The sequence below is a fragment of the Anarhichas minor genome, unplaced genomic scaffold (assembly GCF_050575085.1).
Source record: "Anarhichas minor isolate MPS153535 unplaced genomic scaffold, ASM5057508v1 ptg000012l, whole genome shotgun sequence".
NCBI lineage: Eukaryota > Metazoa > Chordata > Actinopteri > Perciformes > Anarhichadidae > Anarhichas > Anarhichas minor.
In genome coordinates, this window is record NW_027466458.1 from 1,393,103 (window position 1) to 1,514,779 (window position 121,677).

The following is a 121,677-nucleotide window of genomic DNA, read 5'->3' on the forward strand; positions in this document are numbered from 1 at the left end:
TCCACAACCTTGCCCCTTCATACCTTTCGGACCTCCTGTACCATCACATTCCCAACCGCAACCTCAGATCTGCTGACGCCAACCTCCTTACCCCCCCTACTCTGTCCAAGCATCGGACCTGGGGGGACAGGGCCTTCTCCGTTGCTGCCCCCTCCCTCTGGAACTCCCTGCCCCAACACCTCAGACATTCTTCGTCACTTGCCACTTTCAAAACTGCACTTAAAACTCACCTATTCAAATCTGCTTTTAACCTCTAAAGTCAGTCATGTATGTTTTATTTCTTTCTTTTCATGTTTATTTTATTTTATTTATTTTTTCTTACTGTTATGTCGTATATTTTGTTCTTATTATAAATGCTTCTATTGTTTCTGTTTTTAACATGTAAAGTGTCTTTGAGTGCCTTTTAAAGCGCTATATAAATAAAATGTATTATTATTATTATTATTATGATGCTATTTTCCTGTTCTTAAAATGTGCTCTGTCCGCTATTTTGTGTCCTGCAGAGTGTGCATGAAAAAAAGAAAAACAAAAGGACATACAAATAAGGCATTTTTGTGATTTTGTGCCAGGTCTGTTTTCTATTTGTGCATCAATGTCTTACACTATGTATCATTATGTATAGAAGACATGGTGACCAACATAACCTGGCTTTCAGGCCATATCTGCGGTGTTATATATTCCAATCGTTGAACTCTGAATCTGACAGGCAGCTACACGATGTTCCTTGCAGGACCTGGTTGTGCACTCTCCTCTCCACTGGGCGAGCCAAGAATACAAGGCACCATTATAATATAGCGTGGCTGTTTAAAAGGTGTGACGAGTAATGTTACCGGCTGAGCATTCATTATTAACAACTACCACACCTCTCTATTTATATTCCACTTTATCAACCCATTGTGTGCACGGCTTGATGTCTTAGAAAATGTGTTCAGTCACGCTATTAGTGATCTTGAGCATGTGACGAGTGCTGATTTCTGAAATGAAAAGTTTAAAAAGATTTCGGTCTTGTATACACTAGTATACTTTATATGTCAACCAATTCCTTTTTACATAAGTACTTTATTTACTTATTACTTGTTTAATTCACATACAACTCATTGCTCATTTAACATTCAAGTCTATAAACCAAATGCAATCAAATACACTAAATTGAGCATTCATGGAGTTCATCAGCTGGACAGGACCAACGTGTCTAAAGAGCATCTGGTTCTGGTTCTCTACTCTTCATCAAGTCTCTCTGATAATTAGCTGATGAAATCGCTGAGTATCTCATTCATTATCTTCACAACCTCACTGGATTATAATCACAGTGAATCAGGCTCTGATTTTCATTCACATCTGAGTGGATCTACTGATATACGCTACAAACCGCCTCCTCTAAAGGAGCTTATACAACCTTAAGATTTGTGGCTGATAACCGGAGATGAGTAACTGATTACATCCTCGACTTGCTACTTTTAGCAACAATCTCATTCAATTCTGTCAAGAGTTTGCTGTGATGATGCAACAACAAGGAGCTCACCTAATGTTAATCAGTTCTGTATAAATGTGGTTGTGCAAAAGAAACAGTCCAGCTCAACACCACTGCAAATACAGCCCACTATATATAGTGAGTTTGCCTCCGCCGGTCACTAACCGAGCACTATTATGTACCATCATGCATTGCGCTGAGGGGAAAATGGCAGACGGACGAGAGGAGAGAGAGCAGCGTGATTGAGACAAATCCATGAGTTGAGGCGCGAAAATTATCTGTTTATTGTGAGCGGAGCGTAACAACACAAACGGCCACAAAGTACTTTGTGTTTAATAATTTGGAAAAACACACTTATCGCCCCCATATTGGCAACAGCAGAGCCTTCCATTTATCTCTCCTTCTGTTCTTACTTTTCACAATAAAAGCCCTAGAGATATACACTGTATAAATACCAGGAACTTAAATTCACTAAGATATTAGTTAAGAGGAAACTCAACAAAAAAAGATTACTATATGTATTGGTTGCAAAAATTCATGTTGGTACGTATTATGGATTGTCCACCAGTCGACGTTGATCTGGCACGTTTTCATTGTGCGACAGAGATTACGTAATTCACGGCACAGAAAAAACAACCCGAGTAGTGTCTGGAAGTGTTTTCTTCTTCTTATGAGCTCAATACATAGTCTACTAGATAGGGAGCAGTGAATGAGTGAATGATTTCAGACACAGCCATTGTCACTGTAAGGGTAGAATTCATACATATTCAATATTTGGTTAAACTTCGGTCTGACAAACAGTCCAAAACTCAAAGATATTCCATTTATAAGGATATGAAAACGGAGAAGCATGAACTAGGTGTTACTGGACACTTACGCTTGAAAAATGACTTAAATTATGAATTTTCTGATCATCTCAGCTCTACATCCAACCAGAAAGCTGGAACATTTATTTCAAGATCCAAACATACCGAATCCGACACAAATAAATCTCAGTAATATAAGCCTGCACACTGCCCTTCACTTAGGCCTAAATGTGGCAACAGAGCCCCAGACGGGTGGTTACACGTCCTCTTTTTCTCTTTCCTCATCTTACAATTTACCCCCCTGAGAGCTTTGCTCTAGCTTTCAGCCGCTGTCTCACTGATCACCTGCTCCTCTGCTTCATTAGAAAGAACAGCAGTTCTTCCCCACTGAGCTTGTGTTGTTCCTTCTTGTTGGAGTCTATACCTGGAGGGGCTCCTCAGCTCGGCAGACGTCTGCTTTCCAAACCCACCCCTATGTCTCAAGTCACTGCTGATTAATTGACATGTTGCCCCCACTGAGGGTCAAATGGAGACAGATTCATGGACAGCTGGAACGGGTCAGCTGCAAAAAAGGTAGTGGAAAATCAACAAGACCCAATCCGATTTTAACACTAGAGTTTTTCTAATGGTTCCTTTACAAAAGATGGAAATAAAAACAGCAACTTTACTCTTATTTCCAACAGGTAGTATCACTGTATTGCTGTTTACAAAAATGAATTACTTTGCCAACAAGATCTGAACCTGTCAAGATGTCCTCCTCTTTAAAGCTCTTTAAAGCCTCTGTTGATCAGTAGCACTACACACCCATTACTTCTTCTAAATATGTTTTGTTCTCCTTCTTTCTTTCAACAGTTCCCTCTCGCTCTTTGAAAACATAATCATCATCTCATCATCCTCTCGAATCAAAGATTTCTTTCGAGTCCTGATGTGAGAACAGTGTCATCAAATATCTCATTCAGCAATCAAACCCCTCCATCAGTTCGTCTAACCTCCGCACCTCGACCCTTTTCCCAGCAGGTAGATCTTGTCTTTTTGTTCTATCGGTCTCTTCCCTCCGTCTGAAGTATTATATAAAAAAAAAAACACACATCTTTCTTCCCTGTCTGTCAGTGGAAGAGCTTCAAAAGGTCTCCTTTTGGCATGACATGAAAAAGTGTGACGGTTTCTGATCAGGTGTCTGCATGTGCCAGACCCAGACATTCTGATCGTGTTATTAGCGAACATGCAGGGTGAATGGCAGATCGCCATTCGATAGCTTCGTTTCTGCATTAGTGACTTATGTGGCAGTCGTTCCACGTTTGCATTGTGTCCAGTTTAAGCGGAGGCCGCACAAACAAGATATCAACGCAGACCGGTTGAACGCCTGCTGACTTCGGCAACAGAACGGCACACCGAGAAGCTGAGCAACGTGGGTAGAGGCGGCATCACAGCGCTGGGCCCCCTTTTCTCTATTCTTAGCTCTTCCTCCTTCTCTCACAGTCACACATGACTAGGTATGGAAGAGGAGAGGTAGAACAGACATCTTGAGCTTCTGTCTCCGACAGAAAAATGGAATGGCAGCTATACTCGGTTTGCAGGTTATTAAACTCAGTCTGGACTGTTTTGGGTGTTTTTTTTAACTACCATTTATACTTCGATGGAAATTCACATTACATCTGTAACCATCTGTTAGAATTCAAAATTCACAATGTAAAGTATAAGTGCAACAGGCCGTGTCTTGTATTCTAGATGTGGGCGCGTTTCGCAAAATGAACTGTCCATGTGACCTCTTGCATGCCCATGTTGCACTCAATAAACTAGGCGCAATCGTTTTTCACACATCTGCATGTCAAGCAAGCTGATTGGTTGATCCAACGCCTGAGAGCAGGTGTTCTTAACCTCTTGTAACTTAAGGTCCACATCGCATTGATAAAGAAATTCTGAGGACCACCTAAACTGGGCTGTAAATATGACAATGTCAGCTTTAGTTGAAATCATGCTTAGTTTGAATTACCATTTAATAGTTGTTGTTTTCTTAATCAAACAAGCTTTGCAAATTACTAAATTAGTTCAACTTAATCGAACCATCTGGCGGTAACTCTGCGGCCCACTAGATGGCGCTCTGCCAACCACCAGTGGGTAGTCGAGAATAGCTACTTTAGATGATTTAGCTACAGCTGAGTTAATGTAATGTTCCCTTTTTTCAGATCGTGCTGTGTGAATCATTTGCTAAAAACAAATCTGAAAATGCATGTATGATTGAGGCTTTTCTGAGACATTGTGTAACTACTTTGTACTTCTCTCCCCCCCCCTCCCTCTCTCTCCCCCCCTCCCTCTCTCTCTCTCCCCTCTCTCTCTCTCTGGCTCTGAGTAAACAATAAACAGCACCAGGCTGCTCAGCACCTGTAATCCTTCAACGACTCAATCAACATTTGTTAAACCGGTCGCATGAGGCTTTGCATCCAAAACTGAGTCAGCCGGCTGTCTGTGAGTCCCGGCGCTGGCGTCTCGATTATTATTATATAGATATTCGTGGCACTTCACCGCCGCCACTCTGTTCGCGGTTTACGGACAAGAGAGCCCACGCTCAGGATCCAGTAATCCCCCCCCACCCCCTCTACCCAACCCACTCTCCAAAAAAAACATGCAGCATCACGACGCTGCCACAGCACTCCCCTCCCAGGGCCTCGGAGCTACATCTGTCTACAAAGCTGCTTCCTTCATCCACTGTCAGTGGAGCTCCCTCTGGATTTACCGCCTGCGCCTGGATCTTCGCCCGTCTGTCTCTTTTTTCTGTCTGCCACGCCTTAACCCTTTGCTCTGTCATGCTCTCTCCCTACACTCCTTTTTTTCTTTTTTGAGATGGAAAATCTGCCCTAGAAACACAGATTACATGCAGCCATTTCAAGCCTGCAGTGTCAGCCGATACCCAACTGTGGAGACGTGTGGGGCGCAGTGTCTGTGCGGCAGGTGTGCTCGCTGTTCAAGCTGCTGTGTTTGTGAAGGAGGGACATCGCCAGCTGTGACACGCCTCCTCCAAGTCACGCTCCGACAACAGAGGCGCGTCATGACTAGATAGCCACATCTGATCCTGTGAGTCGGTGAGCGCCGCTTTAAATTTGCGAGCATCAACTCAATCCAGCCAGGAATCTAATCAGCGATGCCCCCGAGAGACGGATCCTGGACCTGCTCCATCAGCGGCAGCAGGACACTGTGACAGAACGTGGGATTTTGAGGCATTTTCTGTTGCAACAGATCTTCACACACACTCAATGAACCTCACACAATGAAAATGACTGTTAACCGGTCTGAAAGTTCATTCTCACACGTGAATGTCGCCTTTTGAGCTGATGTTACTTTACATCTCCTCTCTTTGTACTCGTTTGTCACGTTGGACAAGTCTTTCCATTATCTTTACCCACCCCGGCAACTTCTACAGTAAATGTGCCTTTTTTTTATCAGTCAAACTCAGCACAAGCTCAGCAATATAGATGGGCTCCAGCTTCGCCATTCTTTACACGGTTACTATTGTCTAGGCCTGTTCCCCCTTGTGGAGCTGCACCAACGCGTCGTTGTGACGGGCTTTTTGAAGCCGGCGCCTTGTTATCCGTTATCTCAACGCTGGGCTACCTCGCAAAGCGCAGCGGGGAGAAAAAAAGGCCCTTTGTCCTTTCTTCTTTTGCAGTATGAATGTTCTTCATCCTTCTCTATCCTGTCCTCTGTTTGTCTTGCTCAAAATCAAGAGTTCCCAAAAGCTTCTACACTTACACTGAAACAGACAGATTTGTGCACTTTACTGTGGTTTTAATTGTCAAACTCAATAACTAAAAATCATTCCCGGTTTAGAGCCAATTTCTACGACTATAAAGTAATGTGTAGGACCACTGTGACGAAATTTTGTAGCCCAGTGAACTCCTTCTAACCTTTTAACCTGATGAAAAGGCCTGTTTTCTTTAAACAATCGTCAATACACTGTTTATCATAGCCGGAAGCTGTGAAAACCGCCATTATCGTCAGATTTTCATCTTTCAGATGGTCCTTGAACACATCATGCGTGAGGAACGCTTCAGTCAGAAAAAGCCACCCAAACTAAGCTTAAAATTGTGATATTTCATCAGCAACATTTTATTCTACACGTCTCATTTGAAATCCAAATAAACCATTTGAAGTAACCAGATCCTGGTAAAAATATAAAATTCTGCATTTCTAAGCGCAACTAGCGAGCACAGTGCATTAAGGAGAGGCTGTAAGTAGAGGATGTAAAAATGTGAATAGCTCAAAATATATTATCATACTATCAATAAATTATCAAAGAAATTCAACTTGCGTTTTTTTATGGTTTATGGTATTGTAACTGTGTTATGCTGCACATTTTGAGTTCTCTCTCTACTTCTAGCCATGGTTGTGCTGTTTCCATAGAGGTGCAGGACTTATATATTGTGAAAATCAAGGCCACAGAGATGAAACGTGACAGGAGCAAAAAACGTCCCCTGCTTGGGCTTCAGAGCGTTAATATCTATATTGTCTTTCTTTATATAAAGCCCAGTCATTGCCTAAACTTTACCAAAACAAACCATGAGGCAGATCCTTAAGGCTATTATCTCAAGAGGCGCCAGGTGTCTTCACAAATGACTAAATAGTGTATGACCTGATATCCAACGTGAAACATCTGGAGATGTTTCAATTATTTCCAGCTCCTCTGATGTTTAATTTGACCAGTAATTATCTCGAGTGACGTGAATTTCTGCGGTTTAATTAGGGTTGAATTAACGGACATAACTGTTGGATACTTTGAATATTTTATATTCGAGGGTATAGTTAGGACTCGAGCTGAAATGCTTAATCGATTCATCAATTTTTTGAAAAATAATTTGCAGTTTTAATAATCTATTATCAAGCAGAAATGCCACCACTTTCCCCAATAACTAATTTGAAGACGTCGCCTTGGACAGGCATTTTTCACAATTTTTTACGTTTTAAAGACTTAATTGGGTGAATAATCAAAAAAACTTGTCTGTATTAGCCCAGGTTAGGACATTTTTTAAAACACGAAGTTTGACGCAAAAGTTCTGCTGAAATTGACCTCGGCAAACAAAGCGGTGAGTGGATTTTGGGAGGGGAAAAAGTCTCAGGAAAATGATCACAGCCAAACAAATGCAATCCAAGAGCTGGAGTCACTGGCCTACCTTGAACATTGCCAGCCCGGATCTCCTCTCTGCTCTTCAGAACTGGCATGATGGAGTGATCTGGGATTCGACTCCTCCTCTCATAGCCTCGGATAAAGGGATGGTAGACAGATGAAGTCACGCACGGAAGACTGAGGTGGGGGGGGGTCTTGCAGGGCGAGAGGTTCTTGGGTTGAGTGAGGGTGGAGGTGGGCGATGCTGGGGCTTTATCAGGGTGAAGGTGACTGTTGTTGGAGTGTAATCGGACACTTAATTGCTTAGAAACAATGATTTTTACACATAAAGAGGCCAAAAAAGAGGAATCTGCTGTTGTAATATGCTTTTGACTCAGATCTTAGAATACTTTAAAAGTTGACCATCAACTAAAAATGTCAGTGTGAACTCAATAAAATAAACTAAAAAGATAACAGATGGGCAGTGATGAAGGGACGCTCCTTCATTCGTCCCTTTCCATCCGATTCTCTTTCCCCCGATGCAGCACGCCAATGTCTCCTCCCAGAAGTCTGCGAGCGTGCGAACACAGTTGCCGTGGAGATGAGGAGATGAGCAGCAGTGGGTGTGCACGTACTCCTCTTCTTTTTCCCTCCCTCCCTATCTTCTTCTTCTTCTTCTTCTTTTGGCTTTGCTTGCCTTCGCTTTGCTTTAGCCGCTCATGGTGATCAGTTTTCCGGCCCGCTCTGCACTCTCCTCTCTCTCAGTCTGAAGGGGAGAAGACGAGAAGGACAGAGTCAGATGTCAGAGAACGACAGTGGATGGGTGTGTGGTTGGTGAAGGCCGAATGCCACTTGGTACACAAGTCAATTGGCTCTGAGGTCAAGGCTTAACTCAGTTAGGCTGCTGTGTTGAACATTGTTGTCTGGTAATATTAGGGTGCTATTTTATCCATAGAAGATGCTCACAGCGCTTTTGTTTTATGGTGCTTTAATCCTGTGTTTCATAAACTATATGGGGCCTGATTCAAAGTGAGATTCTTTACTGTTCATATCATGAATCCCTTTATTATCTCTGGTTTTATTGGGGCACTTGTTGCAATTCACCTGCTTTATGGCTTATTGGCTGTTTATTTGATCCCTGCAAATAAAACCACATGCACTGTGATGGATTTTATCCATATTATTTTTTTGATTTTATTTATTCATTCACAGATTTTAAAATCAGACCGTCTCTTGCACCGGTTCCATTATTTGTTACTGGGACACTTATTCCTCAAAAGTGTTTTGGAGTTAATCATCTCACAAGGTTTGACATGCGAGCTGTTTAAATGTGTACTTAACTCAATATCTGTGCCTTTATGGGTAGTATAGGCTAATGTAGAGGGTGGTAATTAGGGTCATTCTGTGTCTCGCAAACCGTTTTGGGACCCTGGGATAAAAAAAAGGTTTATGAACCCCTGCTTTAATCCAATGTGAAAAAGCAAATTGAGGGTAAAAAAAAAGTAGCATTTGTGATTATTTACTTGAGATGTTCTGCTATTAAAGCTTCAATGGATTTCACAGTTTGAGAAAAGAAGGATGTAGAATTAGATAACTCATAACTTTGATCTGGCACTGTAATCTCTAATGGAGCTGAAATGGTGAGATTAGTCAACTGGCAGAAAATGAATCAGCAACTACTCTGATAATTGATTATTTAATTTTTCTTTTTTACAATTCTCTGTTTATTCGTCTAAAAGTAGATTGAACCAAGATTGGACTCTTGGTCGGACAAAAGACGACATTTTAAGACGTCATCTTGGATAGCGTGAGAGGTATTTTTCTCTACTTTATGATATTTTCTAAACCAAACAATGAATTCATAAATAGACAAAATCATCACATTAATCAATACTGGAAATAAGTATTAGTTGCACCCACAGTTACAGTTACGTATGTTCAGCCTAATGTCTCATCTTTTTAGTCTTTGACAGATCAAGGGAGTTGTCATTTTAACGTGTACATGCTCATAGGGATACGTCTGTCTGTGTGTGTGTGTGTGTGTGTGTGTGTGTGTGTTTATCTAAGGAAGTCGGATATGTACAGTAGGTATACACTATTTAGCCTAAGGAAAATTGTCAGAGGATATCTGCATGTGTAGAATTTTAATCCCGTCTGGCAGTGCGATGAATTATTCATTCAACAAATTTTATTTACTAAAATCCATCTTTCTCTCTGACTCCTTCAAAGTCGAATTATCTCTGAGTCTCACAGTCGTATTAACATGACACTGATAGCTTGAGTCATGCGGAATAATACAGTATTTCCATAAATAAACCTTAGCAGAAAACATCTGAGTACGGCTTGTTTGTTTGTGTAGTTCCCTCGCTAGCTTGATGAATCAACAGCTTTTCAAAATGTTGAATACTGTTGTTTGGTGCCAGTTATTCCAGAGAGTCATATTTTTTACTGAAGCAAAGGTTTTAATGTGTGTGTGTGTGTGTCTTACTTCCTTACTTTATCAAAATGCCACAGTGTGTGTCAAATTAAGCTTCTTCATATTTTTCGTTTCATTTGCTTTAAGGACGCAACCGTTATGATGTGAAATCAGCCAACTTGTGAGTTCTTGATTTGCTGAGTATCTTAACGACTCCTCTTTTCAACATAAATCCTTCATTAGCCTGAAACCCAAGAGGTGAGCGTGCCCTTTTAAGACTTTATATTTTAACTGCTACTGTGCGCTCGCAGCGAGGCAACGTCCCACCGCTATTTTTTAAAGATGTCCTAAATCATTTAGACTGTTTGTACTTAGAAATCAACTTGAAACTTTGAGGGCAGGGACCCACTCTGCACTCTGTTCATGGAGAATATGTAAGGAGGAAGCAGCCATAGGACCCTTGTTATGTTTTGTTTGCATACTTTTAAATATTAAGTGACAGCTAAATGGCGCAAATGCCTTAGGACGTTTGAGTATTTTGTGTTCTGAAAGTCAGCCCCTGACTGATTGAAATCACATCATGAGGATTTGCTTTTTACGTGTAAACAATTCAAAGTTTGTTGTCGTTCTGTCTAATCATCTTTATATCTGTCTAATCATGTCATTATTCATTCGCTATTTAGCCGATTAGCTTGTTTATTAACCGAGTAAGACTTCTGGTTGTAGATAAAGCTAGAACAGCATTGGATCACCTATCCACCGTCTCGTTCGTCATCTATATGTGTGCTGTGTGCTCATTAAGGTCATGCTGAAGAGCCGGATCCAGTAAAGCTGGTGTGTGAGGCACATGAGATCTGTGATTCATTCCCAGAGATCTAGTCATGTTTGGAGATCGGTTGCAGATCCATCGATCAGGAGACGAGAAGAAACGTAATGGAGGAGGAGGAGGAGGAGGAAGAAGAAGAGGAAGAGGAGGAGGAGGAAGAGGAGGAGGAGGAAGAAGAGGAAGAGGAGGAGGAGGGCAGCCACAAAGCATTGGTTGACAAAGCTCAACCAACTACAATGCAGAATAAGGAGAGGAAGAGGGCTAAAAGTCCAGTGCACACAGCACTGGACTAATTGCGTGAGTCAACTGACGTAAGCTGACGAGGCGAGATTTAACCAAAGTAACGGAGAATCTTTAAATGGTTCCTGCTGCTATTAAGAAATCGCCCTCGAGTGAGAAGTCTCTATTGCTCAAAAGTGCTGTTGAGAGACGTGATAATGCGTGAAATCATTAGATATAATATATATATAAATAGAGAAAATGGATAAAGATCAAAGGCATGGTCTGATAAACAACCAATTAGTCACAGCAGGGTGAAGAAAGGTTTAGCAGCACAAGCAAATGTGGTAGAAAATATAAAAAACACTCTTCGCAGAGAACCTGCTGATTAAAGTTCATGCACAATACATTGCCATCAGTCTCATGCAGACATTCAAATGGACACACACACACACACACTCATGCACGCTAGATTAGCTGTACTCTTGTACACACACACACACGTTCAGTACACACACCAGCTGTCCATGCATTTGCATACACTCAGTTGCGGAGAAGAAGTGGGTGCTGTATTAATTCACTACTCACCTAATTAACTCTTTTCTGTAACACATAATTTATAGACTGTAGTGGAGATGTTTTACAGAGGAGCAGAGTTGAGACACAAAAGCAAAGACAGAGCAAAACGAGTGGTCCTTCATATTCCTTCAAGTCGACATCCCACTCTCAGAACAATCAAAGAAAGAGGTGTTTATCAAGCCCCCTTGTCAGTCCATAAGAGAGAAGGAGGAAGGAGACTAAAGTGGCTGATGTGAGGCCTATACGCTACTGGGAGAAATATTTTCACCTTAGTGCACAGGTAGGTGTCCAAGGATATACAGGCTAAAAACATACAGTCTAGAGAGGGTAACGCTTTCAAACAGCGCTCCCAAAAAGGTGTGGCAGTGAGAAGAAGAGACGAGGCATCAAACACAACGTAAAGAAAGCAGGAGGATGTGACAGAGGAGAGGAGGGAGGTCTTGATGAGATGGGGATATTAAGTTCTATCTATTTTTATCTGTCTATCAGTCTGTCTCTATCTCACAACCTGCACACCGGCGATTACAACTCGAAATCCACCGAAAGGCGTGTTACCCACTTAATCCACTGTTCAACGTCCAACTAATGCCAATAGGTCTCTCTTGTCCGACAGAGGATGAGAATGGAAAACGAGTGGAAAGGGGCAGAGCTTCAGGGATGAAAAACAATCGATGCGAGGGGATAGAAAATTGAAAACGTGCAACAAGAATACACGAAAAATATTTTGATGATAGTAAGGAGTGTTTTTAAGGTTTTAGCATTGTGTGTGTGTGTGTGTGTGTGTGTGTGTGTGTGTGTGTTGGGAGGGCTGTATGAGAACTGATAGCTGTTGATGGACTGGCAAAAAATACATGAAGCGTGTATCATTTAGTTCAGACGAAATGTTCCCATCTTTGCCAAATTCGAGCCAAACATAAAAAGACGCCAAAGTGCCAAGAGATGAATCTCATCCTCCCTCAGGACTGGACTTAATGTTTTCTTCCCTTGTTAATTCACAACAGGTAGCAAAACAAATTGATCTGTTTATCAAATGGAAAAAATGACACATGGAAAAAAAGATTTGTCACAGACAACGATTAAAAATGGGCGCACTTTGCCACGATGACAAGAACAGATGAGGAGGAGGGTGTGAAGACGGTGCGAGACCAGACCGACGTGGACCCACTGAGCACTGTTGTTTTAGCCATAGTTTAGTGTGCGAGCACATGTGTGTGTTGATGTGTGTTTTATGTATACGTAAAGCACACACAAATACACACAGACAGACAGATGGACAGACACTAAACGATAGTTAACCTACCTAGAGTAACATTTAAGAATCCCGCACGGGTGTGATGCAAAGAAAATGGGTGTGGAGGGACCAAAAGAGAAGGAAAAGGGGAAAAAAAAGAGTCATTCATGAGGAGTTTCTTTTTAGTTGTCTTTGAAAAAAGAAAAAGAAAAAAAATCATCCAAGTTCATATAACATCAGACTTCAGAGACAGAAAGAGGCGTAGGATGGGGAATGATGAACTGATGGCGGCAGCTAGAAATGAAATGACAAGAAGGGACTGACAGGTATGATATGGTTTGGTGAAAAGGGGGGAAAGAGTGGAGAGAAAGGAAGGAAAGGAAGGACAAAAATTCAAACAAAACTCCTCCCTCCTTCCTCTTTTCTCTCACTCATAAATAGAGGAAATTGTACACCAGGTAGATTGAGAAATAGATGAGGAGGCAAGTGACGGAGAGAGAGACTATATGAAAAGATGAAGCACCTCCCAGCACCGCGATGAGGAATAAGAAAAATACAAAACGAAAGAAAAAATTGAATACTCCAAAGCCTTCCGTTTTTGCCCTGTTTAGTGAGGTGGGGGGGGGGGGGGGGATTGTCAGTTATATATCCCCCCTCTCTCTCTGCAACTAGTCAGTCTTCTTTTATCTTCTGTCCTCCTCAAAGCAAGGTGCCACCTTCCCCCTTCAGATGAGCTGTAACCCTTTGCCAAGACAGCTGTTAGACATGGCACTCAAGGCTGGCTGCACGGCGGGGTGCTGCTACCCAGAGATACAGAGAGTGGAGCCGAAAACACACCTCTGGCTGGCAAAGAGCGCAGAGCACAACTCAAACTGCACTCACTCGCTCTCCTCCCCCTCTTGTAGAGAGAGAGAGAGAGAGAGAGAGAGAGAGAGAGAGAGAGATGTGGAGGTGGGTCCCTCTATAGGATTGTGAATTAGAGAGATGCTACAGTAAATGATGGCTGTTGCAACAATTGTCAAGAACATTGTTTCTACAAAGAAAGCAATGGCTCCCTCTGTTGTCACACTGTGCTCGAAGATGAAAATAACATAAGTCAATGAGGTTTAATTGGAGATTATCAATTAAAGGATAACACTTCTGCAAACAATATTTTTTTTCCTAAAAGGCAATATTAAAAGTGTTGATGATATTATATCACTGCAATGAATCCTGCTATGTTTTGTACTGAGAATGGGTGTATTTAAGCTCATATCAGCCCAAACGTGACTAAACTTTAACAACCTGGTTCATGTAGCTACACTTAAAGTTCAGGAAAAAAAACTAAAAATAATGTATATATATATATATAAAGAGAAAAAAAAATTAAACGTGCTATTTGTCAAACTAGGATCATAAGTCCTCAAGAATAAGTTTCCCAGCAACATTTCAGTAAATGTAACATGTATTTTACACAGTATTCTTTCACTATCTATATTATGGTTTTCCACTGCAATAATTTCTGCAAAAGTAACTAAGAACATTTACTCACATAGAGTAACGTTTTGAGGTACTTCAAGTTGGCCTAAGTATTTATTTGACAGTTTCTATTTACTTTACTATTTAACACATTACATTCGAAACATACGATGTACCTCCTTAAATATGATATATTCCTCATGAAACTACTCAACAGCACAGAAAGTAGTTACATTTTGCTACACCTCGTCCAGCTAAAACGTTACAATGCTGCTAATATAATTACACTTTTTATACTTTCAATGCATTTTTCTGTGAATAGGTTTGAACTTTTGAACATTTGAACACATTAGTTTTATTTTTTTAGAATTGTTGTCACTGTGGTATTAACAATTTTGTTGAAGTATGGCCTTACATATTAGGTTCATCACTTTCGGTAACGTTATATCAAAATAACGTGAAGTCATCTTTAGTGAACCTTTCGCAGTGGCAATCTAACATTGGTTAAAATGCTAAAATTGCTTATTCCATAATTAAATGAAATGCCTTATTGAGGTCACATAATTTGATGGATTTGTTAAACCGAAACACAACCAAACACTTTGTAGTTTGTACAAACTAGCTAACGCTAACGTCACTAGCTAAGTTATCTAACACTACCAACTTTTCACGTTAGTAGCGTTAACGTTAGCTGTTAGACGGAGGTTAGACTGACGTTTACAACAGACGGTGAGTGCGCGGACCTGCTACTGTTGAAAACGTTCGCAAAGTAATGCTAGCTAGCCAACATAATGTCGAGTTTAGCTAGCACTTGTTAATAAAACTTAGCATAAATTGGTGAGTTAAATAAAATGAACAAAGGATAAAAAGTCATAAAATTATATTTACAGGCCAATATATTATCTATATCAGATATAGAGGTATCGCGTGTGTGTGTATGTGTGTGTGTGTGTTAGTCAAAACGAAGACATTTTACTACAGAACTGCCAAACTAGGCTATGTAGAAACACCTAGTGTCATCCCTCCATAGTTTGTCCACCAGCACTGATAAGTTGGTTTCCTACTGGTGTTTTAACTGTAAAATGTCCCAATTGGAACTTGTCACAATTTCTTAAAACGTACATACATATTAACACACACATTTAAAAAAAAAAATTGAAGCATCTGTATCCAGATTGTTTGTTTATGTAAAATTAAAAACAACATTATATGCCAATATATTCATAAACGTATGAATAGCAACGTCAGTATCGGCCCTAAGAAAATCTGTATTGGTCAGCAATACTAACAATCTATTTGTAAGAACTGTTCAGTACAAGTATAAAAGCAAAACCGAATCTTCAAACTGAACTGACTACCAAATCATATGAACAGCCGCAAAGCTTCCTCCTCATTGGTTACTGAAAGCATGCACAGGACATTACTGCGTGGTTAACAGTTTAGCCTTACCGAAGGACCACAATAACTAAAGGTGGCTTCAGCCGAAGCTGCTTATAAACTGTTCTTGAATAAGCCTTGTTCGATAATCGCAGCAGAAATAACAGTGGTGCGATTCTCAATGTGTGTTCTGAAGTACACGCTAATGGTGGAGAAAATGTTTTGTTTAGAGAAAAACAGAATAAAGCAAATATTCAGTGACCTCAAATCTTTGAAATGAACCCCCCACCCGCTAAGAAACATGATCATACACCTCAGGATCAAAGTCCACCAAGCACGCGTAGACTGAATGGGTGAATTCCCATGACTCACTTATATCCCTGCAAAGTTAAAGAGTTGGTCCACGGTTCCACAAGCTGGACAGAATCTGCATTGCTACTCCTGAATCTAAAGTTCGACCATAAGCCAGTGCGTCCTTTTATCAGCACCGTGGCATACACTTCCTTTGATCAGCAGTGCAAAAGCCCAATTGATTGGAGCACACCCTGCATTAACCTATGCCTACCCTTTACAAATCATTTGACGGTTTGTCAGAACCAAACTGAGTTATTGCTTCAAGAAGCAAAAAAAACTGTGGTCCGTCTGGACTCCTGTCTCTAGCTTGACGAGTCCCCAGATCTAACCACACCCAAACGGCCTCCTTCAGCTGGATGCCTTCTGTCACATTTTGTGTCCACCAGTAAGTCCTTAGGTTTGGTGTCATTGCAGGGACAGACAACCTTCTAGGTACAACTCATCGCAGCCTCTTGTGCAACTGACGCTTTGAATAAGACCCACTTGGATTTCGTAACCCCTCCTTGGATGCAAGAAAAATTTCCTCCAGAGGTGGAGTTTGAAGACTTAGGGGTCACACCTGACGACTACTCCGGATTCCTGAACCAGTGTCGGGCATCCTGAACTCCTGCCCTTGTCATCTTCCAGGGCTGACAACCAGCGGATCCAGGTGTGTCTCTCCAGCATCAACCACTCCAGAGCATGGTTGCACCTTCAGTCGTTCCAGTTGGCCTATCTCCCTCGCTTCCCAGTTGCCGCTGCTTTATTGCAATCAGCTCGATCCGATGTACTTCAACTCTTCAATAACTGGAACTGAACTTCTCTGATTCCTACTAGCTCAGATCCCCCCGGTCTTCGACAGGTCCCTCAAATTGCCTCGAACCCTCAGAATCTGAGTCTGTCTCTGAATCTGTCTTTCTAGTACAATCTCACCACTTCCCAATCTCCCCCTGAGCGTAATCTTCCACAAGAATCTCTGAAGCAGGTACAGTTTCTCCTGTGGTTTCGATGGGGCTGCGTGGTTTAGCTTCATCGACCCCCCTGAGCTAGTCCTGCCTGAGCGGTTCCACCTATTTCTCGTCCCTCCTGGCGATCCGCCTCCCGATATTTAACGCCTTTAAATACTGGGACACAATGTTGTTGCTCCAGCACCACCATCACACCAAACAATCAATCGTCAATCTGCGCTTAAGGCTCCCCCAAACAAGGAGGCCCATTGACCCTCTACCAGCGCCTACCATCTGGGCTACCTTTGGTTTTTAAAAGGATCACATCTTCTGACCTGTTGGCCATGAACACATGTATTTGCTGTGCACATTCATGACACTGAGACAAATGGTCCTTTGGATTTCGGTGATCCAATGACAATATCTGACTGCCCTGTTACACCTATACTTTTATTAATCGGTAGAATGCTGACTGCAGATCTGTTTGTTGAGGTAAATTACAATCAAGTACAATATTGACTATTAAAGAAAAGGGCTGTCTGGGTATTTGGCACTAAATCGAGGCTGCAGGTTTGCTTGAGTTCATACTTACCGATGTACTAGGATTCTCCTCTGCTTCTGTAGATGAAGCAAATGAGAAATGCACTATTATGCTAGACACCGACGTCCTCTTGTGGTCTGTGTGCGGTACATTTAAAGAGAACTGCAGTTAAAACGGGCAACCTGCAGAGTTTTATTGTTAACAAAGAACCTCTCACCAAAACATATTGTGTGTATTGTTGTTGAAACACGTAAAGTGCTCATAAAACATTTGCAAAGATGATTTTTAAAGTAGTGTAAATGTAGCATTGCATAGAAAAAACGCTCCATGGACCCTTTTACAGCTGACGCCATCAAAAATATACATGTTTTTGTAACAGAGGTGGCGTTTTGCCGACTGAGCAAGCTTTTAACATTGAATTCAAACTGTAACCAGCTTCAAGATGTGCGTTTGTTGCACGTTCGGTTGTCGGAATCGATATTTCAATGATTTAACTTCAACAGAATTCCAACACAGAACGTGTCCGTGGTTGCTCGTAGTAACTTAAGTAAATGGTTAGATAACAAAGATCATTATCACAGATAATAAACAGACGAGTATGTATTTAAAATTGATTGATGGCTTTTTACAAGGAAAGCTACAACATGTTCCGTTGGTGTTTTCAACAGCTGCCGCCACTACGAGCAACCCAGGACGAATTCGGCAGATTCACCAGTTAAACAGTCGATGTAATGACCACAGATAGCAACTATATAGTGACTTGTATGCTCATAATTTCTTGTTGATGTGATGTTACACACTAGTTATCTCAGCCAAATACAAAGTCAAAGTCTTTAGGTTGCATTTGAGATCTTTGGTGGTTAACAAACAAACTTTAAAAGTGTTGATAGCACCAGATTCCCGAGTAGACCAAAGCTGCGGCAGAGTACAAAGTGCTGTACCTACATTTAGAAACATCAACCATCTGTATGCTGTTATCAAGAGTGCCAATGTGGGCTCTGTGTTATTCAAGGTGGTAGATTGCTAGTGTCTGTACTTGCAGTGAAAAGCTATGAACCATAAAACAGAAGATGAAATTCGTCACAAAATGAATACGCCAAGACTCTAAAAGAACCTTTTTATTGTGTTTGACAAAGTCTGGTTGCCAGACAAAACTTACAAAAGTTATCATTCAGTTTCTACCACATATTTATACGTTTCTGTGTAATTCTGAGTTTACACCGATGATCCTCTCCCCTGTTCTGAAGTAAAGCCAAAGACATCCGGGTCAGAGTAACATGAGACGACCACATAAATATCTGACTTGGTTGAGGGGCAAAGTAATCCAATTATATACAACAGCTTGAGTCACAAAAAATACAACACGAACATTAACCAGACAGAACCAACCGTTTGCCGCTCTTCGATTTTCCAACCCATTCAGAAGTCCAGTTGTTATGCAGAAAGATATTTACAGATACTGTAGGAGTTCAATGCACAATACTCGAGTTTCTAACACAAAAAAGTAAAGGTCACAAACTTTCAAATGCAAAACAATTGGTTGGCCGCTCCTTAGCTGTTCAGCTGGAGCTGGAATTGATGACATTTGTGCACTGAGGTTCGCAGAAGGAGCCAAAGCGCCCGTGGATGTCTTTGGCTCGAACGGCGAAATGATACGTGGATCCGGACTGGAACTGGGTCAGCGTACAGGCCATGGGCAGAGGAAGGGCGTTCACCTCCCCGATCTTCTTCCAGTGCTGCTGCGCCGCGCTGCTGTTCGAGTTGTCTTGATGGAAGGCATAGAGGTGATAGCTTTCTACGGCCGCACAGGTGCGGTCGGTCTCTGTGACGCACCAGGACAGCACTATGCCCGTCTGACTCGGCACCAGCTTCAGCTGAGGCTGCTGAGGAGGCGAGGACCGCTCGGCCTCGGGGGGGAGTCGCGATGGTGCGGGTGCAGCGGGGAGGGGGGGCAGCACCACGCTGGAGCTCCGGGTCGGCGTACTAGTGGTTATGGGGCGGGGTTTCATCTGAGAATCCTAAAAAAAAAAACGAAAGACAAAAACTGTTGTCATGAGCTGTTCCTCGAGCAAAATTGGCTAAATATAATTATGATTACTAAACATAAAAAGCCCAGAGATCATTTATATTGACAAAAGGGTCTGGGACGGGTCATACGCTGAGATAAACAAATTCCAAACAGCTTTGAATTGAAGCTTTTAAAGTAAAAAATATATTTTAAAAAATCAATCATATGCAAATAACAATCACCCAAAACATAGCAGATAATCCCATTTGTAAAATGCAGTTCTAAACCCTCACCTGTGTGGGGCGGTGGTGGACCGTCAACTGAGGATTGCTGGATGCGCTCTGATTGCTTTGCGGGGACGACCTGGGTGCCACACCTGAGGGCAGAGCACATGAAAAGAATTACACACACATACACTCTGTGTTTTACATCTGAAATACACATGTTATCACTTTAATTATGTGTTTTTAATTTTTTTAAATGTAGAACTACTTAACAGTTTGATCACAATAGTGCCCAATAGCCAGAAAGAAGTGTAGAGCGCTGGTTTATGCATTTGTCACAATATCACATGTATTGCATGTAACCATGCCCTCGGTATGATGTGGTCTTACTGTTGGGAATGCTGATGACTGGGGTCGGTCGCTGGGTGGGTGAGGGAGCCGTGACAGTGGCGCTCTTCACTCCCGTCACTGGAGAACATGGAAGTAGAACATAATCAGACTACTTTGCATGACCGTGTGTGAAATAAAAAACTAATTTATTGTACGTTTTATTGTAAGAGGTGTCCATCACCCTTACCTTGTACGTCATCATCGTCCTCAGTGAGATCGATGACGGAGCCTTTGAGTCGTCCCCCTGGAGCAGCTGCTTTGGATGGATTGGATCCTGTAGCTTGATTGTCTGAGAAAAAGAGAGAAAAAAAAGGATAAATGTTGAGATAATTTAGAGATAAAAAGAAAGAAAAAAAACAGTAACTTTTGACTATTCTTTTGGCAGAACAAAGACAAGAGATGGATCAGGCAACACAAGTTACCGGTGACATGACGCACATACGGCACAGAAAGGCCAACTGCTGTTTAAACAAAAATAAAACACATAAGTGTCTTACATAACAAGGAAAGCCAAGAGTCTTTACATCCCATTCTGACATTTCTGGGACTCCCCGAATGAACTACAAGTGTTTTTTTAAATACCACGAAAGAAAACAGCCTTGGTAATCAAAGTACCACCGCACCTGTCTTTGATGTCAGAGACGTCCCCTGTGGCGGTCCTGGAGCGGTGGAGCCTGTTGCTGCAGGTCCAGAGGTTGCAGGCGAAGAGGCTGAGGACAGAGCTCCCGCTACAGACACGGACTGAGCCGGCATCCTGGCCGTGGTCACGGATACCCCCGCGTTGGGTGTAGTTATCCCCCCAGCTCCGCCCTGGTACACAGCACGGGCGAGAGAGATCTGGGCGGGGGACATCTGGCCGGCCTGGAGCGCCTGGACGGTGGCGACGACCGGCGCCGAGTGCGGCGAGGTGGTAATGGCGGGGGCAGGCTTGAGTATAAACGTGGCGGTGGAAGTAGTGGTTTTGGCCTTGCCGAGCGAGCCGGCCGCGGACAGCGAGGAGACGGGGATGTTGACCAGAGTTCCTGCCTGGCCATTGGTCATCGATAGCGGCAGCTGGATGAGGAGCGGCTGGCCCCCCGCCATCAAGCTGCCCCCGCCGGTCGCCTTCAGCAGCAGCGTGCCCGTGGAGCTCTGAGTGGTGATGCCGGTGGCCAAGTTGGAGCCGGCGTTAGACGTGGTGGTGATCAGCTGGAGGATGGGGGCATGTGACACCATGGCGGTGGAGGTGGGCGTATGGGACAGACCTGAGACCGGAGCTGACAGGCCTGGATTTGCTGAGTGGGAAAAAAAAAGGAGAAATGTTTCAGGATGTGACAGAGATTTTGTGCTCCTTTACTCATCTGCTCCTGATCACTTAAAGTCAACTACTTAAAGTGCAAAAACCAGGAGCAGATTACTCGCCATCGTATCCTTGCATTGTGGTACTGCTAGCATGCAAACAGCTATTGCAGCACTATAAAGCAGATACATTCAATCACACACTCATGCCCCAAGGACACTTAAAGGATCCGACTGGCAGTTTTTGTCTCTCGGTGTAAATACGTCCCACACCAAAACCAACAATGCTTTAGTCTATTTGCTAAATACTTTCTGGACCCTCAGCTCCACGCCACTCATGCCAACTGAAAACGTAAACTTTTTGAAACCATTACTCAAACAAGAGTAAACAGTGATGGAGGCTGATTCTGTATGCCAGAGAGTATTTACGGTAGTAGCAGCAACGCTTATGTCGAACTAAGGCCCCTCCGGGGTCGGCTACACAGGAAATACTTGCTCGTAGGATCAAGTCATTGTTGGTTTTGGTCTTTTGAAACATTCTTTGCACTGTGGAAGGAAACTACCGCATCCAGACTGAACCACATGGAGAACATGCAAAGTCCACGCGAGAAGAATCAGAGCCACGATTCTAATTGTTTTTGAGTGAAAACATTTTTGGGAGGCGACACTGCTAACCATTGTGGCTCCGGTTAATCCAATCATAAAAGGAAAATACAAACACAACATCCAGCATAAAGGAAATCCTGCTACTTACCAAGTGTGCTGGACGAAGAAACGCTTGCTGCAATCTGCTTTATCTCCATGGAAGTACGGACTGGCCTGTTCAGAAAGATTGCTTATGCTTAGAGCTGTTTTCATCCATTTAAGGAAGACGAGAGAATGTGGTACGAGGATTTCATTTTATTCAATTTGGTACATCATAGACGTCATATTTGAACAACTTCTGGGGAGATTCCAACTAATAATTGAACTAAATATGCAACTTTTCATTAAAGCATTCATCAGTATGGACCGCAAGTACAGTTTTCAAGTGCGATGCCGAGGAATATGCCTTTTTCAATTTGAAATAAATTTGGATAAACGCTAACGAAAAATCTCAATGCAATGATCATTTCAATGATGCCCAATGACAATTGTCCCAGTGTGCTTCTGTTCCTCATAACAACGCAGAATTTCTGCTGGCATATTCGCAAAAGAATTCCGGCCTTCTCTTCACTCGCAGTATTTCGTTGATGACGTCGCGGATCTCTCTCCAGCCGTCACAGGACATCACAGGGAACCTGCGCTCTATGTACATCCTCATTGTCCTCCTCAGGTTGGCGGGCAGAGCCTCCTTGCCCATTAATCCCACATAATTGACCTTCGCCACCCAGTCGCAGTAGACGTCGTATGGGACTAGGTAGCGGAATAAATACGACGCGTAGCGGTCGGGTCTGGGATTCCCTGAGCTCCTCTTGCAGTTGTGGTACAGCCCTTTCTCCAAGTCGGCTGTGATTGGGCGCAGTTTAACGTCCACCCGGCATTTGCCTTCGTTATATTCGGCCAGCTTTTTCGCCATGGCAATGTGACGCGACATATTTTTGTCCTCTTCCTCCTCCTCCTCCTCCTCCTTCTTCTTGACAGACAGTGCGGGAGTCTTACCGACAGAGGGCGCCACTCGCTCTCTGTGCGCCTCCGGCTGCGGCGCTACCGTCTGCCGACGGAGCACGCTGTTGGGAGGAGAGGTGCAGTTTTAACCTCACTCTGCACTGCCTGAGGAAACGGCTTCACATTGTAGAACGTCACAAGACTCAGGACCTGGACCCGCGCAGGGGGTTACTTTGCAGGTGCGAAACACAGACTGACGCGCGTGTGTGTGTTTGTTTGTTTATTCCAAACCAGTCTTAAGAACTATTTGGAAGGCAAAGAGTTTTTTTTGTTTTTTTAAAAGTTGATCCCGACAACCCGAACAGGGGACTTGGAATCTTGGGTTCCCAAAACGGTATGGATTTGGAGGATGTAGGGATTCTTTATTGTGAATTCAGTCTCTGGGGACTACAGATAGCAGCCTGGGACAATGTCAACTACTCTCGCTGTGAACGGCTCCGTGTGGAGTACGGGCTTCAGTCCGGTATTGTCACGTTCATACAAAGGCCAAATTATATTCACACAAAATACCAAAGTGGACAGACTGCTGTATGATTCAAAGATAACATGTTTCAACACATCTATGCTGGGAATTTTGATTCATCTAAATATTTCGTCAGAGGGATGAAATGGTTATGAGCTGGCACTGAGATTTAAAAATAAAAAAATCACTTCCAATAAGAGAACCTCATTTCTAAATTCATAAGTTAACACATATGTAGTATGGCTGACAAAGACTTGGAGGAGAAATAGCTCTGTGCACGGACACACTTACCGTTGAACTTGAGGGCTGTTTGGGGGCTTGGCGGCAGCAGCGGTGGCAGCAGTAGCGGCGGCGGCAAGGGACTGCGGAAATCCAGACAGCTTCAGACACAATCGCCTCCATACCAGGTGCAAAGGATTTTAGCGTGCAACAAAATGAAAAACATCTCTTACCTCCTGTTGCCTTTTGTACTCTGACGCCTGATTGGCCTCTCCAAACTTCTTTGTTAGGCGGTTTATCCTGGCCTAAACAAACGGGCGGAGAGAGAAAGAGAAAGAAGTGAATTCTAGCGGCTCCGTACCTACATAGTACTAATCAGGAACAAAGAGAACATCTGTGAGTGGGACCGTCTACTTACTTGGAGTGTGAGGATGGCGTTTTGCCGTTTATTGGTACCCTCAAGCTTGTCTACTCTGTCCTTCAGCTCTTGGAAATGTTTGTCAAAATTGGTCAGCTCCAGGGCCCTCAGCCGTTCATCAACCATCTGTTGCACAATCTGAGAAGGAACGTAAAAAAGGTTAAAGTCATGAAAGACCCATTGGCATCAAAGCAGAGTTGAGTTAGCGCAGACTTTAGCATAGATGCATGTACGAACCTTTTCAAGTTTGTGGGGATCGCCGGCTTTGGCGGTAAATTTAAATTCCAGTTGCGCCTCCAGCTCCTGGCGCTCCACCTTGGGCCTCTTCCCCTCTCTTTTTATGGTTTGTCCGTCTTTTTCGAAACCCTCTGATAAAGTGCGCTTCAGTCCCGACGTGGAGCCCTTCTCCTCCTGCACTACTTGGGAAACAAAAGACAAATTCAGACTAGTACCTTGTATGCATAAAATGCTCGCTGGCACTGTTCTGTGGAGGCTCGGTCTGCGTCACTCTCTGCTGAAGCAGGATAAGAACACAACATGCAAAACAGATTTCATAAACAACACTAAGAGATGTCAAGGATTCCTTGTGTTTTACAACATGTCTCACTATATTACTTGACAATCTTTGGAGATCCAAGTCCAATTCTGTTTAAACTGAATCATTGGATGTGGAAGCAATGAAAAACCGGGCCTCTATCGGAAACTACGGTCACGCGAAATAAATTTGACTATGAACAAAATCTGTTTTTGGTGATTCTTTGCGTCACAGCAAAGAGAACAAGTCATGTTAAATATGTTAATATTTTAAGTATGTAATTAAAAGTACTTTCTCAAATGAAGAAAGTCCCCAACAACCTGCCCTCAGAATATTATAATTTATGAATATTACACACATGAAATGCATACATTTTATGTTAAAACGGAATTGAAACTGATTCAGCCTTAGAAGTTCTGGTGCCCCGGGTGTGGTCTGGCCTGTATTTAACATAAAACCAAGGTACCGTTTCTGGCTGCAAAGTGCCAGCACCTCTGCCGTCCTTATCTTCTTACACTGCGCAATACGTGCTGTTAAATAGAACATGAAGGTGTTTGTAATACCTCTACCATTCGATCTGCTGCCGCTGTAGAATCTTAAAGCGAGGCTCGATATTACAAGTCACAGGAAGTAAGTCACAAGTCTGTGTGACATCACTGAAGACTACAAATCTATGACAGACAGCCTTTTTTGACAGAGTGTGGGCGTGGAGTTTAAAAGGTCAAAGCAGGGAGGCTCTAACAAAGAGACATTGTTTGAGTACGAATTTAAATGACATCTCATTAACATGTAATACACCCTATAATTACAAGCAGAGTCTCTGTAATAAAATCCCATAGCCTCCCATTTACGGTCTACGTTGGCTCAACTAGAGAACAGAAACCTAAAGCTCTGCTTTAATATAATATTGAATGACGCATCTAATATCTCTGCTTTGGTTTTCACTCTCTCATACCTGTATTAGATGGTGGAGTGGAAGATGGCCGAGATGTCTTTTTTGTTTGTCCAACTAAAGTCTTTTTATTTTTGGTTGAGTCCACCTCCATCTTTTCCTCACTGATTGATCCTTTCTTCACACCCTCTTCTTTTATGTCCTCTTTGATTCCCTTGTCTTGTTTCGCATCCTTAGAAGAGGACGCTGGATGAGACGAGAAAGGAGAAGGAACAGAGGAATCGGAAGTGGTAGATTTGAGGCAAAAGGGCTTCCGATCTTTTATTTTGACTGTGGAGGCCGCGGGGTCCTTGGCCTTCGTAGTGCCACTATCAGTATCCATTGGTTCTGTGCAGCCAGACACCGGAGCGGGGACGGGCGAACATGGAGCCGAACCTTTGACAGAATTCTTGGACAAATCCACATCTGGGTCCTCTGTTGTAGTCTGGTCCTCCTGGGGAAGAACATAATGAACCATTGATTAATTAATCTACACTTCAACATTAACTCAGGATAAAGTCTGGTGTGACGAGCTATTTCCTAAGAAAGTCTGGGCATTCACCTCTTTCTTTTCCGTCTTTGGGGTCACCTCAGAGTCTTTTTCCTGGTTTTCCTTGGATTCTGTTGATGCTGGTGTAACGGACTCCTTTGATGAAGACACCGGTGAGCCTTTCTTCTCCTTCACCTCCTCCTCCTCCTCCTCGTCGCCCTCCATCTTTTTCAGTTCAAAGTTCAGAGAGTGGAATGGCGACGTGGGAGGAGTTTCTTCCTTCGCTTTTGGACTTTCCGAAGAGGCCGGGGACGGGGACAGATTGAGGGACAGGAAAGGAGCCGGAGAGGCGGGAGACGCATCCCCGGAGTTTGAGTCCGAGGCGTTGTTCTGCTCCTTGTCCCCCGCTTTTGGTCCGTCCTCTCTGTGCGTGCCGTTCACTAGAGACGGTGGCGGCGACGCGTCGGACACACCCGAAGCAGCTGTCAACAAAGTGCTGTGAAGACACTCCAGTTGCTGTCGGTCGCTGATCTTCATGGTTTTCCTGGCCCGGAAAATCTTCTTCTTCTTCTCCTCGGTCACAACAACTTCCATTGCTGCCTGTGCAGGAGAGATCAGATGTTATCAAAGGGCTGGAAAGTTATCAAAGGGCACTGCATGGTACAGGAAAGGCTGCAGGGTTTCAGATCAAACACTAGAGGTCACTGTGGAGCCCCGTGGCTTTCCTGTTTGTTCTTTTCTAGAGGGTTCTTCATTCACAGAGATCTGCAAAACCAAACTGGTCGGTTCCCCGACAGCCAGATTCTTCACTAAAATTCGACAAGCTAAAATCAGACAGATCCTCACTGCCTGATCACACATGGATGTATCTGTCCAACAGGGACATCAGTCAAGCTGCAGCTCAGTAAGCCAGGGAGGCTTTTTCATGTCCCTCAGAAAAACTCTCAACTGCTCGGACAAATTCCACTTTCCTTAATTTCCTGATTAAACTATTGACTTCATGTTTACCAAAGCCCCGATCCCTAGAACAGAAAGGACATTGAAGTTAACAGCAGCAACCAAACCTTCCTCCCATCCCCCCGCGATCCTATTGGTTCAGGCCTCAGCGAATCAGAACGGGCCAGTCAAGGCTGTGTTGGCAGCAGTAGGGAGGTTATGCAAAACCTGGAGGATTTTTTTACGTACTTAGCTCTGATTGTGGCACACGTTGTAGTGTTTAGGCTAGTTGTCTAATTTCACATGCATTCACTTCATGTGTATTCAATTTGACATGCATACGTGTGTGTGAGGATTTAAACTTCTTTCAATGGGAGTCAAAAATAATTTGAAATGCATTAAAGCTGTGTGCTGCAGTAAAATTCTCATTTTACATTCAGCAGCAAACAAGAAATGTGCTCTGATATTAAATAACATGCGACGCACACACTACATAGATTATCTACGGATAACTCACCTTCAACCCGAGAGGATCTTGCTCATTGATTTACCACAGAATCCTTCGACAACCTGAGGGAGAAAGAGATGAGAAATTTAGCAAACTCTATATTACCGCTTCAAACTAGGAGGACGACATCAACTTTGTATTAAATCCACAGAGCATGTGAGTGGAAGTGTAACCCTAAATGTAGCTCCTCTGAATGAAGTGGTCTATCTCCTTCCCTTGAGCTGAAACTGAGTCCTGTGGCAAAAACTGAGTCCTGTGGCTGAAAGTCCTGTGGCTGAAACTGAGTCCTGTGGACTGAAACTGTGGCTGAAACTGAGTCCTGTGGCAATATATATATATATATATATATATATATATATATATATCGGACGGTGACGTGATTCCTGAGAATGTTGAGACATCTGAACGTTACTCCAGTTTTACTTTTCTTTGCCAACAAATCTTAAGAACAGGATACTTTCTAATACTAAAGTCGATGCACAAAAGCTGACTCGTGAATTATTTGCAGGCTAAGAGAACCCAATTAGACGTGACACTGTAACCAATCACACGAAGAAAATTAAAAACAGGGAGAATTTTGCCAGAACAACGGACAGAAAGGAGAACCGCAAGAAAGCGCCTTTCATACACGTTCCCAACCTGCGTCTTAGTGAGGATGGGCTCAAGAATGTGTGGCCACAAGGGATTCCTTTATTCCTGAGATCAATCAGTCTGTCGATTCACCTAATGTCAAAACACAACGCAGACGTACTGAAATGGTAGGTACTGTATGTAGTCGAATCCGTCGGTTTCAGAACGCAAAGCCAGCCATCATTCAAGTAGCTGATCTGCTGGGAGCAACGAGCTGCTTCACTTCTCCACTGTGAGGCTGGTTAGCTTCACCGTTGCTGCATTGCCGGCCTGCTAGACTGCAGCTGACAGAGCCACCTGAACGGCTCCTTTTTTGAATTTAGCTATGTACATTTTGCCACTTGGCAGGTTGTCACATGTGCAGGGAAAAAGTGCACTTCACTAAGGGCACCGATCCCGACTTACTGTGGGCCTACAGCTTAAACTATACACGGACAACTCCTACTCTGCTTCCATACCAGCAACCATGCTGCCTGCAATGATAATAAACTCCTGAGGAAGAACTGCTTCCAATGCAGCACAAGAAATAAACAAATGACAAATAAAAAGATAAAGAGCGGTGACAGTTGCGAGCACGGTGACCAGTACCTCACATTCCAATGTTATTGCACACTGCGCAGAGCACGAGATCCCCCTCCCCCACCCTACGGCCTCATTCACTGCGCCTGGATTCAGTGAGCAACTCAAAATGGCCGTCAGCTCTGCTCTTTGCTGCCAGGCTGAGCTCTCGGTAGCTAGCTGATCTAGAGTCTCTATCAGAGATATTCGGTTGCAGCACCACCACGCTGCTGAAGATCACTGTTCTGTTCAGCATGATGCTTCAGAATATATAGAAGTCATTATATGAGCCACAGTAAAACATTATTAAAATGTTTATTTCTCCATTTGTCCAACTCCTATAATATATGCTATAGCTAATCCTCAGCCGTGACCGTGTTAATATACAGCCTGTTAGGGTTTATACATTATATGTACATTAACCATAAAAGCACTGTGGTAAGTATAAGAACTCCTTTTTTAAGCCCATATTTAGAAATAGGGCTTCTCCCTTAGTGAGTGCACGGCTGAACCGGATTCGGAGAAATGCAGAAAACAAACATTGCACGTGTGCGACGAGTATTCACATGTCGGGTGTGGCAATGCTGCCAAGTAAGTTTTATTTTTTTTTTAAAGAAGAAAAAGAAAGAAAAAAGAAAGAGAAAACCCTACTTGGCTCAGTTAAACAGCATGGGTACACATAGATTCAGACTAACCTCTCGGGAAAGCTTGATAAACTCAGAAGCATATCGTTAGCCAGGATAAACTGAAGGTGCATGGGTCTGAATTTACGCTACATGATACCGTGTAAAGCAAGTCACGCTTGTTTCCTGACACAAAACATTAAATGCACTTCTACGGTGACTCGGGTTTTTCTTTTCTTTTTAAAAATTATGCAGCTCCGGTCAAATTTATCACACGCAAGGACTGCGCTGAACTGGAGTCAACAATTCAACACTCCCATTTCAATGCACAGCAAGAGAGGGCTTGCACAAACTCCAGCGCCTTTTAAACATTCATTTCAAAATCTTGATATTGTTATGAGACTAGATTGAGTTTGTTGCTGTGTCTTTGATAACTAGCGTACCAAACATGAGAAGGGATTTTTTCACATTTGCCTTTGTGTGAGGCTGGAGGCGCCAACAACAGCAGACATGGAGAGATGTCCACCGTCTCTCTCTCTCTGGGTTTTGACAGCTGCTTTCCTCTCAACAGAACTTTGCCACTGCAACTCACTGTTGCAACACCAGGTGACGGGCCACCGAGCTGCTGGTCAAACGTCACAAAGTGTTAACCCGGCATTCAAGTCTCTCCAACTCCAAATAAGCACTCCTCAAAGCTTGAGCCTCTGTGACGCCAAGCAAACAACAAACTTGGCTTTCCTTCCAAACAGTGAACAGGAACATCAAACCTCTCCTTCAGGACAAAAGAAGAAAAAAAATCCCAAGACGGAACCATATTTCAACCGTATGCCATCTTGCTAAACGTGATTCAAAGCTGTTTAGAAGAAGATGGGAAAGTCTGGGATACCGAACATGAACACGCATGTGCAACATGCCAAAACATGTTAGACTCCCCAGAACGGCACCCAGACTCTGATACATGTCTTTTAATGAGGAATCCTTTATCTCTGATGCCAGTCATTGCTCAGTACGTCCCTGGTTGACAAACTAGACTGGTACACATGAAAGCACTTTTTTCTGACATGCGGCTACCGATCCATTTCCAAACCGTTGTTTATTGTATCCCGCTGAGGTCGGGCTACTCCACCTTTCAAAAACGCGTCAATCAGCTCCATTAAAGACAGTGGAACCCATTCCTCAACACACTAAACTGTATGCGGGTTAACCGCGTTAAAGCGTCAGCAACAGGAGCCACGAGTAGGGCCGCTTTAGGCTAAAAACGTAATGATTCAAGCACCATTTTTAGCAGACGCACTATGACTCTAACATGAACACTTCAAGGATACAAACACAACTTCACATGACCCACCATGGGACCCTATTAAAAAAAATATATACTTCTATCTGAACGATTGCGATCTCTTGCTGCGTAAATAAAAAATGAATGGCCACCTTAACGATTGTGAGCGCTAAATCACACGACTACAAATGTGTTGACAGTGCTATGAATATATACATGTACAGTCACTTGTGTGACTGGTCACAGCACACGCATGACTCAACTTCCGTTACTGAGGCCAAAGATGTGCGCGCAACCAGGAACAAATGCATGGACCTGGTGTCGCGCACGCTGTGGTAGGGACAAACATGTCTCTCCCGATGTCAGCTATATTAGTGACAATTTACAGCAAACACCCCACGACATCGGAAGAATGTCGGCAAGTCATGTTTCCTGTCAAAAAACAACACAACAAACAACCAACAATCCAAAAACTTGACCTTCTTCAACTAGCATAGCACTCTCTAAGTATCAAGAGCTAACGCGAGCAGAGTGTGAAGCTGCAATGACAAACACAGAGTTAGATTTAACATGACAGAGAGAAATGTGAAACATGCTTTAAAAACAAAGACATAGCAACCTTTAGCAGCATGTGTGGGATTGAGGCCTTCCACGTATTTGTTGATTGTGGCAGCAGGCTGAGGCCAGCAGGAGAACATAAAAGAAAGGAGGAGGGGCTCACTTTGGACTAGACCATCTTGTTACTTGCAGGGGTATGTACTAGAAAGGGTGAGGCCTATATGAGCCTATAATGGATATTCATTGAACCCTTTAAAAAAGGGAAAGTCAGGTCAAAGCTCCTGACACAGCAGTCTGCAATAATTAAATAAAAAGAAGATATTTTCCCCCTGATGACTAAATCAAGTGCATGGTATATTTGCAGGTACTACAAATACAAATCAGATCTTGTGTCTACAATACTTGAAGGTGCAGCGTGGTGATTGTCATTACCAACACTAGCTAGCAGCGCACAGCAGACAGAGGGGAAGTACAGACTGTTGCTTAGCAACACCCATCCCCCAACTCTAGCACAAACTAGTCCACAGTATGGAAATCTACAGCCAGGCCAGACTAAACCATTCTGACAAAAGGGCAGGGGGGGGGGGGGGGGGGGGGGGGGAAACACTCCTTTCTAAAATAACACCATAAGCAAAGAAAAGAAAGCCAAGGACAACAGTGTTACACAGAAAAACTACTGGAGTTTAGTACTCTGAGTGTGTAGCAGGTTAAACAATAAAACTGTGTTTAAGATGGCTTCTGGTGCTATTTTCACAATAGTCAAACAAAAGACAAAAATAGGAAACCCTGACACAGCGATAAATTTGCCGGTTTCAGTGAAATGCATATTGCCTCTGAATCTTTGATAGATTTTGTCTGAACTGCATTCATATGACGACATGGTCACTCGAGGTAGTACGAGCATGTTCGCCTCAGCCAAATACTATCCCTCCAATGACCCAGAGCTTACACAGGATGTAATGTGATCTCACAGATCCACTCTCTTATAGATCATGCTAAAGGCTACCGAGATTCTGCTGTTAAACAGCAGAGATGAAAAGAAAACGAATGAGCAATCTAAACATCAGTAAATGCTGCGTTTGACAGAAGCTGGGTTATCAGGCCTTGATGGGATACACTGGACAGTTAGCATTATATTATAGTTAAACACTCTATTATTAGTTGAACTCCGTTTGTTTTAAACCCTAGAAATGCTAAGGATCCCATAGCATATATATATACACATCTGTGGTAACGATGCTATACCAAACAGTAAAAACCTCTCAGTATATGTGCCATCAAACAATAACCGGTAAAGCACATTCAAAACAATTGAAGCCACTTTTGCATGACAATGCAGCACAACGTGCACTTAAGTCAGGGCCTAGCTAGCCGCGCACAGCCAGCGCTAAATTACACACCCACAGCACACTCAACCCAGAGGCAGCTGCACCCACCCTCCCCCGTCTCTCTCTCTATCCCACACACACAGACACTCTCTCTCTCTCTCTCTCTCTCTCACACTCACTCCTTCTTCCCCTCGCTCTCAGCCTCTCCAAGCCAAACATGGACTGAACCATTCTGACGTGGGGGGATGAGTGGGGGTGGGGCATTGAAAAACAAGAGAGGAAAAAGGATCAAGTATTCAAGTAATCGAACAAAGTGCAGTTGAAGATTTGCTAAATGAGGCCAAGGAGTTACATTTTCACGCAATTTTGACGCCAAAAAGTGAATCACTACCGCTGTTTTGTTTTTTTTAGCTTATTGTTTTGCGTTATGTCTTTAAACAACTCGATATAAGCCAAATAAGTATGTTTCCTCTGAAACATGAATAAAACTACTTCTCATGGTTGACTACAACTACCGCATCGGAGATTGAAAGATCATCTCAGTAATATCTACTGTAGTATTTTTGTTGTTGTTGTTAATCATTTTTCATTTACAAGCAACAAATGTCGCTTTATAGCCACACAGATAGCTGCGCACAGCTAACAAATGAGAGCACAGCTTGACACAGTAAGCAGCCTCTAACTGCCCGGCCTCTCCCACAGCAGGGAGGACTGAACCATTCCAACACGGGGGTGCTTCTTTACTCAAGAGGAACAAAGAACACCCACCTGAAAACGGAGAAATTGACTTGGTTGGTTGTCACTTGTTTTTTTCTTCACAAAATAGTTTTTTGAAGTAATTTCCAGTTTTGTCTTTGAGACTCAAAACAGAGGAAATGCACTGTTGGAGTAGCAGAAGTAGTAATGTGTGATTCATTCATTACAATGACCTGCCATTTGAAACCTTCTGTCCTACATCAAAAGCCCTGCTGTGAGAGCAAACAAAACCTGTGTTCTTCGACCGGGCACCTTTCTGCTACTGCAGAAACACAAAATGGCCACCAGCGCTGCGCTGCGAGCAGCATGCTGAACACAGGCTTCAGCAGGTCCTATAACAAACCCCGCCTCCAAAAAAAATAAAAAAAACACAGTATCTGCAGAAATCTCCATACTCATTCATGAGTCTTGAGGGGAAACTGAACAAAAACTTATTTCTAAAAGAGCAAATGGGATTTAATGACTTTAGTCATTATGATCACCTCTATATCCTGGTTTAGAGTTTCACTGTTATGCAACACCCTAAACTATGGCTGAAGAGCTAAACCGATAAGTTCCCACTTTGTCACCTCTCATAGTTCTGAGTTGTAGTGCTAAATGTTTTATGAACCTGGGTCTAGATAACAGGGTAATGAAATAATGCTTTTTCTCCTCCGGGCTGCAGTTGGTGCTTCAACCGATATGCCAGTAAAGCTCACACTTTGCTGTCTCCAACCGTCAGTCACAGAAGATGTAAAAAAATAACTAAATAAGTGTAAACAATACCATTTTAGACATTTGCTATGGAGGCTAAACACTGAGTGGAAAAAAAAAGATGTCAGCCAGTGAGAGCAGTCTGCATTCCAACATTACTGCGCGCTGTCTTCCCCTCCCCCCAACCTCGCTGCCTGCATCTGGATTCACTGAAACTCAAAATGGCCACCTGGTCTGCTGTGCGCAGCCACACAGAGCCCTCTGAGCCTGCTGTATCTAGCACAACATCTTGTCCTGTTGCGACAGCAGCACCACGCCATTTTAAAGTCATTCCTGTGTGCAGACCTCTCACTGGCACACAACATTTCAGCTGTGGAATATTTAGATAAATGAAACAAAAGCTAATTTCGCACCTTTCTACACAAGGTAGCCAGTTTAAGAGGCTCTCACACCGATCTGGGCTTCGCTCTATTCCAACTGCTTGCGAAGAGCTAAAGCAACTCATACAGTATCACATTCACCTACTGTGTGTGTTGTTAAATTGCTGTTTGTATTACCTATTTGGAGCATCAAATCCCTTTTATTATTATTTCTGTAACACTGACTTATTGTACATCAACTGTTCAGGCTGTTACTCAAAAAACAGTCACACCAGTCTCCATTGATATCCCCTTGCTAACTGATTACACCCTGAACCTCCTGGTTACAAGCAGTGATTGTGTAATCAAGAAATGGTTCATTTTTTTTCTGGGAAATGTAGTTTACGATCACAGTCGAGACACCCGCGAGTCAGGTGGACACGGCCTCTCAGCCGATGCATGCCCAGGAGAGGCTCCAGTCTCCAGGGTGAGAGGTATAGAAAGGGTGATGATGGATGGATGCACTCGCATGTGAAGTCCCACAATGAGTATGACCGATTCATTTAAAACCGTTAGCCTAAATGAATGAGTAGATGCGGTGATGATATCGTAGTTTTCAGGGCTATACATAAAAAGATACTAATAGTTTGAATTCGGAGAGAAACGTGAACGTTTACAGGATTTTAACTGTGATTCTAAATATGCTGAGTGTCAACAATGCAGGCTGGACCTGTAGCATAATCATCAACAATCGCCACACACACACACACACAACCAAACAAAGTTAACTGCCTGGTAAAAAATAAATATGAATTATACATTTGAATATCCTGGTGAAGTGGAATCGCTTCCATTTCATTAGCTCACAATGCACTTCATATTAATGTCACTCGTGGCCTGCAGAGAAACTTACGTTTGCTGCTATCCGACAAGCAGGAAACCAGTCCAGAGTCCATTCCTTCATGTATGCTTATTTGTTTCCCGTTTCCAATCCATCCAAAGAGGGGCATCTTTCCTTCAAATGTTAAACTAGTTTCAAATACTATTTTCTACATATCGGTGACAATTTTGATTCCAATAAAAGACACCAATTAATCCTAGAAGCTAAATAAATCAGTTGCATATACTTATTAAGACTCTGTGACATCTCTGTGTTTTAGGTTTAGAAATGACAAATAGACAGAATGTAAACATTCCAAAAGATTACAACTAAAGGAAAGGTATTTATGAAACAAGGTTAACCTGTTCAGCAAAAATGCAACACCACTGCTCTTTAGACCTCAACATTGTACGTGTGATTTCGTTTTTTTTTTTTTTTCAATAAGTGGAGACTAGCAAGAGCTGGGGAAGAAGGAAAAGAGGGAAAAAAATAGGATGGGGGGGTGGGCAAACCAGGTGAATCGAGAAAGCACATGGTGATTATTCTGTAGCGCTGCTGAGGAAGGCTCCTGTCATGGCTACACTAAAAAGCCAATAAATGTTGATGGGCTTACCACAGAATAAACAAAAAAAACACCAGGTTCAAAATAAAAGTAACCCAGGTTCCCTGAAGACATAGTAATAAAAATACTTTTGGTGAATTGCAGAACTGAAATATATGCATGCAGTTTCTCCCTCTCTTTTTCTGGTAAAACTCTGAAGACCTAAAGACAATCTTTGGAGTAACTACAAGTAAAATCACATCCCATAAGCTATAGCTAGCACCACGCAGTCAGAGCTGAAGTCCACAGCCTTTACACAGAGCGCCAATACCCCTCCCCCACACCAGCAGTCGGCTCCAGTCTGGAGTTTTACAGCCAAGCACGGACTAAACCATTGCAGCAGAAGGGTGTTCTCACCAACGAGGGAGGGAGCTAGAGAGGTGAATGACAAACTCAAAGCTCCCCAAACGATTCAAATATAGTGTTTAGACGTCTAGGACTAAATTAGCCAATGTGGAACAGGAAAGCACTCTTGGTGAAGTCTAGTTCTAACAGTCACTGAGCAAAGTGGTTAGAATCCCCACTTTCCCCATCCCCACTCTTTTCCCTTTGATAGATAGCTTGCGGTGAATGCTACAACACAAAATGGCTGCTGCTGCTGTGTACGCAGCCACAGCAGAAACAAATCCCTTTAATCACGAACACTGCTGACTTTGTCTGGACCATGTTACTCTGTTTAGTTTTTTTTTTTTTAATACTGCTGCTGCTGCTTGTCTCCCTGCTGTTTTGAGCTCTTGAGGAGTGATAAACTGTGTTCTTGTATTTTGTATTTAACCTGCAATGTTAATTTTTACCGGCTTATCTTACATCTCTGTGTATTGTGGAATTACTGTGTTCTACATAATTACAAACAATAATCATTAGTTATTGAAACAAATACGAAGTTTTAAATATTCATAAAAACAACTTCAATGTGACCTTCCAGTTACATTTGTGATCTTTCTTGTGGCCGCTACGTTAACATTTGTATCACTAGTTAGCTTCAAGTCGGCAATCATTTTAGACTCCACTGACAAAACTAATCCAAAACATTGGAATTTGCTCAAAACACTGTATTTGCTCTCCTCTTGCATTCTAGTGTGTTTTCTTTCAGACGCCCATAAAACATTTCAGCGTCAGGCGCAGAGTCGCAGCGCTCGTCAATGTCACACTTGGCCCAGTCAGCAATTCCAATTGAGCAAGAGCCGGGCTTTACTACTTTACCACCGACTTCCTGTTTTGATGCTAATAGATGTGGTAGGAATGGACAAAGGCAGACAAAGGTTGATGTGGGTGGTTTTTAATTACAACGCACTATATAATTTCCCCTTCTTCCTCATTCAACAGCAGAGCAACCACAGCAGCTCTATATCTGCGTTGTATCCATTTTTCCTGGTTATTTACATTTAGTCGCCTGGCTGCTCACGCACCCCCGCTCCACGAGCTCATCAGCCGTTTCACCCGACTCGCTTTGCAAGGTAAGGTTAGCGTATAATCGGCTAGAGCTACACATTTTAAAAGTGGCTTGCAACAGAAATGTAAAAGCAATGCTATAGGCCATTATTTGTTATGACTGACAGTCGAAGTTCCCCAAATTATGACCAATAACCATCAATAAAAAGTAACGCACACACATATGCGGCCACGTGCCAACGTTGCTAGCTGGCGATTTTGAAATGTATTTGAAGTACATTTTTGCACGTAAGGCGGGTGCATTCATTCATTGATATGCGCAATGTGTAGAGTAGGGCTGGACCCGAATAATCGACTATTCGGATATTCGTCCGTTAGCATTCGCTAATTCGAGTGAGTGGAGTGCAGCAGTCACACACCACCGTAGTACCACTGGGGGGGGGGCACCAAGGCCCAAGGCTGAGCAGAGTCTACATCTACTCCCCGACAGCGTTCTGCCACTACCAGTCCGCTAGTTAATCGATCACAGATGACGTTACTCTCTCGGATTAGTGCCTTGCTTGTAGTTCTCTAGGAGTTGATGCTGAGGCACCGCCTGAACAAAATGGAGCTTGTGTTCCTCCTAGGGATGTGCGCGATTAGTCAAACTTGTCGATTAAATGATGCTTCCCTTGCTAGTCGGCACCAGAAATACTACTCGGTTAAATATTTACATCAGTGCTGGGCAACGATTAAAATATTTAATCGCGATTAATCGCATGGATTTTTTGCGATTAATCGCGATTAATCGCATTGTTATGGCAAAGTTCAATAATGAATTCAAAAGTAGTGTATTGCGCACTTTTATTTTAAAAGTACTGCTATATGAACAAAAGGGCAATAACATTTGGTTCACGAGATGCAGTTAGCATGTTTTATACTTAATGTGAATATAATTCATACTTTGTTGGCATCTTATTCTGAAAACCGGATGTTCGTCTGAAGAAACCGGATGTTGTCTCACGTTAATGTTTCCGCTAACTTTCAAAGTCCTTCACTCGCTCCCTATCTGTGCCGTTTAAATGCGTTTACCGTGAATTTCTGACTATAGGATGTTTGCTGGCTTTTATCCCACTGTTCTTGTCATCATCTTGTTGTTATGTATATGTATTGTCTCTTGTCTTTCAATAAAAAAAAATTTAAAAAAATGTAATACATTTTTAAAATGCGTTAACGCGCGATAAAATAATTGTCGGCGTTAATTAATGAATGCGTTAACGCGTTAACTTGCCCAGCACTAATTTACATACATTAAAACTACATATTGACATAATGCTGTTGCTGCGGAGGGCCGCCACAACTGCAGGCTCTATGGTCTGATCTGAAATCCTGACTCACTTTCGTGCTGCTGTGTTCTCCCGGCCCCCGCCTCCTATTTCCAAAATAGCAGCTGGCTTCTGCAGTTTGCTTGCCTGCCGAGACCTCTCCATCGCCATCGGTGACACCAACTTGGACAATAAACTGTGTTTGACCCTATCACGAATGACAATGGTTTTGCTTTGTATTGATTTTAAACTATCTTGTAAACTGGCTACTTTTGAAACAATCCGGTGGTATATGTCGTCTCAACTCAACGCATCTCAAATAGCTAATTGGACTGTTAACATAGAGCAGCGCACGGAAAAGTCTTAGCCCGGATATCCGCTGGCTACACCAGATCCCCAGATACATAGCCCCTTGCTCTTAGAGGCTTATCGGTTGTCAGACCGATGTCCGATGGTTCCGCGGTTGGTCGACCCCAAATGGACGTCTGCAACTCCCTCCTTACGCTGCTGGTTCTGGTCCAAGCTATCACTTGCGGAAAGTCCAGATTTCTGCCACCCATCTTGACTTCAACCTCCCAAAGTTTGCCCACACCACTCCACTTCTCTGTTTGCAACACTGGCTCCCTGTTGCAACTCGCATCCAGTTTAATCCTCTGGTGCTAGCCTACAAGGAAATGAAGGGAACTGCTCCTTCCTACCTGCGAACCACATTGAAAGCCTCCACTCCAGCATGAGAAGTATGAGTGAAGACAGCAGAGTGCTCCTGTCCTCAATAGCAGTTTATTCTGCTTTGCTAAAAGAGTGCATCTTTCTACTGGTCTAGCCGAGTTGTAACTTTAAGGGAGAGACAGCAACTATTTTATGGGACCGACAATGAAGACACTTGCTGCCTCAAGATCAAGCTTATTACATTGTAACTCATGAGTCAGCTTCAGTCTGTTAGAAAGGCTCGTTGGTTGGTACAATAGCTTCGGAAACCCACTCCTCCCACACCTATCCGATTACTGGGGGCTGTGTCCGACCATTTCTGTTTCTTTCAGAAACCAACATTTACATCCTGATCCGGGAGGCAGTGTGCTGTAGCCTGGAAGAGCCCATACCGGCAGCTGTTTTGCATAAGCCTCAAGACCATCATCACAAACACAAGTCAACAAAGGAATAGAAATCTGCACACTGCAGATGGAAAGCAACGCAAATTTTAGAGACCACAATGGCAAAGTATTTACTATACATACATCCAAACTTCACACACACACACACACACACACACACACACACACACACACACACACACACACACACACACACACACACACACACACACACACACACACACACACACACACACACACACACACACACACACACACACACACACACACACACAGGGCCGTGCGTTGCTAGCTAGCTTACAGCTAATATCTGAACTGTCGGTACAGCTGGTGTTTGGGACAAAAAAACAAAACTCAGACTGCACAAACAATATAGTAAAAAGAATTTGACTAAACAATGCAGACATACTTTATACACGGTTCTGTTGTATTGGGTTCTTCTTGATTCAAATACTGAAGACTGTAAATCTATAAACAATTATTCATATATGAATGATTAGCTCGGAAGATGCGACTTCTAATATTTACATTGACGTGATCAGCTATATTGTTTAAATAGAGACGATACCCCTCTGTTGGAGTTGTTGGAACTATAAATCACTTGTGAATGTAGATTGTAGTTTTTAGAGTAGGGTTGTTAGCATACCAGAAATTTAGTGGTCGATACCAATGCCAGTGAAATTCCACGATTCTCGATACCAATTTGATACCACGGTAAAAAAGAAAAGCAATCCCATGTACTTCAAAAATACATTCCGTGATTACCGTTTGCATGTTTTGTTAAACAGGTCATGATTCCCTCTATATTATTTACTTTATATTACCGTGAAAACATTGACTTCAAACAACTGTATTTATTCAAGTTTCCCGCAAAAAAACCTACATTTTACAAAATTTGAATTGAACACAAAATGAAAAAGTTGGAATTTATCATCGCCAATACACATTTTTACAGAATGTATCATAATGTATATCAATAGCACCTCCCGTTAACATTAGCTCCATGAAAGACTGTGCTGCCTATGGGCTGCCAACAGGTAACGTTAACTGGTCTCGTACTGCCGATTTCAACGTGGATTTGGTGTTCACAATGTAGCATTACTCGGGGAAAATATACTTGACCTAAACATGTCAATAGTGAGATCACTGTGTCCCAAACACATTTCTATATTGTCCCCAGGACGATGGGACACCGTGAGTCTTGAGCCCTGACGATACCTACGATACCTGCGGTACTGTAGAAAAGTAATTACCGTCACGTTAGCAGAATTTTGGCATTGACTTGTTAACGAAGTATCGGTTCTCTCAACGTTTTTTGAGTTCTTCCCTCACAAATAATCTTTGGTCAAAAACGAAATGACTGCAGAGAGCACAAAAACCCAACCCATCATTGTAATTGGTGAAAGTGCCACTTAGCGCCACTTAAAAATGAGAGGCTTCGACCTGAATGTTTTGTATACTGCTCTTTGCTAAGCAACCTCACTACATCCACACAAATACGTTTCAAAATGCATAACTTTTGCTGTGTTTTCGCCGAGCATCAATACTACTCTGGCTACTACTTAGTGATTGGGATTGGATTTTTTGTCTGGACGGGCAGAAATGGAGACCGTTGAAAACAACTGGGAAGAAACCCATGTTCGCTTCTTGATTGGGTCTTATCTGTAACGACGAGTCCTTCCCTGATCCGGCTACCAGGGGTTAATTCAACATGTATAACAAACTACAGGCGCTGCGGACCTTGTTGTCTATGTGAGCAGCTGTTGTGCAGTTACATTTTGCATTTTACAATGCGACTGCTGCCTAGCAGTGCAGGAGGCAAGCTATTATTTGAGCGATTTGCAAGTGGCGAGTCCAGAGGCATTAACTAGGCAATCAGCCGTTGAGTAGACAAATCTGCTTCATGCTCACGCCCAGTGTTTGTGAATGGACATGTGATGTGCGTTTTTCAGTCATGTTAGCAGGGACCTAGATTATTTCTAGAAGGTTTGTGCCTAGCTAGATTGTTTTCCTTTTAAAATGAAAATGTATTTACCTAAGGCTGCATCAATGGCATAATTCAAATCTTATTTTGTTGAAGTCATAATCACCATTGTGAGCATGAAGCACGCCCCTTCTCTTCTCACAGTGAATCCTGAACATTTTCATCATCTATTATATACACAAATCAACTACTTATTTTATAAAGACCAACAGCACACATGCATAGAATGACAAGATGCCAACTTGTTAAATTCGTATTCGCTCAAATGCAGTAATAAAAATGACTGATATTCATTTAATCAGTTTGCAGTAGTAGAAACTGAAATGACGAGGAGGGAGTCTCCTGATTAATGCTGTGGTTGTATGTGGATGTTTTTTTTCCTTCTTTTTCCTCACACTGCAAGAGGGAAACAAATTCCATTTAAAGAATGGCTGATGATGACCGAGTAGTAGTTTCTAGCGTGCTCTTGGAAAGGCAAACAAGAAGATGTGCGTTTCTTTCTCTGAATGTTTTACCTTGCCCTGCTGTGGTCTATACGTCAATGAAATGTCAATTGAGACATGTTTCAGACATGAGATAGCTGCCAGGACTTGGGCCCTGATTCAGACATGTGAGCCACATGTTAAGTTTCCATTTACATGGCAAGGTGCATGTTCGAAAGGGACTAACCGGGGCCATTTTGCGCAGAAGGGATTGGTTTAGCGCTACGAAATTCAGGCAGTGGGCTCCCACGGCGATAGCAGACAGCCAGACACACAATACACAAGGCAATGGGAGTGGGAGGAGACACAGCCTAGGTGTATGTACGTGCAAGCCTGAACATGTATGTGAGCCGTCTACAGCTGTACGAAGCACTCAATGAACCTTAATACGCTAAAAAAATTAATAAAATAGACGTCTTTCAAAATGGCAAATGAGTGTAACATTTTTGATTGGGGTTTTATTGAAGCAAATCCTTTTTAAACATTATGATGACATGATTGAATTGTCAGTGTGTTGCATGTATATAGTATGCACCATTGTACTCTATAGAAATCACAAACATGGATGACATTTTATAATAGGGCTTTTCTAAAATAGGAACACAAGTTCCTGACTAATTTATTATAGCTTATGATTGAAAATCAAAGTAGTCATTTTAAACAAGCCATTCATTCTAATTATCAGCATGGCAACATATAAATGAATAAGAAACACCGGGGTATTTTGAGACTGAACCAAGATCATATTTCTTATCACTCTCATTTACAGCCTGAAGCAAAGAAACCGGCTGTAACTGGTTGAAAGTGGTTCTAATTGACTTGGCACGGTTTGAAAAATGTAAAAACAACAAGAGAAATTTTAGGTATGGTCTTTTCCACCAACAAAATAAAAAATGCAGGATTGGAACCTTCTATCACTCCTGAACTGTAAAAATGTCATTGAAATTAAGCAGAAAGGCTCCAGTTTTTTTTAAGATGGGAGACACACAAACTGCAGATATTTTTACAGTACAGAAAAACAAATCTAACGAAATGAATTCTGTATGTAAATTTGGGTCAAATCTATATCGTCAAAAAAATTGGACTGTGTTGACATTTTAATTACCTGCTGATGGAAGACTTTCTGTTTATACATTCATTACATTGAATGTCTACTTGCATTCACACATTATCATCTTGAAAGAATACTGCTGAATAAGTGTTTAAGTTGCATTTTATATACACTTTGGAATTCATGAATAATTAATATTACAGAATAACCCTCAATACCTGCAGTGGCATGTTAACAGATGTTAGCTCTCCTCTAGTAATATGAATTGGCCGATTTCTCAAATGTGACATGGGAACATTTTTGAATAGTAGAAGTTAGGGAACATCTGGCAAGATAACCAATTGCTCTCTAACATCTACCAACGATCTAATGTAACAGTGACAGACCTCAGCTGAAATGAAAGGTGTTACTCTCCCCTTTTTAATACTGCCTAATGTGAGCAAATGTTAACATTCACATCCATCTTATTTGTGTGGTTGAATTCACTGACATGTATTACCGATAATACAGAGACAAATATATGTAGCTTTTCCGTGGACCTATGGTGGCTCATGAGCCAGCAGCTGCACATCACTCACTTTCATTTGGCCCCAGACCTGAATAAACCCGGACTGAGAAAGGTGCCACTGCAAGGCACATAAAGTCCTCTTTTTTCTCCACATGCAGGACATTTGGAGTACTAATTTTTAAACTAAAGCCAAAAAGAACCTGAAATGTTCCTCCATTCTAATGTAGTATCAATTTGAATGTAGCTAGCCCTGCAAAATTTCTGCAGCAGTTGTGCAATTAATAGGAAATTTCCATCGGTTGTTTTAGACAAATGGTGATCATATTTAGCCTTCTAACGTCTACAAGAAAGCTTCTTTAAAAAAATGTAGGAGGAGCCTTTCAAGGCTGCTTCCTCTTCAGCTGAAGAAAACAGACAATGAATTACAAGTGCACCATGTGAGCACTGCCACTGGGTGAGGTGGGGGAGGGGAAACCAGAGACAGGGATATACCATGTTCCCAAAAGGTAAAAGCAAACCCGAAAAAAAGCTTACTTTCAGGACAAAACTGGGTCATTTAAAAAAAACATGAATATGATTAAACAGTCTGCAGACTGAAAAATTCCCCAAACTGTGGATGATTTATGGTTCATATAATCAGTTGCTCACTTATCTGTACATTACTTCACCAAAATGGAAAAAACGTTGCAGATGTTTGTCTCTTTTAGAAGCCCACGTGACTGGGCAATGAGGAAAAACTGCCACTGACATTAAGCCACACCCACATCCTAGGACAGTGTGGTGCATGGAAAATTACTGGGCTGTACCACTTTAGACAAAGAGGAGGGTTTAACTGCACCCTTTAGGTAATGCAGAAGTTTCCTCTTCACTTTAGCCCATTTTGTATATTATGTGCTGTTGAGACCTCAATTTAGTGTTGATTTTATCTGGCAATACTCTCTAATATCTATATCAAATTATAGGATTTTTTAAAAGAGGCCATAAACTCTTCATTAAAGCTCTACAAAGGACAACAATTAGGATGGCAAAGCTAAAACACTATTCTTTTCTAGTACCCACTTATTATCCCGGGGTAGACAACTTCTCTTCAAAATGTCTTCCTTATTGCCCATCCTTCAAACTGTCCCCTCTGCAGTGTGCTGCCTGTTTTAGTACCAATAGTCACTTCAGTTGACTTTAGTGAGGATCAAACACGCAGATGTACATTTTATAGTTGCTAAATAGGGAAGTTACTTAATCAAAAATAATGTTTGATAGCTTGTATCAGACTATGGGCAACATAAATGGTGTGAGGGTGTCTCATACTGGGTCACATGTTTCTTCTTGTTCATATACTTGAGTGTATTTGTGTACAAGAGTTCTTCAATCAAGCAACCATGGCTTAGCGGCACGCTTAATGGTAGCCGTGCTAAAGACAGTTCATTTAAAAAATAAAAGAAGACACATTACCCATGTAATTAGAAAAAAAAACCCGTAATGTCATATTTATTACGATGTTAATCAGAATTTAAAAATGTGATGAAAGCAAATAATGCGAGTGCATAACACGCGAGACTGCTTTCACAAAATAGAAACTCCCTTAAGTAAAAACAAAAAACTGAACATTTTACCGTTGAAGTAAAAAGAAAAGAACATTGTTAAAATGTCATTGATGTAGCCTTTTATCCATGAAGCTAGTATCTAAGCGAGCGCTCGCTAACACAACTTACGCTAATATAACTTACGCTAACACCCGCTACAATCCCAACCTGTAGGGCTCATTGTAAAATACACCCCATGTACCAAAAACAGATACAAATTTGTCATTTAAGACGAAATGTTCATATTCATAAGCCCAAGTTCCAATCAGCATATTATATATTCTCCTTAAATATGAAAGGCAAGTGAAAGCTGCTTAGCTAGCATGCTAGTTGCAATACCACGACTCACCGACTCTTCGCGTCGCCAAAGCAATGTTCCCGCGATTTTCAGTCTCGAGCTTCCGCAGACCGTCTCCTCCTCCTGCTGCTGCTGCCGCTGTTCAAATCTTCTGCACGCCACAACCCGTTGCGCTCTTGATGTGGTAAAAGTCCACCGGTTTAAGCATTCACCGGAAAACTAGTGAGTTGTGCCACACCGACTGAGTAGTTGTGCCTTCGCGGACTCGACCGACTGCTCTCCCCTTTCGCTTACAGATAGACTCCTCCTCTTTTCGCGCACAACAAAAAAATCCTCACAGAACGATTGGTCGACAGATTCGGTGCGTTGCCCAACCGTTGTTGTGTTAACGTTCGTTTCCGTCGGTTGTTTTTTTAAAGTCGCTCTAACGTTACTCGTGGCGGTGTTGAAGTCGGTAGCTGGAGCCGGTTAAGGAAGGCATGGACGTGGCCGGTCGGTTTGTATGGATGGTCTCTCTAGGACCGACACAAGTGAGTGTTTAGAGCAGCAGCTCCTCTGCTTGGAGTAACTGCAGTGGGGTTCTAAGAAGCTCATGGAGCCGTTGGTTGGATCAAGGGACAACGGGGAGCGGAACATTAGCATGGAGAGGGAGGGGTTTGTGATTTGTGCACCACGACGGAAGGGTCGGGCTGAGGGGGGCGGGGTTAAACGGTGGAGGAGGAGTCAGTTGAGCAACAGTCTGAAAAATGGTGTAAACTTAACAACAGGCCACAGTGTTGATGTAGGTCATACATCATTTAAATGTAGGGGCGTTCTGTTTGGAGGGATACTGAATGTGTCCAGGTATGTTACCCAGCATCTGAGTGACCTTGAGTGGTTTGCGCTTTGTTAAACGCTGATTTCTTTTTAAATGGCACAAATGAGATGAGAAAAAAGTCCAAACCAAAGTTATAGGAAGAATACTAATCCAACTAGTGACTGGAAATTTATTTTTTTTAGCCTGGGCTACAAATAATATACTCTTTTTTTATAAAAAAATTTTGCTCTATGATTTTATGGATTCATCACAACAATTCAAGAAGACAGGGACCAACCTTTTTATTCTTAGCTTTAAAATAAAACAATTCATCACATTAACATATGGTCTGTAAATTTGAGCTCCCTTCTGACATTACACAGACCAGTCAGCCATTTTGTTGACTCACTTCTGGAATTTGTAGTTCCCCAGGAGGCCAGCAGAGGGCGAATTACAGTGATGTTTTAATCATAAGCGGTGTAGATGTTCCTGTCCTCACGGAACCCAGCCTTGCTCCTACATAGTCTGTTTCAAAGCTAATCCCAAAACCCATGTGATGTGGTAGCTGTGCTCCTCCTCACCTCTGGTGCTGCGCTCTCACACACTCTCGCACACCAGGCAAGTGCTAGTATAGCAGAAATAACCCTTGAGGTTCTTGTGTGTGTAAATCCAGTTAGGCTACACTGTAACATGGTGCCTCTGCATTGACACTGACATTTAGAATGAAGTGACATGTATCAATGAGAGCTCTTGTGTTTAGGGAACACTGTATGCAGACCACAACGCCAGACCCGTAAAGGATGATGAACAAACATGTGAACACAGATGGCGGAAGGAGAATTCGCACATACATTTTTGCGCAAAAAGGAGTGCTCGGATATTTATTGTTGAATCTAATACTCCTGAAAATGCTACATGTACACAGTTCAGTCTTGTTGTGAGTTAAAGCGCATGTGGAGCAGATGAGCTGTACGTAAGCTCCATGCTCCAAGTCATTTTTTTCGATATTTGTGCCTCCTCCATCCTCGATCCTCCGGCTTGTGACCCGGAAATCGGTCTCGGCGCTCAATCTTGAAGGACGTCCCAATTCCGAAAATACATCGGAAGGATCGAGAAAGGTTTGCCGGAGCAGCTATAAGCGAGGAAACACCGGTGTATCCTTTGCCGAAGTCTTTTTTTTGGCACCAGTGAAATAAAAAATATTATCAGGACTCCACAAATATAACCGTTCCTTTTGTGTTCACAAGTCGTAGTTATTTAAGATGATCAAACCTTCTGCCCTTCGTTACATCCAACTCAAATACTTTTAATCGTGGCATCTACAAGTGCAAACCGCTGCTAACGGCAAATTATTACAGCAATACCAACATTCTCTCGCATTCGGCACTAATTAGTTGTATTTCATGTTGTCATATAGAGAGAAAGGACTGTGTTTGTTTGTATTTAATATTTGGCACTTAATCAGATGCATGTCATTCTTTATTGGTACATTTTTGTACAAACATTTGTAGTGCTTCACACAATAAAAGAATGTAAAGGATGTAATATATGTACTGTATGTGTGTGTGTGTGTGTGTTAAATAAGAATGTATGACATCTGTACTTTCTTGTCGCATTATGCCATGTTATGAAATTTGATTAAAAGTGAATATACAAGTTGTAGTGAACACTGTTATGCTGCTCCTCAGATAAAATACAGCGATATAACAAAACAATGGACAACTATTGTAGCTGAGCCACACGACATTTTCTAGTGACGTCGCTGTGATGCCCCCCCCCCCCCCCAGGCAACAGTGTCTCTCATTCGTTAAACGCCTGTTGCCTCAACTCCTTCCTCCCCGCTTCTCTTCCTCACCTCCTCTAGCTGCATCTCCCGTGGGCGGGACTAGGAGAGGAGGTGAGGAAAGGAATCGAGGACACACAAACTGGGGAATGAGGAAGGTACCTCGGGGCCTTTAGACTCTCAGTTCCCCATCAGGGCAGCGGAGGGCGCACTAGTTCAGAACAACAATCGGACAGTAATTTGAACAGTTACAACGCTGTGATGATAGTGACCGCTAATAAAGAGATATCACTCTGTGAACATTGTCTGACTCCTTTTAAAGCGGGGCCAGCACCCACCTCCACTGCACAGCGGTCAAACAGCTGCTGAAAAGAGAGAGGCGAGCACAGTTACATTACAACAAACAACAGTGACATTAGCTCTGCCCGCTAACATCCTGACTGACTGTAAACACGGTTCATGTCTTCAATTTTGCTGTTTCGTTCACGTAGCTTTTTGAAGCGCCATTTCAGTAAAGAGCATTCCATCGAACAATCTTTGAATTTAAGTGCAACACCGATTTTGGATCCTCCACATTGAGGAGGTTGTGAAAAGTGTAGTGCTCCTCTACAGTAAACAGAACTAGCTTTAACTCAGATACACAGATCCTGGGTAGACTGCTAAAATAGACATTAGCATACGTTTCTACGTTTGCAAAGTTTCTCAGAAAAACTGATGTCTGCAAATCCATTCTGTCGAAGTGCAACAGTGACCATTAGTACTATATATGAAGAGTTAATTAGCAAAATGATAATGAGTGCGAATATGCTGGTATAATATTGAATGACTAATGTACAAAAGTTGCTCTTTGACGAAGGCGGATATGTACATTACAGGCATGTATACATGTCAGTTTACAGTATGTACAGCAGCTTTGATTTATATTTGGCTTACATGTTACAAATAAACCACCACTGTGTATTTAAACCATTTAATATAAAATATATTGTGTCATTTAACTGTTGTTAACAGTTCATCAGAGTGACGGCCTGTGGGAAGAAACTGTTCCTGTGTCTGGTGGTTTTGGCGTACGGTGCTCTGTAGCGCCTACTAGAGGGGAGGAGTGGTAACAGGTTGTGTCCTGGGTGGGAAGAGTCTGCAGTGATGTTTCCTGCTTGTTCCCTGGCTCTGGAGGTGTTTAAGTCCTGGATGGACGGCGGGTTGGCACCGATGATTTCCTCTCCAATTTAAGTTCTGACTGTCCGTTTTAATCTGTTACCGTTCCGTTTGGTGGCTGATCCAAACCACACAGTGATGGGACGCGCTGTCAACAGACTAGATAAGAGGTCTTCACAGGGGGTCCGCGAACCCCTAGGGGGTCCACGTGGGTACTGCAGGGGGTCCACGAAATTTTTGGTTGATTAGACAATTTTTTTTAATTTGTTTTTCCCCAAACATGAATCTTTCCATTGTTTTAATAGTTCAGTATTGTATGCAAGATAACAGGTATGTTTATGCATGGCAGTGGCACTAATAGGCCATCACTCATTTTCGTTTCCACATTTATGTTTAAAATAAAAACGTCAATTTGAATAGCTTGTATGCATGATTATCATGCAATTGACAGACAATATTGATATTGGCATTGGTATCAGCTGAAAAGGTATAAATGGCAGTGTCACGGCCACCCTACTCACTGTACCTTGCACATGTTTAAAATAAAAACATGAATATATGAACCTGTGTATTATTTGCATAGCTTAGCATTGAATGCACAATAACAGGGTATGTTTATACATGGTACTAGGCCCAGTTTAATATAAAACACAATTGTATACAATATATATAGTTGGGGGGTCCCTGCTCCATATCTCTATCAGTTTGGGGGTCCTTGGCCTGAAAAACGTTGAAGACCCCTGGACTAGATTATTTATAGTGTAGAATTGGATCAGCAGTTTCTGAGGCAGCTTGAACATCCTTAACTGGTGCAGGAACGGGTGAGGGGTGCGAATGTAGATTAATCAAACCTGCAGTAAATCATGTTCAGGTCTCCGGCCAGCTGTTGATTCTCCAAAGTGTGGGGGTGATGTCCCGCAGGCCGCTCCACACTACCTTATCTTCACAGTAAATTTTGAATGGTCAGTCATGGTGTACAGCGCCTGCGTGTCGATTTTTATTTTAAACCTTAATTTGATGCTCTGTGTATGAAGACTGGACCTCCATAGAGAATTTAACTGGATTGGTAATTCAAAAAATGGCCCAGATGTCCTTGGTCTAGTGACATCTAGGGGCAGTGGTGGGCATTTGTGTGGCACCACAGTGACAGTGAAGATAACATGTGATAACAAACTGCAGTAAGCCGATTCAAGGCCTTTTTAGCGTTAAGACGCTGCCCAGCAGCTTCTTGACAGTAGAACGCTGCTACGTTTTTTAGAATTAGTTGTACTTGCCCTCTTGTCCAGAAGAAGTAAAAACACCCGCTCTCCGAGTTGCTTTTCCTCTTGTTTTTTGTCAGCGACACAAAAACCACTAGTATTATATGTGAAAGAATGATTCACTTAGCATACAGCAACTGCCCGTCTGTTTTTCTATCGTTATGATTACTCAGTTTGTCTTGGAGGCCTGGGGGCGGTTCAACAGAAAAGGCAATTAGCGGATTAAAATAACAAAGGGTGTGTTCCCCTTGGATCATGAACATGCTCGGGGCTACTTTTATGGCAGTTTGCATGTTAGATTGAGGTACTGTATGTGTTCACGCTTACTTCTATCAAGAAACAGGCAAGAGTCAAAATCAGGTGGGCAATAAGGACAGCTACCCAAAAAGTGGGCGGGCAGAGAGTCATCAAAGCATGGATCATGCAGGCAGAACAAAGGATGGAAAGCTAGTGCAGATACAAACTACAGACAACCTGGAAGGGAGTGGAGACGGGACAGGTATGTAAAATAAACAAACATGTAGTCACTAAAATAACAGACACTTCTCATAATTAAACATTGAACTATGAAAAAAGTATATGAGAAACATAATCCAAGCCGGACACGTTTGAGATTTCCATATATTTGACACCTATCCAGTGATATAATGACCTAACAGAAGAATATTTTCTTCTTATGTGTGCACTGTACAGAAGGCCCGAGCTGAAAAAAACAAACATTGCCAGCCTCCCCAGAAACACATTACATTTAATGTAGCACCAGAGGGCAGTACATCAAGAGGAACACATCAAAATAAATCAGCAATTTTACATATATTTTGTGGTTTTGGCTGATACTGGGGCAGGATAAGATTAGATAAGATAGAAAAATGACTAATCCCGACGGAAATCAGTAAAAATTGGAGTCAACCTTGGTCGATCATTCAGCAGATGAAGAGAATTTAGGGATTTGAAAGGATTCAAAATCAATCCTGAATTGACCCTCTTTCTCCTAGACTGGTGCGTAATATCATGTTTATCATGTTGATAAAACCTATTGCTAGTGTTTCCTCCAGGATTTTATTTCAGCAGCGCTGGGACAGAGTTTCGTCACAGTATGTAACTATATATAACAATTGTAATAGAGTTTGAGTGTATGTGCTTTAACCTGAAAAGGTAAAGGTAGTGCAGCCTATTGGAAAACAAGACAGTGGCATATCTTGGCATGAGGTTGTGCGCCCACCTGGAGGCCTATGGGCCTCTTTGATGGTGTGTGGGTGGTGCCCCAGTGGACCTACAAGCGGTAAATGCTAAAATGAGTGTGCTTCGTGTTAAATGTCTCATGTTTGATTCCTGTTCCTGTAAACTGACGAGGCACAATGACTGTTGAGTGTAAAATATTTGTGAATTTGATATACTATGGTGTATAGAGCAAGTAGCATGTATTTAGTGACAGTGAGTTTAAAGGCCTTTGTACACGAGTCAGTATTTTTTGTCTGAAATTGTTGCACATTTAAAAATAAAATCGACCTTGCGTTGTGTCATGTTTACTTTCCCACCCCGAAACTTTTCTCAGTCATTGTTGTTTTCAGAACAGTTTGGATTTTCTGTGTTTTTTACGCATCCGTCAGGGTTGTTTAACCACTCGGAGCCACCGTAACGACAATGGCATCATCTAAAAAGACATCTGACGAGCTGAGTCACTTCGTTCATTTGACTCCTAGCACAAAGCGCTCATCGACAGAAGTAAAAAACACAGAGATGTAGTATTTTAGGAAAGTGGCAGGTCGTTGCAGAACAACTTTGAATCGATGGTCGCAAAACAAAGAATGTACGAAAGATTAGACAGCAGTGATTGTGCTCTAGGCAGCTGAACGATAGCTTCTTGCTAATGTTAGGGCCGCATCTTTTGAACACAGAGAGAAATCGCCCCCCCTCCCTGCAGCCATGTGCTCTCAATCGCCTCCAAAACACTACAGCAGGTTTAAGTCAAAATCTTAATGGATTTATTATCCAACAAACATTAAAACAATTACAAACAGTTACAAACCGCACTATTAATAACAAAATGTATATACTGTATATATATATCATGAAAGTGAGGCCCCATCCGGGCCACACGACAGACTGTTGTGTCTGCCCCATGGTCAGGAGGTGGTCTGAAGTCCTCCGGGATTCACAATTCCTCTGTCCCCCCCCCCCCCCCCCAAAGTTACATTTCTCAGCCCATCGATCAGCTCATTGATTGGCTGAAATCCAATAAGCCCCCCCTTGGCTGATGACCAATCAAACACCTCTGCCAGCCACTTTCCAACCCCCGCTCTCAGCACATTCCTTAACCTGATCACACAGACACTCAAACACACTCCTTGGTTTAAAACGTCCTGAGTAAATATACTGTATCACATAATATCCACAATTAGGAGTGCTTTAAAAGTTAAATTCCTCACACTGACATCATTCATACATTAACCTTGTTTGGGAGTACTGATATTGCACCCACATAGGTTCTGCCTTATATTGCAAAATGTCCCATCAAATAGAACCATAAAAGGCATCGGATTTCTGTCTGTAACGATTTTTTATCTAATAATCTGCCCAAAGAAAAGCATGTATTTGTAAATGTATAGGACCCATAATGGAACCCTGTGGCACACCACAAGACAGAGAAACAGTTAATATACAAGAAAAATCCGATCAGACGGACGTAAAACCCAATGCAGGGACCAGAAATACCCCCCCACACACACACACACACTGCCCGTACTTCTTTGTTAAAATATATGATCAACTGCATTGAAAACTATACTACTGTATAGTCAAGGAGTGGTCACCTGGATTTCCCGCAAAATCCCAATCTATATCACAATGTCATGTCAATGATAAGATACTAAAAGGAATTTTCTCGAGTGGCATTCCAGGATGCATGTTCCTTCATTCTAGCGAGTAACCCCGCTGTCTGTGAAGAGCTGTGCTTTTATATATATACTCTTACAAGCTTCTCATGTGATTTTCTTAAGATTTACTCACTACATAAGCCTCATGTTCATGATATACTATCACTCACGTGACACATCTGCAGGAATAGCCATATTTACAATTGAGAGACCAAATTGAAGTCATTGAGTTTGACAGAGTGGACGAGCATGAATTAAGGAAGTTGTTGAAGGTTCCTGAACGTGGCTCAGTGGGCACTGACACACTGGACAGTAAGGTACTTTGTCCTGCAGCTAATTACATTTCAGGTCCCATATGTCACACATTAAATAAATGTCTAACAGAAGGTCTATGTCCCAGTATCTGGCAAAAAGGAAAAATAAATTTCCTTAACTAAAGTGGCATATAAACATTTATTGGGCAGAACAGCAGACCCATCACTATCGTCATAAAACTGATGGAGAGAAAAGCCCATTCGCAAATACAAGATTACCTTGACTGGAATGGTTTGAATACTAGATTTCAACAAGCTTATAGACACAACTACTCCCCTTGTCCGTCCCTTACACAAATGACAGACGACTGGTTAAAGGAGATTGATAATGCTAGGATGACAAGTGCAGTGTTATTGGAATTTAGCGAGGCCTTTGATGTTATAGACCATGATCTTTTGATTGGTAGTCTAAAATGCTATGGATTTAGATCAAGCGCCATCTCATTTATATCTTTCATGCAGAACAGTAAGGGCGTATTACCTTGGCAGGATGTCTAACTGTAGAAATGCCTTCCTTCTGTCCCAGAACAGAGCATTGCCCCATAAGAAGGAGCACAGCATGCGTCGTAAACTCTCTTGTTTACCAACACAGAAAAGGATTGTTTTAAGCACAGTCGCAATCTTAAGCAATCGCATTTTCTTTCACCAAAAACAAGTTTTTACACAGTTAACTGACTAAATGTAGTAACTTTCACAGTTCTCCATAATCATTCAGATCAAGCGTAACAGCGGGTGATGGCTAAATCACGTTAACTCGCCCAAAATCAAATGACTAATTCATAAAAGACAATTTACTTAAATGTACATTGAAATGAATGTTTGGGAAAATTTGAACGACAACTTTCTCAATCTTAAACAATAAGAGGTTCACATGTGATGAACATAACGTCACACTAATGTGTTGTTGTATACAGTATGTATATGATGAATATCATGGACTGATTTCAGACCCCAAGGACGACTAACTGGTACTATTGGCATCCACTAATGGGGATCCTTTTAAATAAATATATAAAGACGAGGTTTCCTATAACAACAACAGCTACTAATACTACTTATACCACTACTACTACTGATAACAGTAATAACTATAAAAGTGCACTCAGTAGTGTGCAGATCTCTGCCAGGTTTGTCCGCGACAGCTCCTGCTGTATTGTGTATTTAAATGAATATAACCCACAATTGGCTAACCCCCTGTCTAAACACTAATGGTCCATAAGGAGCCGGACAAAAAAATTCTAACTCAAAAACAAGCGGCGGCGTATGCAGGCAATCTGCTCGTTGTCATCGTATAAGACACGTCATACAATCTTGCCAAAAACTCATCAGGCGATCTGCCAGCGTAGCAGCGACTGAGTGGCGGCGATGTAGTCAGCAGTCCGTGTACTGGTTTTTCCGTTAGCTGTAAGCTGTTAGCCAGACACTGTACAAAACAATAAAAAGTGAGCAAACTGTTTCCCCTCCACTGTGTCTCTGCAGAGTAGCGTCTGAGAGGTGGTGGTATACTCAGCAGTGTGTGTACTGGTAGTTCTGTTAGCTGTTAGCCAAACACACCGTCCAAAAGACTTAATTAAGGTGAGCCACCTGTGTCACCCCCACTGTGCCTCCGGGCGCAGAGTAAGGGCTGGGGGGTCGGTGACGCACTCAGCTGGTTTATCACTAGCGGCCCCTAGTGGCTGGTTAAGAGCAGTGAGTGAGTGAGAATCAATGGCGGTATAAAACATGCTATAAAAGCTGTTATAAGAAGTCACTGCAACCACAAGAGGGCCTTGGGCATGCAGCCATAACTGGGCACTCAAATTATTATGCAGGTAGCTGCAGTAGCATACCAGATTAGTCGTGGACGGACACTGAGGTGAACAGTCACTCACAGACCCACGCACTAATGTGAGCGACTGCAAGATTCTCCTGGCGGAGGCAATAAAAATACACCAAATATTAATTTGGGCACTTTTGAGGGTATGATATAAATATTCATAATGTAAATCGTGTATTCATTGTTGAGACATTAATAAAAACAGCTCTTTCAAAACAAACATGGGAATGTGCTTTTATTAAATAAAGAATAAATTACAGTAATAAGACATTAATGTATAACTCAATATAACACTGAAAATGATTCCTCAATGCGTCACAGCAACTTGACACAGCAAAAGTGGTTATCAAATAAATGTACATTGTGAAGTTCTACCAGTTCAAAGGGATGAGTGATATGTGGATAGCGGGCTGTCAGTTTAGTTCCAGGAGTTAAGACAGCAGCGATTTGACCTCATGAAATAGCAAGTTAATGTACACATCACACATTCAGAAGTATTTGATCAGTTGAAGTTGCAGTGATGTGTGAACTGATTGGCTGTAAGCAACCAGGCAGTACGGACACAAGCATGCACACACAAACACTGTTTCAAATGTCTCCTTGAAACCTTTGACTGCACTAAAATCACAGACAACTATTAGCAATTTGTTGCAGACGACACATTTCATATCAAAATCGCACAGACGTGTATGATTGTATAAAATGATGACTCAACTTAAAACAAAAAGGATTGATGGATAGCGAAAGATTGAATTACTTGTAGTTTTGGCATATTTGTGCTCTACTGCAGTCACCTGCACGGCAGAGCAGTACAACTGTTGAGTTCCTGAAGAAAACTCGGTAAACATGATTACAACTTTGTAAATCAAATTGATTTGGAATAATTGCACCAACACTTTGAGTGCATACCACTGGGGTAATAGAATTAAAGTTTCTTGTAGACCTGATCTGGAGAGATATATAAGTTATCACTGACAGCAGTGGAGGATCCACACTCTGTAAACTTCCATCAGGAAATAACACTGGTCTGTGTAAAAACGTACCTAAAACTCTGAGCGGTCGGAATGTCTGAGGACATGGAGCTGTTCCAAGTGCTGACTGAGTCACTGCTTATACGCGGCAGAGTGCTGCCCCCCAGTGGTGAACAATATGAATTTAATCATAAAAATGGCATCAACACAAATACTGGTCACCACGTCAAGTTCTGTATTGTTAAAAAAAAAAAAAAAAACTTTGCACAAGACATCAAACAATTTCAAAGTTTTCTGTCCACCTGTATCATGTCATTGGTGGGATTTCTTTTGGGTAAGAAAATATTATTTTCCTGAGTGGCCGGTGACGAGAAAAATGTGTAAAATCTACCTCGCAAAAAAACAACAAACAATGAGCAAAGGGTAGTGTTTTTTCTTTAACTTACATGCTGCAGGCTTTTAGATTAGCATTAACATTGGGGGCATGTTGTCCATTTAGTTGTTAAAATTGGCCACAAAGTCAATCAGACAAAAAACATGTAATATTTATGAAAACCACTGATCTGTTTGATAATTACCCTCCAGGGTCATTGAAGGAGAAGATGCAGCTAATGCGAGTGAGCACAAGCATTAATGCCCATTTCTTTCCTCTATACCTACTGTGGTGTAACGAAGCATGCTGAGCTGCATCACCAGGAGGTGTTTACTTTGTGTGCACTGTTACGGTGAATCGTGGACTCACAGAATCCGCAGTATGCACAGTCATGCACCCTGTGGATTCTTTACTTACACACACACACACACACACACACACACACACACACACACACACACACACACACACACACACACACACACACACAGTTGCATTTCATATGTGAAGGATGTTTGCAGCTTTCTCTCATTTTAGTATGCAGGTCTGTGCACGCAAACTATTTTTAAATGGAAAAATCAAACATAAACGGGGAACGTTTCCTTTGTTTTCTTGGTGAGGGTGGGCATAAAAGAAGACGGCACAGCAGTAAAGCCACGGGGATTCTATCCTCCAATGAACTGTTGCTGCTGAAAATTTTAAAGAAGCAATTTGTAGCTGTCTCGGGCTGCACAGGAATTATGATTCTAATATTTTCAGTTGCTTCACTAAACACTAAAACTTAAAGATTTGCCTCTTATACACATACAAATCTGGCACTTTCTAATCCTACACTAACCGTTTGATGATAAATGATAACTTGTTAATTTTTATAATGGCACTAAGTTATCTGTTTGGGATTTTTCTTTCCAAACATTCATCGGAACGACTTTGAAAATGAACCAGAGGGGGTTTGATGTGTTTGTGGGGACCAAAGTGTAGAAGACGATGGGTGGAGTTAGGGATAGGAAAAGAAAAAATCACGTTAAAATGACACCGATTTTTACAGATTCAAATGTTTTCCGAGCATGCATCGATGCCGTGGTGACAACGATAACAATATTCTGTAGATTCTGTAGATTCCTTATTCTCACGCTAACTGAGCTGACTACAAGTTGCTTTCTTGGGTGTCATTGGAGGATATTGGGTGGAGACCGCCGTTCTCGTTCAGTCTCTTGGCACGATAGGTTTCATAGTGAATGTTGTGAGTGACCTCCTTCAGATCCTGGAGGTGAGACCTGAGAAAGAGAGGCACAGGAGCAGAGAGGGGACATGCTGTGAGTTATGTATGCATCTATTTGACAAGGAAGTATCAGAATTATTAAGTTTTTGTGATTCTAATGTTTTTTGTTTTAATGTGTTTTAGAACCCTGCCCACTGCAGGACTGGACCCAGGGAGCAATCTGAACCAATGGGATTTGCCACAGAGTTACATTTTAAATTTTACAGAATATATACGATTCAAAATGCTTAATATGTGCTTATTGTGCTTATTCTCGCAACATTAATGTGTCACGCCAAATAGTATGAGTTGATGAATGGATTAGTTGATCATCAGAAAAGTAATCAGCAACTATTTTGGTAATTGATTCATTAGCCATTTTTTTCAGCAGAAAAAGCCCAAACTAATCCTGGTTCCAGCCTCTCAAATGTGAATATTTGCTTTCTGTGATATATCAATATATTATATAATGTTCAATTTGAAGACATCACCTTGAGCTCTGGAAAGTTCAGATTTTTCACCATTTCCTGACATTTTACATACCGAACGTTTATTTAATAAATCAAGAAGATAATCAGCAGATTATTCCATAATTAAAATAATCACTAGCTGCAGCCCTATTATTTTTACCCGCGATCTAGTTGTTACAATTTTGTGGCGCAGAAAAAGTTACCCAATATGGCGTCTCTTATTGCTCCTTAAAAGTGATATGTATACCTGGCCACATGCTCCAAACAAACAGGGGGCAGCATTTCACCTCTAACTGGGCCCATACAATCTACATTTACAGTAATAAGTTATAAAAAAAAACAGCATTGCAAGAATATGCAAAATGCAACCTTCAGTTAGCCTTTAGCTAGTAACACAAATGTATCCGGCGCAAACCCCAGTGCCAGGGTTCTGATCCCGGGGGGGACTGCCCCGGGTCTCCGCCAGCAAACGGTCTGTTGCTGCCAATACACAGGTTAGATCCAGCGCTCCATGAGCCCGCTGTGACTCCCGGGGGTGGGGTTTGCGCTGGCTGAATCAAACTTGCTAAAGTGAAGGTCCGTCTCCGGGAGCTACCACCTGCTCTCATCTCGGCAAAGTAGTACGAAACGAAAAAATACGTTTTCTCGTTTCTTCCACTTTGGATTTAATGATCTTACACAGACTGGTCTTACACAGACTGGTCTTACACCTTTAAGCCTTCAAGTCAGTACATTTAACATTTAAAAGGCTATTTTACCTGATCAGGAAGTCTCTCAGCAGAGCAAACTCACAATGGTTTGGATTTTCAACTGCAAAGAAAACAGAATATCAAATGTCATATCTTGTCCATTACCTGACACCATCAATATTAGCTCTATTTACTATTAAAAACTCATACCTATTAAGATAGGCCATATGACTCACCTTCTACAATGCCCCACGCCGTCTTCCTCCCCAGAACTCGTTTGCCATTCACTTGATATTCTTTGTCGCTGCCCACCACAGCAAAGGGCATCGCCTCCTATGGACAGAGACATTTTAACACGGCTCAGTGCGCCGACAAGAGCCGCACAAGGTTCATGAGATGTAACAAATACACAGCATGCCCCAGTGCCCTGACATTATGTTTGGAGGGGAAGCAGGGAAAGACTCAATGCATACAAAGAAAGAGCAAAACCACTTACTCTGATCTTGTCATTGTCGCTCTTGTCCTCCATGTCCTCATCGAACTCTTTCTGTGGGTAAAACTCAATCCCGCTCTTCTCCAGCTCCTTCCTTACCTACAACACAAACCAAAGCCAGTGTACCCAACATTCTGGAGAGGGTATTTAGAAATAGTCCAATCCATATTTGGATCCCTTAAATGACCTGCATTATATTTTTGTTGGCCACATGGGGGCAGCAAAAACAAGCAATAAAAACAACATTGACAAATTATCCCCTTATAAATCTGATACACAGCTGCGTATTTACACATCCAGTAGACAGAAAACAACACTAGCTTTCATTTGTTATCTGGCTCTTCAGCTGCTAAATGCCCCACTATGTTCACCGGCTGGTTTGGTTCTGATGAGGTAGTGCTCCCTGCTGTGAGAGCGGTGTAACTAAACCAAAAAACTGCGGGAAGTCATACCAAAACAACGAGTTAAAAGATGCTAAATGCTACGTAGGCGTCTCCACCACAGACTGTGTAGAAGAAGTGGACGTAGTCACCGTGACATCACCCATCGGTGTGTGGACTGCTGCTTTTAAGCCTCGACTTTGACATTTTGGCCGTCGCCATCTTGTTTTTTTACAAACAGAAGTGACACGAGAAGGTGGAGCTAAGTACAACTGAAAGCTGAATAAGACATTATTCAGACAAACACACTATGAAAGGGTCAAAGCTGTGAGACGAAAACAGTAGCCCCGCCCTAAAGCATACTCTGCTTTATGGTCTATTTCACTCTAAATGGACCATAATTTACTAAATGAACATCATGCTGTATTGAAGAAGACTTGAAACTAGAGATTAAGACCATAAACTCATGTTTACTGAGGGAATAAATCAAGTGAGAAGTAGAGTCATTTTCTCAAAGACTTCTATACAATCTGACTTCTTTTAACAACCAAAGGAGTCGCCCCCTGCTGGCCATTAGAGAGAATGCACTTCGTTATTGGCTGCTTGGTCTCCACTTTCTCTCAATGTACAAAAATGAAGCCAGAATATCCCAGAGGTGCGATCAAGATGTTTTAGCTTCACTTTTGGGGAGATGTCATATCATCTTTATATACAGTCTATAGTTGTAACTTTGAGCTTCACTTTTCACATTACACATTTACAGTTATTTAATCCATTATTAATGTGAAAATATTAACTAGAGCAGCTTTAAATACCAAAATACATATTGCGCAGGACATCTTGGAGTTGAAAAATACATTTTGTAGAGGACAAACAATAAAATGGAAGATAACTCAAGCATATCGTCAGTATTACTTATAGGCATTGACATTGATATAAATGAATAGTGTCAGAAATAAGCTAATATGGGCTGAACTGTAGGTCTGGGAGATTTATCAGTTCAGACTCACCCGCTGTTTGAACTCCAGTCTCTCCTCAATGGTCATCGTGTCTGACTTCGCTATGACGGGAATAATGTTGACCGAGTGACTCAAGCGCTTCATGAACTCGATGTCGAGCGGCCGCAGACTGGGACAGACAGACGGGCAGAGGACAGAAAAGAGAGAGGGCGAGTCAGTCAGTAGATTATGGGGCTGTGATTGTCCCAGAAGACTGGACAGTAAAAAAGGACTCAGGATAACAAATAGCAGAGAGAGGCACAGGGATTGTATTTGTCATGTTCCGTACGTCTGAATACCTTGACCTAGTCTATCTGTGGACAAAGGTTGTGTCCCAGTTCTTATCTGCCTGCACACAAAACATCCTGCCGGTCTCAATTACAACAGCTAAGAAGGATGGCTGTAATACACGTAAGGCTGAATCCGTTCATCCATTAGAGAGCCATTTCACAGCTGTCAGCAGCAGCTCATTGTGAGGTGTTCAGAGGAGAGAGCGCTGTGTGCAATATAAAGTAGCCCCTACTCGATTTAAGGCTGTGCCGATCTGAAACGAAATGTCTGGAAGAAATCTTTCGTTCTGACAAAGATGAACTCACGAGTGTCCAGTCGGGGTGATGAAATATATACAGCAGTGCACCCTGGTGTCGGGGATGCGCTTCTTCCTGGTGATGTTGACCTCCTCTTTCAGGAACTTCTCGTACTGCTCGTTGATGTACTTGAAAATGGGCTCCCAGCTGTGGAGGAGAAGAAGAAGACTTTTACGAGAGTGGGAGCGTTTTTTAACGTAGCTTCGGGGGGGAACTAGACGCATCGTCGCATTTTGTGTGGTGACGAGTGGACAGTTGGTCTCGGTGAGATAAGGCAGTAATGATGACATTTATGAGTCTTTTTTAGAATACAGGAGGGGGGGGGGGGAAACCCACCAGTTGTCGTTATTGATTTGGTCTCCAAAGCCCGGGGTGTCGATGACTGTCAGCTTCATCTTCACACCGCCCTCCTCGAGGACTGTAAAAAATAACACACAAAGAAACGAGCAACATAAACCACAGCTGTTGCTTTGTATGTGGAAACACTACCGCGTCTACGCAGCCGGTCTGTATTCGACAGAGAAATGGCAGCAAACTAAGTAAAAAAAAATGATCCGGTTGAGATATTTCTTAACGCGTCTGCTGTGTCTCTCTGGGAAGAGCGTAATGATGTCGGCTCACTGTCAGCCGCGGGCGACGCGTAACAACTTTAGCGACCACAGAGCTCCGTCCGAGGGTTTGACACATCCCCACTGTTAAATCATCACCGTAGAGATCGGTCGACGCCATAACGTGCACAGCACCGATTTCATAAACAGCATGCAGAGCTGTCTGCTAGTGACTGGTTTGATGCTAACACAGGGGGGGGAGATATTCATAAATGTTACACACGGTGGCTTTACATTGGAGGTTCTCAGCTGTGTATTCTGACTAATTAGGCTTCCTTTCAAACCCAAAAATGGCGGCGGATCCTTGCTGCTCAGCTCGCCTTATCTCCAGCGGATAGCGTTGTGCACCGTGGAGGAAGATCACAACGTGGATGTTTTAGGAGAGGAACCCAATAATGAGGGAAAACAAGTCGGATTCCTCGATCCGCGACATTGTTAGCGAACCACAGATTGAGCCACGTTCAGTCGTGTCAGCAGGGGTCGCTCACTGTTACCACGGAAACACCGCTCTTTCAGTTCAGAGACCGTCTGGCGTTTTGGAAGCAAACTTTTTAGGCTTCAAATGAGATCATATTTAGCTTCATTTCAAGCCAATCCATTTATCAATTTATAGACATGTTGCAAACAGACAGAAGAATGCACAACCCTCCTCCAACTCTGTTTTTAATATAATTATTCCACATTCTATTCTGAGTCATTTTGAGGGGACCACCAGTTATGAACGGTCACAGTAAACAAACCATCGAAGCCTCTCACACAAAGTACCTGCAGTATTTGTAGCTCAGCTGAAATTAATGCACCGATAGACTGAAGCAGGCCATGTGGGACTTTTAGGAACGCGGTCAAAGATCGTTCATTTACGCCGCTGTAAATGTCTGTAGAGAAAGAACGGAAGCTCTCGCTGCTTCACTCACCGTGAGACACGGCTTTGATCTCGACCGTTTTGGGGATCTTCTCGTCGCGGGCCCACCCTGCACTCCTCCTGCTCACCTGGGACTTGAACAGGGTGGTCACCAAAGTTGACTTTCCGAGGCCGCTGTTACCTGAGACAAGGGGGGAGGGGGGGGGGGGGGGGGGGGGGGGGGGTGAACAAGGTCGAAGAAGAGGTAAGATTAAAGAAAAAGAGATTCTTCATCTCAGAATCAGAGACCAGAGAGATCAGACACTGATACTCTGTGACTCACCGACAACCATGATGTTGAAGTCAAAGCCCGCCTTCATGGTCTTCTTCCTCATCTGCTCAATGATGGTGTCGATGCCGATGTACCCCAGCAAAGTGGATCCACCGCCGGACCTGTGGGAGCCTGCATGACCTCCGTTGTGTGCTGCAGGGAGACCCCCAACGTGGCCCACGCCATGACCGACGTTATGACCCACAGCGTGGCTGGCAACGTGACTCCCGATGGGGACTGGAATGGCACTGGGAGGCAGAGCTGAAGCGCCGCCGATGCCTCCTCCTCCTCCGATGCCCGGGCCCTGGGGCGGGAAGGGGCTGGAGGGGGAAGGAGCCCCCACATTCGGGGGCTTGGCGGGGACGGCTGGTTTGGGTCTCACCTCTGGAGGAATTACGTCTGACATGTCTGCAGAAGAAAAAGGAGAGGAAGGTATAAAACATGGGTTTTCATCAGCAGAAAATACTTCCACATGAGTAAGTAGGCCAGTGGAGCAGGCCGAGGCCCCGCCTCCCTGTGACTTGTTCTACTCTGAAGAAATGGGTTACGGTCGTCTTAAAGGGTTAGTTCACCCAAATTAATATTTTATCAGCCAATAATAGCTTCGTGCAGAATATATTGGTATCAGTGTATATGTTGGCTAATAACAAGAAATTGCAGTACAGAAATGCAAAAGATGTGTTTGAAGTTGAAACAGTGACATCATCAGTGTCACAGTTTAGGTCTCCCTTAATTTTCCCTTTTTATTACTGCAACAATTAGTCGATGGACAGAAAATGTATCAACAAGTGCTTTGACAGTTGACTAATCATTTTGAGTCATTTTCTATTTAAGAGGAAAATGCCAAAACTCTCAGCTTCTCAAATTAGATTTTTTTTCCCCGTTTCCTTAGTCTACTGTGACAGTAAACTGAATAACTGCACCAAAACAATGCATTTGAGGTCGTTACAATGGCATTTTGACTAACGAAGGAAACAGTAATTAAGTTCATTGATGACGAACCTCGTCGTCAGTAGCAGCCCTGGTGAACACCACATTAACTACATTCACCACTATTGTATCAGTTTCAGCATCACATCACAGCATTTGCGTGGCTCGACGCCGCCATGTTTCTGTGAACGGATCATTCAAGTGACGCAAACAGTGGGGGCAGATGGTGACGGTAACAGGCATGAGGTGGACCACCTCAGGGTGTACATATGGATCAGCCCGCTGCCATGCTTTAAATCCGTGCGTCCGCAATGCCAGATCCAGATGACCCGGATGATGCGGGTCACTGAGGCAGTGGCTGTCACTTTGATCCATCACACACTTTGATCCCCATACGCAGTCACAGATAAACCAGATTTACAAAATTATGTCAGCATTACATTGCAGGCAAATCGCACTTGACGACTGAAACGGACAGTAGCTGCCGACATGAAAGCTACGACCTGCTTCCTCACTGAAAAAAAAAGCCCGTTATTCTTGTTCTGGGTGGCGGAGCTTAATTAACGTGAAGGGCCACGCGCACCGTGGCTCCGTATTTCAGCGGAACCCCTTTGTATGTGTTTTAATACAACACACGAGGTTAGCTCCATCACAGCCTGTCGACCCCCATTGTCTCTCTGCAGGCAGTCATGCTGGATAATCACGTTAACAGCTAGCGGACGCTCCGCGTTAGCCGCTAGCTAACGGTGGGCTCGAGCTGCTCCGACGTTTGATGTAGCGCGTGCGTCACACTCACCTACTCCCGTTCAGTTGACCCGCGGAATCTGCTCTCAGGTGACCGGCTGATCAGTTGTCGCTCTCGGTCCGAGAACAAACGACGTGCATCCAAACAGAGAGGTAACGAGAGGAGCGGCGGTCATGTGACTAGTCCGGGTACCTCTCCTCGCCTTCCCTCCGGCCGTGAGCCCCCCCTCTTCCGTTACCGTGGCGACAAGAGGAGAGGGAGTGGGGAGATGCAGCGCGCACGCGCAGTAGACATTCACCTCAGAGGGACATATTTTTTGGTACACTGTCTCCTGACAGTGATGCGGACTATTTTTAGGGAACATTTTGGATTGCATTATAATTAGACAAAATGATATGGTGAAATACGGTATTGAAAAAAGTATTCAGATCATTTACTTAAAGGGGTAGTACACCCCAAAATCAAAAATAAATAGTTCCCTCTTACCTGTAGTGCTATTTTATAATAATTATTTATCTACATTGTTTTGCTGTGAGTTGACCTTTTTTTTTCTAAACTGATCATGTTTTGTGTTTTAACATTTCAAACTGTTAAATAACTGAAATATATCACAACAATGGTTCCCTCTGCTACACAAAGTTGAGTTTAGTTTTTTTAACTTTTTCTCCAGAAATCTTTTGATTTTTCATAGTGCAGCTTTGAAGTTTGCATACCAACAGATCCATCTCCATGGCAACTCATCAAACTCTATCCACCGATGAAGAATGTGTCATACAGTTGAGGCTCCAGGAGAGAGGAGCTGGTAAGCGGACTCAGAGCTGGGTTTGTTTTGTGAAACAAATCCTGGACAGTTTTTACCTTGCAGGGCCTCCAAATGAAACCATTTGGCCCTCACAGAACTGATGAACATACAGTATGCAACCCGTGGCAGCTAGACGTACAGATTCATAATTATAGTAGTGTTTTTAAAACCTCTATCAGGGCTATAACGTAACTTCTACCAGTAGCAGTTACACCTCATTAAGTGTTTTCTGTGATATTGTTTAGTAAAATGGTTCTTCAAAGTGTTACAGGAAGACAAGCTGTGCCTCGCTACTCACACTTTATCTCTTCCTTGCGCTCCTGTCGTCCCTCTTTTCTCTTTTTTTCTGCATGTTTTTGTTGTGTCTGTTAGTCTCTGCGGAGGGCTGTATTGGCATGTCCTCCTGGAATAGTCACTTTGACAGAGTGCTAACTAACGTTGTCGTGTCTCTCCTCAGCACGTCTGTTACTCTACTGATAAGGACTGACGTCTTAAATCCCCCTGCTATCGTCTTTGACCACCCCGTTAGACAGAAAATTATCGAACTCTTCAAAGATTAAACCACAAGCGATGAGAGAGTCCCTGTCTGTCATGTGTGCTTTGAGGGATTTCTTGGCTTTCTTCAGTTAAAGTCAAGTGCATGGTTTTGGTAAGTCTGTACTCACCCACGTACACTGATCCAGGGTAATACATGGTGACGTAATAGGGGTCCTCTGGATCCTCCATGATCAATGCTCTGTCTGCTGGAGGGTAATTGGGTTGACGTAGCGGAGGGGAAGCTGCTGTTGTTGTCTCTTCTGGTCTCTGGCTCACTCTGTGCCACGGCTGCGATGGCCGGCCAAAGACCCCCTTTGAACTGACGCCAAAACTGTTTGTGTTGAATGGACAGTATTCCTCTGGGGGGTATTCTGGTAGCTTTGTGGGCGCACCGTGATGATCAGATGGTGCAAAAAGATCTGTTTGATTCAGCAACGTGTCACTGAAGGTCACCTCTTTGTGGCTAATGTTTTGTGTGTGATCGGACTGATGCTTGTGTGAGATAACATCAGGTTTTGAAAGGGTCGTTTTTGACGTGGCGTACTCAACAGAAGCAGGTTGGGAGCCCTCCTGTGTCCGAGGGGCCAACAGGCATGTTCTAGATCGATTTAATCTGTCCGCACACGGAGGAGACTCCATTTCACAATCGATGTTTCTTGACTGGCGGCTGTAATCCTTTGAAACACAGTCGGACTGACTCACTGGGACCGGGGTCTTCGACCAGAATCTGTGTTTCTGAGGAGACTTTGCGTCTTGAGACGCACTGGTTTGTTGAGAGAGTTTGGATGGATTCCCCGTAATCGTCCTTATGTTGTTTTCTTCTTTAGGTCTCCTGAGATTAGACGGAAATTTCTCGTCCACTTTTGTGTGATCGTTGAGGTCAAAACGTCTTCTCCTGCTCTCGACATTGGGTGACTGATTCACGGATAGCTCGGCGGAAAAAGACATTTTGGGAGTCGTTGGTGAAGCTGCACTTCTCTCAGAATACATTAGTTCATATGGGTGATCACTGGAGGTGAGATTCCTCCTCTGAGGGGAGTCTATACGCTTCCTGTGAAGGCTCAGACTCGACCGAGTAGCCGGTATATCAAACGCCGACTCCCTCTGAGCAACATGAGCAAACCTAATCCCCTCACACTCTGAGAGGGATGTTTGTGTACCTGTCGCTCCACTTGGCAGAAATTCCTGCTGCTGTTTGATGTTTGACATGGGTTTAGGGATTGAAGTTATGTTTATTTCCCCAGGCGGAGGCTTTAGTTTATCTCTTGCAATATTTTCTTTTTCACTTAAACCAACTTGCGATAAGCAGGAGTTCTGAGACGTGGCTGCTTGTCTCTGGAACTCAGAATAAGTTTGGTGTCGAGACGTGGGACAAGCTCTCCTCAACGCGGGATGAGTAAAGTCCAAGAAAGCTTCTTGGTCAAGAATGTCACGCTTTGCCTCATGTGAAGACCTCTGTTTGACGGACTCAGGCTCAACTTTAGCGTTCGATATGGCAATCGATCTGGCTTGTCTTTCTTTAGCGACAGGAGAAGGCTGCTTGCCTCCTCGGCTATCCAGACTCATCCCTTGGGAAGTCGGAGATGGACTCAGTCTGGGTGTTGGGACGGTCAGAGTCGGAGACACGCTCGGCTTCGGCTGGTGCAGCGATGGAGGAGGATCGCTGAACTGTGAGGCGGGGACACGGAGAGAATCCCTTGGCTTCGGTGGTTTTAGAGTGGGAGAGGAATTTGTCTTTGGAGCGGGACAAACAGAGATGCTGGGCTTTGCGGAGAGAGCCGGAGAGCTGTGTGTTTTGGGTTTGGTTCTTGGGAGCGTTGAGGCTCTTTCTCCGTGGTTTCCCCTTGAACACAGACTTGATTTACTCCAAGTGGGCTGAATGGATGTCTTGGAGGGACAAATTGGGACAAAAGATCTGAAGCCATAAGAGGGAGGAAAAAAAAGTATAAACCATAAAATAAATTCAGCACAATATTTACTATATTACATAAACCTGAGAATAGAATACAAGCTTGGTTTACCTGTCAGCGTTTTGTATTGTGTTGTGTTTTTCATAGATGAGCCCTTTCTCGTCAAATGATGGGATTTTGATGGCTTTCTTTTTGATGACAGGAGACGATAGGGACAGAGGAGGAGACAAGCCGACTGATGGACGTCTGGAGGATGCTGATACTTGAGGGATCGAAGGTGCCAGGCGGTCAGAAACACTCATTCTGTTGTAAGTTGTGCAGGAAGAGATGAAAAGAAAAGACTGATTCAATAGATGGGAGTGGTGACATGGAGGAAAGTCAGCATTCAGATCCTTTATTTATGTAAAAAAAAGTAACAATACCACAATGTAGAAGTACTCCATTACAAGTTAGAGCTGCTTTCAAAATCTCACTTGAGTTAAAGCATAGAAATATCTGCATTACACAGCAAAACAGCCGCTGTTAGGGTTACATCACCATATTCAATATTATGAGATTATTAATACTAATGCATTCATGTGTAGCTGGTATTTTACCGCTGTAGCTGGTTGCGGTAGAGGCAACTTTATCTACTTTATATAAAGTTGGGTAGTTAAAACCAGCAGTGCATCATATTTTATGAGTGCAAAGTAACGAGCAATTGTGAATTGGAGTAAAAAGTACAATATTTGCCTCTGAAATGTAACGGAGTAGAACTATGAAGTAACATGAAATGGAAATACTCAAATAAAGTATAAGTACCTGAAAATTGTTTTTAAGTACAGCACTTAAATGAATGTACTTTGAAACACTGCGGTCTGAAACCACATGACATAACAAATCTTTGCAATGACAAATGCTAAAGTCACAATAGAGGAAAGCGGACACCAACCTGCTGTCTGAAAAGCAATGTCTCTGCTGTGGACACACTGAGTGAGTAACGAAGTCACGGAGTGCGAGACGGGGAACTCAGCAGCTGGAAGTGGTGGGCTCTGAAGTGCCATTCTCTCCATTCCTCCACACTGAGGGTGCACTGTTTCACTCCCACGCTGGTCTCTGTTTTCGTTTGGTTCATGGGCCGACGTCTGTGGAGTCTGAATGTGGTCTTGTTTGTAGGATTCTGTCTGACGATATGTAGTTTATCTCAACCTATAGGGGTCGGGCCCCCCCCCTCCAAAGGGTCACAAGATTCATCTGAGCAGTGGTGAGATGATTAATGGGGAACCGAAGAATAAAAACAAAATTCTGCCACACAAATCTGTATTTTTTTAATTTTCCTTTCTGCTAATTTGTGAGATACTGGACACTTTTACCTCTTCGGCGCCTCAAACGGTTATTTTAAAAATACAAATTTAAAGGGGAAATGTCTCCAGCAACTTTTTTGGTAAAGGTTTTTGTATTTTGTGGTTTTTTTGGGGGTAAATTCTTAATTTGAAAACTAACTACAGTGTTCAGATGAGTGGAGTAGAGCTATAAAGTATATAAGTAATCAAGTACAGTACAAGAAACTTCAAATTGTACTTGAGCACAGTACTTGAGTAGATATACTTGCATAAATCTCAGGTATGATGAACTTCGTAACAACATGCGGAGAGTAAATCCAAAGAGTTGAGGATTGAACAGTTTTATTTTGTATCAAGGAAGGAAGCATATATGATCATTAAAAGAGGGCCGTTACACACCCACAGTTTCCTCACCATGCTGTCAAGTAAAAACAATGGAAACAAACACAAATATACACCGTCGAGCATTACCAAATACTTGTTTTCTGTAATCTTGGTCGATCTTGGTACCTTGAATAAAGTCACTCCGAACACCATTTTTTGGCATTTTGGCACTAACAATCCACAATGCTTCTCAGCCTGTGCTGACATCACCGCAGAGAGAGAGAGAGAGAGAGAGAGAGAGAGAGAGAGAGAGAGAGAGAGAGAGGGAGAGAGAGTGGGGGAGAGAGAGAGAGAGAGAGAAAGAGAGAGTGAGGGAGAGAGAGAGAGGGAGAGAGAGAGAGAGAGAGAGAGAGAGTGGGGGAGAGAGAGAGAGAGAGAGAGAGAGAGAGAGAGTGAGGGAGAGAGGGAGAGAGAGAGAGAGAGAGAGAGGAAGAGAGCGAGAGAGGGGGGATTAAAAACCCTCCCCCCCAACTGTCGACCAACTCGACGCACTCATGTCGTTCACTTCACTGATTAAATGCACAATATGAGTAAACTTTGTGATGTATGCAAAGCGATTGTCAGATTACAAAAACGTATGTAAAAGTTGGCACAAGTAAGATGAGGGTGAAATTTACATCATCACATGTCTAAAGGGGCAACATGTCCCCCCCCCCCCCCCCTCTGAGCTTCACTTTTCCCTCATCGTAACCTAAAGTTAGAGATCAGAGAAAAGCTGGAATCGTGGGACTGGGCAATCCCCCCCCCCCCCCCTCCCTTCCTCTTCCATTTTTCTTCTCCTTCTTGTTGGCTCCCATCAGCACTCCTGTCCAGATGCCCCCCCCCCCCCCCCGCCCCGCTCCGCCTCACCCTCTCCATCATATCAGGGCATTGCTATCGTCGTCTCTGCAGTTCACACTGGCCACCAGCGGGTGATGCCGCACCGTTTTGCTGCTCCACTTGTGGGCGTCCTGCAGCCCGGGCTCGAGGAAGTAGAGGCACGCTCCGAAGCCCGCGAGCACCAACACGGACACCAGCAGGTAGAGGGGGACGAACCAGTCCAGGAAGAGCCACGACATCGCTGCTGTCGGAACAGAGGGGAAGGGATGGGGAAGGGTGGAGGAGGAGGAGGGGACATGACGGAGAAAGGAAAGGAAAGAGAGGAGAGTTTAAAAAAAAAAGTGATCCTTCAGGGTGACATATCCCGCGTGACAGACTGCAGCATCCCATTATTTTCAGCCATTTCTTAAAAAAAGCCTTCCTCAATACAATCACAGGCACTGGGGATCCAAGACAATCACAATCAGCTCACAGCAACGCTTGTGAATTGGAAAAAAACACAGACAGGTGTTGCACTCTAAAAATAGAGCCCAGCAGTGTAAAAAAAGAGGGAAAAAAGCCACCGCATGCTTACCTGCGGACGCTGCTGAATCCGTTGGGTGTCCTGGTCTCAGGTGATCTGTGATGTGCAGCAGGGGCCGCGAGTCCCAATCAAAACACCAGATCGGTTTTCCAGTGCCGCAGCTCCGACTGTTGCATGTGCTCCTCTGAGTGGCACAGAAGCTGCATGAAGCAGCAGAAGCTTCATCCTTCTGAGCTCCTGGCTCTGACGTTAAAAAAAAAAAAGAGGAAGGGTGGGGTTGCCATGACAACACCCCCTGCTGCTGGCGGAGAGGATGGAGAGGAGTGGGAGGGAAAGTTATATAACCATAATAATTTTTTTGGAGGGGGAGGGGGGGGGGGGGTTGAGGAGGAGAGGGGCCCCTTCAGATGCCTGGATGCTCGCCGCCTGCGTAAAATCAATTCCAGTCCATTTAACTGCAAGGCCATCACAGTTTATGTGACATTGAGAGAAAGGAGGGGGGAGGGGGGCAGTTTTGTAAGAGCGGCACCTCTATATATCTGCTCTGACTGACGGCAGCTGCAGTGTTTTATGGAGTCACTCCCCTGAGTAAAAGTGGGGAAAAAAATTATATCTTTTTTTTGTCTTGCTGGCTCCCAAGGCCGAAGCTGAACACAGAGAGGATGGGGCCTACATAATGAAAAGTTGTCAGAGGATGTCATCTCTTTTTTAATGACTGCCATTTTCAGCTTGTTCCGCACAAGAGTCAGATTCACAAAAAGCAGCCGAGTCAAACAGATCTGCTTCAAATGAAAATGATGACAAGCTGAACGCACAAGTTATGCATAAAAGTCACATTCCGTCACAAGCTGATTTGAATCAGATCTACATTGAACATATATTTATTACACGTTATGAGGGATAGCATAAGGGAGTCTTGTCTTATTTATTTATTGCTGGAATTGGTTTTGATGATTTTTACTTTGCAGCCTTTACTGTCCACCAGTCGTTATCGAGATGCAGACAGGCACTCAACGACATATCAAACATTTGAAAAAATATAAACTATAAAAAGAGAAAAGAAATGTATCATATGAACAAACAAGTTACCATTTTGTTTCAAGAAGCAGACAAACTAGAGGGCATCGCAAACAAATGCAGTCATCACTATGAAATGATTACAACTAAACCCAGTTAATTATTAGTACTTCTGGCTGTACGTGTAAAGTTTGCAAATGTTTGGTATTTTTAGTTAGTCAGCAGCAATTTCATCAATGAGGGATTCAGTAGTTTTACACTGAATCCATCGTATTGTTTATTGTATTGTTATAATATCAGAATTAAGGAAATGACTGATTGGAGAGAGATGAGAGATTTCACAATGATGGTTTCTGTGGCTTGATTAAAGTGCAATCCAACATCTGTGCATAAGTACAATCACCTTGAATGCAATGTCTCAATTGTTTTTTCTTTAATGGATATTTTTCATTGCTTCGTTTATTTTGCTCTTATATTTAATTTGTTTAAATTCTGTCTTTTTATATTTACTATTGCTTTTTGGAACCTCATAGTGAAAGCATTTCACATGATTTTATAACTTTCTATGAATTAGAAAAGTGCGGTCAGTTGAGTGCAGATCTCCACAAGGTGTGTCTGCAAAAAGCTGTTGTACTGCGTGATTGAATGAATACAATCCACAACTGGCTAACTCCCCGTCAAGAGACTAACACGTCGTAAAACACACTTCATTCAAACTCAAAAACAAGGTGTGACGTATGCAGGCAATGGACTTGAAGTTGTTGCATAAGAAACGCCATGCAATCTTGCTAAAAACTGAATTAAACTCACCAAGCTGTCCTCTTAGCAGTGGCTGAGTGACAATGAGGTACAGCAGTGTGTGTGCACTGGTAGTTCCGTTAGCTGTTAGCTAAACACACCATCCAAAACAATAAATGTGAGCCTCAGAGCAGCAGCCGAGAGGAACCAACAGTGTCTGTGCTGGTACTACCGTTAGCAGTTAGCCAAACACACCGCAAACTGTTAAACCGCTCACTGTGGGTGCAGAGTAGCGGCTGGGGATCAGCGATGCATTCAGCTGTATTATGACTAGCGGCCTATATACCGGGGCCGGTTTATAGTAGGGAGTGAGGAGTCAGCTGGCCGTATAAAACCGGAAATAAAATGTGAGTCACTTCAACTATGAGACGTTCTTGAGCATGCAGCCATAATTGGCCACCCAAAATATTATGCAGCTTGCTGCAGCAGAATGTGAGATTAGCCGTGGACAGACACAGAGATGCACACTCACTCACTCGACCAGTCGAATGGTCTTCCTGGCGGAGGTAATAATGAATCTTGAATCGTTGACAGTATAATGTCATGGAACCTACGCTTGGTGGCCAGATTGTCAGAGAAAGATGGGGGACCCACAGACGTATCAGGTCGTCCACATTTTCTGAACCCACATTCGCCTCTGTGAGAGGAAAACTATTTTTACCGTTAATGTGCACAACATATCTTCTAGCTTTGGCTTTACTGTAACTACTGACCTGTTTTTTTAACATCAGCAACTTTTACAAACTATCTATTATGAAACCATCAACAAAAGAATCTAATCCAATATGAGATCATCTGTACAGAAGTAAATAGGGATTAACTGTATCAAAGGCCTCAGAGAGATCACACTGGGGTGTGGTCGGTGCAATGTCCAAAGCAATTTACAGCCAGTGATGTGATAAAGCCTGAAGCCAGATTGAAAAGAGTCTCACACAAAGAACCTGGAAACTGTCAACTGAGAATTAACTGGAGGGTGTTTCTCAGAAGGGTTTAAGGGCTGAGGTTGTTTACGAGACTTATCTTGGCAGTATGTCACACCTTTGGAAGTGTGTCACATTGAATAGAAAAGTTAATGAAATGGAAATTGGGAAATACACTTGTTTTCTTGCAAGAGTTAGACGAGAAAATTGACACCACTCCTCAGCTGGTGGCGCAAATATGAAGCTACAGCCAGTTAGCTTAGCTTAGCATAAAGAGTGGAAACGGGCAAACAGCTAGCCTGTCTCTGTCCTAAACTACTGTACATGGATAAGAAATAGTCTGCCATTTAATCCACCGTAAATCCACAATTTGTGATCATTAAGAACTTGAAAAAGAAAAAGAAGGGCAGCATTGCTTGTTGACTCTCTTCATAGGAGAATTCAATAATGACCCACAGGCTTCATATTTTCTTTAAATGTTTTTTAAATTGTTTTATTTTAAATGTGCATTTTTGAAACCCTTGAAAAAAAAAAAAAAAAAAAAGGGTTAACATTTCAGCAGTGACTTTGTTTTACTTCTTAGTGCATCTTGGAATGAGGTGACAGCTCATTGATAGCCCATTGGCTTACAGTGAAGGCTGAAGGTGCTATGTACGTGCAGAAGCGTGTCTGTCGCACCCCCCGTTCTGGTTTGTCAACAAAGTTGTGAGATAAAAGTACACTTACGGCTGATCCCCTCAGCATCTATACAGTGCAATTTAACTTAAATGTGCCAGTGCGATTATGTTTGCAGCTTATAACTTGTGCCGTCCGTAGTTTGACTGGGACAACACTTTGTTCCGCAGGAAGTCGGACACAATCGGAGCGACGACTTCAGGCTCATTCAGATGAACGTGGTGATCACCTGGTACCGTCACCACCGTGTACTGAAACCAACAGAAACAGAGAGGGATTTTAAGTGTAGACATACAGAATCAATAACCACCAAAAACAAAAACGCTTCAAATTTTTGTTATTCTGTCCCAAGTTGTGAACTCACGTTTTGGTCCTGTAGGCCATGGAGAAGTGTTGAGATGAATTTCCTTTGAGTTGGATGGAAACATATTCTATTGATGCCTTTTTCTGCCCTGGAGAAAGATATTTTAAACATACAATTTGAGACTTGAAAAAAAACACACATCAGTGACAGGTAATGATTTTCACATCTGTTTCTGCTCAAGACATTAGCTACTGTACGTCAGTCAGCTGTTATAAATGTCTCTGTCTGCTATTCATAACATAACACAATGATCCATTTCAGAGTGGTGATCAATATCTTACAGAACAAGCAGAACAGAGGCTTGAACCCTCGACTGCATCTCCAGACTCTGCTCCGAACTGATGCGCCATATGTTTTTCTGAAAACATAGAATCAAAACACATGAACTGTGCAAAGCTGAATGCTAAACCGCTGGTGTAAAGACACAAGTTAACAGAGAGGAGGTGGTGAACGTGGGGGAGGGTCTGAGAGGTGACTCACGAAATTAACTCGCAGGTCTCTGGAGAACGCAAATCCTGCAGAAGAGAAACACGTTCAGCCGAAAAGCAAAGTGAGATTATTCCTCTCCGAGAGGAGGAGGAGAGTTAAAATACGCACCTCCTTCAACTTGAACTAACCCTCGCTCTAAAAGGATGTGCACCGACTGTTCAGTCAGAGTCGGGTTTGCAGCCGACAGCCTGAAAGAAACAAAAACACTTTAGCCATCAGCTGACTGTAGAGACAAAGTCCTTAGAAATATGAAATAAATGTTTGTAAATTATACCTCTCAACTGCCTTCTCATAAGTGTAAACTCTTTTCTTGTCTTCTGTCTTGTTTTCAAACTGAAGGATCTCATCCATCCCCTTCCTCATCACTTTGGAAAGTTCTTTCTGCAATTAAAGAGACAGGAGCTACTGAAAGGAGTGGAAAGTACAGCAGAGCCCCTTTTGTATATGATAGGACAGATAGTAAAGGTTGAAAATGACGATAATTGAAGCCCAATTCAATAATATCGAGTGGAAAGTACAACGATGCTCTTTTTTTTATATGATATGACATAAGGGTATATGAATAAAAAGTAAGGATGGAAATAAAGATAATTGAAGCACAATGAAAAACGACCTGGAGGGAGTTTTGCATTCTGCAATCAATAAAATACAAATGGTGGGCATCAAATGGCCTGATTTTGGGACTCTTTAGAGCCAAAACTTAAATGAACTATTGACAGCCAACAAAATAAATAAATAAAGAAGTAAATTATGGGAGCCAGAGAATTCAGCTACCAAGCTCCTCTCCTGTTAAACCAGCTCCCGGTTTCAGTCTGGGAGGCAGACACACTCACCACATTTAGGAGTAGGCTTCAGACTTTCCCCTTTGGTAACGGTTATAGTCAGGGCTGGCTCAGGTTTGCCTTGGACCAGCCCCTAGTTATGTTGCTATAGACCTCGACTCCAAGGGACTTCCCATGATACCTCCTGCTGCTATTATAATTAGTCATATTTATTTTACTACTACTGCTGCTGCTGCTTCTCTTACTGCTGTTATCATTTTATTATACCCATATTATTAGTAGGCATATTTCTATAATTATTATCATTTTCACCGCTACTATTACTTTTAATCAATACTTTTTTTTATTATTATAGCTGTTAGGATATTATTGTTGTTGCTGTCTCTCTCTTTCAACCCAATTCTGGCCAATTATTATTATTATTATTTCTTGCCACTCTAAGCTGCTCTATATGAAAGTGTTTGTTACGATATGTCGCTACATAAATGAATAGAAATTAAGTGAAAATGACTGAAATAGAGGATTCACTATATCCCCCTCAAAATGTCTTTCCTTTTAACTTTGGGAAATTTACAAAGGTTTTTTTTCATTTTTTTTACAGAGTATAATATGATACATATGACAACTTTTCTTTTGCTTGGTGTCTGATCAGGTCGTCCCGGTCGTGCATTTAACCACACAAACCACTAAAGCTTCACAGAGAGTGTAACCCGGGGAGTCAGAATGATTCGTACTGAATCTGTAGGTAGGAATGCGTAAGAGTCCAGAAGCACGAGAGCGTCCACCATCTCGGGGTACAGCGCACTGAACTGTGGAAGACACAATTTGAACCATATGATGATACCACGTGCAAAAAAAAAAACCACAGCAAAACAGTCTCTGTATATTTAGTGAGGAAATAGACAAGACAATGACGCTCACCAATGCAGCGATTTCAGCACCTGTGAATAAAAAGAAGCTGCACGTGATTTGCACTTTCTATGATTTTGTAGCACAGCAACACAGATTAAGATAAATTATGCCGTTACGCTGCACTCACCCATACTGTGGCTTATGATGGAGAATTTCCTCAGCTGCAGAGCTGCGGGAGTTAATTTCACAGATCATCAACCAGGTTCGGTATCTCGTCACAGAACACCGTGGTAGTTTTTTTAGTTGCCATAAGTCCTTCTGGGGTTTACTTTTATGGATTAAACTTATACTGACGTTTGGGACAATACTATTGCACAACATTATGAGTTCACACACACACACCATCAGCGACTCTGCGTATATCCGCCACGTATGCAGGATAGGAGTAGAAATCTCCAGGAGGACGATGAGATGACAGACCGTGACCCGACAGATCCAGCGCCACGTATCTGCACTCTGAGAGGAAGTACAGAGAGGAGATGTGTGAAATATTCACGCAACAAACTCAGGGGAATTGACACCAAATCCCAAACACATACATTACAATTTTTTAACGTTAGAATTTATAATTCCAAGGAAGCTTCCTGGAAAGAGATCACTAACTTGGCAGCCTACTGATTAAAGGGAATTACAGAGCTAAAGTTCTGAGAGGTTAGCGAGCTCAGTTGAGTTTATGTTGCGAACCAACAGCTCCACTTCAGCTCGGAGTTAAAGGAAATGAATCATTGGAAACTTTAATATCCATTAATGCTGAACTGTATATGTGCATGTACAGCTGACCTGATCTGCACAGACTGAGCAGCTGCTAGCACAGTTTCATATCAGTTTAAATGGCATTGTTACGGCCACCATTTTGTTAGGTCTTCGTCCAACTAAATATTTAGGGACTTTTTCTATCTCCTCAAAAGCTGTTGTTTGTACGCACTCCTTTTTATTACAGACGTTTTTGTGACTGTCTATTAAATAATTTAGTAGAATTTAGTTCTTCTATCATCAGTTTACTGCTAACCGAGTTAGCCACCCTGTCTGGAGCTAACGTGTGGCTAACGTAGCATTCTGTAACCGTTGAATTACCGTTAGGCTAGCTGTTGTGAATGTCACAACAGAATGGCATTTATGTGTATGTTAACTTAATTACTGGGACAACTTTCCATGAGAAACTGATTTAAAAAAAATAACTTAACTTAAAAAAGAAAATTTATCCAAATAACTCCATTCGACCCCAAAGATGGGCCTAATTAAATTGCGAAGCTCTCTCCAGGAAAAGTCCAGGAAAATTATTAGACAATTACAGACCGCACAAAATAAAAACAACGGTCACCCTTTACCCACGAGCCATAGTTTACCTTTGGGTAGAAGGGGAATGAGAGTGTTGAATGCACCACAGTTGTCAGCCCAGCCGTGCAGGCACAGCACGGGACGACCGTGATCAGGACCCCAGACTCTTCCTCTGATGTGTCCCCATGGGACCGGTACGGAGAGATCCGAACACACTGGACACAATACACAGTGCAGCTTAACATCAACACGACTATTGTTATTATTATTGTATATCAGACAATCACCAGTGGCCCGGTCCCTCCCCCTCACACTAAAGTCTGCAGCCCATACACAAATATCTGACAGATAAGTGAAAACATAAATGAATAGCATCATTAAAGGCCTATATGAGCAAAAAGAAAGGTGCTGTTTGGATGCTAAAGACACACAACTTTAGTCAGCAAGTGCATAGCTATGCTTGTTAACGGTTGTCACGTGACATATATGTATACGTATGCATAGTCTGACTTTGTTACCTTCTTCAGCCATTGCAGTAGAAGTTGCGCCGTGTAAAGTTTGCAGCAGTGCTCGCATTTCCCCACATGAACCGGAAGCCCTGAACACGTCCCGCCCCCGGTCCAAAGTAACTTCCTTGTTCGAGTTGTGTTTGGATTTCCCTCGGTTCGGTTTTTCAGGCAGCGCCTGCTGCTCAGTTGATATTTTCCCCAATGAAAGAGCCATCTTCCAAACTACCAATGGACTTTTAGAAACAGTATCTCTGTCATTGTATTAACCAATAATTTTGAATCAGGAGGTTTTTACTGTTATCAAATGCATTAGACCTGCGATCATTCATTCAGGCAGCCAGAAGATGCACGTTTTGATTTATTTAGTGTGTGACATCCATCCTCTAGTTAGTCTAGTAGGCTAAACATAAACCAGTAGTCAACGGGACTTGCTGAACCAAACCATCAACCAAGAACTTCTAAAAGCCTCAATCCAAAATGGTTTGACTATATATTCTGTACACAAAGTAGGAAAGTTCCTGCTTCAATGCTGCACTTTATTCACATATGATCCCTTATGATTTTAACTCTGTCAAGTCAATGGAGATATATTAACCACATGAAGTATCTATGTGATACTTTGTTTTAACGGTCAGTATTCGATACTAATGTACAGAGAAAACGGGTTGTTTAAATTCCACAGGTGAATCAAGACACTACGGCGCCCCTTCATAATTTAATGTGGGTTTTTTTTCATGTCGAAAGTGAAATTGCTACAAAATAGCTACAGATACAAAACAATTCTTCTCAACGACAGCATTGTTTTCCCTCCCCTCAAAAGTTCTTCTGTGATCCAATTATGTATTTTACATATCGGATTTCAATAACTGTCTGCAGCCCTTTAACAACTGTCAAACAACTGCATCAAGAGAATGCGAACATTTTGACATTTGAGAGAAAAAAGCAAACTGCGCAGCAATAACATTTTTCGGTAAATATTTACACCAGTGGCCCGGTCCCTCCCCCTCACGCTGTGGGGAGAGGTGAGGAGGGGGTCTGATTGGAGGACGTTATTCTATTTCATGACGTAGATCAGTCTCATGGATTATCTGAGCGTTCCAATGTTATCATACTATTTAGTATGCCAGAAAAAGATGTATGTCCCAATCCAGCATGGTTTATATATCAGAGGATATATAAGAGGGTCAAAGTTCAAGGTGCCATATTATGAGGAAGCAGTACCAATCAAACGCACATGGCATGCATCAGTAGCACTTTCTAAGGGCAGCTGCATTACGTTCTAAAAGTATGCCATTTGGAACGCAGTTTGTCAGAATTAGTCTTGCAAGATTAGGGCTGATTTAAAACAGTGGCAGGTGTTTTTTTTAGCCATTTTCAAACATGAAATGCCGGAAATGTACATTTGGTAATAACTGTTATTAACACCAGCACTGGTGATTGTTTCATCACAGCACAGTCATATGATTTAGTTTATCACTTTTAAAAAACACATTCAAATGTGCAGTTACTCTTTAAAATAATGCCAAAGATTGCAGTTTCGTGGATATCCACCAGATAATCCTTCAAAAATAAAAGCCATCTTTAAAATAGATTAAAAGCTGTATTACTGAAGACAAGCTGCAAACAAATACTTGTCGAGTCCAGATTCATCCTCTGCTCCCACCGTGGCACTCACGGGTACTCTTTCCACAGCTCACTGATTTTAACACGAGGACGAGGACACGCGCACACGCACACGCACACACACTTCAGAGAAACTGTGCAACTGCTAAAATATTAACAGCAGGCAGCAGACTTCTAAGACACCTGGCCCGCCACGGTGCATTTCAAACAATACTCAAAGGCAGAAGCTACAAGGTGATCGAACTGTTGTCTGCTGATACTCAGCAGTCTGTACTGCAGGGCAGCAGGAAGACACCGGGCTGAGAAAAGAGTTCAGTGGTGCGACAAGGTTTATGATTTCCATACTTCCTAAAAATATTGATTATGGCAGAATAATGGTCATATGTATTTTAATCGAAGCACTTTCCCATAGAGTATGTGTATAATCACCTGAAAACAAGAACGGAACTTGTGTTTTCGTTACTTTAAAATGAGCCGTTTATACTGACATACGAAGCGGGTCCTCTTCACTGAGCCGGCCGCTGTGTTTCTACAGTAGCCCAGAACGGACAAACCAAACACTGGCCCTAGATTGACCCATTTACATACCACGTCGGCCACTGTAGTTCCTACACAGGCTTGGCACATGGGATGAGTTTTAGTTGGTTGCTATCTGCAACCTCACCGCTAGATGGTGCCAAATCTTTCACACTGCACTTTTAAAATGTACCCGTCCAACACTTTAGTTCATGACACCTCCAATTGACTAAATTCCCTTAATTGTCATTTCTATTAGTTCTACTGGCAAAGTTAGCATTCCGCAAAAAGTACTGTCTGTAGTTGAGTTGCATTGTGGGTAATGTAGGCGCCCAGTTTTGACAAGGGAGAAGAATGCGTGGAATATAAAAGATGATAACTCTGCTTCTGCTGCATTGATTTTGTCCTTATGTTTAACTGTCCATCGTGAGTCCAACAGTGATAAATAGGTGGAGTACTGTTAAGAAGATCATATATCGTACTGTACCATGCCATCAGCAGCCAAACATGGTTTATACTGTTACTATTCAAATTGTCCCTAATAATTAAAGTGTGTTACAGAAGTATCATTTCTGTTTAAATGCATGCAACACTGCTTTGTCAGCACTCCGTTAATATCTATTAAAATACATAAAATCATTTAGGAGTCCAGGTTAAGGCACCAAGGTGAGTATTAACATCACAGTATGAATACAAGCACATTTTATAAAGTTGTTCAAATCAGCAGCGTAACGTGACGTTTTGGTGTTCGCTATATCTTCGAGGTCTGTTCCTCGGCTGGTCTTGCTGGCTGTGTCAACACTTTGGTCTGCAGGAAGTCAGACACAAGTGGAGCAACGACTTCAGGGTCATTCAGGTGGATGTGATGATCGCCTGGTACGGTCACCAACGTGTGCTGAAAGAAAAGAGACGGGGAATATTAGACGAGGGTTTTGAGTGTCACAGTTTAACCTGCAGTAACTGTTTTCTTCTGGCCACCTGGGGGCAGCAGAAACAAGTTGTGAACATAACGTTGACATATTCAACTTTTACGTTGATATGGGGAACATGTCGTCAAACAATTGGTTATTTACACATCCAGCAGTTATGGAGCAACATTAGCATTCATTTGGAGTCGTGTTTCTGGTCAGATGTTCAATCCAAGTCCAATATTCTCTCTCTTTTAGCTCTGTTTTTGGTCTCCACCGCTTCCTGAGGGAAATAGCTCTCTCTATAGCTGCTAAATGCTCCGCTATGTTAGTTCTGTTCTCTGTTGACCAAGTGCCAGTATGTAGGTCAGCGTTGAGGTTCCCAGCTACAAAGATTTTTGCTGCCTCTGAGATATTGAGCTCGAACTACGCAGCGACTTTTGCATCCGTCTGTCTGTCTGTAAGCACAATTACACACACAGGCTTAACGGCTAAAAATAAACACGAAGATGCGAGCGTACCTTACTTTACACAAACACGCTGTAAAAATACACTCACCTTTCTGTCCCTGTAGCCCTGGACAATTGCTGATAGGGATTTTTTTTTATCCTGTCCAACAAATAATTTGTCAAAGCCATCCTCTGCTCTGGAAAGACAAAGAAGAAAGAGAAGACAAAGATAGCATGTATGTTTCCTAGTATTGCACTGAGATTAGCACATGTAATAAAGAATCTGGGGTGGAGGAATTACTTACAGAACAACTAGAATAGGGGCTTTTATCTCAGACTGCAACGTCAGACTTTGCTCCAAACTGATGCGCACTATATTTTTCTGAAAACAAAAAAGGACAAAACAACACAATGCTGCACATGAATTTTGAGGGGTGCATACGACACCCGTGGGAGAGATATAAAAGAATAAAGAGCAGTGGTGCAGTTCAGCAAAAACCTACCAGATTAATACGAAAGTCTCGGGTAAACGCCATACCTGCAAGAGATAAATACATTCTATGATCGGCATGGGAATGAAAACGTATTCAAAATAAACCCCAAAGCGCCCATAACAAACATTCCAGAGGAGGAATGTGAAGGCGTACCTCCTTCAACTTGAACTAGACCTCGTTCTAAAAGGATGCGCACTGACCGCTCAGACAGAGCCGGGTTTGCAGCCGACAGCCTGAAAGAAAATCACAAAGGCTTTAAGAAAACACTTGTACAAACAGACTGAGTTCAGCAGTCTGTTTAAAACAACGTGAACAGGAAAGATGCAATACCTCTCTACTGCGTTTTCATAAGTGTAAACTCTTCTATTCTTCTCCTCCGACTGCTTTTCAAACTGCAACATCTCATCCATCCCCTGCCTCAGCACTTTAAACATTTCTTTCTGCAAGAAAAAGAAGAAGAAAAAAAAAAAAAAAGATATCAATGATGCGGGACAGCGCAGCTCTTCACAGAGAAATATTATCGAGTGAGGCAACTACATTATATGAACAAAAGCTGTTTTTAATTCAACAATACATTTGAACTCTGAACAACTTGTCTTTCCTTCTCCTCCGTAGCTACTGCTCTGCATGGTTAGTGGAGTGGTGCCAGTTCCATTTAAGACTTTTTACAGAGCTTTTTTGATAAGATGTTTAATACCCGTTCGTGATCATACGAGGCAAAGCATGATGGAAAGCCGGCGTGGATGACATGACCTAGAGCTGTTGATCATTTTCTGTAATTCTTTGCCGTATATATTCTACCGGCGGAAAATGGCAATCTGCTAAAGCCTGGTACATTAAATCTCTCCATATTATATACACAACGTTACTATTCTTTGTGCATTCACCCTGTTCAAATAACAAAAAGAAATGTCCACTTCTATAAATCTGTCCGTGCTCGGCTTCAGGTTTTTGTGACTGGACAGATAGTTTGGTGTTAAATGTGAAATAAAATAAAAATATTACTTCTACAGTAAAAGACCGTAACAATGGATTCTCAACATGTGGGAGGACCGTTGTGAAACCTGGTGGAAATATAAATAGGATATTTTGCAACACAACTTCAAAGTACATTGTATTTTCCCTCACTCTCAACGAAGCAACAAATTACAGCTTTGAGGAAACTGAAAGTACCTGATCTGCAGGTAAGAATCCATAAGAGTCCAGCAGTACGACAGAATCCACCATCTCAGGATACAGTGCACTGAACTGTGGACATAACAGGGACCAAATACCACACGGTACAGCAAAATACTCTCTACAGAGTCAGTATATGTGTACTGTGAAAACAGTAGCATGCCATGACACTGTCACTTACCATTCCAGCAACGTTACCACCTGAAATAAAAAAAGATAGACTTTTTATACTGTAAATATAACATAACATTAACATTTTAAATGCTCCCATTCTGCTGTTACGCTGCACTCACCCATACTGTGGCCTATGATGGAGAAGTGGCTCCAGTGCAGAGCTGTGGGAGTCATTTCACAGATCATCAACCAGGTTCAGTATCTCACCACAAAACACTCAGACTGTTTACAGTTGAGCGACAACGTCACTGCTGTGGTTTCACTGCAATACAGATGCACTAGAGCTGGGTGGTAGTATTAGAATATATCACAATAGTAACCCTTCCTCAGAGGGTGAAGGTGTATTGGTTGTCATTTTTGTCATCTGCTATAAAACAAACTGTAAACAAAACTCTTCAAATTTGTAAAAGAAAGACCATTCAATAACCAAAAAAACTGTTTATAATTCAAATCTGCTCAGAATCCTTCATTTTGGTTCTGTGACGACCCTAAAGTACCCTCTCCAGTTGGCAGCTGCCCTCTCTGAAAGGAAGAACTTGTTGACTGGCTTACAACTGACAGTCGTGGCTGTCTTTGTGTGTAAAATTGCTACTTTTGGCCGCCAGCGTGTTGTCTCCCTGTTTTTGTTCCCGTTTCTGAGCTGTGACAGTTCACACGTTCATATAATAGAGACATGTTTCCATTGAAAGTTAACGATCACTAATAATGAATCACCACCCAGCCCCAGGGCACACTTGTTTGTGGGCAAACGTGTTGTGTAATTTCGCGAACTCTCTCACCGTCAACGACTCTGCGCACATCCATTACGTACTCAGGAAAAGAGTAGAAGACTCCGGGATGACGATGCGACGACAAGCCGTGACCCGGCAGATCCACCGCCACGTATCTGCACTCTGAGAGGACGGACAGAGAGGAGAACTGAGCGACTGTTGCATATCTCTTTAAGCAAACAATTACCTATATTAAACAACAAAAAAATCAACATTTTCTGAAGCAAATATGGGCATGCAATTAGAAAAGAAAAGTAACCAAGCTCAATTATCCGGAGAGTGTTTTGTCAGGAGGAAAGTTAGTCAAACCGGAGGGCTTCTTTGCTTCTCTGTCGAAAAACGTAAATAACAGGAGTGACTTTAAAACTGACGTGTTTTCTTTTTAAATAAACGCTGTGGCCCCGGCAGCTCCTGGGCACTGCTGTCACTTTCAGGCTTACGGGGCCAAATGTGTGAGTCTGTTTGCTTCCATAGCTACAGTGTATGATGGAGCACACACTTTTCTTCACGTTGACCTAAAATGATACACGAAGAGTGAACATTGCGGAAAATAGAGCAAGTTAGAGATGATTACTAATGAAGATTTTTAAAGCCGCACTCTCGCTCTGAACCTTCCGTCGCATACACACTAATGTCCCAATCAGACTTTTACTAAACGGAGAAGGTTCAATATTATATATATATATATATATAGAAATAAATAATGGGAGTACGTTTTACATGAACAACAATTACCTTTGGGTAGAAGCGGAATGAGAGTGTTGAACGTGCCACAGTTGTCAGCCCAGCCGTGCAGGCACAGCACAGGACGACCGTGATCAGGACCCCAGACTTTCCCTCTGATCTCTCCCCATGGTACTGGTATAAAGAGCTCTGAAACTGGAGATAAAACACTCTTGTTTAGTTATGCCTATGACCAGCTGAAACCTCTTTCTATGTTCAACCGACAGTCCAAACAGAAAGATATTCAATTTCCAATCGTATAAGACAGGGAAATGAAGCGGTCAGTCTCCTCCTGAGAAGCTGGAACCACCGGATGTTTTGCATTTTTGCTTCAGAGATCACTAAATCCATTCATCATCGAATATCACGATTGTTGATACATTTTCTGCAAAACAGCACAACACAAATGCAGAGTCTTTCTTCTTCTTTTTAGTACATCTGACTATTCCGCAAGCAAAGTAGCCTGCTACCTACATTCATTTCTAACCCAGTTTAACTGCCTTTTTAAGTAAGATACATACCGTGAGAAGAAATCTATGAAATCATAACGTCCTTGTCCACATTTACTTGTATTTCTCCATCTCTGTTGTGTTCAATAAAGAGCATTAACAAACATTTTTCTTCAGGACACCCAACACGGCAAGATTCCCATGCACAGTTCTTGTTAACTTCTACAGTGGAGCAATAGAAAGCATCCTGACTGGAAACATCACAACCTGACATGGTCTGAGCACGGCCCGGGACAGGAGGGCTCTACAGAGGGAGATTAGAACCGCCCAGAACATAACGGGTACCCATCTACCGAAAATCCCTGAAATTGGTGACAAGAGGTTCCTGCAAAGAGCCCAAGGGATATTAAAAAGCAACGACCGAGCAGCGTCTTTCTTCTGGCTGGGAGACTCATCAACTCATCCTCAAAATATAATTTAGGCTTGCTTTGTTTTTTTGTGTGTGTTTTGGGATTACAAACTGCATTTCATTGCCCAACCATGTTGAACTAGGACATTACATGAACCTTGTTGTAACCTTGTACTGGACCGTGGTGAAGTTGCCTCAGTCTGCAGCTCATACACAAACATTATTAAAATCATAAACAGCATTTCCTATTTTCAGTAACAGTCATGGTTTTAAAAACGTCTGTTACCTAACAAACATTCCTAAGTTTCTCCATGCAGACAGACATGTTGGTTACCTGTTTGTTTCATCGCACTGGAATGCAGGTGTCTGACACTCTTCAAAGCCTGCAACATGTTGGAGAACACCTCTGCTGAAGAAACGATTTAAATAAAACCTATAAGAGTGGGTAAATATCTTTAAACTCGGAACTTTAACACGGTTTCAGCCTTTTTCGAGCTCAACACCAGTATTTCCGGGTGTTGAAAGCCCACGCGATGCTAGCTAAAGATGCTATTGGATAAAAGGTCATGTGGAGTTAGTGTCTGGGCCAATCATCTTTAAGAAGAGGCGGGGCTTACTTTTCACGCAGTGGTTTTTCTTTGACCATGGTTTTTTACTGCCACGGTGTTCACAGTTCACCAACTTTCTGACACGTTTTGTGAGAATACTGTATACAACAGCAAGAAGAGAACACATAGAAGCAGGGCATGGCACTATAAGATTGTTAAATAAAAACAGAAAGAGTGCAGGAAACTGTGCTGAACATACAGTGAGATTTAAAAAGGCATTAAACAAAGAAAACATATAAAAAGATGCAAGGAATTATAAAGATACATACAAGTAGTACTTTAAAAGAGTAGAATAAAATAAAATATACAACTGAATAAAGAGTTAAAACCATAAAATAAAAGTTACAGCAGTATGAGATATGAATGAATAGTGAAATTAAAAGGCTTTCCTATTAATTTATGGTTCATAACATTGCAGCAGGTCAGAAATGTATTTAGGTCCTTAACGGTTCAGTACTCTTCAATTAAACCAACACTAAAACATGTTTCCACAGACATTTGAGGTGTGACATAAGCAATGCTCTAACAAAATCTTAATTAATATTTGAACAGCACTGCCGAGGTTGACAGTTTGATTGGAGTTGCCAAGATTCATGAGCAGTGATTGTCAGCGGTGTTGGAGATTAATTGTAACCACCACATCGTTTTCGTGAGAAGTGGTGGCTGAGAGCTATTGGGGACGCTCACATGCCCTAACATGTACTCAATGAAAAATCAGGGTTTATTGCAGGGCTGTTGTATAAGAAAACCTTCGGCATAACTTTCAATCCACTTGGAACAAAACCCAGGAGTTTTCGTCCTCTGTATGTAAAGGCAAAAAGATGTCGAGAGTCTTCAGCCAATGGAATACTGAATGCTGAGCACAAATCTATTACTGTAAAGAATGTTGCATCAGGTGGCACATTCGTGAGGAGAGTATGTGGATTTGACACTTCTGCTGGCCAATCTTGTAATACATCATTTACTGCTCGCAAGTCATGCACAAGTCGGTATTTGGATTTGTCAGTTTTTAACACTGGTAGTATGGGAGTGTTTGCAGGCGCTGTACGTCTCAACCAACACTCCTGCGTTTATCAAGCCTTCGATTGTCTTACTTACACCTTCTTCAGCTTCTGGTTTTAGCAGATATTGTGGCCGATAAGGCAGTTTCACATTTGGCCTTAATTAAATTTTTACAGGATTGGCAGACTTTACCAACCCCACATCGTTGTCATGTTGTAACCACACTTGATCTGGCACGTGCGTCAACATGTCTTCCATAAAAGTGTTTTTGCTCCCTTCACTTTTAGTTGCAGTTTGTAATGTTTTTCGTGTTGGAATTGTTACTACCTGCGGTTTTGCCATCATTGATGTTCCACAACATCATCTGTAACATCATCCAGCCAATAGACTTTTGCACATTCAGATTGTGTGTACATTTGGAAATCCAATCCAGACCTATCAACATACACCCCATCTGGTGAGCACCAAACTTTTATTTTTAATTTGCACAGTGCATCCCTTCCCAACAAATTGATTGGAGTTTGATCAGATACTAAAATTGGTATTTTAGCTTCACCATCTTCAGAGGTTAGTCTTACTGCAGCTGTTATTGGAATCATTTGTGTCATTCCCGAGAATCCTACTGTCTTAACAAATTTGCCTGACAAGGGGAGGTGTGTGGCGTATTCTGGACTCACACATGTGTAAGTAGCTCCAGTGTCGACCATCATTGGTGTTGGCCTGCCTTCTAATTGAACCTGTAGCATGGCTTCTTTATCAGCTCCTAAGGTGATAATTGGATGCTGACCCTCCCCTTTAGGATTCTCTGGGCACCCCTAGTATCCATATTTTGGACCTGCCTATGGATTTACTGGGCCTCTACCCCCACGTTGCATGGACTGAGACCCCCGACCCTCCTCTCTCCACTCTGTGTCTGGCCGTGGTTTCGGACAATTGTCTCGGAAATGGCCTGTTTCTCCACACCCCCAGCACGCCCCCTGTGGGGGCTGCCTGCGTTGTCCATTCTGGAAAGGAGGTGGTCCTCTTTGACCTTCCCAGCGAGGGCGAGCAAACGGTGGTCTCATTGCCCCATGTCGTTGTTGTGGGTTTGGCTGTTGTGAATAAACATTGACAACAGCGGGCGGCTGCACGAGTGATGGTTGAGCATCAGGTGCAGTTGGCATTGTTAGTAGTGTCATTTACCATTGGAGCTTGGGTCTTTATTTTGTTTTTGTTTTAAAAGTCACTGAGTTGCAGCTGTGCTAATTTTTGCTGCAGACTTCTCTCTTGCTCTTTCATTTTCTCCTCATCCTTCCTATATTTTTCTATAGCGTGCACCACGTGATCACGGAATGGTCGGTGAGGCATTGAAGTCAGTCCGACCACATTCTCCAGGCTGCTTTGCACCGGAGTTGGCAGGGCCTCAACAACTGCATTCCTGAACAAAGTCATTAAGACAGCGCTGCTCTCGGCCTCCTCCTCTGTCGCTTGTTTCCATCTTTTCAGCTGTTTGTTAATATATGCAGCTGCATTCTCAGTCTCTGCCAGGGGCTCCCCCTTTAATGATTTGGGATCTATTTTGGCAGGGTACTCCACCCTCAAGGCCGCCCCAAATTGCCCCAAATTACCAGAACAATTATGTTGTGGCAAACTGACGAGAAGAGAAGTTGAATTGGAGTTGCAACCCAGCGGGAAGTGTTTTATTGAGCACAAGGCACCATACAACAGATCCAAAATATTAGTTATTGCGTTCTTACACTTCTATAACTACAGCCCCGTTAGGTCACCTTCCACCAATCAAACCAGTCGGTTGAACCACAACCAAAGCACATCCGGCTCTCCAAATAAGGTATGTTCTTTCTGTCCGCCTCTGAGATATCAGACCAATTGTGACAGAACATTTGGTGTGCGTGCGGGAAGTGTTTATCGTAGACGCCCAGGTTTAGTTCTCGGAACTATTGATGTTCTTACTTGTTATCTATCTGTTATGAAACCAACTGTGTTGTTTTCAGCATGGTTATATGATGTTTTTCATCAACGACACCTTTAAACTGTTAGAAAATCCCTTTAATGTGACATGGCAGACAGAACATAAATACATCCTTCATATAAACTGATCTCCCTTTGAGTGGATCAATATTGAGAAAAAAAATGTAATAAAAGAAATCTGTATGTTTTCTCCAAAGATTTCAGCTTCTACTAAATTGAATTACTTTGCCGAAACACAAACGTGGTGACCTGGCTGGCTATAATCTAAACACAAACGTGGAATCAGAAGTTTCCAGATTAAGTTTGGAGGTGTTAACATTTGAAGAGACGTGCGGTGAGAGAGGTAGATGAATGAGCGGTAACAATGGATTCTCAACACGTTGGAGGACCATTCTGAAACCTGGTGGAAATAAAAATAAGATATTTTGCAACACAACTTCAAAGTACATTGTATTTTCCCTCACTCTTAACTAAGCAACAAATTCATTTTTAAATTTATAAATAACTGAAAGTACCTGATCTGCAGGTAAGAATCCATAAGAGTCCAGCAGTACGACAGAATCCACCATCTCAGGATACAGTGCACTGAACTGTGGACATAACAGGGACCAAATACCACACGGTACAGCAAAATACTCTCTACAGAGTCAGTATACGTGTACTGTGAAAACAGTAGCATGCCATGTCACTTACCATTCCAGCAACGTTACCACCTGAAATAAAAAAGATGGACTTTTTATACTGTAAATATAACATAACATTAACATTTTAAATGCTCCCATTCTGCTGTTACGCTGCACTCACCCATACTGTGGCCTATGATGGAGAAGTGGCTCCAGTGCAGAGCTGTGGGAGTCATTTCACAGATCATCAACCAGGTTCAGTATCTCACCACAAAACATTCAGACTGTTTACAGTTGAGAGACAACGTCACTGCTGTGGTTTCACTGCAATACAGATGCACTAGAGCTGGGTGGTAGTATTTGAATATATCACAATAGTAACCCTTCCTCAGAGGGTGAAGGTGTATTGGTTGTCATTTTTGTCATCTGCTATAAAAAAATCTGTAAACTGTATACAAAACTCTTCAAATTTGTAAAAGAAAGACCATTCAATAACCAAAAACCTCTGTTTATAATTCAAATCTGCTCAGAATCCTTCATTTCGGTTCACATGTGCATATAATAGAGACATGTTTCCATTGAAAGTTAACGATCACTAATAATGAATCACCACCCAGCCCCAGGGCACACTTGTTTGTCGGCAAACGTGTTGTGTAATTTCGTGAACTCACTCCGTCAACAACTCTGCGCACATGGAGCACACACTTTTCTTCACGTTGACCTAAAATGATACACGAAGAGTGAACATTGCGGAAAATAGAGCAAGTTAGAGATGATTATTAATGAAGATTTTAAAGCTGCACTCTCGCTCTGAACCTTCCGTCGCATACACACTAATGTCCCAATCAGACTTTTACTAAACGGAGAAGGTTCAATATTTTTGAAAGTTATAATTGGATTTGACAGAAGAATATGCCCATAATGTATGAAAAATGCCCAAATACAAGTCCCCAAAGCACCAGTGAGCTTCTTATTGTGAGGAAACAGTATTTACCACCCATCATGCAAAATGTACCCACTACACTGATCTGCTAAAGGACACACTTTGATGCAATTAGCCAAACACCATAAACCGTGAGCTGGATGGCTTTGTAAAAGACAGCCCTCATTCAGAAAACACACGGTATATCTCAATGCTCTAACAAAATCTTAATTCGTATTTGAACCGCGCTGCCAAGGTTGACAGTTTTATTGGAGTTCCCAAGCTTCATGAGCAGTGATTGACAGCTGTGTTGGAGATCAGTTGTAACCACCACGTCGTTTTAGTGAGGAGCGGCCGAGAGCTAGGGCACGCTCACATGCCCTAACATGTATAAAAAAGCAGGGTTTATTGCAGGGGATATTTTTATTATCTAGTCTAACTTTAAATTATTATTTTTTAACTTTTTTTTTTTTTTTGCTGGCGGATTCGAGGGCCACATAAAATAACGTGGCGGGCCTTGAGTTTGACACCCCTGCTTTACAGATTTGGCGAGGGCAGCCGAGGTAACGTAGCCACCTTATATGACTCGCTCCTGAAAGCAGTGCTTCCTGGCTGCTGGCCATCAGATCAAACAGGAGAAGGTGTTACTGCCTGTGTTGGAGATTAGTTGTAACCATAAAGATTTAGTGAGGAGTGGTGGCCGAGAGCTAGGGCACGGTCACATGCCATAACATGTAATCAATAAAAAAAGCAGAGTTTATTGCAGGGCTTTTTGTATAAGACAACATTAGTTTTAGCTATAGCACAATCAAAACACTTCATGCTGGGTCTGACGACACCTTTAAACTGTTCCAAAATCCCTTTAATGTGACATGGCAGACAGAACATAAATACATCCTTCATTTAAACTGATCTCCCTTTGAGTGGATCAATATTGAGAAAAATAAATAAATGAAAGAAATCTGTATGTTTTCTCCAAAGTTTTCAGCTTCTACTAAATGTAATTACTTTGCCTAAACACGAACGTGGTGACCTGGCTGGCTATAATCTAAAGACAAACGTGGAATCAGAAGTTTCCATTAAGTTTGGAGGTGTTAACATTTGAAGAGACGTGCGGTGAGATGAATGAGAGGTCTGGAATAATTTGGTGACAGGGCGGAGTGAGGGAGTATAAAAGGTCAGCTCGGAGAGGGGAAGTCAAGCAAAGAAGAATTTAGTTTAATCACACAGGATATTTTACTGCTCTGCAGGTACGTACTGTCTTTTAAAAAAAGAGTAATTCACATTTATTGATATAAATGTGTTGATTTAGGTCATACTGACAGGGAATGAAAGTGATAATAGTTTCTGGAAAATCGCAATAATAGGTTCAAGCTGAATCTGGTTATAATTTGGCAAATTTGGTCGTTTATCATACATTAAAGATGCAGATACATTTCCCTCATTTTACATGCTCTTTATTACCATGTGACAGCCTTCATAGCATCAGAACCAACAGATTTCACTTCACATGAATTATTCAGGGTTACAGCAAGTTTACTTTACAGACTCGGCGAGGGCAGCCGAGGTAACGTAGCCACCTTATATGACTCGCTCCTGAAAGCAGTGGTTCCTGGCTGCTGGCCATCAGATCAAACAGGAGAAGGTGTTACCTGATGTGATAAAGGAACTTTGTTTTGCTCTAATTGTTCCTTCATGTCCTGTGACGGAATCTGTTTTTATTCTTCAAATCTGTGTTTTTGTGACCCGTTTCTCCATCTCCTCAGATCATGGCTGACTTTGACACGGTGCTGAAGTGTTGGGGTCCGGTGGAGGCCGACTACAACGTCTATGGGAACCTGGTTCTAACCCGGTCAGTGACAAGATAAGATTACTCTTTCCTCTAGGTCGGGTGGTTTGCAGGGAAAATGCAACGTAGGATGCTTGCATTTATTCACTCAACTGTCCAGTCATATTTTTTTGTACGTTTTATTTCCCAGTGTGAGGACGTGACAGTTGTATCTACAACCCCTGGTGTGTGTTTACAGTTTATTCATAGAGCACCCACACACCCAGAAGCTGTTCCCCAAGTTTGCCGACATGCCCCAGGGTGACCTGCCTGGTGACGCGAGGGTTTCTGCCATCGGTGCAAGTGTGCTGAAGAATCTGGGTGAGATGCTGAGGGCCAAAGGCAACCACGCCGCCATCATAAAACCTCTGGCCCACATCCACGGCGTCCAGTTCAAGGTCCCCCTCAGTAACTTCAAGGTGAGATCGATGCAGAGGGGGGGGGGGGGGGGGCGTGGTTTTGATCCTTCCTCCCACGTGCATTTCTTTGTGTCGCCCCAACCTGAATTCACAGTAAAGCACTTTTCTCCTCAGCTGATTGCAGTGGTCCTTAATAAAATCCTGGAAGAGAAGGTAGGGCTGGATGCCGACGGGCAGCAGGCCCTGACGAGAGTGATGGCCGTCGTCATCGCTGACATGGAGGTCGAGTACAAGAACCTGGGCGTCACCGCCTGATGGTGGAAGTCACACAAAGTCATAGCAGGGTCGGATGACAGAGAAGAAAATGTTCCACCTGCAAGATTAAAAAATAATAATAAAAAATAAAAAATGGTTTGATATTCTGTAACCACTAAAATGCAATGAAATATTTTTTATGTTACCAATAAAATAAACTCCATGGCACTACTCTGCTCATTCATTTTTAGTCACATTTTCCAAGTTGATGAGTCTGTTATTTGTCACCTCCTGTGTCTTTGATGCTAAGGGTAATGGGGCTGTAAATTGGTCCTGTTAAAATGAATTGCTGCTCATTAGAAAATAATAAAGTACGAGGGGATGTATGTCTTTGTCAAAACATGTACTCTGAAAGACAATCCAGCATCTGACAGATAGGAATCAGGTTAAGTCTGAAACACTTAGCATCAAGTGTTCTGGACACGCACAAACAAATAGACACACAAGTTAAAAAACAAACACTTGAACACGTCACACAGCAATGTCACCAGAGGGGGTGCACAGAATTATCTTTAGTCAGTTAGATGTGAATATGACTTAAGTATAAATAAATAAATGCTGAAATAAATGTTTGAATACAGAAATAAATGAATAAAAGTATAAATAAATAAAAGTGTGAATAAATAAATGCTGAAATAAATAAACAAAAGTATAAATAAATAAATGCTGAAATAAATAAATAAAAGTATAAATAAATGAATGCTGAAATAAATAAATGCTGAAATAAATGCTGAAATAAATAAATAGAAGTATAAATAAATAAATGCTGAAATTAATGCTGAAATAAATAAATAAAATTATAAATAAATAAATAAAAGTATAAATAAATAAATGCTGAAATAAATAAATGATGAAATAAATAAATAAAAGTATAAATAAATAAATGAATGCTGAAATAAATATGGAAATAAATTAATTAATGTATAGATAAATAAATAAAAGTTGATAATCAAACAGGACATAAATAAATACATATATATTTATTTCTACATTTCTGTTCACCTACATTTATTCATTTATCTGTCTGTATGCTAATGACGTGGGAGGTCCTAACCTCTGTCTAAAGCAGGATTGGTCACAGGAGTGTGATGGCTTCTGGTCTACTACTGCTGCCTTTGCACAGTAACGTTGAAGTTGGCCAGCCCAGTGTTGCCAAATTGACGACTCTCTCGTTAAATCTGGCGACTTTCCAAATCCTCTTGGCAACTTTTTTTGTCAAAAGCGACTAGCGACAAATCTAGCGACTTTTCTGGTGTTTTGCAGACTGACGTGAAAGCACATATCGTTCTGCAGTTACTGTCCTCAACGAGCAGCGGGTGCTGCCGTGAGCCCCTCCGCCGTCCCAAAGCACTCACAGGCGGTCAGTCTCACAGTAGCCTCGCGCAGCAGTCCCAGCTGCAGACTGTGGAAGCTGTTAGTGCTGCTAGATAGTTTTTTGAAGTCGTCTACAGGGATGATTTGCTAGGAATCGGTTGCTTCTATCTTGCTCCCCTACTTGACCAATTCTGCTTAAGAATGAGGTTCGGACCACCTACCTCATTAACATATGGACACAGAAATACAGAAATAAATGAAGCAATACAGAAATGTAGAAATAGATTTATTTATTTATGTCCTGTGTAGGTATCAACTTTTATTTATTAATTTCAGCATTTAAATATTTCTGTATTTATTTCAGCATTTATTTATTATTTTATTTCAGCATTTAGATTTTTCTGTATTTATTCTTCTATTTATTCATTTCTGTATTTATACATTTATTTCTGTATTTATCTATTTATTCCTGTATTTATTCATTCATACTTAAGACATTTTTCATCCTCCATACAGGTCTATCTGAAAAACGTCAGCGAAAAAATGCTCACGACAATTTGTAGAAATATGGAACGTTTTTTCAATTATGAAAGAAATCTTCAGCCACGCTGGCAGCGTTGCTTTATTTGGCCAAAGTCTGACCGTCAGGCCACCCCTTCAAGACTGATGTATCTGTTGCCATGACGATCCCCGGAGGACGAATCCATCTCTTCAAACTTTTCCTCCATCTGATCCAGTGACTTTACAACTACAGCTTTCCTGTTGTCCAACCTTGGTTAATGGACAAATACCTGCTAAACGAAAGCCATGCCCATGTATTTAGTGCTAATATTAATCTCACACCTGCTGCTAAACATCTAATTGAAAGCATAATAATTATTGTGAGCGTGTTAGCGTTTAGCTCAAAGCACCGCTTTTCTTTTGGCTACCCGGCCAATAACTACTATTTATGTTGACTTCAATGCATAAAAGACAGTGGGAGGATTCGCCGTTATCATTGACACTCACATCACACTGACCCCGGGAACCTTCCTTCTGATTTGATGCCTTAACATTGTTTGTTTGAGCCTCTGGTCACACTCTGAAAGACGCACCGGCACCGCTGCCCGCCCGCCCCCTCCTCTCTCTCTCTGAGGCCTGACCCAGATGTTGATCCAACAGAGATCACACATTTTACTGGTATTCAACAGGACAGAAGACTCAAGTCCAATCTGTAACAAACAGGAACATTTAATCTGTAATTTCACTGTGTTGACACTGTCAAAAGCATCATTATATACATAAAAAGCATATTGTTCTAATTATATACATTGTGCATTACGGAGATATTCTGCGGTTTGGAATGAAGCTGTGCAGCATCAGGTTCTTATTGGCCCTGATATACAACAAGCAGTCTCACGTTAGTCGGTGTCACGGCACAGTATAGTCTAAAGGCCCTGCACACCCACACGGGTGTTTTTTAAATTATAAATCTGGCTGATTACACGTCTGTTGAGGTTTAAATTTAGAGGAGCTACCATTGAAACATCGTTTCAATCAAGCAGAGTGTAAACACATGCAGTTCAGAGATCTAATCAGCCAAACACAATTAAAATCATCTGTGTGGCTCTTAAAGAAATGGACATTTAATGCAGCTGTAAGCCACTCCATCCAGCTGTCAAAAACCAAACAGAGCTTAGTTTTGTGATCTTTTGCTGCAGGGAGGCCTTTGGACTCGCTATAGCAGGAAAAGCACAGGTGTCAGTGATAACCTTAACGATGCCGCCATGTGGACGGGTCATTGTCGGGTGAACACAGGTGTAATTAATAACACTAATTAGGGCCCTGTTGCATTAAGGCCTTGGTATGGTGCATGTTGGCTCACAGGAATGGCTGCGACAATAGAATTGAACCATAATTCATTTTAAAATCAGTCACACCTGTGTTCACCCTGCTATGACACGTTGGCTGCTGTGAAAAAGGGCCGGTACCTCTGCAGCTAAAATCCAAAGCACAAACATGTAATGATGACATTAAAAAAAAGGAAATATCATTTGGAAGAGTCCACTACTACAAATAAATATACACACACACGAGACGAGACATCCCTCCAGAGAAAGTTAATCGAAGCTCGGCTGCTCGATGTCCGGGGGCACGGTGCTGCGGGTCAGGTTGGACAGGTAGAGAGCGGTAGCCATGGGAACAAGGCCGGCTGCCACCTTCAGGATGGTCAGCAGCCTCTCTGTGGCGTTGGTCACGCCGTCTGGTGTCTGGAGGGGAAGAACATCACACGAGAAACAGAAAAACACGTTATGGACGGAGAACAACAAACGGCTTCCCCAGGGTTCATGCGGGAAGTTCAATTTGAGACCTTTTTAAAGCCACGTAGAACACAATTTAATACCTTGTGGCCGGTTTCATGTTCAAACATGTAATTTCACGGTAAATTACTTGACAATTTCTACAACCAAATAATCGTTTACGTGTTTTTTTGTGCTGGTAAGAGCTTCCGTTTCTTTTCGTTCTTGTATAGGACGGTAAACTAAATATCACTGGGTTTTAGACTGGTGCTCGGACAAACATTTCTCACTATTTTCTGACATTTTATAGACAAAACAATTAATCAAGAACATAAATCAATAATGAAAATAATGCTTAGTCGCAGCCCTAACACCCAACATCACCTGCTACGGCCTCTTTCTGTTGTAGAAACTACATTCAAGGACTTTTGAAAAAAATACTTCAAGACCTGCAGATAACCTGTTTCCACTTTGGCGATCGATAGAAAAACATATGTAAATCTGTGTCTCGCCCTCATGCTGCACATGCTAAACGCAGATACGTCTCTGAAATGACGTCTTAGGTTTAAACTATCCTCACTAGCGTTGATACAAACCTGATCTTCTGCAAACAGCAGGGGGCAGTGCAGCGACGCTGCCAGCTTTCTGGCGACCTCCAGGCGCTCGACGGGGGCCGCAGCGCTGCGAGCTACAACAGACAGATGGGGTCATGTTAACTACATAGGGAGGGATGAGGCCTGTTATTACTAAAAAAAAATAAAAAATAAGTCGCCATACCATTAGTGACCATGAAGCAGACTTTCCCGAGGAAATATCCAGGGTCCAAACACTTCAGGGAAGCTTCTGCCGACTGGAGACTGAAAAACAAAAAGGTCACACGATAAACTGTTACATCATATATTTTAAAGGTTCTCTATACGGTATTCAGAGCATTAATATAGCAGTAAATATATATTTGCTATGTAAAGATGAAGTGGAGTAATGTCCAACTGAGCAGAGAATGAAGTCATTTTCCCTCTGTGTCTATGTGTGATTTTAGTTTGAGAGCCGTGACGAGACACTAAATATGCTCTGAATTTCATATTTAGCACCTTTTAATATCTAGAGTTGTCAAAGCAGTGGATGCATCGCTATCGAATTAAAATTCCTCTATGTATTAAATAACAGACGGGGTAAGTGTGACACTTAAATGTGTGATTGAAGAGGAAATACAGTGACAGAGACTCAATTTGTTTACGGACACAACATACAAGTAGAATTCATCGGGTTTCATTTGGGCAAACTAAAAAACGACAACAAAGAGTATATATTTGACCCGTGCGTCCAGGAGAGGAGACTTAAAATAAAGAATAAGGATTTGAAAGATACCTGAGCTCTGAGGTCAGGTTGATGATGAACACCACGAGGTCTATCCTGGGACGGCTCTCCTCATTCTCCATGGGCAGAGGCAGACTCTTGGCCAGTCTCCTGATGGATGGGTACAATAAAAGCAGAGTGTGGTCACCGATATGTAGCAAACAGAGGTGGTAATTCTGTGGTCGCGTCACATGGGACAGATGGGGAAGAGGTCTACAACTTAAGGTTGAAAATACTTTTGCACTGTCAAAATGGCACTATGCAGGTAACGGTACTAGTTCCTGAGAAAAGCAGATGATGTTTCCAGTTGTGTGCCTAATGACCATAATATCCTCTAGCGTACCGGCCGACCTCAGCAGTTTATAAAGGACATATCAGTACTCACACGTTGACGGTGAACGTGGTCTCCTCCACCAGAGCGTCGGCTAAACTCTGCTGAAACTGCTCCTCGCTCTCCACCAGCTGGAAGAAAAACACTCCTAGTCAGCACATAACTGGACTATAACTCTGTGCACTAACACACACACACACACACACACACACACACACACACACACAGAGCCATAACAAAATAAGGGCAGTATTAAAAAAATAGTGTACTTGTATGTAGCAAAAAATATATATCTTAATTTTTTAAATCTTATGATAATCTTGGACTATGATCTTATACTCAAGTAAAAGTAGCAATACTACGATGTTAAAATGCATTACAAGTTAAAGTACTGCATTAAATAAAAGTACCAAAAGTAGAAGTACTCATGCAGAATTTCACAGTATATGATACCACTGAATTATAATCAGTGATGCACTAACGAGTCAATCACTTTAGTGTTGCAGCTGGTAATGGGGGGAAATAATTATTTTATACACCGCTGAGCTAACTTAATTATAGTTACAATACATCACAATTTATTAGTTGTTTTATTTTTTTGTATGAATCATCTAAATCTGCAAAGGAACAGCTAACATTGTAATGCAACAGTGGAGTAAAAATGTAACGTTACATTAGTGGAGGAGAAGTATAAAGAAGCAGACAACGGGAATGCTCAAGGAGAGCATCTCAGAAGTGCACTTTCGTGGAACTCTTGAGTGAATCTATTTTGCAGCTTTGCGCCACTGTGAACGGAAGGGTTGTAAACATGAGGACGTCATCACGTCACAGGCAGGATACAACGTCACTTGGCGAGGTATTACATGTGCTTTGTTTGGATCAAAGTAGAGCTTTATATCAGAGTATCTCTCCAGAACAGACCACAGGAACATTGACTGGGTTCAAGTCCACTGTGATGGCTGAGCTAGCCTAACGTTGCCTCACTTTATAAACACTTCTAGCCCCTCTCCTCTTAGCTCACCCTGAGCAGCTAAACCTGCTTAGTTTAACGAACCACAAACTCACCAAGATGTTCGCGGAGTTCAAACCAGGCAGCTTACTGAACGGCTTCAGCAGCGACATCCCGATAGAAACACTCCCCGTTTCATAAACGTAGCAGACAAACGCAGTCCCTGGTCGTTTCAGGAGTTTTCATGTCGCGCTTCTTTTCCAAATGTGCGTCCAACGTCATTACGTTTTCCCGTTTTCACGGCAGTCGACGTTGACGTTTTCTCCGCAAAGGCAGCTCTCTTCTGCCACCTACAGGCCGCTGGGTGTTTCGCACTTCACACATGAGTCCAGATTGTATTTTTGGAGAAAAATGCTGAACCGCTAATCCAGGATTAATCTGAAACGGGTACTCAACTAAAACAATAAATAAATAATAAAATTATGTTCTTAAGGTTACACACTTTTTTGGAGGCAAATATTGTACATTTGAATTCACTACATTTTTTTGCAGATTATGAATGCAAAATATAATCAAATCATGCATGACGACGCATTTGTCCTGAATTAAGCCCCCCAGCAGTACATAAATAAGTTAGCCCCACCTTTAGAAGCTGCAACATTAGTGATGCTTACACAATAATGCATCAATAATTATAATCCTTAATATTATTCTGAAATTATGTTTTTAATGCATTTTTCCCCCCTCCAATTTCAAACAGTTCTATCCTGCACAAATCATCCCAAGCGATGTACCTACAATGAATGAGATGCATTTGCTGGTCTTATCAGGACGATTTTTATGATCAAAAACAATTTGAACACTTATTTTTGTACTATTGATAAATGACAGGACCAAAAACAGATAAAATACAAACCGTAACCCTTTGGACTTCATTGAAGGTAAAAGGAGCTCTAACCTCAACACTGAAGTTGTATCACAAATAATACAACATGCTAAATTTGTCTAAACTCTTCTGCACAAACGGGAAGTGAAGTCGAAGAGAAATTTGTATAAAACACGTTGCATTTGAATAGAACAGAACATTTTATTCACGTAATGGTGGCACAGCAAAGTAGATTCCCCCAGTACATCCAGGTCGTATCACAGCAAACAGGAGTCCCTGGGTCTTTCAGTGTCAGTACGTACATATGCACATCATCTATATGCATTCACATGTCAGGAACTGAGCGGAAATATTTGGATGACTTCTTTCAGGGGAGGACAAGTGAGTGTATTAAGTAGTATGAGCTCATCGCTGCATCCCGAATTTAAAAAGGCGGGCCCGTGGATCGGTATCGAAACTCTCAAATGAGATAGTTATGGCTTGAAGGCAGCAAATCAAACACAAACATTAGAAGTGCCTTCGGTCTTTCTCAGCTCACTTTCAAACACTACAGTCGTGGACGCCGCGTTAATGAGTCCAACCCGTGTGAATGAATCCGCAGCCGCCGAGACCGACGGATTTCTTATGGAACAGGAAACACAGTGTCACCGTCAAAGGTTGCGACTAAAGATTTTTTTTTTAAAAATGACAAAATAAAAAGAGACTCAAAAGTAGGGCTGCCGTCTCATCGCTCACTCGTCACTGTCAAAATAACTTTACATAGGATCGACAAGATGGCATAAAAAAAAAAAAAAAAGACTATACTGCTTCCACAATTCATACTTATAAAAGTTGGTTTTGCATCTTTTCCTTCACCGCCACCACAGAAGTTGTTCCCTCATCCCCATGTTAAGATTCCACCATCCACCCCGCTGATGTACACATCCCGCTCTTACCGTGAACACACACACACACACACATTCGCACCAACACGCACACACTCGTCTCCCCATGCTCCTTTATTAGCAATTAATGTATCCAATCCGAAGACTTTGGAGGCGTCCACTCCTGCTCATATCTCCCCGGACTCTCGCTCCTCGGAGCTGGAGCGCCGGTCTCGCTCGTACGACAGAGATCTCTCCCGGTCCCTGGTCCTGGCTGTGGCAGTGTCCGCGGTGGGGGGGGGCTTCTCCGCGCCCTCCCAGTCCCCGTACTCCGCCCTGTCCTCACGCCAGCCCTCTCCTGCTGTGCCCTGTCTGGACATCTCCTGGGACGGCGAGGGCTCTCCATCACGAGTGTGAGATGATCTTTCTCTGGAGGACCTGGGGGTCAAAAACTATATTTTTAATTCTTGGATCGTAGTCGGTGGCTGTTGCATTAAAGCAAAAGTAGTGATGTTGAAATCAGTTATCAGACCAATATAAAAATTATTCTAGAGCTGAACTAAAATGATGATGACTATTGACAACTGATTATTTTACTCCAATAAATGGCAGAGAATTGTGGTCAAATGCCCGTCACAACTGTGAACAGGACAGGAGGACCGTTGCCGTGATGGATAGAAGCCACACCTCTTCCTCTTGGGCCTGTGAGAGTGGGAGCTCGAGCGATGCCGTTCCTTGTGTCGATGCTTCCTCTCTCTCTCCCGATCCCGGTCGCCGCTGCCGCCACCACCACCACCGCCACCGCCGCCACCCCCGCCGCCTTCTTCTCTGGAACGAGAGGAGTGGTGGCGTCTTGAGCGATGGGAGGACGAAGTCGAGGTGCCTCCGTCCCTAGAAAAATTGTTTTGAAAAGGAGAAAGATTTAAGTAGAAAAAAAAGATAGCTGCACCGCTACAGGAAATAGATTCTCAGATTAATGCTTTACACTGAAGCATCTCGTCTCGTAGTCAGGTTAGTCGGTAGGTGACGGCATATACAACAGCTACACTCATTAAAGACATGACACTTGTAGACTGTGAAATCATGAGTCACTGTGAAAAGGACCAAACTCCTCGAGTGATTCGGTTGAAAGCAGACATACCTGTATCGTTCTCCACTTCTAGACCTGGACCTAAGACAGGAACACAGTTGGGTTTACACGGGACACCGAATTTTTTCTTTGCACGCAGCAACAACGTAAGTCAGACCGTTTCTTACCTCCTCCGCTCCCTCTCGCGCTCTCTCTCCCATTCACGCTCTCTTTCTCGCTCCCTCTCTTTTTCTCGCTCCTTCTCTTTTTCACGCTCCTGCTCTCTTTCCCCCTCTCTCTCTCGTTCCCGCTCCAGCTCCCACTCTCGCTCCCTTTCGTCGTCTTTTTCACGTTCCTCTCGTCTTCTCGACCGCATTCGTTCTTGTTTTTCTATAACTGCTTTCTGGACGAAACAAAAAAATAGAACAGAACTGATAAAACAGCACAAAAAAAAAATGGAAACGCAACTAAAATGTCTCATTGAACGACAATCGTGCAAATTAAAAGTAGTTATGTTCCAGTGCTCCCCTCACCCTCAGCTTTTCAAGCTTCTCGCGGATTTCAATGAACCCGATGTGCAGTTTGCCCCCAAAGTGGTCGGCTAGACGGCGATCGTTGTCGTGAAGACCCAAGTAGGCAGAGCACACCTCGCACACTCGGAGCTTTTGCTGCTGAAAGCTGGAGGCTGGCATGGAGTTCCTGTACACATCCTGCAACGACAAAAGGTAAAGAGGCCGTGACGCTGGAATTCAAGTACGGACAGATTTTAACTTGTGTTTAATCTCGACTGCAAAATAAAGATTTCTGTTATTACGAGAAAAGATCCTGTGTTTTACTGCCTTTATTACGAATGTCATGAGTAAACAATACACCTTCACGGTCTGAAACAAATATTGCAGCTCTAGTAAGGTGATGTGCGAGTACAAATATGTATTTATTCTAAAACAATAAACTAGTCACAACAAAGCCGTTATCAACTTTCTGACCTCTGCTTCCTTCTTCAAGCCTCGAGTCTTCTCCACCATCTCCAGCACTTGCTGGGCCTCGTCTACGTTCCCCTCGCCCCCGAGCTGCTCCGCCCGGGCCAGCAGCTTCCCGATCTCTTCGTTCAGCTCGTGGACACGTTCAGCCTTTTTCACCGCAGGAGAAACAGAGGGGTGGGAATGTTGATTTCTACACACTTTGCACAGATTCATGATAACCATTTATTCCCCGTCATAAAGAGCACAGCTTTCATTAAAAACAAAAAATAAAAACGTTTTTGTCACCTTTGCAGCCACTTCAGCGCTGATCTCATCCTGCGTCTCTGCTAGTCTCTTCTTGGCCAGATCGGTCCTGCGGTCGCAGTCAGCGATGAAAGACTGGAGGTGTTCGGCAGCCTGCGAGAAAACACACGAGTTAAACGACTTTCAGTGTGTGTAGGATATACAAATTTACCAGATTAAACTTGCAGAGATTAAACAGCTATGCATGCATCTTTTTCTTCTTAATAGCTTTCTCAGACAACAAACCAGACCTTCCTTAGGGCTGCTTTAATTAGACCTCCAACTTCTTATGCAGTTAGTCACAATTTCACAGCAGCACTTTGACCAAATTTACTTGGAAATGTGAGAAGCAAGCGTAGAAAGCCAGAGCTGGTCTCGCTTGTAAATTTGGCACGTGTGACTCAGTTTATGGCTGAGAGAGTTGCATAACTCTGTGACCTCTACTTTCTCGAGAGCTATACATGATGGGGTGTTAGTGTGTGTGTACTACTCACATCAAGCTCGAAGAAGTACTCCTGCTCTTTAGAGGCAATCTCGAAGTCCGCTCTGAGGGCCAGGTCGTGGACTTTCATACACTCTCCCAGATCCATTCTCTGCAGAAAACAGAAAGACGTCCACGTACTGCATTTGTATGCTTCATCACTCATCTTAAGATTTGTCATTCCAATAATTGCCTATTTGTTAAATGTCATCCCGACTTAAAACATTACACATTAGGGAGTGTAAACGTGATATCCTTTGAATCACAGATCTGCAGGGCCAGGTCCTCGACACAGACGGTTTCTATATGGTTATGTACAGCGCACTAACAAAGCATTGAGACACAAGCACCTCTTCGTATTTGTTTTGTACATGTTTTGTATTGAATAGTGATTGACTCTGCTTTAACTCAAGGGTGTTTGGATTCACATTTTGATGAATAGTGTTGGAAATGTAGCCCCCTTTTTCCCGTATTTACGGTCTCTCAATTTGAGGGGACAGAAAGTCATTTGACAAGTTTAAAGTTACATTCAATTATTTACAGGCACAATCTGGCTGTCGTCTGTGATCGAAACTGCAGCTGACATTTGAAACGGTTTCTACTGATGCCATGTCAGGCCCTGTGCTGTAGCTATCCTCCCGTCTCACTATCAGGGCTTCCATCTCATCCTCGGATGTGTCCTACACTGTGCACAACCTAAACATGCACAGACATTGTGCAATTTTAGTTCAATGTGCCAGAGTAGGACCAAACCTGTGATAACAGCTGTCCTAATTATTCCTGACTGCAGTATATGATGTGTGTGTGAACATGATACTCACGGTGCCAGACAGAATATCATGAGGACAGGAATCCAGGAGGTGACTTTTGCAGACCCGCTCATCTGTGAATTTGATTCTCTGCCGCATGGAATCTCCTTAAATAAAGAAAAACACAAGAGCACTTGTCAGCCAGTGCACCGACTGAAACATGGCATGATACGTACTAAATCACTGAGGTTCAAACTTGCCATGAATGAGCCATCTTGCCAGTAAACCCTAAAAGTTAACTGCTCAGATAGAGTCTGATAAAATGACAACATCTGGTGGAAAGAAAGGGAGCCACGGATAAAAGAGCACACGGACCATGATTAAATACAGCGCTAACGTGTTAGTAATGTTTGTCTTTTTGTGGAGGACGTTAGCAACAACTCAACTTGCCATTTACACTCGGACTCACACACACACACAACAGGTAGCTAGTCGGCTAGCTATCCTCATGTTAGCTAGCTCGGTTCGCAAAGCATGCCGCACTGACTGGCTTATCTGTTAGCTTCCCGGCTAATGCTAGCACCAACACAAACTCCCGTCCTGCTCGGAGCAGACACTAGTCTCCACCACAGCCAGCCGTGCTCACCGTCTCTCCCCGTCCCCATGAGCTGGTCCAGCATCGCTCGCATCTGTGCCTGGGCCGACATTGTTTAGAGTGTTTAGCTAACGATGTGTGAGTCACTCCTCGCCAGCAACAGTCCTCACACATGCAGACTCCTCGACTGCAGGCCTCGTTGGCACCTCCGCCAACCGCGGACAACTTTTCCCACAAGGAGGAAAAAGCCCGACTCCAGGCGAGCCAGCGAGCTGGTTGTGTGTAACGGTGGTGCAATGGATTGGTTATCACAGCACTTTAACAACAGCTAAATGTGACTTTGTAACGGTGGATGGCTTCGGGTCGGTTGAACAACGTCTGTTTGAAAACTGGAGTCCCGTAGTCGTGTCGTGTGTCGAGTAGAGAGAGCGGTGACTGAGTGTAGAAAGGGCGGTGGGTTAGCTAACTGGATCTGTACAGAAACAAGTCACCAGTTCCTCTGTAACACACTCTCTAACTGTATTTGTAGCCAGTCGGCTAGAAGTTGGCAAGTTTATTCAACGTCCTTTCTTCCGCCTTTTCCACTTCCCCTCCGTGCGCGTCGCCGCGGAGCGCGCTCCAGTCTCTCCGCCTCGAGGAAGTGCTGCAGTCAGCCTCGCGCGCTGGTCGTTTTAGGACGTTACACCTCACTCAAACATCAAAATGTTGGGAAATATTTATTTGAACACCTTACAAATATGAACAAATGAATTGTGGAATGTATAAAAACTTCAGCAGTATTTGGAATACATATTTAATACATTATTTATTTAATTTTACATTGTTTTTATTGTTTAATTGTACGTTTTCTGTTAGTAATTACCTTACATAAACAGCATTACTCTCCACACAGACACGTTATCTGGAATAAAAACAATATATTATACAACTAACTGTTTTATTGCTTATGTTTGACTGTTCTCAAACTGAAATGGTGAGTGAATCCCTTAAAAAATGTACCAATCACGCTTAAGTCAATAGGCAGGATTTTAGAAATACTTTGGTAATGAGTTCAAGTCTTTTCATTATTTAAATGTATAACAGTACATTTGTATTTTCTCTAAATGCCATTTCAAAACCCTCTCCACATTACCAGTTTATACAATTCTAGTGGAGAAATACAGAATTATTTATTTATGCGGACTTAAAGATAGTCTCTTTTTAATATAAATAGTCTAACTTACTTGAATTAGCCTATACAGTATCTACCTTGGGAAAGTTTGTAATTGTAGAATGTAAACTTTTAGTTAAACCGTTCCCAGAAAAACATACTGAGATAATGATCCTCCTCACATCAGAAAAGCTTTACACAGTAGTAACATTATTTTGGTCTATATTTGGCATTACAGTAATAAAGGCTTGCTGTATGTAAATAGCCAAATAATGAATTAGCTTATCCTTTAGGTCAAATTGAGCCAGAAAAGAAAGTGTTGATTTAGGCTAAATATATGGACGATAAACTAAATGTATGCTTGTTTTTCATTTATTTTTGTCACTTTGCTTACACCCATGTATATTTGGTGTAATCAGTAAGACAATGTGTACTAATGCACAGATTGATAGATTCGATGTAATGTTGTATTTTAAGTGAATTTGTTTAGTTTTGTCTTGAAAATACACTTCAATCAAGAGATGATTTACCTCTCTGGTACCAACTTGCACTATTCATTATGTTTTTTGTACCTCTTGTTTTTCTTTATTCATTATTTTGCAAAATGAATTTGAATGAGGTATCCACAACACAGAGACAGATGGTAATTTGCAGTATAAAACTGATAAAGGCAATTGATGCATAGAAACTATTTATTACAGTTGGTCAATAGTCAAGCCGCGCCCATTGAGGACATCCCAGTGCCTCGCACAGAGGCGTCACCCACCCTCTATCACATTACTGGAAAAAATGGCGACGGGTATACTGCGGCTCCCGCTGCGACTTTTCACCAGAAATGCGGGGGTAACGAGCCGTAACACCGGCTTGAAAACATCTAACATATCCAGGTCGACTCAAACCAGGACCGCAGTATCAACGTCGTCGGGGGCAATCTTACCGAAACCGGATAAAGTGAGTTTTATTCTGCCTTGGTTACCGAGTGAAAAACCGGAAAAAAAGAAATATGACTGACAGCGTAGGCGGGACTTAATTCTAAATTGACAGGTGCTGTAGCGAATACAAATGCAGGACACGCGCTGGGTTTGTCAAATCAGCCAATTAACGCATGTTTACACGAAGGTAGGATGTATTTCAGGAAGTAGTACGACTTATTTAGTCAATTCAAGGCAGTATTGATTCAAGTGGACATTTTACGTTAGCAATTTAAATAATAATAATAATAATATGTTATATGTATATAATGTATAACGTTATATTACACTAACACGTCTTTTTGGGAACTATAATGATGTCCAATGTGATTAAAGCTGCCTCTACACGCAATTATATCCCAAGCAGAATAGCATGTATACAGTTAATGTTAGCTGTAACTGGCCCTCTAATATACCCTTTTTCAGATGATTCAATATAAATGGAACATAACGAAGAGCCAAATTGAAAGAAATATGTTGTCTAAAACAATCAAAGAATTGCTCAACTCATGGCTGTCTAAACTGTCTCTGGGGCCCCAGGACAAAAATGAGTTGATGGGCCCCCATTAACCCATCCTCTGCAAGTTTTTCTATCTTTCTCTGCTAGAATACTAGCTGGTGCAAGATGTGCTGTGGATAATTTGATTAAGGGCAATGATGTAGCAACATGCACTGAGATAATGAAGGATTTAAACATGGGACCTCTTCAAAACAGGGCCTCGAGTTAGAAATGAGGTAAAACAGGACCCACGGTCAGTTGATATTGTGCTTAAATCAAAGCTTTTCCGATAAAAAATACGTTGATATTCTGTTTTGAACTTAAAAATGTATGTGAATGCAGTTTTGCGTAGCCTACTGTCGACAAATTATGGCTTTGTTACACTCAGTGTCAATTCAAATTAATTTGCACAAATCTGCCTCAAGGGGCTTTACAATCTGTACGGCATTTCTCTGCTATAGTGACTCTGAAGATTAGATTTTTGTATTTGGCTTTGGGAGAAATAGTTCTCCATAATCACAAATCTGGACCAAAATATCCCAGAGCAAACTGAGGTGGGGATTAATATTGTCAGTAATCTGAATAGCACATGTGTCCCGCCTTATATAAACTTCTTTAAATGTCTCTTGTTTTTCAGACAGCATTTGGTCTCATCCGCATGACAGCAGTGGTGGTGCCTTTCCTGTATGTGGGAACTCTGATCAGCAAGAACTTTGCCGCTCTCTTGGAGGAGCATGACATTTTTGTCCCCGAGGACGACGACGACGATGACTGAACCCACTTCAGAAAGCAAATGGTAAAGTCAAAGTGTACTTTAGCCGCACCTTATTTACCATTTCAACAATTGTATCCATGTGTAAAGGTTGTAGAAAGCTGATGACAGTTAATTTACTTTTTAAATTCACATCCACAGGGTGCTTTGCAATATTGAGTGAGAGCACACCAGCCGGCACAAGGAAGTTGGGGAAGATGGGGCACTTTGACATCCAAATACATCCCTCCACCTCCACCCATCTCCTCCCTCTGCTGTTTATCTTGTTTTTGCTAAATTCACTCTGTATCACTCTCATATCATGTGAGGCTATCAAAACGACTAGTTATGCCTTCACTCTTGTTTGCATGTCTGTCTGAGAACTCAATAAAGGGAGTCGATTACACGTGGATGAACACTTGTTATTATTTGGTCTTTGCACAGTGGAATTCTTCTCATTCTGACTCTTCTAAGTCACAACGGCACACATTGTTATTGTAATGTCATGATTTTGCTGTTGTATTTGGTGAATATTTCTATGTTGGCTCGCCGTCGTCCTTACTCAAGGTAAGTATTTTTTTCTTGTTTTTCTTGTTGGTCCTCATTGGTCAGGTCTGCCTCGCTCCCTCCTGCAGAGCAGCGTTGGCCAGTCTCAAGTGTTCGTTGAGGGAGCCCGTCTCCAGCTGGCTGCGACCCCTTGCGTCACTCAGCTCCACGTACGCCTCCTTATAGCGCTCGTACGCTGCTGCTTTCTCCTGGAGAAGAGTGGAGGAACAAGTGTGGTAGACGCATCAGTTGACATTAAAGTTGTAAAGAGTGAGAGGTCTGTTCATGAAACGTACCTTTGTAAGAAACTGCACTTCGTTCTGTAGACAGCTGATTTCCTTTTTAAGATACTGCACCTCGTTGTCTTTCGCTCTTAGTAATGTCTGAAAGACACAATGTGGCATCTTAATATTACCAGTTAAAACGCTGTACAACATAAGTACAGCACTACAAGTACAACTTTGAGGTACTTTACTTGAGTGCTGCCCTTTCATGTGACTTTATACTCCAGTGCATTTGAGATTGAACGCTGGTGTTTTTTTACGTGACCACATGCATTTGACAGCTACTGTATAGTTACTATGTTTAAGATTTTACATACAAGACATATGATTATCTTACAAAATATGATGCATTAAAATGCTACTTGCACATTTACGCATCAGTAACAATAATCCAATACTACAATAAATAAAAATGACAGGGTCCATTTGTCTGCATTACAAAAACTTCTACTTTCTCTACTTGTTGTCGATAATACTCCGAATGCAGGACTTTTACTTGTCATGGAGTATTTTTATGTAAGTAAAAGATCTGCTGTCCTGCCATGAGCCATGCTGGATTGGTATCCAGGCAGTAGATGGCAGTATGAGCTGTACTACAATGCGACCGAGCACAGATGCTCAACACAAACGAGGCCACCAAAAAAAAAAGAAAAGAAACTGGTGACAATGTGTCTAAAGGGAGCCATTACATTGGTACACGACAAAATCAATTTGTTTTTATCAAAGTGGGCTGAAAATCCCACAGCTCATTGGTCAAATGCTGACGGTGATGTCCACGGTTGTCCTTCAGGCCTAAATGAGTCCTTCAGGTGCGATGAATGAAACTGGGTTGGGATGCAGTAAGTTAAGATTTTTAATAAGCATCACCTGCTTTCACATGAGAGGAAATGACGCAGGATCTAATTTAGTCTCCAGCGTTAAATTGGTACCTCTAATTCAGACGCAGTGCGCTCAGCGTTGCCAAGAGATGCCGTGTCAGACCTCTGACCTGTGATGAAATAGCGCATGCGGCTGATCTCTTCCGCCAGTTTGGCCTTCAGCTCCTGAAAGAGAGATGTTGGGCTCAAATGATGTCATGGAGAAGTAATGTGAACTATATATGCTTATGAATGTTACAGCTTCCATATTAGTTTAACCCCACGAGAATACCCAAAACACAATCTCTAAGGCAGTGTGACACTGCGTAAAAACAAACTCAAACGTATGTAAACCTGGTTCTCTCTTCTGAGCTGCTCCAGCTCTCTCTCCTTGAGGTCGAGCTCAGCCTCTCGGTCCCGGCCGCTCTGCTCGGTGCGGCGCAGCTCCAGGCACTTCTGGGAGTAGCGCTCGGACAGCGCATCTAATTCGGCGAGCGAGACGTCCGCCTGTGGCCTGACACGCGTAAACACACACGAGATGTGGAGTGAATCACAATAATGCACTGTCATGGAAGAAGGGGGGTAGGGGGGGGTCACAGTCAAGTGCAGAACATCTGAACCCTGCAGCGAGAGCCTGTGAGATGGAGAGCTGGATTATAAACCTACATGTGGCCTCTGTGTGAAGCGTCCGCGTGTGCAGCTCCTCCAGCCAGCCTCCTGGCCTTCTCCACCTCCCTCTCCAGCTCCTCTCTGTGAGCTGCTCTCAGTAACTCCACAGCTGTGATGAGCAATCAGTTTGTTTGTTAATTCGGTTGCAAGATTTATTTAACCGGAGATACTGTCGTGCTTCCCGTCTTACCTTCAGCGGCAGCCCGGCTCTCCTCCTGCAGCATCCTGTCTCTCTGCTGCTGCAGCTCCCCGATCTCCCTCGCGTGCATCTCCTGCAGCTCCAGCAGAGCTTTGCGATGGGCCACTTCCATGGCTTCTAGCCGGGCCCTACAGGGGGCCCTGGGGCCACACGCGCTGTCCACCTCTACCCCCATGGCTGCTCGCTCCCTTTTGATGCTCTCCACTTGGTTTCGAAGAGAGAGGGCCTGGGAGATGGAGAGGAGGGAAAATATTGATATGGATATTAACATAATTGTCTCGCATTGAAAACACTTTAAAGGAATGTCTTACTAGTGTTCCTGCTCATTACTTTAAAAAACACTTTTTTTTTAATGGAGTGCCTTTAAGCTCTTTCTTACCTCCTTTTGAAGAGCTTCCGCTTTATTTGTTTGAATAGTTTGAGCTCCATTCATGGATGGGCTGGATGCATCAGTTTGTGATCCGGTGGCAGGCTGTTCGGCCTCTTCAGGACTCGATTCATACGTCTGGGCTCCAATGAGAGACTGCGCGCTCATTTCCCGAAATGACAACGTCTCAAATTCTACCCACTTCCTGCTGACGTCTGAGTCCATGGTCTCAGTGATGGGCACGGGTACACTCCCCCTCTTCAGCTCCATGGAGTCCCACCTGCTGCCCATCTCACTGAAGGAGACCCCTTCCTCAAACCACTTGTTCCTCTCCTCCAATCGCTTGGCTTGCTCGTGGTCCCAGCCCTCCCCCTCTTCTCTCTGACTGGACGGAGACAAGTCCAGATCCCGGTCTACAGTTTGGTCATGGTGGTGGTGGTCGGCCTGATGGGGGTTTGCAGCTGTGGCGGTGGAAGCGGTAGCTTCATAGCCGGAGTCCTTGCAGGTGAACCGAGCAGGGGGTTGGCATGACGACGGTCTCCGGGAGAGGGGGTTCTCTTTCTCGCTGCCGGTGTCCGATTGGCCGAGGTCGCAGTGAGGGAAAGACAGGGGTAGTGTTACACATCAGAAGAAAGATGATAGAGAGGGTTCGCCACAGGCAGACCACCCAATCACATTGTCTGCATTTCCTCACAGTGTTCAGGAACGTTCAGGTCACTGGAACGCCTGGAATAATATAATGAAGGATGTCTTGTTCTGTAATTTGTACATTACTAATTATGATTAATTAGTAATAAATTATGATATAATTTTGTAAGCATTTTCAGCTGAAGTAGAAGTTTTACACTCGAAGTATTTCACTTGTGATCAAAAGCTCTGGAATAATAACTTAAAGTGAGTTAAAGTTTACTTAAAGTTTACTGTGTATCGAGTAATACATTTGCATTTTTGACATAATGTTTCCTTGCAGTATTGGACAATGTTTGTCAGCTATGGATTGGTCACAGCCTTTAACTCTTGTGTCTCTACTCTTTGTAATGTTTATTTAGAATTCATTTTTTCTTTATATGACTATATTTGGTATCTATCTTTGCGTGGGATTGTCGTGTTTTCATATTTCTGTGGCTGCAAACAATTAAAGTAAATGTAACTCAATTAAATGCAGTACTGTACTGGAATGTTGGCCGTGCCACGGATGTTCAGTCATTTTACTGGGCTTTGCTTCTTTGAAATGTTATTTTCAACATCTTATTCCTGATTGTAGTGCACAGTAGCCTCTTTGCAGGAGTTGATTGTATCTAAGTACTTTTCTAAGTACTGTCTTTAAGTGCAAGTGACACTTGTACTTTGCTTGAGTATTTACTGCCACTTCATACTTCTAGTGGGCTACAATATAGACGGATAATGTGTATGATGCAATGTTATTAAACTACACGATAATATTCTTAAAGGCATCAGCAATAATAATTTGATGTATAAAAATTTAACATTTATCTGGATTGAGTACTTTGCATTTCTATACTTTAGGTCTATTTCGCTAATAACACCAATTTGCTTTTACTTAAGTAACAATTTCTCTGCAGGTGGTGTTGCTGCTTGAGTAAAGCTTCTCAATATTTCCTCCACCACTGTCTCCCAGAATAAAGTGGGACTCACTGCGCTTTGTTCTGGATCGCCTGCTTTAGTAACTTCACCCAGTTCCGACGTATTCTGGAGGTCATAACGGAGAGAGTGAACACTGCTCTCTTTGTCTGGAGATCAAAAGACACACACACACACACACACACACACACACACACTTGCTGTTAAACAGGAAGCAGCCGGACATGTCATCGATGTGGAAACGGGGGGGGGGGGGGGGGGGGGGGGGGGTCTGACTGTCCATCTTCCTGATGCTGTACTGTACGACATAATTAAACACAAGTACAATAAACACATACTTGTATTTGGAGTCCATAGTTCTTTTCCACATCGCAGTCTGACACATTCTCACAGGACGTCAGGTTGATTTCTCCGTCCAGATCATCTGACTGCAGCACAAATACACAAAACCACCAAAGACAAATGTATCAGGCACCATAGAATCGTTTTTGGAGGAACTGATGTTGCTCATGCTACGGTGACAACCTCTTTATACATCACTGTATGTAAATTGAAATGAGTTGCCTTTGGTTGACAAAAATGTACTAACAAATCAGAAATTACTTTTATGTCAAACAATAGCTCCTACCTCCTCAGCATCCGCGTCTCTGTAGTACCTCAGCGTTGTATCACCTAGAACAAACCAGTGTTTCCTCCCCTGAACAAAACACAGTTAACATGGACATTAAATTCATTATTGTAGTCTATGAACGTCTTTGTAGAAAATTCTCGTTCTTGGAGTTTTGTACTGTCTATGTAATGTAGACAATTGTGGTTAAAACAGGAATTAGAATAGAAAATTACTAACTTTTTAGAAAAATGTATATTGAAATAATTCCAAAAACATCAATCTACCTTGCCATGTTCATCCAGCATGGACATCCACCCCTTCAAGCAACAACACCTGTAATTAAAGGATCACGATCAAGCTCTTTGAAAGCATTCTGCAATGGTTTCTGTCTCGTGCTTGATTGTGAAACTAGAGGAAACGGAAACCGTCAGAGCAGACGACGGTGTCTCTGTGCGATAACCACATCTTTCTGAAGCACACATAGAGAGGCAGGCAGAACTTTAGAGCACAAAAAATGGGAAACATACTGCAGAATGGAAACGTAAGAAAAAGGAAGAGGTGAACATTTGCAAACAGTGATCATCATTGTTGAACAATGAGAAATAGGAAGAGAAAGAGGAACTGATGGGACATTATTAGACAGACTTAAGAGCAAGCAGGTGCTATTAAAGCATGTTAGCATAAAATAATATACTTACCAGAGATGCATTCCATTGCACAGTACATATTGTGAGGAGCAGAGAAAGAACGAGACATTGTGAGAGATGAAAATGCGTGATGTGAGATGAAATGGGGAAGTCACAAGTGTGAGATCACATGCATTCATATAAATGTCATGTCAGGGTTTCAGAACTACTACAAACACGTTTGCTTGGTTGCATGTGAATCAAAGCATTGAAATAACATTTTGAATGTTTCATTTTGTGGTCATCCATCCCTCTGTTGTCAACTCAGCAGTTTTAGCTGAAACTGCAGGATACATCCTGAATCTATTAATGTAAAAATGATAAATCATATGAACATGCTGCCCTAAAACATAGAGTGCTAACTAATGGCTTTTTCCCTGCCTGAGAGGAGCGCCTGAGGTAAAGCAGCTGAACTAAACATCAGGGATCTACTTTAGAAGTAAATGTATGAATGACCCATTTTCCTCCAATCACTTATGTGATTTATGCAGATGCAGAAAAGTCATGGGACCGCACTCACCTGTGTCTGCGGGCGTTCTGGAGGAGCTCGCTCCTTCACCTTTGAAGATCTGTGTCTTCCACTTTGATTATCTGAACTCTTTCATAGGATAAACAGACAAGCAATGTTGGTCTTATCTCCGCCAGGAGTATCCATAGTAGAGTATCATGCGATCAGTCGCATCAGTGTGCGTGCGTTCAGGTTTGCATGCGTCCGTGGGTGAGTTGGTGAGTGAGTGACTGACTGTGCTTCTCACTGTCTGTCCTCTGAATATATTGGGTGGCCAATTATGGCGGCATGCTCAAGGACCTCTCAAGATTGTGGGGACTCACGCTTTCTCAAAATACCTTTTATTAATAACACCTAACGGAACTACACCCTGCTGCATACCTCTCAGCCACTGCTCTGTGGCTCCCTTTGATTGTTTTGATCGGTGTGTTTGGCTAATTGCTAACAAAACTACTCTGCCGCAACTCAGCTGCTGCTTAGTGGGGAGACAGCTTAGTGAGTTTGTTTTTGATTGTATGAAGCAACTTTGAGCCAAATGTCTGAATACGCCACTGCTTGTTTTTCAAGTGTGTTTTATGCAACTTACGGCCCATTAGGGTCTAGATGAGTGGTTAGCCAATTGTGGGTTGCATTCATTCAATCACACAATGCAGCAGTGGTTGTTGCAGACACACCAGGCGGATATCTGCACTCTACTGAGTTTCAACATTGATTGTATTGTGAATCGTACCTGTGAATGAATAGATGCAGCTGACTGTCTTCGAGATGACAGTCTCAAGTGTCCGTTCTCAGAGTCCCGACATTTCTCTCGCCTATCTCTGCCTCTCTCTCTGACTCTCCCCCTCTCATCTGACTCAAGTCTTGAACTGTGGATGTCTATTTCATCTTGGTACCTTCAGAGTCAAATCAGAGAAATATTTGACGAACACATAAACACACCAAAAGCACAATTGACATCCTTTTTTACTAACTGAACTTTCACATTCCTCTGCAAAGGCCTTTAGAGCTCTCATCTTTTCTTTGGTCAAACCAAGGCAATTGCCCATGGTCAGATCAAAAGATATCATTAAAGTATTTTTCTACTTGCTTAACCACTTCTACGAATCTTCCAGCTGCCAAAAGAACAGCCTGAAAAAACACATACACTAGGAATGCAGAATAGATGCATGGTTATGGCACTTCTACTATGGCTATCCCTGAATAAATGCTATACAATGATACCATACAGTACCCCATGGTACCACCAACCTGTAGGCTCTAAGCCTGTTGTCCCTGCATGGGCTGGGACTCTGGTTCCTCCTCCTCATCCCTGGAGACTCTTCCTCATACTCCAGCTGTATGGTTGGAATACCAGCCAGGAGAATGTAGTCGTCCATGGTCATCCCCACCTCAGATTCATAAAGATTGAGCAACATTTTACCTGATATGCGTAATGAGTGTTTTCTCTGGCAAAAAATGTAACAAGATTAAGAGTCTACAGACATGCTAGTGACTCTGTGAGGCTGTATTTAGGGAACAGTGCTAACATACTGATGTTTAGCAGGTATAAAGTGTAACATCTTACTTTAGCATGTTAGCATGCTAATATTTGCTAGTTAGCTGATGCTGATGGGAATGTCATTTTGCAGGTGATTAGTCTTGAACAAATAGAAACATTGACCTCCATCCAATAGATGTGGAAACATTTCACTGTAAGTGTCATCCTCTGACGATCATGAATATATGTACAACATTTTATAACAATCCATCTAATAGTTGTTTGGATATTTCACTCTGTACCAAAGTGGCTGACTGAGTGACAGGCAGACCGAGCTTCATCCGTAGAGCCACACCGCTAGCTTGGCTAGCAACCAAGTACCACCTGACATTCGTACCTCTTCTGTTTCTACTGCAGCCTTCTTGGGTTCAGAGATCAGCAAGGCCTCCATGCCTCGCCTCATGTTGCTCCTGCTTCTGTCACCGCTGACCTGATTGTTCCCCTCATGGCCTTTGTCGGTTTCTGTGATTGCAACATGTGAAAGTGAACCACCAAGCATCTGAGAGTCCGCACCTCGTCTTGATGAGGAACCTCGAGAGGGTGGGAGGCTGAGTAAAGAGTGTGATGATCCCTGCCAGGAGCCTTGAGTTGGACTCGGTCTGCTGTCTCTGGACTGGGGCTGTGGCTGTGGGGTGTGGCTGTGTGTACTGTAGCCGTTCCTGGATGGTGATACTTCGCGGCTGTTGCGAGTACGAGTGTTGGCCGAGCTGTTGATGGCCGTTCTGATTCGAGGAGATGCTTGGGATCCCTCATATGAGTGTTGCTGGATGGCTGAAGAGCCTCGGCGGGAGATAGACTCCAGATTCCTGTACAGCTTCTCAGAGTCCAAACTGTGTTTGTTTGAAGCTTGTGACGGACTTCTCAAGTCCCGGCTGCACCTCCTTTGAGCATCATACTCACCATTCTGTAAATGGAAAGAGTCTGCTTGCCTGTGAGAGGGGGTGGCTCTAGAGGGCGAGGCGGTCCGAGAGGCAACGGACCCCCTCCTGCGAGATGGACTGGACCTGCTGGAAGTGTGCCGAGAAAGGCCACGTGATGGAAGCGGAGATGATCCATGAGACCGGGCCTGACTCCTGGAGGAGGAGCTCTTTCGTTGGGTTCCCACAGGAGACTCTGTGAACTTATAGCGATCTGGGCTCACAGAGCTGTGACGTGTTGGTGAATTATTCTGTGAATCAGCTCCCCGTCTAAAGTTGGAGTGGTACGTGTACCTCTCTGGGGATTCGCTCCTCCAAATTTCCTGCATGTACGTCTCTGGGTTCCTCCTCTGGGAGGGCGTGCCGAGGTTGACGTTCCTGTAGGGGACGCAGGCCTTTGGCTCAGTAACATAGTTGCTGGGAAGAGGATGCCCCCTCTCGTAGTACCGATACGACCGCTTGTTGACCTCCTCCATCTGCCGCTCACCATCACCTCTTCGGTCTGGAGAGAAGTAGCCACTCTCTTGTTCCCTGTCTCCTCTGGACTCTGAAAATCACACAAACCTGAGGTAATTTCCTTAATATGCACTGCAGCCTGTAAGAGAGCATGGGCACAAGTCATGGTCAAGAATGTCTAGTCAGCGTATATTTGTGGTCGTACCTGATGTCCGGTGGGACCTGTCTCTGCCCCTCCTCTCGTCCATCCAGGAGCATTCAGCTTTGGAGGGGTCCAGCCGGGTCATATCTCTTTGGGCCACATGGTGCCCCTCTGAGCTGAGGGATCTGCTCCTCTCTGGACAGTCCCACTGATTTGGAGAGCTGGAGGAGGGCAGTTGAATGTCATCACAGATATATATAAGACGAAGCTTGTGCAAACATGGAGTTGTCAGTTGAAAAATGTGTTTACTGGACAGACTCTTGGCTTGGTGATCTAGGACAAGGGGCTACAAATGCTATAAGGTGTGGATAATGTAACGCTGATAACTACGTAACTACAACAACAAATGATAGTTGTACATGAATGTACAAATGGCAGTCCAAAAGTCTCTTTCCTTTTTGCTCTGTTTTTGGTCTCCACCAGCTCCAGAGGGAAATATCTGTCTCTTTAGCTGCGAAATGCTTCAATATGTTCCCCAGTAAGTTGCTGACTGGTGCTGGGCAGGTAGCATACTTTTTTTTCTGAATACAGTTGCCTGCTATTGTTGAAGACAAAGACTTTCTGAGTGAGAGTGTGCTCTTTCCCAGTATTTCTATATGCTCACTGCTCAGGCAGACTGTTCTTGGAAAAAAGAAGTGGTTTCTAAAATCAGGATACAGGATACAGTCACCTGGCTTGTATGTCAGTGTCACAGATATTAAGTTCCAACTCAGGACTCAGACTGTGGACCAGACTCCACTCGTAGGTCCAACCTCCGCTGACATCATCGCTACTGGCACTTGTGGTCACCTCAGACAGGGCACGGGGGTCCTCATCTGCATCCTAGTTGGTGGATCATTTGGATAATTCAGGGAAAGTCAAAGTGGCTTGTGACCTCAAAGTATTTCAAACTAAAAAAATATGATCAAATTCGAAGAGCTGTTGAAAAGTTGTTCACAGAGGCAATTTTACCGGCACCATTAAATTTGGTTGTGTCTGTAAATTAGATGTTCATTGAGATTTTTTATCACATGCATTCAAAAGAGAATGCTTTGATGCTATTACATTTGATAATGTTTAATATTATTCCCCAACACAATCCCTTACATTACATTATGGTCCTGAAAAAACCCACAGATCTTTATATTTTAAAGATCAACAACAACAAGCCGACTTAAACTTACCCTGTAGACACTAACATATAGCCAACTAACAGCCCAAGTCCAAACATTAAGACATATTTCACTTACTGTGACTGCTGGCTGTCGTTTCAGCTAAATCTGCTGTCAGCTTTTCGGCAGCTTCCCTCCTTCCTTTCTTCCCTCCTTTCTTCTCTCCCTTCGTTCCAGCTAAGCCAATACTTTTAGACTGCACAGGACGTAACTCAAGCTAGTCTCTGGTCACGCTCATGATTATTTCATTGCTCTAGTGCTTTTGCATTACCAGAACCGCCCACTCAGCGTCTTTCTTATCTTCATCTTGATCCCTCCTTCAGCTCTACCGCTCAGGCGGACCACAAAAGTTTTGCTCGTTTTAGTTCTTGATCTGTCAATAGTTTTAAAGAGTGTAACAGTGTCGCCTTTTGTTTACAGATTGAAATACAGTGTACATTTCAATAATAACTTTGATGAAAACAAAAAGAACTTTCTTGACTTTATTCCTCTGCATGGTTTCACTGAAGTGAGCCAGCGTTATGTGAGGGGGACATGTTTGAATGTGTCATACGGGCATATCAGATTACGACTCATTCCCCGAGGATTGTAATGAGCTTTCATTAATTAATGATAGAGAATCAAATGCCACCGTGGTGTATTATCCTTCTCCCACCTCCACGGTAGTTTCACTTGGTGATTGTGTTAGGAGTTGACCTCATCCCCTTCAGTGTGCAAGTTGTGGGACAGTTTTAACACACTATTGAATGGTATTGAATGGTGGCATGTCATTAAAAAGCACTTGACCTAATGTCAATAGATTTTGACCTCGATATGTATTGTGTAATCTTGATGAACGTGTATTAATACATGTTTTGACAATGATCACTGGTGACATACACTTGGCAGGTGCTGATTGTGAGCATCAGGGCCGGAATTTATCAAACTAACATTTTTAGACAATGATAAATGGATAAATTATTAAAGCAAAACATTTCACTTGTTCTCCTAATAGCAAATTTAAAATTGAGAGCTCTATTTTGCGATCCACAAACAATGCTGCTTCTTTATTGCTGTCTTCTACGTTAATCAATGATCGGTTGGAGAATGCTAACATTTTTATCTGGGACCTGTTTGCTTTAGCCTCAGCCTTTTAGCATGATTTTATGTAGCCAACAGTGGAAGAAGTATTTACATCATTTACTTCAGCAAAAGTAGCAAAACTTTCTTTGCTATTGGTT

At 42.5% G+C, this 121,677-nt stretch overlaps 9 protein-coding genes and 1 long non-coding RNA gene across 15 annotated transcripts; 2 read left to right on the forward strand and 8 right to left on the reverse strand.

Annotated features, from left to right (window-relative positions):
• Nucleotides 1-18,405: 18,405 nt before the first annotated feature.
• atf7ip (activating transcription factor 7 interacting protein) lies at nucleotides 18,406-45,923 on the reverse strand. Of its 4 annotated transcripts, none has more exons than XM_076090121.1 (14): nucleotides 45,377-45,923; nucleotides 27,359-27,411; nucleotides 25,978-26,505; nucleotides 25,440-25,869; nucleotides 24,187-24,368; nucleotides 23,950-24,087; nucleotides 23,765-23,836; nucleotides 23,604-23,674; nucleotides 21,957-22,021; nucleotides 20,548-21,198; nucleotides 20,112-20,213; nucleotides 19,925-20,002; nucleotides 19,604-19,686; nucleotides 18,406-19,320 (listed from the first exon to the last, which is right to left on the reverse strand). In XM_076090121.1, exons 3-14 carry the CDS (start codon nucleotides 26,497-26,499, stop codon nucleotides 18,862-18,864), a joined length of 2,853 nt encoding a protein of 950 aa, XP_075946236.1. In that variant the 5' UTR covers nucleotides 26,500-26,505; nucleotides 27,359-27,411; nucleotides 45,377-45,923; the 3' UTR covers nucleotides 18,406-18,861. The 4 variants fall into 4 exon arrangements, with proteins under 4 accessions (XP_075946236.1, XP_075946239.1, XP_075946238.1 ...); XM_076090124.1 differs by having other exon boundaries at nucleotides 24,187-24,365; nucleotides 45,377-45,922; XM_076090123.1 differs by lacking the exon at nucleotides 45,377-45,923 and adding an exon at nucleotides 35,047-37,110.
• Nucleotides 45,924-55,544: 9,621 nt separating this feature from the next.
• On the reverse strand, nucleotides 55,545-66,272 carry septin3 (septin 3). Of its 3 annotated transcripts, XM_076090126.1 has the most exons (11): nucleotides 66,102-66,271; nucleotides 65,053-65,348; nucleotides 63,339-63,734; nucleotides 63,069-63,197; nucleotides 61,883-61,964; nucleotides 61,556-61,693; nucleotides 60,972-61,089; nucleotides 59,585-59,680; nucleotides 59,325-59,421; nucleotides 59,158-59,209; nucleotides 55,545-57,945 (listed from the first exon to the last, which is right to left on the reverse strand). In XM_076090126.1, exons 3-11 carry the CDS (start codon nucleotides 63,730-63,732, stop codon nucleotides 57,816-57,818), a joined length of 1,236 nt encoding a protein of 411 aa, XP_075946241.1. In that variant the 5' UTR covers nucleotides 63,733-63,734; nucleotides 65,053-65,348; nucleotides 66,102-66,271; the 3' UTR covers nucleotides 55,545-57,815. The 3 variants fall into 3 exon arrangements, with proteins under 3 accessions (XP_075946241.1, XP_075946242.1, XP_075946240.1); XM_076090127.1 differs by lacking the exon at nucleotides 65,053-65,348 and having other exon boundaries at nucleotides 66,102-66,272; XM_076090125.1 differs by having other exon boundaries at nucleotides 65,053-66,271.
• Nucleotides 66,273-66,339: 67 nt separating this feature from the next.
• On the forward strand, nucleotides 66,340-94,520 carry mb (myoglobin). Its single transcript, XM_076090130.1, has 5 exons — nucleotides 66,340-66,452; nucleotides 68,453-68,558; nucleotides 93,623-93,708; nucleotides 93,884-94,103; nucleotides 94,218-94,520. Exons 3-5 carry the CDS (start codon nucleotides 93,626-93,628, stop codon nucleotides 94,356-94,358), a joined length of 444 nt encoding a protein of 147 aa, XP_075946245.1. The 5' UTR covers nucleotides 66,340-66,452; nucleotides 68,453-68,558; nucleotides 93,623-93,625; the 3' UTR covers nucleotides 94,359-94,520.
• LOC142948240 (serine hydrolase-like protein) lies at nucleotides 74,500-79,271 on the reverse strand. The gene is made up of 12 exons (XM_076090128.1): nucleotides 79,052-79,271; nucleotides 78,602-78,748; nucleotides 77,598-77,711; nucleotides 77,383-77,424; nucleotides 77,265-77,284; nucleotides 77,078-77,152; nucleotides 75,836-75,942; nucleotides 75,670-75,749; nucleotides 75,553-75,587; nucleotides 75,354-75,430; nucleotides 75,073-75,160; nucleotides 74,500-74,959 (listed from the first exon to the last, which is right to left on the reverse strand). Exons 1-12 carry the CDS (start codon nucleotides 79,254-79,256, stop codon nucleotides 74,828-74,830), a joined length of 1,122 nt encoding a protein of 373 aa, XP_075946243.1. The 5' UTR covers nucleotides 79,257-79,271; the 3' UTR covers nucleotides 74,500-74,827.
• Nucleotides 81,038-87,275, reverse strand: LOC142948241 (serine hydrolase-like protein). Its single transcript, XM_076090129.1, has 12 exons — nucleotides 87,068-87,275; nucleotides 85,888-86,031; nucleotides 85,162-85,275; nucleotides 84,502-84,543; nucleotides 84,390-84,409; nucleotides 84,206-84,280; nucleotides 83,363-83,472; nucleotides 83,186-83,265; nucleotides 83,042-83,076; nucleotides 82,844-82,920; nucleotides 82,648-82,735; nucleotides 81,038-82,076 (listed from the first exon to the last, which is right to left on the reverse strand). Exons 1-12 carry the CDS (start codon nucleotides 87,123-87,125, stop codon nucleotides 81,933-81,935), a joined length of 987 nt encoding a protein of 328 aa, XP_075946244.1. The 5' UTR covers nucleotides 87,126-87,275; the 3' UTR covers nucleotides 81,038-81,932.
• LOC142948243 (uncharacterized) lies at nucleotides 90,394-91,211 on the reverse strand. The gene is made up of 3 exons (XR_012953473.1): nucleotides 91,116-91,211; nucleotides 90,827-91,024; nucleotides 90,394-90,711 (listed from the first exon to the last, which is right to left on the reverse strand). It is a non-coding gene; the product is annotated as an uncharacterized LOC142948243 (long non-coding RNA).
• Nucleotides 94,521-96,884: 2,364 nt separating the features above from the next.
• On the reverse strand, nucleotides 96,885-101,517 carry pane1 (proliferation associated nuclear element). Its single transcript, XM_076090134.1, has 6 exons — nucleotides 100,704-101,517; nucleotides 99,693-99,769; nucleotides 99,320-99,418; nucleotides 98,729-98,808; nucleotides 98,548-98,639; nucleotides 96,885-97,921 (listed from the first exon to the last, which is right to left on the reverse strand). Exons 1-6 carry the CDS (start codon nucleotides 100,758-100,760, stop codon nucleotides 97,772-97,774), a joined length of 555 nt encoding a protein of 184 aa, XP_075946249.1. The 5' UTR covers nucleotides 100,761-101,517; the 3' UTR covers nucleotides 96,885-97,771.
• A 137-nt stretch (nucleotides 101,518-101,654) lies between these two features.
• Nucleotides 101,655-107,119, reverse strand: LOC142948245 (putative RNA-binding protein Luc7-like 1). Its single transcript, XM_076090133.1, has 10 exons — nucleotides 106,547-107,119; nucleotides 105,973-106,067; nucleotides 105,165-105,263; nucleotides 104,674-104,784; nucleotides 104,392-104,535; nucleotides 103,939-104,115; nucleotides 103,594-103,808; nucleotides 103,478-103,507; nucleotides 103,024-103,227; nucleotides 101,655-102,774 (listed from the first exon to the last, which is right to left on the reverse strand). Exons 1-10 carry the CDS (start codon nucleotides 106,605-106,607, stop codon nucleotides 102,525-102,527), a joined length of 1,386 nt encoding a protein of 461 aa, XP_075946248.1. The 5' UTR covers nucleotides 106,608-107,119; the 3' UTR covers nucleotides 101,655-102,524.
• Nucleotides 107,120-108,412: 1,293 nt separating this feature from the next.
• On the forward strand, nucleotides 108,413-110,272 carry smdt1b (single-pass membrane protein with aspartate-rich tail 1b). The gene is made up of 3 exons (XM_076090135.1): nucleotides 108,413-108,596; nucleotides 109,753-109,911; nucleotides 110,029-110,272. Exons 1-2 carry the CDS (start codon nucleotides 108,435-108,437, stop codon nucleotides 109,888-109,890), a joined length of 300 nt encoding a protein of 99 aa, XP_075946250.1. The 5' UTR covers nucleotides 108,413-108,434; the 3' UTR covers nucleotides 109,891-109,911; nucleotides 110,029-110,272.
• LOC142948244 (TRIO and F-actin-binding protein-like) lies at nucleotides 110,268-115,724 on the reverse strand. Its single transcript, XM_076090132.1, has 12 exons — nucleotides 115,699-115,724; nucleotides 115,285-115,333; nucleotides 115,019-115,087; nucleotides 114,729-114,818; nucleotides 114,445-114,539; nucleotides 112,801-113,353; nucleotides 112,413-112,647; nucleotides 112,220-112,331; nucleotides 111,908-112,067; nucleotides 111,626-111,739; nucleotides 110,709-110,795; nucleotides 110,268-110,621 (listed from the first exon to the last, which is right to left on the reverse strand). Exons 1-12 carry the CDS (start codon nucleotides 115,707-115,709, stop codon nucleotides 110,475-110,477), a joined length of 1,722 nt encoding a protein of 573 aa, XP_075946247.1. The 5' UTR covers nucleotides 115,710-115,724; the 3' UTR covers nucleotides 110,268-110,474.
• Between the last annotated feature and the right edge of the window lie 5,953 nt (nucleotides 115,725-121,677).

What these genes read in the sequence shown, in the direction of transcription:
- atf7ip (XM_076090121.1), bottom strand. Translation starts at nt 26,499, where the DNA reads ATGGAAGTTGTTGTGACCGAGGAGAAGAAGAAGAAGATTTTCCGGGCC. An exon ending in AGTACAAAAGGCAACAGGAG is followed by an intron (nt 23,675 to 23,764) that starts GTAAGAGATGTT and finishes GGATTTCCGCAG; the next exon opens with TCCCTTGCCGCCGCCGCTAC. An exon ending in TTCTTCGTCCAGCACACTTG is followed by an intron (nt 21,199 to 21,956) that starts GTAAGTAGCAGG and finishes TTTCCCACTCAG; the next exon opens with CAAATCCAGGCCTGTCAGCT.
- septin3 (XM_076090127.1), bottom strand. Translation starts at nt 63,732, where the DNA reads ATGTCAGACGTAATTCCTCCAGAGGTGAGACCCAAACCAGCCGTCCCC. An exon ending in CAAATCAATAACGACAACTG is followed by an intron (nt 61,694 to 61,882) that starts GTGGGTTTCCCC and finishes TCTCCTCCACAG; the next exon opens with CTGGGAGCCCATTTTCAAGT. An exon ending in GCGACAATGACAAGATCAGA is followed by an intron (nt 59,422 to 59,584) that starts GTAAGTGGTTTT and finishes CTCTGTCCATAG; the next exon opens with GAGGCGATGCCCTTTGCTGT.
- LOC142948240 (XM_076090128.1), bottom strand. Translation starts at nt 79,256, where the DNA reads ATGGCTCTTTCATTGGGGAAAATATCAACTGAGCAGCAGGCGCTGCCT. An exon ending in CATTCCCCTTCTACCCAAAG is followed by an intron (nt 77,712 to 78,601) that starts GTAAACTATGGC and finishes ACTTCCTCTCAG; the next exon opens with AGTGCAGATACGTGGCGCTG. An exon ending in GCCTCTGTTCTGCTTGTTCT is followed by an intron (nt 75,161 to 75,353) that starts GTAAGATATTGA and finishes ATCTTTCTCCAG; the next exon opens with GGCAGAAAAAGGCATCAATA.
- LOC142948241 (XM_076090129.1), bottom strand. Translation starts at nt 87,125, where the DNA reads ATGTTGCAGGCTTTGAAGAGTGTCAGACACCTGCATTCCAGTGCGATG. An exon ending in CAGTGCGATGAAACAAACAG is followed by an intron (nt 86,032 to 87,067) that starts GTAACCAACATG and finishes TTTTATCTCCAG; the next exon opens with TTTCAGAGCTCTTTATACCA. An exon ending in AGGGCTACAGGGACAGAAAG is followed by an intron (nt 82,077 to 82,647) that starts GTGAGTGTATTT and finishes CTTTTCTTTCAG; the next exon opens with CACACGTTGGTGACCGTACC.
- mb (XM_076090130.1), top strand. Translation starts at nt 93,626, where the DNA reads ATGGCTGACTTTGACACGGTGCTGAAGTGTTGGGGTCCGGTGGAGGCC. An exon ending in GGGAACCTGGTTCTAACCCG is followed by an intron (nt 93,709 to 93,883) that starts GTCAGTGACAAG and finishes GTGTGTTTACAG; the next exon opens with TTTATTCATAGAGCACCCAC. An exon ending in TCCCCCTCAGTAACTTCAAG is followed by an intron (nt 94,104 to 94,217) that starts GTGAGATCGATG and finishes TTTTCTCCTCAG; the next exon opens with CTGATTGCAGTGGTCCTTAA.
- pane1 (XM_076090134.1), bottom strand. Translation starts at nt 100,760, where the DNA reads ATGTCGCTGCTGAAGCCGTTCAGTAAGCTGCCTGGTTTGAACTCCGCG. An exon ending in TGAACTCCGCGAACATCTTG is followed by an intron (nt 99,770 to 100,703) that starts GTGAGTTTGTGG and finishes TTTTTCTTCCAG; the next exon opens with CTGGTGGAGAGCGAGGAGCA. An exon ending in CTGCTTCATGGTCACTAATG is followed by an intron (nt 98,640 to 98,728) that starts GTATGGCGACTT and finishes TGTCTGTTGTAG; the next exon opens with CTCGCAGCGCTGCGGCCCCC.
- LOC142948245 (XM_076090133.1), bottom strand. Translation starts at nt 106,607, where the DNA reads ATGTCGGCCCAGGCACAGATGCGAGCGATGCTGGACCAGCTCATGGGG. An exon ending in AGTACTTCTTCGAGCTTGAT is followed by an intron (nt 104,785 to 105,164) that starts GTGAGTAGTACA and finishes GTTTTCTCGCAG; the next exon opens with GCTGCCGAACACCTCCAGTC. An exon ending in AGAAGTGGAGAACGATACAG is followed by an intron (nt 103,228 to 103,477) that starts GTATGTCTGCTT and finishes CAATTTTTCTAG; the next exon opens with GGACGGAGGCACCTCGACTT.
- smdt1b (XM_076090135.1), top strand. Translation starts at nt 108,435, where the DNA reads ATGGCGACGGGTATACTGCGGCTCCCGCTGCGACTTTTCACCAGAAAT. An exon ending in TCTTACCGAAACCGGATAAA is followed by an intron (nt 108,597 to 109,752) that starts GTGAGTTTTATT and finishes CTTGTTTTTCAG; the next exon opens with ACAGCATTTGGTCTCATCCG.
- LOC142948244 (XM_076090132.1), bottom strand. An exon ending in GAGCCGGGCTGCCGCTGAAG is followed by an intron (nt 112,332 to 112,412) that starts GTAAGACGGGAA and finishes TGCTCATCACAG; the next exon opens with CTGTGGAGTTACTGAGAGCA. An exon ending in AGCTCAGAAGAGAGAACCAG is followed by an intron (nt 111,740 to 111,907) that starts GTTTACATACGT and finishes TCTCTCTTTCAG; the next exon opens with GAGCTGAAGGCCAAACTGGC.